Here is a 144,179-nt window from a genome sequence, read left to right as displayed (position 1 = left end):
GCTATTCTCTTTGTGCTGTGTAACTAAGACAACTCTTTCTATGTGTTACTGTATCGGAAAACTTCTAGGCTAGAGGCTTTGTTCAGTTCTAGCATGTATTTGGTCCATGTGCTCCAAGCAATTCGAGAATTTAAAGCGAGACCTCTCGTATAGCAATGCGTGATAGAAGTCACTTTCTCACCTCCTTGTACAAAATAGAACAATCAGAGGCTGTGAATTTATGGTTTGGGGGGTCAAGAAGTGATCTGGCTTCACATTAAGCCTCCTTCGATCATGCGCCTTTTTAGTTCAGGAAAAAAACCAAACACTCTTTAGATGACCATTAAGGTAGGAAGCATCCCTACCTGCTTTTATTCCCCCAAGGGGGCAAAGACTCCGTTAACCTGCCACCCAACTTCATGGCATAAATATTGTGCCTTCGGGGTGCCTGGGTGGCTCAGTGGGTTAAAACCTCTGCCTTCAGCTCAGGTCATGATCCCAGGGTCCTGGGATAGAGCCCCACATCAGGCTCTCTGCTCAGCAGGGAGCCTACTTCCCCCTCTCTCTCTGACTGCCTCTCTGCCTACTTGTGATCTCTGTCTGTCAAATAAATAAATAAAATATAAAAAAAAAAAATACTGTGCCTTCAAGTTGGAGCTCCCAGCCAACAGGGGACTTTGTGGCCGGAGTGTATGGCAGGAGCAAATCCCTTGAAGACTCAGTGCCCTTCGGGTACAGCTTCTACTATCACACACTGCATTTGCTTGGACTCTCTCAAGACATCCATTATCAAAAAGCAAGATGAATACCAAGCAAAACCATAAGTGTTTTCAGATGGGAAAACTGGATATCCCATGACCCTAGATTGTGAAGGTTCCTACCTGGAAAGGAAGTAAAGGGTGTTGAAAGCTGGCGTGTAATGATGACGACTGTACCTACTCTGAGGACTATGTAAGGACAGAAGGTGTGGCAGGGAGGTAAGGAAGTGCACTCTCTGTACCCTCTCCTTGGGTGCCCAACTCCCCCTGGCACCGTCCTGCAAAAATTCAGCCACAGGGTCTCACAAGAGTCTTCCTGGTTGGGTGGGGGGTTACATAGAGCAAATTTAGCCCATTGATGTCAACCACCTGGCCCTGTAGGGGGCCTCCTGTTGAAATACTTAACCAGAGTACCTTGTGGGGGTTTTTTTGTTTTGGTTTTTTTTCCCCCCTAAAGATTTTATTTATTTATTTATTTATTTGACAGAGAGGAAGAGAGAGATCACAAGTAGGCAGAGAGGCAGGCAGAGAGAGAGGAGGAAGCAGGCTCCCCGCCAGGCAGACAGCCTGATGGGGTGTTCCATCCCAGGACCCTGATATCATGACCTGAGCCAAAGGCAGAGGCTTTAGCCCACTGAGCCACCCAGGCACCCCTTAACCAGAGCATCTTAATAGAACATAAATCTATCACCAAACTGCATGGAAAATTCTGCAGATAGCACTTATTTTGAAAATGACTGGCAAGTGCAAAGGAGTTGTGCAGCATTTCTCCATATGTTAACTGCTTTTCGTTTCAGGTTTGGAAATAAAACCAAACTTAATCATTGTGGCAGGCCTGAATAACAAGATGTCTATGTGTTGAGGCCTGATGTCGATTTGTTTCCAGGTTAACATTTGCCAAGAAAAATAGAAAGCAACCCTTAAGACAGGAGTTCCACAGTCCAGTGCAACTCTACAAATATGTAGTAAATACCTAACCCTGAAGAGAGACGGGAAGAAGGAGTAGCACCCTTCTTTCTATTGTCATCTGTGGCATTACAGATTGTCAAGGTGAACACCGCCCCGTAAACATATGGGCTGAAGATTTGGAAAACAGAAATCAAAGTCAAAGCTGAAATCCCTTCCTTATTCCCAAATGCAGGATCAACCTCAACCTGAAAGTAAGACCAAGATCCAAGTATGAAATGTTCTTAATCCTTAGTAAATCCTCCCAAGTTTCTAGTCCTGGCTACTCATTGACTAACTTACACCTGTTTAAGAAAAGCCATTGGTTCAACAAGGAATTTCCAGCACCTGTTACCTTCTCGGTACTATTCAAGGCACCAAAGCTACAGCAATGAACGAAAAAAGCCCAAGTTGCTGCTCTCATAGAGCTTGTATTTTGGTAAAATCATCTTCTCCAGCATAGAAATTATAATAATAGGGTGCCTGGGTGGCTCAGTCAGTTAAGCAACTGCCTTTGGCTCAGGTCATGTTCCTGGAGCTCCAGGATCAAGTCCCACATCAGGCTCCCTGCTCAGTGGGGGAGTCTGTTTCTCCCTCTGACCCTACCCTGTCTCATGTTCTCTATCTCTCTCCTTCTTACTCTCTTTCTTAAATAAATAAATAAATCTTTTTTAAAAAGAGGAAAGAATTTGTAATCATAGATGTGTTTTCTATCAAAGTTGACAGAGACAGTATATTTTCTACAAATTTTTTTCCTAAGACCGACTTCTGAATTGAAAATAAACTCTTCTAAGCACTGTGCATGCTGATTATTACTTAACCATATACATATTTTAAAAATTGGTAATGTCTTTACTCTATAGTTAAGTATAACTATGCTACTGATCAAATACATATATTTGATTTTATTTTTTATTATTTCATTTTATTTTAACATTTTTCTTTTTTTAAATTTCTTTTCAGTGGTCCAGAATTCATTGAAATACATATATTTTAATTGTTTGAAAATATTAAATACACTTAACATGCTGACAATATCAAAACACTTTCACAGATCTTCTGTTATTTCTAAAATCTTTGGTCTTGCTGGATTGTAGTTTCTACTGTCAGCCTAATCTTTCCCTTCCTGACAAATGTAATCTCTTAAATAACTTGTTTTTGTCCTGAGAAGTAGTAATCCCACATGTGTACCCTTGTAAAGACTTCAGGCATTTTTCACTTCATAATTTTGCTGCATTTCTGCAAGGAAGCTGGAAGGGATCAGACATTTCTTAGCAACCTCTTTTGGATACACAGAGCTCTGAATTTAACGTTACATGATACAGTGCACCATCCAGAAAAAAAAAAAAAAAAGGAAGAAATTAGTTAAAAACTTGCAGAGGTTGGCATTTCTCAGAAGAACCAAAAAGAGGGTAATGTTACCCATGAACTCAACGGTAGGGTTCCCAAGGCGGTGGGGTGTTGGCAAACAGCAAAACATCTGGATTTAGTCCGAGCTCCAATACTGTAAAGACCCCAGCTGAGGGACAAGCTCTCTGGTTCCCCACCAGCTCCATTTTAAACCCACATCTGGATTCCAGATAATAAACCTTCCCTCCCAAAGAAATTGATGTTTAAGTCAAGTAGATTGGATCTCTGTGAGTAATCCCATTTGGTTTTAAATGGAACCAGGTGGAACAATTCATCTTAGTGATAGCATTTTGGTTGATATATCCACACTATAATTTCAGGAATGTAGAGCTGGCTGTCTACTTTTTGGTACCAAAGGGCACTGAAATTATTTCCTTCCATGTACAAAATGATTTTAACAGAAGTTCACAAAGTCACATTACTTCCCCGAGATCTGTTTTGAGTGATCAGAAATAGAATCTTGCCCAATCCAAAATTATAACATTAGGAAAGTCACAGAACTACAGTCTAATCCTATAGATAACAAAAGGATGAGACCGGGCTGGGGGATTGTTTTCAGATTATTTCAAGATCCCGTCTCCCTAGTTTTGCAACTCATTCCTTCAGCCATGGAAATAAATAATTGCACAATATTTTCAGAACTTAAATCTGGTTGAAAGCAGGCAATAAGACTAAAACCAACTGAATTTACTCTGCCTCTCTTCACCATTTCCTTATTTTTTCGTTAAGAGTTGAATTTATTGGAAATCTTTTAAGTTCAGTGGAAATTTCAGATTCATTTTACTGAGGAATGGATTATATTATGTAACTTTTTTTTTCCAGTACAAATTGTCATGGAGACTAATAACCGTGACAATCCTCCCCCATTAGACTGCGAAAACACCCCCTAACAAGACTATGAATCCCTTGTGTGTTCTTAAAATTTTTTAAGCTAAGAAGATACTGGGTGGGATTCTTGGGTTTTGGTTCAGTTTTAGGTTTTGGTTTTTTTCCCAGAAAGTTCACACAGTGAGGGAGAAAATGCCCCAGCTACAGTTTCCCTGATCCCAGGGAGTGTAGCAGGTCAAAGGGTCAAGGCCGTGCAGGTACAGGTAAGGATTAAAGATTCTGACATTCATAGAATAAGTAAGCCATGTCTTCATTTGGGGTTGGGATTGGGGTTGACTATGGTATGGAGACATTTCTTAACCTGCAGGCCTACGGAACATCTCCTGGGAACATAGCATAAATATTTACTTATTCTAACATATGTTCTGTGAATCATTTGTTAAATTCATTTCCAAGAAGATCAAACCCTTATTCCCACTCATTTGCAATTTGTGAAAATACACGAGATCTATACATGATGTGTGTATGGTGTGTGTGTGTGAGTCTGTGTGTGTTTAAATCATATATTATTTTCTCCTTCTGCAAATTTCGGTTTTCTTCAGGACCGAACAGAAATTCAATCTCTGATAAATTACCTTTTCAATCTGTCTGCGTAAAACAGTAAGAAAGCCTCTGATTTCTTAATCTAACCCAGACTCATGGTAAAGGAACACTAACTTTATAGGAACACGAATTTGAAATGCAAGCCTATCTCTCTGGATCATACATTTTTCATAATTCATTTTATTTTTAGCATTTGTTTATATCATAGGTTATAAATATGAAATGTGAGAAATAATAAGCCTGACTCATTTTAGGCTGGACTCCTGTTTAGTCACGAGGAAAATCCTAAAAGTTTGCAGAGAAAATAATTTCAATCTTTCTTAATTCATTAAAGTCACATAGAGTTGAAGCAAATTGTTCATAAATTAGAAAACCAGTCTAGATATGACAAAATTGAATGCATATTTTTCATGGTTACATTAACCTTCCTAATTATCTCTGTACTAGTACATTTGATAGAGAAGGTCAGTAGTTCTCAATCCTGGCTGCATATTAGAATTCTCTGGTGAGCTTTTCAAAAAATACCAATGCATGTGCCCCCTCCCAGACCGCATTGAATCAGAATCCCTCATGGGGAGGAAGGGCTTGGCAATCAGCGTTTTTGGAAACATCCCGTCTGATTCTAATATGCAACCAGAGTTGAGAATCACTGATTTAGGTCTTCATGGAGAATTTGACCCTAGAAACGTGATGGATCACGTGGTCTATGTTCTGGAAGATGCCATTGCAGACCTACCACCAGTAGGTAGCAGTAGAGGGAAATAAAAAAACAGGCCAGATGCCAGGCTGGTTGAAGCCAGGTCAATGCACATTGGGCACAAAAAGGAATATTTATCTGTATGTATGCATGTATGTATGTATTAAGATTTTATTTATTTATTTGACAGACAGAGATCACAAGTAGGCAGAGAGGCAGGCAGAGAGGGGGAAGCAGGCTCCCTGCTGAGCAGAGAGCCTGGCTCGATCCCGTGAGCTGAAGCCAGAGGCTTTAACCCACTGAGCAACCCAGGCGGCCCCAAAAGGAATATTTAAAGATTGAAGGACTTCTTAAAAATTATTCTCAGGGGGTCTGGTTGGTTCAGTCGGTTAAGAGTTGGACTTTTGATTTTGGCTCAAGTTGTGATCTCAGGTTCCTGAGATGGATCCCCTTTGTCTAGCGCCCTGCTCAGTAGGGAGTCTGCTTGAGGATTCATTCCTCTCCCTCTGCCCCTCCCATCCACTCAATCTCTCTCTTTGTCTCAAATAAATAAATACATAAATCTTTAAAAATATATATTCTCAAGATAGTGTTTTTTGGCTTTTCTGAAAGTTTTATCTGGGTACAATATTTCAGAAATTCAACATATGCAGGGCACCTGGGTGGCTCAGTTGCTAAGTGTCTGCCTTTGGCTCAGGTCATGATCCCAGTGTCCTGGGATCGAGCCCCACCTTGGGCTCCCTGCTCAGCAGGGAGCCTGCTTCTCCCTCTTCTACTCCCCTTGCTCGTGTTTCCTCTCTCGCTGTGTCTCCCTCTATCCAGTAAATTAATAAATTTTTTAAAAAATTCAACACATGCAATCAAAACAAGGTATATAGGAAAGCCTGGAAGATAGGGGAGGGGCTGCAGAGGGGAAAAAAAAAATCACGGAACAAAAATGCTGTTCTTTCTCAAGGACTTCCTTACCTCCAAAAACATACAGTTATTGGGAGAAATATCTCTATCCATATTTATGTCTGTGCTTATCTATGGTTTACACCATCAGGACTTTGGAAAGAACTATGGAGTTTAAAATGAAAGGTGGAGGATTCTTGATGCCCTGACAAGGTGATCTTGGGCAAATGAATCTCCGCGAGCCTCGGTTTCTTTATTTGTAAAATGGAGATTAGGTAGAAAAGCAAGGGAAATCCAAACCATTTATACAATTTTGAAGTGTATAAGTGCTAATCATTTCCTTTAATTAAAATTGACTTTCGGGTATATTGGAATTTCAAGGTCATTCCATCAGCAATCATTTTTCGAGAGCTTCCCATGTGTACAGCTTTACCCTAAGGGCCACGGTCGAATGACGACCCTGACTCATTGTCAAGTGTGGCCGAGAATACACACCCCAAAATGTAGCCATTTTTCTAGATACCTGTACATGCCTTGACTTTTTCTCAGTGTCTCAAGAACTAGCTAACAAGGAGTTAACGGTTCAATTAAAGTTACTTAAATGTGACTAAAATAGGACATTCTCTTCTCAGCAACTGGAAAGAACATTGCTGCATTTTAGACTGCGGGCTTCTGGAGAGCAGCCGAGTTTTAAAATGTTTATATCCCCATGTCCTCCTGCCCCAAAAGGCTTAATAAAGATTCTGGTTGGAATTAAATTTATAATATGGTGACTGGACATTTCATTTTTACTGAAATGCCATCTAATCCCCTTCGAGTATTGTATTTCATCTATGTAAATATCTACAATTTGCAGATGTCTGTCCCTGTGCCAACAAATTGCAAAAGACTGTTGATATTTGGCCTCCCCAGAGCTCACAGATTTGTTTACAAACTATAATCAGTATTATTTTCAAGCTTTGCAGTCAAAATTGTGAGCCTCAAAAGTTAGCTGCTCGGGCATTTCATAACACGTAGCCTGAGACTGATAAACTTGACTCTCGTTGGTATGCCTGCGGGTGCGGACCATACCATAGTTACTGATGGGCGGGCTCTAGGACTTCTGTTCCCTGTCTCATTCGGAGCAGACACTCCAAGATTCTTCCTCCGTGGAGTCCCAGAGCTAAAGGGAGTGTGGGATGCCGCCAGATCTAACATTCTCATCTCCCGACTGAGGTTGAAGATGGGGGAGGGGAAAGTCAAAGGACTTGCCCGAGGTAGCTCAGTTAGTAGCAAAATGAGAACTTGAACTTAGGACTCCTCACTCCCAGATTCATTGGATGAAATAACAAGAAACCTTGAAAAGCTCACAGAAGACTCGAGGGTTTCAAAGGCTGACATGGAGAAGGAGTGAGAGGTGTGGAGTTGTCTAATCCCCTAGCACCTTGCTGGTCCCCTGTGATGGAAGGACATTAGGTTGCTGAGTAGAACACACAAAGGAAGAATTGGTGGCATTCAGGAGGATAGAAGGATACAGAGAAACAGTAGGTGGGTTCTTCTACCCGAGCCTGCCCTCAGGAACTTTCCCAGCTGGTCCAGACCTGGTTCTTCTGAGTCAAGGCTCTTGGGATATCTGCCCATACTGGTCTGGATTTGGGAAGCAGAGGGAGTGGGACAGGGATTTGTAAATAAAGGTGCACCAGACAAGCGAGAGGGAGATTGCTGTCCATCATGCATTTTAATGCAAGAGAGGCTTGGCTTTCATGTATATTGTTGGAATTTGGAGTCAGAACAAAAAAGTATCAAGGATGCAGGATTCACTCTCGGCTTTTAAACTGAAGAATGGCAGGGTGCCTGGGTGGCTCTGTGGGTTAAGCTCTGACTCTTAATAAGCTGAGGCCATGATCTCATGATCTCTGGGTCATGAGATTGAGCCCGGGGTTGAGTTTCTTTCCTTCTCCCTCTGCCCCACCCCCCTTATGCTCTCTCTCTCTCTCTCAAATAAATAAGTAAATAAAATCTTTAAAACCCAGAGCGGGGGTGCCTGGGTGGCTCAGTGGGCTAAAGCCTCTGCCTTCCACTCAGGTCATGATCCCAGCATCCTGGGATTGAGCCCTGAATCGGGCTTTCTGCTTAGCAGGGAGCCTGCTTCCTCCTCCTCTCTCTCTCTCTCTGCCTGCCTCTCTGCCTACTTGTGATCTCTGTCTGTCAAATAAATAAAAACAAAACAAAACAAAAAACCCAGAGTGGCCGCACTTGTTCCTGTCATCAGGGGAAAGGCCCACCTGCTAGCAGGGAAGGTAGCTCATGACTTACTTACTCTGCTGTATGCAGGAAGCACATAGCTTTCATTGGATTGAAACCCACACCTGGCTAAGATTTCAGGACTGACAAAACACAACAACAGAAGGAAAGCTTTGCGAATGATTCCCATGGAATTTGGTGATTTCAGGCTTTCCAGCACTTGAAGTTGATCAAGTTAGATATCAATTTCAGCTATGTTACTTAATTCACGACAAGAACTCTCGGGGGCATAAAGACATTAAGACAAATAGAACTGCAATTTGTGTCCCCTAGTGAAGTCCAAGCATGCATGTTGGCATAATGCCCAGCAAAGGAGAGTTAGCAGAAGAGCCAATATGGCTGCGTATTTGGGGGTCAGACTTGGTGTCTCCAACCTGAGGTCTGTACTGAGTCTCAGGAATGGTTCTCAGGAGCTAAAAGCTAATCGTGCAAAAAGTCAAATCTCAAATACAGATGGACCTAGCCATGTAAAGCTAACGTGAAAATTAGCCTGGACCCATGGCTTTAGTCCTAAAATAAAATAAATCCAGACCAGAAGAGCTGGGAACTCAAAGATTAGGGATAGATGGATGATTCTTCTCTAAATAGAAACTGCCAATATTAGTGACTTCTTAGGAATGTGTGCTCGAATTAGTCCTAAATTTTTACAAATGACCCAGAATTGGAATCTCCAAGTTCGTACATCATGCTAAGTTTTTCCAGAAGTGGAATGCCAAGTGGATAAGGATAAATGGTAGAAGGGCTTGCTGAGTTCCAAGAGTGGACAGAATGGAAATAGAAAGTTTCAGTGTAAGCAACCATGCTTCAGTAACCCTGGGATCCAGTGATCACCTCGACTCCTGCGAAGTCGTAATGGAGTATTCTGAAAGCATGGGCTCAAAATCCCACAGGTGAAAACAAATACTAATGAAACATCACATCCTGGGGAAGGGGTGTGCAACCGAAACTCTGTACAAGCCGTAGCACACTCAAGACACCATCAGGGGATTTCAATGCCATGTTCCAAGCTGCATTGGAGAGGGGTCAGAGCTGCACGGGAAGGGCCTGGGGGGCTGCCGTGTCCAGAGTCCTAGAGATGAAAGCTTGCCGTGGTGATGACCCTCTGTGAAGTCAGAGCCAGCTGGAGCCGATCAAGATGAACGTTCTAGACCTCTGACATGGCAGCCCTGTGCTGAGCACCTAGTATACACCCATCTTCTCATTTTTTTATACTCAGGCACCCCAGGAAATGAGGACTAATTTTTAACCTATTTTGCAGAAGGGATGAGGCTTAGAGACGTTAAACAACATGCTAGCAAGGACAAGAACTGCACCCCAGGCTGCCTGACTCCCCAGCCTGTGACTATGGTCACCTCCTGTCTTTAGGCTTTCCATCAAGCTTTAATTCCCTTTCTCTTAAGGAACCCAGGCTACAGTTTGTACAGGCTCCTTTTTGATTGTGTCTGGATGGTGTCCCTCTCCCCAGAGTACTCCTCTTCAACCCCTCTCCTAGGAGTACAAAGGAGTGCTGTTGTCCCTCCCCCTGCAAAGTTGCCCCAGAAGGAGGGGGTCACTGAGCTAAGGTGGAGACAGCATAGACCACGAGGGACATTTTGAAAGTATAATTTAAGGAGGTGAATTTAAGATAAACATATTTCCAAACACCTATAAAATCAAGGAATTCCTCACCCCATTAAGAGGTACAGGTTGAAAGCATAATTGTGCTCAAAAAAGGTTTAAGTAAGTTTCTGAGTGAAATACCCAATGGATTAATAAAAGACACTGGGAATGTCCAAGGGACGTATCTAATGCTTTGGAAGTGGTATAACCTCGAAATCCCATTCCCTCTCAACAGTGATTTTTTTCCTCTTATTTTTACTCTCAAAGGTCATTTTTACACTGGATGAATTAGGGTCACATGTACGTGGAAAATTTTTACCTAAGTTTCTTTATGTTTCTGAGTGTCAACAATTTTATTTGGGAGAGTATGGGGGGTGCAATTTCGAAGCTGGGCTTCTGAAAAGTTGATGAATGGACTGATTACCAAAGCAACGATAAATACAGAAATGGCAAAAATCAGGGAGGAAAGGGATGATATTTGGAAATACAATGGATTTTTCTTTCAAAATACGTAAGTGATGAATGGTCAGTAAACTTTCAAAATTTATTTTTATTTTTTTAAAGATATTGTTTCTTTATTTGAGATCGAGAGCAAGAATGAGAGAGAAAGCATGAGTGCGGGGCGGGGGGGCGGGTAGGACAGAGAGGGAGGGAGAAGCAGGCTCCCCACTGAGAGGGGAGCCCAGGATCCCAGAATCGAAGGCAGACGCTTTGCTGACTGAACCACCCAGGAACCCTAGTCAGTAATCTTAATGGAATCTGATAACACAGCAAAATTTAACAAGTAAAGAGATAAAAAGCTTATGTCGTAAGGAGTATTACAAATCATTAACAGTGGCTTCATGTGTGTAGTCAACAACTCAGAAGTTCAACACCTATTCCATGACAAGTTTTTCTATGGTTTCTATTCACTGAGTTCCTAGCCTCCTTTTGTATTCCTTTTGATAATGTTTTACAGACATCATGGATTCATATTCCTTATCTGGGTCTTTTCCTTTCCAGACAGAAGTAGAGTAAGCAGCATTAGCAAGAAGAAATCATCGAGTGTCTATCATGACTTGGGGGTCCCGGGCTGGTGGCTGGCAATGGATGCTTAGTCACCCCAAAGTGTGGTCCTTGTTTTAAGCACAGGTTGCTCACCCCTTCACTCCCCCACCCCCACCCCTACCAACCAAGAGTAGACTGCTCCTATGAAACCCTACGTCAGCCAATGTTGTAAAGCTTGGAGGTAATTACCGTTCATTGACACGCAAAATTTTTTAGCGTTTCCAGAATCAAAAGATAACCTCTCTTGGGCTTTTCTTTTTCTTTTTCTTTTTTTAAAAAGAAGGTGAGCTGGGGAGAGGCAGACAGGGAGGGAGAGAGTGAATCTTAAGCAGGCTCCACGCCCAGTGTGGAGCCCAATGCGGGGCTCGATCTCAGGATCCTGAGATCGTGACCTGAGCCAAAATCGAGAGTGGGACGCTCAAGTGACTGAGCCAGCCAGAAGCTCCTTAGGCTTTTCTGATGCCCAGGACAGACACATCCTGCACAAAATAAACGGAGATAAAGCACAGTTGCTCACAGACACAGTTCAGAGCTCTGGAGGCTTCATGCCATGATTGTCGCCCCCACGGGGGCAAGTTGGCATCGACACCCTCACTGCTCGGGCGTGCTGCCTCTGTAAGGGGTTGCCACCAAACACCAAAGAAACGCTGACCCCTCTTTTCTCTTTCCATCTTTTTTTCCCCAAAAGCAAAAAGCCCCTCTGGATTTCTTATGGTTAGTGAGAGCAGGTACTCAGGTAGGACCTTCAGAAAAGCAAAGTGGTGGAATGTGAAGTTTTGAAAAGTGGGGGGTACCTGTATTTATTACTTTTTAAAATAATACAAAGTCTAGGGGCACCTGGGTATCTCAGTCGGTTAAGCGTCTGCCTTCAGTTCAGGTCACGACTCCAGGAATCGAGATCCTTGTCTGGCTCCCTGCTCAGTGGGGAGCCTGCTTCTTCCTCTTCCTCTGCTGCTTCCCTCCACTTGTGCTCTTTCTCTCTCAGTCAAATAAAATAAAAAAATTTTTAAACATAAATAAATAAAGTAAAATAATATAAAGTCTAATTAATTAATTGTCAGCAACAATAGTTGACCAACCAAAAAAATCAGGATAACAACAAAACATGGACTATTTTATTTTCCTCTTCTTCTACCTTTATTTATTGCAAATTTTGAGAAACAAATTCACATCTTTGAACATGTGGATCAGGTCACTCCCAGCACTTCTGAGAGCATTCCATCACCCACATGGAAACTAGCTGCCTTGTCACCATCACCCAGGCCCCACGCGATGGCAGCCCCACCATCATGGTCACCGTCTCTGAGCTTCCCACACTCCAGTTACTGGTTTCCACTTAGCTCCTGAAAGGCTCTAAGTTCTTCTTTACCTCTAGATGTATGCACATTGCTGTTCCCTCTTCCTAACCAGCTTTTTCTTCCTCTGTCCCTGCTGGGCACATCTCCCTAGTCACCTACCTAGGTTTTTTGTTAGAAAAAAAACAACAAAAGGATGTCGGGTCAATAGGTAAGCAGTATTTATCAAACCCTACTAGGATGAAGGAAAAGCAGGGGACTAATTTATCAACATAAACCTTCATAAACAAAAACCCAGAATTGTTTCCTTTCTTTTTTTAAAAAATATTTTATTTTAAAGTAATCTTTATCCCCAATGCGGGGCTCAAACTCATAACCCCAAGATCAAGAGTTGCATGTTCTACCAGCTGAGCCAGGCAGCCGCCCCCAGAATTGTTTTCTATTCATCACTTCACAAAATGTTCACTTAATCCTCTCAAAAGGAATTATTGACTGCCAAAAAATCTTTAATTTTGGAGACCAAAAGCAAGCTACCATTGACTGTTTTCTTCTCAGAATGTTTGTTTCTTTGATCCTGTTTATTTAATAATCCTATTTTATTTATTTATTTATTTAATTTCTTTTCAGTGTAACAGAATTCATTGTTTATGCACCATACCCAGTTCTCCATGCAATATGTGCCCTCTGTAATACCCACCATCAGACTCTCCCCAACCTCCTAAGCCCCCGCCCCTTCAAAACCCTCAGATTGTTTTTCAGATCCTATTTTTAATAGATTTAGTTTGGTTTAAACTAAAGCACATACAGGAATTTCTTTGTTCAACTCCTACCAGAGAAAAATGATGTTTAATGGATGTGTCATTATGGGACAAAAAATGGAAAGCATAGGGACTTCTATATGGCTGTTTTGTCTGTTGCCTTCAGTATTCTAGGACACCAGGCTTTCCATGCACTCCGTGTTTTCTTTTTCACCACACCGTCGGCAGTCTGGGCCCCCTCCATGATCCTGATTTCCCTCTGCTTTGTGGGTCATTCATGAGTAGCTTCCGGAAGCTCACGCCCATTGAGCCCACCAGAGAAAACATGGCAGTATGGGTTTGTAGGATGGGGGTAAGCCAGCCAACTGGCTAGGCACTAGATCGTGATGTGTTTCTGCCTTAGATTACAGTAGCTGGCCTGGCAGCCCACACATTGTGCGTGCTGAGCCATGTGCTGGAAATTCACTGCAGGGCAGCCTGTGAAGGGATCCTCAGCAAAGCCACTTCCTTCTTGGAGCTCCGTTTTCAGGTGCACCATCTTTCTCAGGACATGTGCTTACTTAGGTGTTTAAGCCATTGGCTCATGTGGTTCCTGGTTCCCACTGTTTTAAGTGACCTATTAAACTAATATCTTTTATGCTCTCTGACTCTGTCATAACGATGTAGCCACAGTTTTCTCTTTCAGTATTTGTACCCACATATTTCTCTAATGCTTCAGGATGCTTAGAGCTAAGCAACACCCACGTGTCTTGGCTGATGATTCAAACGCTAAAAGCTGTTAAGTGCTATCTTTTACAGAGAGAAAAACAGAGCTCTGAGTCCTATGGATTAAAGCAGTGGTTCGTGAATTTTTATGGGCACTAATAAGCATCTGGGGCTCTTCCTCCTTAAATACAGAAGTAAAAACACCAGAAGATTACAAATCCCCAGAATCCACCCCAGAAGATATGATTTAGGTCCAGGAATCTGTCCTTTTTTTTTTTTTTTAAATAACTAGAGCCCTAGGTGACTCTAAGAAAGGCCCATGGACCATGCTCTGAGAAAGCCTAGAGCAAGGGAGAGCTGGTTTAGCTCTTCCCACCCACTTACTAAGCTGCCATCTGGATTAATTTCTGCCTAAGCTCAGAAAGAAACCCATGAGGAGTTAAAAGACCCTTTTGTGAGTGACCTAAGCATTACACAGTAGGAAGTTTCTGGAAGCTTTGGGAAGATATAACGGCAAATGCTCCCCACCCCCACCCCCCACCCCGCAAACTGGCCTCATTTCATCATCTGGTTACCTTCCTCCCCCTCCTGCCTCTCCTTCTTCCCCTTCTTGTTCTCTCCACTACCCCCCCCCCTTCCTCTCTTCCTCTTCCCTTTCCTCTTCTCTTTCCCTCCTCCTCTGACTCCTCCTTTTTTGGTTCATTTAGGCACTATACTCTTTTCTCCTCTCACCCTACCTCTTTTTCCAGAAACTGTTGCAAACTTTGTCACATGACCATTTTTAGAAGACAAAGTAGGTCAGTGTCAACTCCTAGCAGAACTTGGACGTGAGATTCAGAACTTCCAAAAAGCCAAGAGGCCGCCTCTCCAGCACCTCAGCATTGGCTGGGAATAAATCCCCTTTCACATGTTTAAGTTAACCATCACACATGCCATGCGAAGTGGTGGCAAAATTCAGTAGCACACCATTGTTCAGATCGTAGCAAGGGAGCATTTCCCCCTCAACTCCCCACCCTACCCCATTACCACCATTACCAGGCACAGGCACACCTGCCACGGGCCACAGTCACCTGTCCCACCGCATTCAAAGCCATCATACACAGGTGCTAAGACACTGTCTCCAAGGAAAACTCCAAGAGCTGATTATCAAGATTAGTCACCAGGGTAACATAGCCTAGGAATGGAGCAGAGCTTTTGAAGCTGCAGTTGGGGAATGTGAGGGTAGCAAGACGATTTAAGAGGTTGCTAACACAGACAAAGCTATTTACAAGAAAGGGCTTTCATTCTTTTATCGGTGAAGCAAACCAGCTGCCCTTCGGTCTTGACACTGTAATCTCACCAGTAAAATGGCAGTTGGTTGACAACATCCTCTCTCACCAAGCCAGGAAATGATGAAAAAATGTCTCCATGGACCCCTTTAGGGATAAACAGAGGGAAATGCTTATTATCTCTTGAACATTTAGCTATGTGCTCAGGAAGAAAGGAGTTGCAAGAATGGGTGATCTTTAGCAGTGGGGTTTGACCCCTGGCACTGTTTGTAGCCCTGCTTTTTGTGGTTGAGGAGCTGCCTCTGGAGAATAATCCAGAGAAGGAAAAGAGAGGGGAGAGAGCGAGAAATGCAACTTTTAAAAGCCACTCTTTTTTTTAAAAAAGCAAAATAGCTCTGTTTCCTTGTGCCCCCACTAGGGGCCATTGCCTGGTCTTGCTTTTCCTGATTGCGAATAGACCCATCCCCCCTCTGGAAACTTGACTATCTTAAGCCTATAGAGGGAATCCTGGATGCGTGGAAGGCAATGGGATGCAAAAGTTTTCTCCTACGAGTCAAAATGAGCAGTTCTTACTCCGGGCCATTCAACTTAAGGAAGTTATGTTTCAATTTTCGATTCTCCCCATAACCACCTCAAACCTTTAAATGCATCCTTTTCTTTGATGCCTCTTGGACCCTCACTTTATTTTATGTACCACACAGATACTGTGGTGTGTTATCCACACAGGGAATCATCAAAGAGGTCCCTTAGTCCTGCCAAAGCCCGTTAATGCAACGCATCACTAGGTGATTCTGGAATTGGCAGTTCTGAACCATAAAATGATCATTTGGCAGTTGATATAATACATAGGTCTTACCAATGATCTGTACCAACACCTTATTGATCAAAATCAATAATCTACCTCTGTGGGTTTGTTTTGTTCCTATGTGTTGACTATACCCTGAGAATACTAAAGAATGAATGTGTTCTGCTCTCTCTTTCCACCACTTACTGACAGCCTGTTCTGTTGCTGTGGGCATCTGGCCCGATTTTAGAGTTAATATGACCATATTGTAGTTAATACCCTTACAAGGGACTGATTCCCCATTAGTCGACCTCTGTGATCCCATATCTAAGCTGGGGGAATTCTGCTGTTTATACACAAAAAAGGTAAATATTAAGTGAGGAGTACACAAAACATTTTCTCATCTGACATATTTTAATACTGTAGAACAGATTCATTAGGTTGATAAATACCATTATGTCTAAGCCCTGGAAAAATGAAACATGAAACACCAACAAGAAACACTCTGAAAAAAAAAGAAAGAAAGAAAGAAAGAAACTGAGCTAAAAGACACACAGAATTGTAGAAGCATGATCTAGAGAGCAATCTGCTCTCTCAACTGTAGTGGAGGAAACTGAGACTGGGTTTCATTAATTTGGAGAAGTGGATTAATTTGCTAAAAGTCACAAAATTAGTGGCAGAACCAGGCCTAAATTATAACCTCAGGACATTAAGCCAAAGGTTTTCATTACTATATCTGGTGCCTAAGCAAGATTTCTTCTGAAAGAGCCCTACATTAATTATAAGTTGTCTGATGACGATTTTTGGAGAGCTAACCCCTGGCCCCTCAGACCATCAAAAAATGGTGTTATATTCCCAGCTTCTCTGGCTAATTTCACCAGGTTTAAATGGAACTGGAAACCCACCCCCCCTTTCCCTTTGGTTGGTCGCTATTCCAGTCAAGAGGTGTTCATCACCAGAGAGGCAAGGTGGAGTGTGGGGTGCTTTATCCACTCCTGTTCATCACTAAAAGGTACTCAAGACCTGCCATTCATCACTTCAGCTGCCCTTGTCTGGGCTGTTGTAACAGAGACCACCACTCCCCCTGTGGAATGCGACCGTGGCTTTATCTCCCGGATTTTCCAAGCGTGAAGACTAATCTCATCTCATCTTGTCCCCCAAACCTCCTGTCAGTGGCTGCTTGAGGTCTCAGTCATTCACAAATGCTGGGGCTTGTATTTGCTATGGGAATTTACGGCCCATTTGTGGGACCCACGAGTAGGAAGGTGCTCAGTGAAGTGTTTTTTGAATGAATGTTTTGATGATAAAAAAGGTAGTATATAATTAGAAGCACTTCGTTTGAATACAGTATACTCTACCACAAAATCAACATGCCCTTAATATTCCAATATAATTTTCCAAATCACCGCTTCCAAGACTTATTACAAAGAGGAAATCATGAAAGATGAGAAAAATGATAGAGAGAGATTTTGTGTTGTTCAAGGAGAATCAAGAAACAGGGCTGGTTGATTATAAAGGAAAAGTAATAATATTATGGAGCTAAGATAGAAAGAGAAATAATGGCTTGAGGGATGAACGAAGAAGAGGAAAAGGCTATATTCAGAAAATAGCCAGGCGTGAGAACATCCTTGGGCAAGAAAGTTCAGAAAATACACAATGGAAATGTCAATCAATAATCTAGACTATGGGCGCCTGGGTGGCTCAGTGGGTTAAGCCGCTGCCTTCGGCTCAGGTCATGATTTCAGGGTCCTGGGATCGAGTCCCGCGTCGGGCTCTCTGCTCAGCAGGGAGCCTGCTTCCCTATCTCTCTCTCTCTGCCTACTTCTCCATCTACTTGTAATTTCTCTCTGTCAAATTAATAAATAAAATCTTAAAAAAAAATAATAATCTAGACTATGGGGGCACCTGGGTGGCTCAGTTGGTTAAGCAACTGCCTCTGGCTCAGGTCATGATCCCAGAGTCCTGGGATCGGGTCCCACGTTGGGCTCTAGCTCCACGGGGAGTCTGCTAGTCCCTCTGACCTTCTCCCCTCTCATGCTCTCTCTCTGTCTCTCTCTCAAATAAATAAATAAAATATTTAAAAAAATAATAATCTAGACTATGGTGGCAGTGTAATTTTCATTTTTAAAATATTTATTTATTTATTTATTTACTAACTTATTTGACATAGAGAGAGCGAGCACAAGTAGGCAGAGTGGCAGGCAGAGGAAGAAGGAGAGGGAGAGGGAGAGGGAGAAGCAAGCTCTCCGCTGAGCAGAGAGCCCGATGTGGGACTCGATCCCAGGACCCTGGGATCATGACCTGAGTTGAAGGCAGCTGCTTAACCGACTGAGCCGCCCAGGCGCCCCTGGCAGTGTAATTTTTGATATCACAAAGTCGATTATCCTTTTTCTGGATTTGTGCGTGTGTATGTGTCTTTATTCCAGGAAAGATGGAAAGGACATGCAGGAACTATGGGTATAATCATGCAGCGGGGAAAGCCAAGTACTTGGAGGACTGGTTTTGTAACAGCCCCATTCAGAACCACCACAAACAAGTCCCTGTCAGCCTCCTGATAGTGCACAGATTACCAGTGTGACCAAGTGGAAAAACCTCCCTGCTGCCAAACTCGCCATTGGAACGTTGATAAGGTGACAGTGCAGCGGTGGGTACAAGTTCAGAGACACATTCAAAATAAAGGGGAGAAAACTAAAAAGGAGGAAAGGTCGTAGATCATCCCACCAGTCTCCTTAACACAGTAAAATGGTTCCCAATCTCCAGTTGCCCTGGGCATCCTGAAACCCCCACTCGATGTCACCAACAACCCCTTTGTTTTAAACGTAATGGGTGTTTTTCAGGACTGATCCCAATGCTCTGTTGGCAACTGTTCTCACTGCGGACTCTCCCTTCTTTTGTGATGCCAGAGATCCCCGCCTCTGCCTCTCAGGTCACTTCCTTTGATTCTCCCCCTTAGCCAACTGTCCTTTAATTTGGGAGCTGCTCAGAGGGTCTGTCCTATCTTCTCCTCTCACCCAATACTCTTCTCTGACTCAAGGCACCATCTTTATGCTGGTGACCGCAAACCTATCTCAAGCTGAGATCATGGTAGGTGTTCATGATGAAGGAGCATCAGGAATTTCAACAATGCAAGTCCAAGCTCGTCTCCTTCTACCCACGCCGGTCCTTGTGTCACCGTTCAGCGAACACCCCATCCCTCACCCAGGTAACGTCATCAGACTTCTGAGCCTCATCTTTGATTCTCTCCTCTTCTTTAGATCACAACATTTACTCATGGCAGTATGGACCAGAGACTGTGCTAGGTGGGCCAGGGATGGAGCAATCTATGAGGTCAAGAAGGTCTTTGCGTTCCAGGAGCTCACAGCCTCGGACACTTCTCACTCTCACCACCCATCCTGCTAACAGCACCCTCTTGTTTCTGAGACAGCTGCCTTCTCTCTACCAGACTGCTACTCTCCTATGATAGGTTCCTATCCCTCCTTTCTTGCCTTGATGGCCTCACCTGCTTCCTAATTCATTTCTGTGATTCAAAGCTTGCCTTTCCAAACCATTTCCACAATACAGGGGAGAAAAATCTACCTACAACCGATTTTTTTTTTTTCGCATCAGCTCTGCTTAATATACTTCAGTGGCTCCTTACTGCTCTTAGAATGGGTAAAACTTCTCATTAGATGGCTAAAGCAAGGGCTTGGCCAAGGCCTGTGGCAACACGGTATCCCTTCAAACCTGAAGTCTTATATTCATTCAACATTGTTAATGAGGAAAAACCAATTCTATTAATAAAAAATTGAACATCACTTCCATCTAAAGTTAGGAATTTGCCATATGCATTGACTATAATATGGTCTTTTTTATGCATATGTGTTTTGTACATATACCAAACTGGATCCTGCTCTACATACCGATCTGTTATGTAACCCACTCGCTTTATTTTCACGTCGTGGCTGTCTTTCCACGTTATTAGCCATTCTTCCACACATCACTTGATGACTCCACAGTGTTTTATTGATTTATTTCTAACTTTGACCTCTTCCAACATTTAAAAAAAAATCAAATAATGTTAAAGCATTTATAATAAAAAGCAGCAGCACCCTGTGTCACCTGTCCCCATTTCAGCCCTGGTTTTTAGAAGCAGCCATTTAAGAATATTTTATCTGCTATTTCTCCAAACTTATCTCTATATTTATGGGTATAGCACTTTTTTTTTTTTAGGATTTATTTATTTATTTGAGGGAGAGCCTACCTGAGTAGGGGGAGGGGCAGAGGGAGAGGAAGAAAGAGATTCTGGAGCAGACTCTGCACTGAGCACGGAGCCTGACTCAGGGCTTGATCTCATGACCCCAAGATCACAACCTGAGCCAAAACCAAGACTCAGATGCTTAACCGACTCTGCCATCCCCAGGCACCCTGACACTTTTAAAAAAAATTGATTCATCTATTTTACCTATCAACTTGCAGAGGGATACAGCCAATCATTCAACAAATATATATTATTCAGATGGCCAGGCACTATTCCAGGCAATGAACAAAACAAATATGATCATTGCATTCATGAAACTTACATTCTAGGAAAAATTCTAGGACAATTACAAAATGAATAACTAAATAAAACAATTTAGTATGCTGCTGTGTGCTATAAAGAAAATAAAACATGGTAATAGAGATTAAAAAGACCAACTTCCTCTGAGACAGCATCTGAGTTGAGTTGCACTGTGAAGATCTATGGTAAGAGCTGTGTTAATTAGGATACAGGTTGGGTGCAGGTAACAGACACTGCAGTAGTTTAAGGGAGTGAAGTCTATTTTTTTGCCTTATATAATAGCCTGAGGGTAGGTCTTCCAGAGGTCCAGGCCCCTTCTAGTTTCTTGCTCCACCATCTGTATGGTCCAAGATGGCGGCACCACATTTGTGTTCCAATAGCAACATGGGAGAAGGAGAAGGGCAAGTCACCTCTCTGTAAGGGCACAGTTCAGCAATTGCCCACCTCTTCTGCCTACCTCCTTTTGGCTAGAATGTAGTCTCATAGACATACCTACCTGCAAGAGAAGCTTGAAATGTGGTTTCTCTTCTGGGCAGCCATGAGCTGAGCTAAAGTTCTATTACTGTGGAAGAAGAGGAGAATGGGTATCGGGGACGGACTTACTCTCAGCCAAAAGAACAATTCACACAGAGAAACGACCAGGAACAAAGGCCTTGAGGAGAGAAAGACCCTGACTTGTTTGAAGAAGAGAAAGACGTCGGTGCCATGCCTTGGTGGTTGCAAAAGGGAGAGCTGGAGGATATGAGATCAGGGAGGCAGACAGGGACCAGATGATGTGGGGGTTTCAAAAACACAGCCAGGAATTTCACTTTTTTTTCTGTCGGAAGCAGTGGCAGAGTTTTCAGCAGGGAGCTGATGTAGCCATTCTCTCTCACACTTTCCCCTTTCCCCATTCCTTATAGCACCTTGTCGTTGATTTTGATTGAATCATTCATCACTATTTACATCAGCCTGAGTATGTACATATTGTTCATTGCAGAACCATGCAGCATACTGGTTCCATTTACTTTCTTGTAGGTTCCTTTCTTCTACAGCTGTTATTTCGCCTCAAGTTAACAGTATCATTAGTTTTTCGCTTACATCATTATACACACACAATGCACACAAATACATGGCTTCATTTCACTGCAGATCCTCCATCAGACTATCTATCATCTATGCAGTCCAGCTTATTTTTTTCTGTCCTCCAGACATTTCCTGTTGAAATCTCTCATCCTTCTTAACTGATTCCTTTTTAATACCTTTCAGGTATTAAAGGAGTCTTGGGATAGAAAGAGGAGAAAAAAAATAAGCATGATCTGGCCATCAATTTAATTGAAATTCCATTAACATTGTAGCTTAAGAACTCTCTCCTTTGTAGTAAATTGTAACTTGGTAAAATACACTGAAAATGAGACTCTCCTTCTGACCTTTTTGTGACACTGCAGGAAAGATTCAAAAGCCTTCCGATTTGTCTTTGTCGGGTTGTTGCTTTGAATGTGACTGAATGCCAGGAGGGGATGATGAGCTGGCTTGGCTTTCATCCGGCAACTCTCCTCTGTCCTTCCACCCCCATCTTGGACTCTGCTTCTGCTCACACCATTCCATTTGCACTATCATGGACTGTGTCTCATTTGCTCTGTGTATTCCTCTAGCCCTGTAGAGGCAGGCATCTCTGTCTTGTTGGTGGTTTTTTAACTGCTCTGCTTCTTGCCTGAACGACTTCGATGGACATTTACCTATTTCTTGGATGTGAGAATGTTATTTCATCTCTTTCTCGAGAGGATGCTTTTACTCATAACTATGTACGATTTTTTTTTTAAGATGTAAATGCCGCTCTTAGCTTTGTCCTCCCTCTGAGAATCCCAATTGTACTCATGTTTAAAAGCCCACTTGGAATGCTAACTGATTCCTGAGGACTTCCCTAAGGAATCCAGACCCCTTCTTCTACTCAACGTGTTCAGGGTCTCACCCTTAATCAGCGTCTATTTTATGATGACTTCATAAATAAATAAAGTCATCCAATGGGGATTCAAACACGCTTTTTAATGTTGCATATTTTTAAAATTCCAGCTTCTATTGTTAAATATTTAGCAGCTGACAAGCTAGCGTGGTTAGCATCAAGTACCATTCCTAGCCTAGCTACAGACACACAGCAAAAGGATAGTTAACGTTTTCTTTGACTGTTTATTTGGCACAGCAAGGCTAATGTAACCAAACCCATCTGTTTCCTCTTGTCCGGGGATTTTGAACGGTGACAAAAAGAACTTTATGCTGAACTTCTAATGACTCCCAACTTATGTCACCTGTTCTTTGTCAGAAACTTGTTAAAATCTGTAATACCAATGAATAAATTACCAGAGCACAACCTGGAAGGAGTATAGCATTCTTACATAAAAGTCAACAGCTTTGAAACAAAAAGATAAGTTTCTTGGCTGATTATTCTCATGGCATATGAATCGCTGGGTTGTTTAAAACAGTATGCTCTTATTATGTTCTTAAAGGAAAACTTAATGTTAGCCAGGGATTATATAATTATAGGATTCAGGGCTAAACGGGACCCAGATAAGTTATTTATTTCCTTATCTAGCTTTCAGAGACGATCTTAAATAGCATGCTGTAATTTAAAAATTTTTAAATCTGGGTTAAGATTTATGGTTATATATCGCAGCAACATTGCGGGCCATTTTTATAAAGAGCTTTGCTTATTCAAGGTCAGCTAGTGCTATCCATCCTGATATGTAAAACCCTCCTATCTTAAATCCTCCTTTCTAACTTATAATTATGATTGGCTTTGCTTCCTTTCTGTAAGCTGAGGCACTAAGTCTGTCTTACCTGCCTGGTATAGAATCACTTCATGATCCCTGGAATGCTGCTACACATCTTAAATTTGTTCTGTTACTAACTCAAAAAAATCTCACCAAACCGAAATTGTAGGCGTGTGATTTTGAAACACCAATCATTTTCTAGCAAATCAAAGCCAGTCTATAAAACTGTTTTGCTTAGGATTAATAATACCTTTTAGAACTTGCATTGAGCTGAGGTCTCTGTATGTGGCTTCTTTGGAAATAGTGAAAAGATGCTGAATTTAAGATGTCATTAGGGAAATGCAAATAAAAAACCACAATGAGATACCACGTCGCACTCTCCAAAATGGCTGTAATCAAAAAGATAGACAATAACAAGCGTTGGAGAGGATGTGGAGAGGTTGGAATCCTCCTGCATTGCCAACTGGAATGTCAAGTGAGACAGCACTCCAGAAAACAATTTGGTAGTTCCTCAAAAAGTTTAAACACAGCGACCATAGGACCCAGCAATTCCATTTCTAGGTATCTACTTAAGAGAATTGGAACTGTATGTCCACACACAAACCTGTACAAAATGTTAATATCAGCATTACTCATAATAGCCAAAGAGTGGAAACAACTCACATGTCCACCAGCAGATGAATGGATGAATAAAATGTGGCATTTTCTAACAATGGACTATTTTTGACCATAAAAAGGAACATAGTATTGATACATGCTACAACATGGATGAAACTTGAAAACATATGTCAAGTGAAAAAAAGCACATCACAAAAGAACACATACCCCATTCCTTGTATGTGAAATGTCCAGAATCGGCAAATCTATAGACCCCAAAAGATTAGTTGCTGTCTAGGATGGGAATGGGCGAGGGTATGGGGTGGGTAAGGGAGGGGAGGCCTGGAGAGTGACGGCTAATGGATTTGGGGTTTCTTTTTGGGGTGATAAAAATACTCTTTTGTGGTGATGGTTGCACAACTCTGTAAATATACTAAAACTCTTTGAATTACACACTTTTAAAAAAAGATTTTTATTTATTTATCTATCAGAGAGAAAGAGAGCGTACAAGCAGGGGGACGGGCAGGCAGAGAGAGGAGCAGGTGGAGGGAGAAGCTGGCTCCCCGCTGAGCAGAGAGCCCAATGTGGAACTCTATCCCAGGACTCTGAGATCATGACCTGAGCTGAAGGCAGAGGCTTAACCCACTAAGCCATCCAGGCATCCAGAATTGCATTCTTTAAATGAGTGGATTAATCAGTATGTGACTATATCTCAATAAACCTATTTCAAAACCTCAAAACATAACAGAGTTCAGCACTCTTTCTGTGGATAAAAGACCCTCATACATACACAATGGCTGATTTAGCAAAACCAGGGTATTTGGTTTTTATTCCCCTTCCAGACACTGTTGCTTTTAGTTCACTTACAATTTTATCTACTTATCCCATGTGATATGTAATCAGAGCTCAGAGCCCCAACAGGAAGTCTGTAACTGTTCTTTCAAACAAACTTAAAAAAACAGTTTAATAACATTATCTAATAGTGTATAAAGCACTGTTTTGCACTGCTTTGATGCCATTTTATGATCTCAAGCTCTTGCTTTCCATTTCGAAATAACAGAGGGGCTTATACAGAGAATGTAATTTGACTTTATGAAACTTTTTCTTCTTGAAAAAACGTCTGTCATAAGCAAACAGTGTTCTTAGGTGTTTTTAAATCCATAATCTACAAGAGCTCTACAGGGAGTTAAGCCAGTGAATGCCATCCCAAACATAAGAGCAACACTTACATAACCAAATTTCATTTGAATTAAATGAGCTTTTTAAAGAGCAGTTCAATTGGTCACTCATGAATTATTTACATACTGTGTTTTGTGTTGCTAAATTAGTTTCTCATATATCCTCTTTCACCAAGTAGCTCAAACAACCCCAGCTTACCCCTATCTCTCCTTTTCAAGATATAAAACCCCGCAAATCTATCTCTTAACTATTTTATGTCTGTTAGCTTTTACCCAGCCCCCCAAGAAAATTCTAAGCAAGGCAAGGGCCTCGTCTTAAACATCAACACCTCACAGAGACCCCATGATTACAATGTGTTTGTCGAGGTTCGAGAGTTGGCCCAGTTCTCCTGTTAATCTCTAATTCGTATGCTTTTATACTATTCATGTGTGTGTATCGATTTCTAATTCACGTTCTCTTCATTTCTAACACATACATTTGTGTTGACTGCCCCGAAATCTTCAAAACCTCTTGATTTTCTTCAGAATAACCTCCCAACTGTAAGGGCCTATTTAGCCAGAGCAATTCCATCCCATCCGGTTAAACAGTGATTTTGTTGTTTATGCAACAAAACTTCAACTGTCCCTGTCCCCTCTTCCCCCAGGGGACTTACTTAAAAACAAGTCCTGGAAATCAGTCCCAGGTACCAAAGCCCAAATACAAGGGTGGGTCAGGCCAGGTGGAGACATCCAATCAGTGGGGGCACATACTCCCTAGGAGTATGGGCCCCGCCCTTACTAATTGGGCACCTTTTGGGCGCCAATTCTGACCAAGGTGATAGGCTAGTTCAAATATCTACTATAGGATAAATAGTGATTCAATTGGTCACTTATGTGTGACCTAGCATGACTGTGCAGCTTTCTCTGTGTGTTACAATCTCATTGGCCACCTGTGCATGGCCAGGCCCAACCACATGGCCTTTGCCCTTAACAGCTAGTCTGTGAAGCAGAGAGAGGTCGCCCTCTCTGTAAGAGGCGTGGCCTCGAACGTTCGGGTTGATTTTCGATGCTTGGTGCGAAATAAAGCTTTGCTTGACCTTCGCTTTGTATCAGTCTCCTTCCTTTGACCATGGACCCTGCACCAACAACTTAGTATAGCTCTCAAAAGTCATCTTCCCCCACTTACCTCTGTAGCTCGAGCATGACACACCAACACCAACACCAACACACAAGTGCTCCAGGTTCCCCCCCTCCCTCGGCTGCTCACGCCTCCAGGACCTGGTGGTCTGTTGTGTGGCTCTCCAGTCTATGAGAAGTCCGTCAGTTTTTTATTTATTTATGTATTTATTTATTTTTATTTTATTATTTTCTGTCAATCTTTTAAAGACCATGTAAAAAGTTGTCTTCTCGATGGACTCTTCCTTATGAGAATGAATCTTTCCTCCCCCCCCCCTTTTTTTTTTGAAATTTTCCTTTTAAGTGCTCCCACGCCCTTCGGTGTTAGACCACATCTCACAGCTTGCCTTTTACAGTGCTTCTGTGCAGGTCTTTCTTTCCTAATATTCTCTGATGTTTGAGACCATTTTATTCATGCTGAGGTCCCCCAACGAAGGTTTGTAACCCCTTTGCCTAGACAGAATAATCATTCAATATGTGCTTGCTAGATTGAATTTTTTTTTTTAAGATTTTATTTATTTGAGAGAGAGAATGAGCAAGTGAGCGCACAAGCAGCGGGGAGGAGCAGAGGGAAAGGGAGAAGCAGACTCTCTGCCGAGGCAGCCCAACGTGGGGCTCAATCCCAGGACCCCAAGATCATGACCTGAGTTGAAGGCAGGCGCTTCACTGACTGAGCCACCCGGTGGCCCCTAGATTGGACAGTTCTTATCTTAATTTCCCTACAACACCAAGGATAGTGTGGAGCACATAGCAGTTAATTAACAAATAATGTTGACTGATAAAAGCTCTGGGTCGGGGGGAGCTCAATGACATCTCGACTAAGAAAAGCATAGTTTCTAATCCTCTAAATTGCTCCGGCACTGAATTGGTCCTAAGTAACAGATGTCTTGACTTACTGAAAACAATCAATGGAGTAGTTTCAATATATTTTTATTTTCAGTGGTTCTTCTGGAGAGAAACGATTTTTACCTGAGGAAAACATGTGAAAGAATTTTGGAAGTCAAATTCTTAGGATGTGAATGGATTTTTCACTGTCTATTCAAGATTCATTCAAGCACTTGGTAATGGTCTCTAGACCAGACACAGAAAAAGGAACTAGATCATAAAATGAATATGATAACCCCTGCCCTGAAGGTGTTTACATATCCTGGAAGGCAAGTCTCAAAGGAATCTGGGTTTTGGTGCTTTAGAAAAACAGGGACTACTTAGCCCTATGCTGATGAATCTGGAAGTTCTTTAAAATGTACACTCTTCAGGGGCACCTGTGTAGCTCTGTTGTTAAGCATCTGCCTTTGGCTCAGGTCAGGATCCCAGGGTCCTGGGATCAAGCCCCACATTAGGCTCCCTGCCCAGCAGGAAGCCTGCTTCTCCCTCTCCCACTCCCCCTGCTGTGTTCCCTCTTGTGCTGTCTCTCTCTGTCAAATAATTAAAGAAAAAAAAATCCAAAAAAATGAAAATGTACCCTCTTCAGTTCAGATTATAAAAATTACATGTCAATGTATATTAAAAACATTAATAGTATTTTATTTAGAAAACCACTTTGGATTCACCAAAACAGCAAAACAGATGCTATGAACCTGGGCTTGGAAATATAATCAGATGCTATGAAGCTGGGCTTGGAAATAGGGTTAGGCAAGAGTTTCCTAGTGTAAAATGTAGGGAGACTCTCCCTCCCCAGTTCCTCAGTCCATGCAAGTGCAGGGTCAGCCTTGAGAGCCAGTGTTCCCTTAAAATCTCATACCCTAACCTCTCCTGCCTCACCCTAGTTCTGGCCAGGCTACAAATATTTAAGAAAATAATCATTTTGCATTTATAGTCAATTTTGTAGACTTGGTACACTTTATAACAAATGCTTTACAGATTATTTCTGGCTTACCAAAAATGGAACTGTGAAATCATGGGGGAAATGAGACCTATGCAAAGAGCAGGTCTACTTTTTGGAGGTAGGGGGTAGATATTAAGGGAAAGAGGAAACATAATTAGCATAGTATAATGACTGCCAAGTTCAAAGCTGCCAACTATTCAGATTAGAAGTAGTTCTTATATCTAAACTGTTCTATTATTTATAACCATTAATTTATGGGTTTGCTGGCTTCAAGTAACTTTTTTTTTTTTTTTTTTTTTTTTTTTTTAAGGATTTACCCATTTGTTCAAGAGAGACAGCGCGAGCATAAGTGCGGGGTGGAGATGGGGAAAGGGCTGAGGGAGCCGTAGAGAGACTCTCAAGCACACTCCCCACCCAGTGCAGAGCCTGACACGAGGCTTGATGTCAGGACCCTGAGATCGTGACCTGAGCCCAAATGAAGAGCCAGACACTCAACTAACTGCGCCACCCAGGCGCCCCTCCAGTAACTTTTGATTGGAGTTTTTCCAAGATCAATATCAAGTGAACTGAACAAACGGTAGTAAAACCACCAGAAAGGTTACAAGACAATATTAATATTCTCTCAAGACAGATTATTTCGAGGACTAGTACCTGAAGATGACTCCCTTCTTAGTTCCTTCGTCTACTTATTGATGGTTATTCAGGACCAAATATGGAAATTCTGGATGCCTTGGGTCGATAGGCCTATACCTCAGTAGTTGATTTAGGTACGCTAATAAATACAGAATTGGGGATAAGTGATTTAGATTTCAGACACTGACATCAAGTGGAAAAGATTTTCCCGTGACACCGAAGTCATGACAACTTGGAATCAGCCTGTCAAGTATCACTGCGTCTGGGAATTCAATGCTCAGTGTCAGGTAAGGTTGTGAAGCAGCTTTCTGAAAAGTCCCAAATACGGAGTAAAACATTTTCCTCTGTACTGGCTTAATCCTATTTCTCCCCTACACGTGTTTAAGATGTTCAAGAGCTGTCATCCGTTTATTTTGGGTTGATGGTAGATTTCTTCTTCTTTCATTTCACTTTAAAATTGAAATTTTTTATCTACCGAAGTGTGAGGTGTTGGAACTAAGAATTTCATATATAGCTCTCGACTGAGCCTCGGGGAGTTTGGCTGTGATTATGACTTATATTTAAAACTCTTTGGGGTGGTCCCTAAATGAGGTTCTGCATGTTCTGCTGCAACGGCAGTGAACAAAATCATTCCGAGCTGCTGTAAATAGTGCTGTTTGTGTCGAAAGAGGTTTTATGCATTGGATAATAAAAAGGCTGAGGCTGCCCTTAAATAACATGCTTGGGTTTTCGAAGTCAAACCTCCAAAATCATGAAAAATCTTTTTACCAATGAAAAAGGACAGTTTTAAGAAAAAAAACATTACTCAAATAATAAACTAAAATGACTATAAATGACTTGACCATCTCTCCAAAATGCCTGTTTTTGAGGACTACACAAAGTTTTTTCTAATTGTAAGTTGGAACAACTTATAAGTTACAAAAAGTTTAAAACATCAACAGCCCGAACAAGTTAAAATATTTTAAATGTGTAATTGAAGTCAGCGGAGAGCACAGGTAAACTGGACTTATTGCCACTGTGCCCCTAAAAGCTTTTCCTCCCTTAAATGTGATCCCTCTAGGGGCGCCTGGGTGGCTCAGGTCCTGCTCCTGGGGTCCTGGGATTGAGCCCCCACATAGGGCTCTCTGCTCAGCAGGGAGCCTGCTTCCCCCTCTCTCTCTACCTCCCTCTCTGCCTGCTTGTGTTCTCTATCATATTAATAAATAATCTTTTAAAAAAATGTGATCCCTCTAACTCTGACCTCCACAGCAATGTAAAATCCAAGCTTGTGAAAATAAAGTTCATGGAGAATACTATCCTTACTGAAATCATTACTAGAAATAATTTTCCATGAAAACATCAATTAAGAAATTCCCCCAGAGGGACGCCTGGGTGGCTCAGTTGGTTGAGCAGCTGCCTTCGGCTCAGGTCATGATCCCAGCGTCCTGGGATCGAGTCCCACATCGGGCTCCTTGCTCCGCGGGGAGCCTGCTTCTCCCTCTGACTCTGCCTTCCACTCTGTCTGCCTGTGCTCGCTCTCGCTCGCTCTCTCTCTGACAAATAAATAAATAAATAAAATCTTTAAAAAAAAAAAAGAAATTCCCCCAGATAATTTCATTGCTAGAAGTAGTATAAAAATATGCATATACACACATGCATATGTGCATTATACGTGTTTTCTCATTTAAATCCCATAAACACATTTTTAACATGCATTGGCCTGTATCAATTTTTTTTTAAAGATTTTATTTATTTATTTGACAGAGAGAGAGATTACAAGTAGGCAGAGAGGCAGGCAGAGAGAGAGGGAAGCAGGCTCCCCACTGAGCAGAGAGCTCAATGCAGGCCTCGATCCCAGGACCCTGGGATCATGCCCTGAGCCGAAGGCAGAGGCTCAACCCACTGACCCCACTGACCCATCCAGGCGCCCCTCCCTCGAATTTTTATTTGGGATCAGCTACTTTGTCTGTGGTGGGCGACATCAAGATTCATGAATTATATAATCTCACTTAAAAAACAAAGCTGAAATCTGAATTTCTAGTTATCTGACATCTTGAGTAAACAGTTCAGATAACATCTATTCATGCAAACTTTTCGCCATCCTTTATTAGGTGATTACCTAGGCTCTCTGAATCCTCTTCTTTAGTATCAAATGTTGAATTATTTCCCTTGAAATTTTTAAAAAATTTCAAGAACAGGGGCACCTGGGTAGCTCAGTGGGTTAAAGCCTCTGCCTTCAGCTCAGGTCATGATCCCAGGGACTTGGGATTGAGCAACGCATCAGGCTCTCTGATCAGCGGGGAGCCTGCTTCCCTTCCTCTCTCTCTGCCTGCCTCTCTGTCTGCTTGTGATCTCTGTTTGTCAAATAAATAAATAAAATCTTAAAAAAATAAAAATAAAAATAAAATAAAATTGCATGAACATCACAGCTATAAATCCTAAAAACCAAAAGACACTATGGCAAATTTAAGATTTTTTTATTTAAGTACATTATAAAAGTTATTTCATAAAAATATGCTCCATATTAAATAATTTTAAAGATACATAATTACTTATATATAAAGCTTTCAGTGTCCTTTATCTATGATCATGAGTCCTTTGGTCCCTAAGGCTGCCTTTGCTGCCTCTCCTGAGGCTAGATGCAGAGGATACCTGGTCCCGATGAAGGAGCAAGAATCCAGGGCCTGGGAGACCAGTCTCCATCATCACTGATGATTCTGAGAGATGCCTGGCACCAGCAACACGCTATTTAAACATAAATGAGAGTGCTCGCTTCGGCGGCACACATACTACACATAAATGAGAAAACAAGCTATCCGAGCAGCCTTCACAAGGTTTTCCACACACAGCATATTTCAGATCACTAAATGTTTAACGAGTAACAAGCTCTACCTAAGTGACTTAACTAGATCTGAGTCCTTTCGGGTCACATCAATATCCAGCTTCCAATTTCCACTCTTTAAAATATTTCTCCATTGTCCTCCTAGACTTCAAGGTGCCAACATTCACGGTCGGTATGATTTTCTGGGGCTTCAGCCACTGAACAAAGCGTTTCATTTCTAGGTAGCTGCTGTGTTCACTGTAAGGGATTCCTGTAACACAAAAGATATTGCAGACAAAAAAATCCAATTATTTAAAAAAAAAAATACACAAGCCCAAAGCAAAATAAAAAAGGAAAGCAATCCAGAGTATTGTCAAAAACTCCTTGGTACTTTATTTCTGATTTAAAAAAAGTGTGTTAATGACTTTTATGGAGAATAAAGATTAAAACATTAAAATGATACAGAAACTTTGAACATTAAATAATCCTATTACTTTTCTATGTAGACACTTTGTATGTATTTCTATAGACTCAGGCTTTCTTTTTAAATTAGACTTCTCTGCAGCACTTCACTCAGCTATGGATTTCAGGAATATCCTGGAAAAATTAGGAGAAAGATGTGAAGAGTGACAAGCAAGAGACTCTTGGTTTCCAGAGCAAGTAAGCAGAATCTAGTTCCTGAGCTTTGTACACGGGAAAAAAATAAGCAAAATAAATAAATAAATAAAATCTTAAAAATCCCTTTATCTTTCCTAAAGATCAAGTGGCACAGAGAAAGGGAGGAGGGGTCCTGCTTTAACTGGGATCTTTAGGGGATGAAATTAAGTCACTGGTCTAGGGACATATCAAAAACGTTTCCATCAGCCACGATTACAATAAGCGATTTCTGAGGACAAAGGTAAACCTCCACCAGGAAATGAGAAAAAGGAGTCAAGCCTGTCTCTTGCCGTCATGGCATCTAATCCAGTCTTCCTGCTGACAGTTGGACAGTGGGTGGCTCCTGAGCTTCCAGGCCCAGTGGCACCATCCGCCCCTCTTCTATGCGTCTTTGATGCGACACAGCATCAAGCACGCAAACGAACTATGTCTTATTAGCCCTTGACTTTCTCCTCCTGCCATGTTCCTGTCTATCAGTGTATGACGTACTACAGGGACAGCTTTAGAGAGTGCAGAGCAATTTGAAACTCAATTTTTAAAGATCCACCAGTGTCCATTTTTCTGAGATCTAATTTTTACAGTTCCTTTTTAAAAATGTTGTAACAAACATTAAAAGTGAAAAAAATTAATAATTATACCATATATTGAAATGTTTCCTTTGGTCTGGGGAATAATGTCTGCTATCCTCGTTAACTTGTTAGAATGCGTCCATCCCGTAGGTCGAAAAGCCAAAATCTGATATTTTCCACCACACTTCTTCAAATGACTCTGTAAAGCCTGTTAAATAGAAACAGAATATTTATTTAACAGTCAGTGAAGGTGGGTTATGGGGAATAAAACAGAATGATCACATGTGTATAGTCTTAGGTAGTGTACACTTGGTACACATTAATTTGCAATAACCTAGAGCCGTACTTCCAGAAAAAACCAGAATCATTAAAAAAAATTTTCCCTTTATCTAAAGTTAAATAAGCTTGAGCGCAGCCTGAAAAAAAGTAAAGTGAGGCCACATAAGAATTATGAATTGAAAGATTACAATTCAGATAGCTACCAAAAAAGGAAGAAAGAAAGATGCACGTACATTTCAAAGAGTGCACTAGCACTCTTCTCAGGGTCTTACTCCATTTCACTCTTTAAACATGAACTAGAATACTTGCAAAACTTTTCCTGCTGCTACAATTCGGAGTACTATGCTTTCCTAATACAACCTAATACAACCAAACTAAAGTTATCAAAAGTGATGACATTTGATAAAATCTGAAAATCAACAACCAAGGTTCAATCTTTGAAAGATAAGGAAAATCCAAATAAAAACAGTGATGGCATCAGAGATAGAAAAGTCCGATACTTTTGGTCTTCAGGCAAAACCCAGTGTTGAGGGCTTAGTGTAAATTAATAATAAAGTTTTAGCATTATTTAAAATAATAAAAAAATCTAAACTGCCCATGGTATCATTTTGGATTTCCCCAGGTTTGCTTTTCCTGCCTTCATCATCCATACTCTGCTTTTTCTTCCTTCATCACCCATATTCTGAATTATTAAAGTCTTGTAGGAGATGCTGGTAGAAAGTTCTGAAGAAAACAAAGACAAACCCATGTATCTGTCTACTCACTCCTCATCTAATATATGTCTCTTTCAGGATCAGGCCATGTTGTGGGTGTCAGAGTGGTGGATACCAGACATAGCCCTTCAACCTTCTGGAAGCTTAGAGCCTAGAAGGGAGATGGTTATAAAAAAACCTACTTCTTGGGTCTTTTTTTTTTTTTTGTAATGGAAACTATGTTTCCTTTCTTAACTTTTTCTAATTCTCATCATCTATTATACCATTAGCAACTAGAAGTCTTGCAGATTGACCTTTTCACAAAGGACTCATTTTGAGTAGAAATTCCTAGAAATGGGATTGTTGAGTTAAAGGATTTACCCCTAACTTCTAATTCTACCCAAGTGGACGAGAGTGCTAATTTCTCTAAGCCACAGCATAGGAATATTACTTTTTTTTTTTTTTTTTTAAGATTTTATCTATTTGACAGAGATCACAAGTAGGCAGAGAGACAGGTAGAGAGAGAGAGAGGAGGAAGCAGACTCCCCTCCGAGCAGAGAGCACAATGTGGGGCTCAATCCCAGGACCCTGAGATCATGACCTGAGCTGAAGGCAGAGGCTTAACCCACTGAGCCACCCAGGTGCCCCAGAATATTACTTTTTTTAAAAGTATGCCAATTTGGTAGGAGACAAACATATCCTTGTTTTGCTAGTTTTATGTTTGATTACTAGTTAGAAGCTAAACATTTGATTGTGTTTATCAGATATTTATATTTCATTGGTGAATTAAATAATCTTCTGATTTCTCCTCTGTATCAATCAATGATCTCTTATTAATTTAAATACCTACCATTTATTTTTAAAGATTTTATTTATTTATTTGACACAGAGAGCCAGAGAGTGAGAGAGAGAGCACAAACAGGGGGAGTGGCAGGCAGAGGAGAGTGAGAGGTCGAAGCAGGTTCCCCACTGAGCAGGCATCCTGACATGGGGCTCGATCCCAGGACTCTGAGATCATGAACTGAGCCAAAGACAGCTGCTTAACCAAGTGAGCCCCCCAGGAGCCCAATACCTACCATTTAAACAGTCGTATTTCTTACTAACTACTGCCTCCCCACAAAATAGTTTAAGTTATGGATCAATAACTAAGCTTTCCTTATAATCTGGCTCTACAAATTTTCAGAGTTTTGTCTCGCTTAGTCTAGGATGTAACTAAAGGGAAAAGGAAATAATACAAAACTGAGGTTTAGAGCAATTACACATTTAATATCATAAAGTGAGAGTCCACTTTTCAATACAGGTCATCAAACACATCCATTCCTATTTGCTCCACAAAATTATTCAGTAGAATTAAGTGAGAGTTTATGCTTTTCATAAAACAAATTAGAGTTACCACAAAAACATCATTAACCTATGCCACAAACAGAAAGAGATTCTCATCCAACCCAAACACACAGAAAAGGCTGCCAGCAGCCACTGACTAAATCATAAACCACAATCTGGGAACTTCTGCCATTTTATTAATTTTATTAAGAATGAACTAGTCAAGGGGTGCCTGGGTGGCTCAGCTGATTAAGTGTCTGCCTTCAGCTCAGGTCATGATCCCAGGGTCCTGGGATCAGCGGTGCAGCCACCCTGCTCAGCGGGCAGTCTGATTGTCCCTATACTTCTGTGCCCCCCACTCCCGCCATGCTCCCTTTCTTTCAAATAAATAAAATCTTTAAAAAAAAAAAAAAAAAGAATGATCTAGTCAACATAAAGTCTCTGATCCATGACTTGTCTGTCTATTGGTAACCTATCTGTGACAAAAATGATTTTGGTATATGCCCCTAGAATTGTTTCTCACAGGTAAGTGATCATCTATTACATTATTGTTTATTTCTATAATGTCTTACCACATTCGGTTGGCTGGGTTTAAATCAGAGGTGGTAGTCCATCCGTATCACATAAGTGGATTTGGGATGTCAAACTCGGCAGCATGAATGGTTTTATGGGGTTTCTAGGGCTTTCAAGCCTGCCTTACAAACACTGAAAATCGTATCCATTGACATTTTCACAAAATGGCATTGGCTCTGATGCAACAAAACTATTTTTGGTGGCAAAACATTGCCTTTAAGTACTAACAAAAATACAGTCTCATGTGACCATCAGCTTTTTTTCCTTTCCTTTTTTTTTTTTTTAAAGGTTTTTTATTTCTTTATTTGAGAAAGAGCACAAGAGGGTAAGAAGGGCAGAGGGAGAGGGAGAAGCAGACTCCCAGCTGAGCAGGGAGCCTGATGTGGGGCTCGACCCCAGGACCCTGGGATCATGACCTGAGCTGAGGGCAGACGCTTAACTGACTGAGCCACCAGGCGCCCCAGTAATGTTGGTTTTCTTTTTTCATGTTTTTAGGCTATTTACACCTTCTCATTGACTTCTTAGCCTTATGCCATCTGGTTCCTCCCAATACCACTTCACTAAAACATTTTTTGTGCAGGTCACCTAAGATGTTCTAATCGCCAAATTGCCATTCTCTCCTTATATGACCTCCCTGCAGCACTGGGAACCTTAAAAACTCTTTCATGAAAAGTTCTAGTCCCTTCGTTTCTATAAAACTCTGACTCTTCCACCCCTGCTATCTTCCTAAATGGATCATTTGTTCAAATGGAACAAACTAAGTTAGTAGGAAATAAAACTGTAAGATAAAATCATTAAAAATAATGCTATCTCCTCAAGATATCAATGTTCATTTTATAATTAACACTTCATTAACCGCCATACAAATTAGCAGCCTCCCAAATTTAAAATATGTTTCCAAACATGGCTTTAAAGGGACAGAACACTGCCTTGTTTATCCCTGAAATTTTTATGAAGTATATACTCATGATAGGCCATAAAAATTTCACCTTAATCTCATGAAGAAAGGATTTCTGTCAGTTACAATTTCCTTGTAATTCCAGGGATAGAGCTAAAATATTCATTTTATCAATAAATTTTAAATGTTATTATTTATAAGGCAGATACAGTAATGGACATCCTAAGCTATTTCAAAAAGTTCTATAAAAGTTAGTTCATGAAATTATAGCAAAAGTGAAAATACATTCTTTGGTGTACATTATGTTCTGATTTGTTTCTAATACACAAGTCTGATGTATTCCATTGCTAGATTATCAAAATGTTAGTAAATGGAAAGAATCTTAGTATATGAATAAATCTGACAGAGAAGTCCCCCAAATCACAGTGAGGTCCTAACAGATATCTTTTTCTTATTTATTTGTTTTTAAGTAGGCTCTGTGCCCAGCGTGGAGCTTGAACTTACGACCCTGAGATCAAGAGTCACATGCTCTACTGACTGAGCCAGCCAGTGTGTGTCCCAACCTCTCTGTATCTTAATCCACACCTCAAAGCCAATACCAGAACTTGCTCTTAGGATACACTTCCGCTGGTTCATTTAATCCTTACAACAAGTCATATTCCAACATAAATCAGTGTTATCAGGGATTAATATTAACACAGAAAAGATCTGAAGAAAAGTTCTCTGTTCATTTCCACACTCAATGGAAAGAAATGGAACATAATCCTAAACACAGAAGATTTGGATGAGCAGATAGTTGCATACTTTTCTATTTTTGTTTCTTTTATAATAATTCTCCAGTTCCTATAGGTCCATGAATTACTCCACACAGCTGCACACACACAACAAATAAAAACATTTCTATTTCCACTTAAAAGATCTTCTAGCACAAGGTTTACTATGACTCCACTATAATTGAATTCCTCTGCATTAAATGCAGCTATGATGGCATTCCAGATTATAATCATTGTATTACCTTTTCTAGTCCATCCTAAAAATGCATGTCTCGTGGATGCTTACCTTAAAGTTAATCTGCATCATTGGGAGGAGGTGAACCCGTGAACTACACATGTCTGTAGTGATGAAGGAATTAAGTTCTGGTATGTTGAGGCACTGCAAGGTTTTATATTTTTCTTGGGACATGCCCACTTTTGAACCTAAAACATCAGCAATGGCTACAGGCAAAGGAAAAGGTTTAAAATGGTAAAACTGCAGCTTATGAAAAAGATAATTAAGTTACAACTTAATCAAAATTTAAAATAAGAATTTACCACCACCAACACCAACAAAAATTCAAAACATTCATGCTTTTGCTATATTTCAAAAAGGCTGAATACTTTTGTTGGTTAACTGTAGGAAGTAAATTATGAGAAATGCAAAGAATTTCTTTTTAAAGACCTAGTATTTAAAAACTGCAAAAGAAATACAGAAAGGGGTAGAGGAAAAGCAGCAAAGTTGGAGGAGTTAAAACCCAGGCTTTATCATTTCATATTTTAATGTCTGACATGACGTGACCATAATTAGGGAGACACAGAAAGTATTTTGTGAAATAGTATAACGCCATCTAGACAAGCTACAATTACATATCTAAAATCATTTATGTACAAAAACTAAAAATGTTCTCTAAAATAATTGATGGTTATCCCCAAAGGAGGCGGCAATGTGACTTTGCACTTGTCATTTTTCAAAGTTCCCTGAAATACTAGTGTAGTGAGGATATTTGCTCTGTAAACATTCTGCAGATGTAAAGGCTACCACAAACACACTTAACAAGGGTTTCCGTTAAGGAAAGCCTTTCAAAGTTTAAATGAATCCAACTCTATCAAATTTTTCTTCAATGGTAGTACTGCACCATTTCAGGAAATAAGGATCGAGTGCACGCACCCAGACTGAAAGGGCTTTTATGCAAAAGAGAATCTGATCTTTATAATATATTAATGTAAATTAGAGACAACCACCACCCACCTAGGAAGACTTTCTCTTTTCCAATAGAGTAAGTGCCACAGACGATGAGAACACGTGGGTTTAGAGTTACTGCCTCAAAGGCAGTGTTGATGGCAAATTGGATAACCTCTTGCTGAGATGGAAAGGAGTATTCTGGGCTGCAGTATCTGTAAGATGGAAATATGGTACTTATAAATGAGCAACAGAAAAGCCACAGCTTTAAGGCAGATGCTATTTTAGAAACCAAGCTCTAGCAAACTTACTTGTAACGGTACTGTAATACATTAACCCCGCCGCGGTCATTCCACTGCCTGTGGTTAAAATATTTGTTACGAGCTATAGATAATTTATGATGGAATTCTACATTTCCAATACGGCTTTTACAGTGTGTTTCTTTTATTGCCCTCATATAAGGAAATTGCCTCTTTTGCTTCAAGGGCATTTCTAGCTGGCTAGTTTAGCTGTGAATTGTATACCTCGGCATCTTTTTGTTTTAACTCTAATCACTACTGAAGAAAATACAAATGACAGGGTTTGTCTTTTAACTAAAGAATTCTGATTTAGTTTAAAAAATTCTTAAAATAATAAAATGAAATGTGAATTTAATGAAGCAGTTTTAAATCAAAGAGTTAATATTCACATGGTTATCTGCTCTTCTGAGGAGATAGAGAAATATATGGAGTATTACAACAATACAACAAATCCAGTCTACCTCAATACAGTAACACCCAATGAAAAATTAACCCTAAGACTACTAGATAGCTATCTCTATTTGGGATGAAAATTAAGCATTTTTTCACTAAAAAAAGAAGTAATAAAGTACAAACATAAAAAAATATTGTTTTTGCTAGTCAGCCATAAGAAGAGAAAACATTTGTCTTCTCTTGTGAAAAACTCACAAAGAAATTCAGAATTCTATGTAGAGAACACGAGGCAAAAAAGGGGGGGGTTACTTATTATTTTCTTAATTTATTGAGAGTACATAGAAAAGAATGGAAAAATTAGCTACAGTGTTACAAAACTGGATGTGGGAAGATCATCTTTTTTGCTAAAGTATGCCATCCAAATTCACTTCTCAAAACAGGTTGAAATAGTCAACATAATTCATTTCTAACAAATTGATGAGGTATTTTAAAATGTAATAAAAAATGGCTAGTACCATTATGTTTATAACATTTAGAAATTCAAAGCTGTCACTTATAAATTACCTTTTGGAGAAGGAACAAAGTGATTTTGAATATTCAGAAACAGAATCACATTTTGGCCTCTGTTTCTTCTTCACAATTATACTTAATAGTTACATAGGAACTTTGAAAAGATAAACTAAAAGGGTGTTTCCTAAAGTTTGCCCCCCAATTTTTCTTCCTTGTTTCAGTAACAGGATTCTCACATAAACCAAAGGAAACCACAGAAAAGAAAAAACTGAGTTGTAGTTAGTTAAGACATGTCATCCCAAATTTGTTCTTAAGCCACTACGTATTTTTTCAAAAGCAGTTCTTGATAAATGGTCTTAAAATGGTAATTGACAATAAGTTGTCTTCTTCTTCTTCTTTTTTTTTTTTTACAATAAGCCATTGTTTTGATTACCTAAGCAACCATATACATTGTTCATAAAAATTAGGGCAAATATTGTCAGTGGGAAAACACAAAGAAAGCTTCTCTTACGTTGTATCTAAGTAAAGCGTGTGGATTTTCTGGCCTGCAAGACGAGAACGTTCCATGGTGGGATCTGCTCGGAAGTCGCCCGTGTGTAAGAGGACGTTACCATTAGGAAGATGAAACAGGATCATGACAGCACCTGGACAGCTGAACACAAACATTTCAAAGGAATAGTCTTAACACACACGAGGCAGCTGAAGGAAGAGGGCTTCCCACGCTCAGCAAGGTAATACACATGACACAGCACGTGTGTGGGAAAGGGCTAATTCGGCTTGTTTGTTCCAACTCCACACTTCCCCACCTAAGCCTGCCTTGAGGACTAGTCCTTGGCTGGCCCTTGAGAGAGGAGTTGAACTCTTGGAATATTCTGCCTGATAAGAGCGCTTTGTATGCCTGAATGAGGCAGGGGCCTGTGTGTCCCTAGTTTAACTGGACAGTCACCATAGATAACATCCTTGGCATCAACTGTCTGTTTTGCGCTAGGGGACTGGAGTCTGAGGAGCTAAGGCAAGTCACACAGGCATTGCATGTGTCCAGGACTGACCTTCAGTGAAAGCCCTGGCTGGACTCAAGGCTCAGATGAGCCTCCCTGCTTGGCCACGCGTGGCCCATGTGGTGAACGCCGCTGCCGGGGGAACCAGCGCATCGGTGCTCCTCCGTCGGACACAGGATTTCCGGAAACCTGTGCCTGCTTTCTCCTGCACGTGGCCCTCATTTGCCTTTCACCTTTGCTGATTTTAATCTGTCCTGTCGCTAAAACTGTAAGGACAACAGCCCTTCTGAGTCCGGTGGGTCCTTCTAGAGAACCACTGAGCCTCAGCATGGTCTTGGGGACACACTGGGGCTTGGAAATTACTGCCAAAACACACAGAACTTTCAATCTGAAACTTCACTGTGAAAGGAAATAATTACTTTTGTAACTAAAAACTTCCTCTTACCTCCCTCCCCAAAACTTCAGACCGCAATCACTACTGGGGAATTCTATCAAACATCTAGGGAAGAAATAGCCCCAATACTATACAACAACTTTCAGAATGGAGTAGGAGGGAATAGTTTGTGAGGCCAATATTATCCTAATATCAAAACCAGACAAAATTATTATTAAAAGAACTACAGACCAATATCCATTATGAATACAGACAAAGAAGTCTTTAACAAAATATTTAGCATATCAAATCCAGCAATATATTTATTTCTAAAGCAATATATATTTTTCAATATTTATTTATTTATTTATTTATTTTAATTTTTAAACGATTTTATTTATTTATTTGAGAAAGAGAGAGAGCGCATGAGAGGAGAGAGGTCAGCGGGAGAAGCAGACTCACTGCCGAGCAGGGAGTCCGATGTGGGACTCGATCCCAGGACTCCAGGATGATGACCTGAGCGGAAGGCAGTCGCTTAACCAACTGAGCCACCCAGGTGCCCCAAAAATATATATATATTTTAAAGGCTAAGTGGAGTTTAACCCAATGAAACAAGACTGGTTTAAAATTCAAAAAAGTTCCTCATTATTGTTTACCCTGTTAACATTATAGAGGAGAAAAATTATGTGATCACCTCAGTAGAAGCTAAAGAAGCACTTGACAAAAGTCAACACCCATTCATGATTAGAAACTCTCCATAGACTAGGAATGGAAGGAATCTTCCTCAACCTGATAAAAAGGCATCTACGAAAACTGTATTGCTGACATCAAGTTAAAGGGAGAAAGACTGTAAGCTTTCCTTGTAGGGTCAGGAACAAGGTAGTATCTGCTCTCAGCACTCCCATTCAACACTTTACTGGAGGTCTGATCCAGGATCATAGACAAGCTGGACTTGTCACTCTGAACAGAAAGTAAAAAGTAAAACAAAACTGTCTATATTTACAGATGACATGATAGTACGTGCAGAAAATTTTCAGAAATCTGTAAAAAACCTACTATGACTAATGTGCAAGTTTAGCAAGGTCTCAGGATACAAGTTCAATACACAAAAATCAGCTGTCCATCAAGAGGTGAATAAAGACATCTTAGTGTGCCCTTACAGTAGATACTACTCAGCAAAAAAAAAGAAACAAACTACTGATACACACATCAGCATGGATGAATCTCAAAAACATGATGAGTGACAGATGCTGGAGGCTAAAGAGTAGATACTATGGGATTTCATTTCACTGAATCCCTAGGAAAGACAAATTTAAGACATAGTGATAGAATATAGATCAATGGTCCCCTGAGCTAGAGTTGGGTTTGGGGACTGACTGGGGACTGACTGAGCTAGAGTTGGGTTTGGGGACTGACGGGAACACAAGTAAAACCTTCTGGGGTGGGGGAAATTTCCTATATTTTTCTATAGTGGGTATTACATGGGTGTGCATTTTTGTCAAAATTCAGCAAACACTTTAAATAGGTCTATTTCATTTATGTAAATTGTACCTAATAAAGTTAACTAAAAATATCAGAACTTGGGCTGTTAAAATCATTGATTAAAAAAGAAGCACCAGCAGGGGTGCCTGGGTGGCTCAGTTGGTTGAGCATCTGAGTCTTGGTTTAGGTTCAGGTCATGATCTGCAGGTGGTGAGATTGAGCCCTGTGTGGATCCCTGCATCAGGTTCTGCGCTCAACAGGGAGTTTGCTTAGGATTCTCTCTCTGCCTCTCCCGCTGCCCCCTCCACTCCCTCTTTAAAAAAAAAAAAAAGAAAGAAAAGAAAAGAAAAAAGAAACAACAGCAAAGTTAGCAGACAAAAAGTTAAAAGCAACCTGAAGACAGAGCATGGGTCTGGATTTTTGGAGACCTAGTCTTAATTTTAATTCTTAAAGTACCTGTGATGGCTAAAATCCTATAAAAACAAGGCAGAAGTGCAGTTGACAGTTGCATTTTGGTAACAGGATACCAACAGTGCTTTACACTAAAAAGAAAAAATGAGGGGGAAAAGGGAAACTACTTCCAGGAAAAAAAATCTTCCAAGTCTTTAGTATTAAAAGCCTGAAGGATTTCTTAAAAGGGAGGAAAAATCCTTTGGTATCTAAATGGAGTGCAAGCTGTTGACCTATAAAAGCGATATTAAAGAAGATGGCAAAAAAATTTAAAAAATAAAGAAAATGGCAAAAGGTTAGCTCTTCAAAACAGCAGCATCACATTAAAATATTTTTTTAAAAAATAAGATGGTCTCATATGTCAAGGACAGTAATTTAAAATGCATTAAAAATGAATTAGGTAACATTTAAAGGATTTCTCAGTACAATTAATCTCTGATTCTGTAATTGCATACATTGTTTTGTTCAGAAGGAGAAACTTGTTTTACTCAAAGTTTTTAAAATATCAACCATATTAGTTCCAATACAAGAATGTTCTTTAATACCCAAACTAATATGTTTTTATTTTATTTTAAATAGTTTTTTAAAACTAGGCTAGTCAGAAAGTAACTTTAATACTTACTGATTGGCATCAAGCAAAACAACTTTTATACCATTTACTATACATTCCGTGTCCATCGGCAACGGATGGATGTATTGTTTTTGTATGTGAAGTTTGCTCTTCAACAAATTTCCAGTTATCTGCAAAACAGAATGTGCTTATTGCTGATACAGTAGGACACTAAATAAGTCTTTTACTTCAGATCTAGTTTAGAACCAAGCATCTTAGTCTCTGTTCTCCCACTTACTTACATTCATGGAAACCCTCCAGAATGCCAGAAGAATTTCCTACCATGACTCTGTCACAACTCTGCTTACACACAGTTCACGGACTCTCCCTCACCTGTGAAAAGTCCCTCATCCCCAGATGACATACAAACCCTTTATGACCGGCCCCTGCTCATTTCTGTGGCTTTATCTTCTGTTGTTCCCTATCTCACGGTTAGCCGTTGGGAATTATCTGAAGAGCCTGCAATGCGTAGATTTCTCAGATGTCTATGCCTGAATGCAAACTCTGCTCTCTACTTGGGATGTCCTCTCCTATTTCCTCTGCCTAGTTCTGGAATCAGACAGACCTGCGAATTCTGACTCTGCCATTATTGGCTCTGGACTTAGGGCACATAACTTAATCTCTCCCAGCCTTGGTTGCTTCATTAATAAAAAGAAATTCATTTTATTTCAATAAAATAATTCAAGAATGCTTGAGGATTAAACTAAATTCTAGTAGAAGCCCTTAGTAGTGACATTAAAATAGTCACCTTTTAATAATTAACTCAAGGTATCTCTTCTACTGTGAAACTTTCTCTAACCTTGGCCTGGGCCAGAATAAAGCACTTTCTTCTACTTGGCTGGTGACCGTTTTTGGTCACAATACCAATTCCATTGCAGTGTATCTGTGAATGTGTCCCCCAAAAGGCTGTGAGCTCCTTGAACTTGGGTATTTCCCCCTGAATGTCTTTTTGGGCATCAATAAATGTTACTGAATGGAACTTAGGTGTTCTAGTTACACTGTAAGGTTGTTTACTGTTGCCATATACTAAAGCATTTTTAAAAAAGTCTTTTTTAACTACTGACAGTAACTCATCTGAGAATCTTAATGTGGAAATCTGTGTTCTCACATCTTTTCTAGTAGAATGATAGATCTTCAAATGTTATTCTTTTTTAACCAAATCGCTTAGAAATTCACTACGTCATAAATTTAGAATTAGGAAGGCCAACACTTACCTCACTACAATAAATTGGAAATGTGAAGTTTTTAGACAATCCAGCATAGTGATCAGAATGAAAATGCGTGAGAAAATAGGCTGTGCACCCCTCAACTAGTCCATACTGGAAGGCGTCCACGGTAAAGCCAGTCCCTGCAACAAAAGAGCACACAGCTGCTTGAGCAAGAGGCAACATCGTGAAAAAGGGCCAGTCTGAGTGTAAACAGTGAACCCCTAATGTCTTTACATCTTGATTCCAAATTAACGTCATAACTTAAAAATTTATGCAACATAAATTCAGCAAAAAGGCATACTAGAGATGAAAATTAGTCTTTTAAGTTTCTACTAAACATCCCAGGATTGGCTTTTAAAATATTTTTTTTTTTTTTTTTTTTAGTTTTGTTTGTTTGTTTTGTTAAGTAGGCTCCATGCCCAGCGTAGAGCCCAACAGAGGGCTTGAACTCATGACCCTGACATTAAGACCTGAGCTGAGACCAAGAGTCTGATGCTTAACCAATGGAGGCACCCAGGCTTGTATTTTTTTAAGTGAATAACTGTACCAAAAAAATTAATTAAGCTACAAATGAGTTATTATTATTTTTTTTACTGACCCAAAATCCTTTGCTTCTGCGAAACAGCGAAAGGAAAATGCTAATGTTCTTCTTGTATTATTCTATCGTGGCAATTGATACTGGCGCAGAAATGATCACAGGCCCAAATAATCATACATATTACAGTGGTCGTGGCCTTCCATTGGGTCACAGTTCAGTAACAGATGGACAGCTTGTCCGTAGCATTTGAATTTCATTGTGGAGAACAGGAGGTAGGGGAGGAAGAAGGGAAAGAAGAAAATAAATGCCAAAGACAGGCTACCTAGAGGAGCAATAAAGAAAAAAAAATGGCTGAGCTCTTCTGAAAGTGTTCATGGAAGAAATAACCAAACATGTGAATTGTGATAGGTAAGTCAACAAACCCACCTTCACAACTCACTGAGGCTTATCACTACATATGGCCTACTAGTCTCAGGCTCACTTAAAATACAGAAAATTCATTGCCATAAGAACTAAAAAACAAAACTGGTGCTGTGATGTACAAATATGATAATCCCTACACAAACCTTTTGAGCAAATTATGGATTGCGACTACCAAAGTACTTTAAACAATCTTTCTGAAACCAGGTATATTTTGGCAGATTTTATATCCTTTTTGGGATAAGAATTACTGGTTTCATAAAATTCATTTAGGACGTATTTGTCTAACTCATCTATGAAGGCATGCGAACTTACAAAATAAAAAAAGGATGAGAAACTAAGTTATTATGATAGGGATTAAAAATATCTGGCATCCAAACTGGAAGGAGCCGAGGTGCCCTTTGGCAGCTGAATGGTTAAAGATGTGGTCCATATACACAATGGAATATTCCTCAGCCATCAGGAAGGATGAAGAGCCACCATTTGCATAGATATGGATGGGGCTGGAGGGGATTATGTTAAGTGAAGTAAGTCAAGCAAAGAAAGACAATTATCATATGGTTTCACTCATAGGCAGAACACGAGCCATAGCATGGAGGACCATAAGGGGAGGGAGGGAAATTTGAAGGGGGAGAAACCAGAGAGGGAGACAAACCATGAGAGACTATGGACCCTGAGAAACAATTGGGGGGTTTCAGAGGGGAGGAGGTAACAGGGTGATGGGTATTGAGGGCACGTGCTGTGATGAGTGATAAGTGTAACACTGGGTGTTACACTTCATCAATGAATCACTGAACACTACATCAAAAACTAATTATGGGGACACCTGGGTGGCTCAGTTGGTTAAGCAGCTGCCTTCAGCTCAGGTCATGATCCCAGCGTCCTGGGATCGAGTCCCGCATCGGGCTCCTTGCTCGGCGGGGAGCCTGCTTCTCCCTCTGCCTCTGCCTGCCATTCTGTCTGCCTGTGCTCGCTCTCTCTCCCTCTCTCTCTGATAAATAAATAAAATCTTTGGAAAAAAAAAAACTAATTATGGACTATACAGTGGCTAATGGAACATAATAAAAAAAATGTTCAGCATTTATTATGATCTATACAATCTGTTAATTTTCCTTCTTTGAGGCTATTTAGCACTTTGTATTTCTCTTAAGCGCTTAGAGACTGTTACTTCACTTTAATTAAATTTAATTATAATTTATATATGTTTTTATTATAATTACTTACAGAGAGCCTCTCCTTCCATATTAAGCTGACCTTTACTCCTCTGGGTCAAATCTGTGAAATCTACCTACTAGTATAGTATGTTGTTCACAAAATATGTTTAATAAAAGTTTGCTGAATTGAATGGGACAAAAACATTTAAATAGGCAAAAAAAATCCATGTTACAAGTCAATGATGTATAAAAAACAAAGGAAATACATACAAAAATTGTTCTGTACAAACACACACAACATAGGCAATAAACACACAATTTTTGAAAGCCGATTCTTTGTAGATACATAAAGTATTGGTATTTCAACTTACCAGGTATTTTCTTATAGAATGGACATGTCCTTGTTCTTAATTGTCCTGCATTAGGTGACTCTGGGATTTTCGAGTTCTCTCTCTGCAGCCTGCCGTAAGGTGATTTTACCAAGACTTTGTCTTTCCTTAAATTGACTCTTCTGGCTTCTGCCCTGTTAAGTTGATGTGACCTCTTCTGATGTTCTCCTTCCTGTAGTGAATCTGACTTTTTAGGTCTCTTTCTTTGATGCCGTGACCTCTCACTAGGAAGTTCTACAGAGGCCTGACTCTCACTTAAATTCTTTGCATCAAATTCTAAATCACTTAAAGATTTTTCTGCTTTCCTCTTGCGCTGCCGGGGGGACCTCTTTTCATTAGGACTTACAACTGGATTTAAGTTCATCCCTTCTACTGCACCTCCCTCCTGCAATTTCTCTTCTTTTCTTTTGGGTGGTAGTCCAAAATAAACACCTATATCCATTTGTTTCATTACTTTGGAAGAAGGCGGTGTTGCAGGACAGTTGGGACCAGATGGCAACATTTTCTGAGACTCGGGAGTATTAAGTGAACTGGAAGAATTCTCTGTATTGGGAACTGTAACTTTACTGTCTGGTCGACCACCCAATGCCTTTCTGCAGACACATGCTGAATTAGCATTGTTCTTTGCTTTGACGTTCTTACTTGATGATTTTCTAATTTTACTTTGGGTTGGATGCAAAGAAAGACCCCCTTCTCCCTGCCCCTCGAGAGCTTTGGGCATCTCACTATTAAGCAACGGAAGAGAAACCTGACTGCAAACAGCTGATTCTTCAACTAGCAGTTTCTGTTTATTTGACTGAGATGGGTGACATTCTGGCTTACCAAGTTTTGCATTAGCGGCCTGATAAATAGAAGTAAGCCTTTGTGCTAAAGCAGATGGAAACAGCGCAAAATCATTATCGGTGTGCCCAGGGTCATCGCACGGGAAAACATCCCTATTTTGGAAAAGAAGCTGAGATGAATCAGGTAGAGTGCTGGATTTATACAATACTTCGTGGTATTTATCCTGAGTTAAGAAGCTGTCCAAGTAGGGGCCGCTCTTCTGCTGGTCCTTCAGGAAGGACCCATGGAGTTTTCGGAACAAAGTGGAGGGGCTGTCATCTTCTTCCACGCTGCCATCTTTAGAGCTCCCCGTCAAGAGTATCTCCTGCTGCGAATCGCCCAGCTTTTCATCCATACTGTAAGTTTCCTCATCACTTTGAAGTGGAGAATAAGAGATTTCACAGCTACTAAAGTCATTTTCTGGCAGTGGGGAGTATATGTATTCTGAGTTGCTTTGGCTGTCTCGTTCTTCAGCAAGAGCCAAACCGACTCCTACCAGGTTGTCCTTATTAACACTTTCTGGAAATAGTGGGATTTGTTGGGACGTTTGGATAGCTGTCGAAGAAGAAGAAATCTTTTTACTGGTTTCAGATGGAGACTGAGATTTCCTTAGACACGGTGTCACTAACGAGGGGTGAGCTGCAACATTTCTTAAGCTTTCCGTTGGCTTCTGATGCAGAGACCATCTTTCCTCAAGGTCACAGAGAAGGCCTGAATTAGTCTCACTGAAGCAATCCTCTGACCCAGGTAGTGGGCTGCTGAAGGAACTACTGTTTGCCCTGCTCTGAGCCAGCAGGAGGTGACTGTATCTCTTAAAATGAGAAGGAATTGTTGAGGTGCACAGAAGACCATCAGGACACTCTGAAAATTTTAAAAAAAGGTAATGCAGTATCAAAGCAGCGACAGCTTTAAAACCTAAGTGGAAAGTCTTCAGTCCTACTTTGAGGCCTTAGCACCATGCCTATCTTTATACAGTCAAAAGATCCAGCATAAAATAATAATAATCCAGCATGGCCTTGCAACATGCTAGTTATTATCTCTAAATCAAATACTTTTCTAAATTTCTTTTCAGATGATTGTTTTCCCAAAAAAATTTTGTTAAGACTAACACCTTTTCCTCCCTTAGTAACTCTCACAAACGTGAGCCCCTTCAATTACCCTCCATATTTACACAAGGTGTTTATAGGTGCTCACTAGTTCATTATTGTTCCGGTAATAAAGAGTGAAAAAGGCTAGTTCACTAGTTGAACTAAAGTTCAACCCCAGTTTTTATCTTATCAAGTAATACGGATTTGTGACAATTTAGAGTACCCAATTAGGGTCCGTTATTTAATATTTATACTGCATATAATAAGAGTAATAGATATCTTAATTAGTTATAGCTGTTCATACACTGAATAGTTTAGATTCTAAGATTTGAAATTGAATTTGATGAGCTTTAATAATCGGGGACGTATTCCCCGTCGTAACATTATAATAGAGAAACAGTCTGTAAACCATCATGGCGTAACCCCTTGTATGTTAATTTCCAGGTTGTTTTAAGTTTTATTAATTTAAGCAATCTCTACACCCAGTGTGGGGCTTGAACTCATGACACCGAGATCAAGGGTTGCATGCTCTTCAGACTGAGCCAGCCAAGTGCCCCAATTTCCAGGTTTATCCAAAAAATGACCCACTCTCCCTCCTAAAAAAGACGTTACATTAAATTAGAAGACCTCGCTGCTTAACTTAAAACCACTTCATAAAAGTTATTTGTTGTGGCACAGAATTCAGTTCAACAGTCCATCTGAGATTCTATTCAAAGGAGTTTAGTCAGTGAAAAATCTCTTTGAGGTGGCTTCATCAAAGACATTTCACCCTGAGAAGCTCACCGTGAGACTCCAACTTCCATTTCTGATTTTCAAGCCACTTAAAAAGCAAATTAGCAGCATTTGACGAGATTTCCACTTTATTTAAAAAAAAAAAAAAAAAAAAGCTAATAACAGGGGCGCCTGTGTGGCTCAGTGGATTAAGCAGCTGCCTTGGGCTCAAGTCCTGATCTCAGGGTCCTGGGATCAAGCCCCGCATCTGCCTCAGCATCCCTGCTGAGCGGAGAGCCTGATTCCCCCTCTCTCTCTGCCTGACACTCTCTGCCTACTTGTGATCTGTCAAATAAATAAATAAAATGTTAAAAAAAAAAAGCTAATACCAAATTTTTTTTAAGTTCTTTTGTGTCTTTACACAGTACTTTAAAATAACTAGAGGTTAATAATAAGATGTCCTCTGAATCATAAATAACATGAAAGCCGTACTGAGTAATGTATTTATTTTGCTGAATTCTAACTCTTTGAGATTTGAAAATCCATATATGGTATATATAACTTTGAAATATACAAATCATCCTAACAACGCATTCTCCATATACTCCCAAGTAGGACTACCTACATGTTAAACATGACATTATATATCTCAAAAGATAATAAAAGCATAACGTTACTTCAGTTATCATTTGGCACATTTTTAATTCAAATCTTAAAAATCTAAGACTCCTTCCCAGATCTCCTTCCTGTAAAACAGCATGATAAATTCAACATTTACAAGACTCGACTATAAGCATAATTCTCTAAAGTTCTGTTTCACAAAAGGTAACAAGTGGGGAGCTTAACTTTCAAGAATGCTCATCTGTAAAACGTCAATACCACCTACCTTCTGCAGTCATTGTGAGAGTCAAGTAAGTAAGCGGAACGAAGGCAGCATAGTCTGTGCTCAATTAACATTTATGAAAAATCACTGAGATGTTTAGGGACTTCTACGAAATAATACAATGCATTTCAATTGCTTTCAAGTTTGCAACATTCTTTACAATTAAACCACTGACGATGATCTCTTTAACCTCCTCAAGAAGGGTTTCCTTGTTTCCTTCTAAGTCATTTACACTTCAGTGCCTCATCTCCCTTTCACTTAACTGCTTGCCTTGCTCGTTCTATTGGACTGATTCATCGGCTGAATGCAGGCTTTTTAGACTATTTAAAGACTACTCCCTTTTTTTGTCGTCTTACCTGTTTCAGAGACTGGTGGAGAATCCAAACACTCAAAAACATGCCATCGAGGTGTTTGACCTAGCAATGAGGAAAAAGGCATCTGGCAATTTGGGCAGTATCCGTCATAAACTGGACGCATCTTTGGAGATACTTGTTTGTTTTTGCGAGTCCTACTGTGCTTTCCTGGAGTTGTCTCCTTGTCTTGGGACTGGTGAATACCATCTCCACAGCTAGAATTCTGACTAGAAGCTATGGAATTCTGACTATCTGTTTCTCCGAGGCACACTTCGGGGTCCTTTGTCTTCTCTTTAAGTTCTGCAGTTCTTTTTTTATTTCTGTTGCGTTTTGACTGGTATTTTCCATCTGTTGCTTTTTCAACAGATTTTGGAATATTCTCAGAGCAATTATTTGTATGTACTGGTCTTGGTTTTCTTTTAGATTTGTATTCCCAGATGTCCTCTTCCAAAAAATCATCTTCTAACATGGCAAAATGATTTTTAAGTAAATAAGAATCTATTTCTTGTTATAAAAATTTTTAATGGGACTATTTTGCTGAGGGGGAAAAAAATAGCAAAACCCCCACTAACTTGATGGGAATCTAAAGCTTTGGTAATGAATATATTGGCAAACTACAAACCTTATACCTGAGAACACCAGCTATTCCATTTATACCACTTTAAAATTAAGAGAATAAACCCCAGGGGTAGCATCTGAGAATTTTCTCATTGCGACCACTATTTCATTCCAGTGTGTTAGCCTTTCCAAGGACTTGATTCATAAATATAAAAATCAGTAATACTTTGAAAATTAAGCACTCATAGGAAATATAGGTCCAAGAGTTTAACTTTAGAATGAGCTTTGTAAAATTGTTATAAAGCTCCTGTCCGTTCCCTTTCAACTGGACGATTGTCCAAATTATTCACAAATAAAACCACAGTCTCTGGGCAATCTGCATAGCAGGGTTTCCAAACATGAAACGGCTATCTCAGCTTGCTAGTACAACCATAATCACACCATAATCAAAGAGGTGTGTGAATAGGGGGAGGAGGGTTAGTAATTGCCCTTCTTGTCTCTTGGATATCTGACCACTTCGCTTCCCGGGTCAGTCGCGTGTCTTCTTCAGCAGCAATGAGCACACACTGCACAATGAACAAACAAAATTCAAATATGTGAAGTTGTGCCTGCATTGAGGGCACCCACACTCCTAACTCCAGCTGCAGAAGTGGTCTACCCTAGATGTAGTCAGCCCTCTCTCCACGAGCCTCAAAACCAAGGGTCACCTGCCTGATGCCTCCCACCTGCTCTGCCTTCTCCTTCAGCTCAGGAGGCTGCAAGGCCAACTTGCAGTGAGAAAGGCCTCACCCCTTCTAAGGCAGGGAATGAGTAAGCTGCAAGCACAGCCGGTTCCATAAAAGCTTTAAAGAGCCCTCCGCTTCTGAAGTCGGAGGCCCAGGCCACCCGGATCCTCGCCCCAGCCCACCTGCCACCCGTACACCCTCGGGAGTAGCTCCAGCTGCATCCGCTCCTCTCGGCACCCCCCTCCCCCAGCTCCGCTGACAATCTGTTCGTGCTCGCACTTTCAGCACTGCGGGGCGACAAGATACTGTATTTGTGTATAAGTCAAAGCCATTGCCAGTCACTCTCAACTTAAAAAAAAAAAACAAAAAACTAAAACTAAAACCCCATCCCATGAGGATATCCCTACCCGCTTTACCTCTGGTGTCTTGGCGGGAACAACTTCCTCTTGCCAGTGCCGTGTCGAATCGGCTGACCCTGGCCTAAGGGCGGGATTTTGAAAAAATTTGTGTCCTTTTAGGTCCTACTGATTTATATTATTTTATCTTATTTTTGTTCTAAAACCTGCTAATTTCCAAAGTGAAGTGTGGGGGGAATGGTTCTCAGAGCTCCAGGAACGCGGACCCAGAGACTTTCCCCATGCTGAATCTGGCGCTCCGAATGTCCAGGCTCGGTTGTGGCGGGACGCTCTGGAAGGGGCGGGGTGGTTTGGGCCGGTGGCTAAATTACGGGCCCGGGAATTCCGACAGTTTGAGCCTTAGCATTGGAATGCATGATTACAAAAGAAAAAGGTGTTGTTTACGTGGAGCGGGGGCCGGTGGCGAGTGAGGTGAATGTGCTGTTTTGAAACCAAAGGACAGTAATCGCTTCCTCTCTCCCTACTGGAGACCCTCCCGCGGGCCCGGCGGCCGCCTCTGAACTGTCCGGAGAGAACATGGCGGCCCCCGGAGCCCGGGGCTGCAGCCTCGCGGGCCTGCTCCCGGCGCAGACCCCGCTGGAGTACGCCCTGCTCGACGCCGTCACCCAGGAGGAGAAGGACAGTCTGGTCTACCAGTATCTGCAGAAGGTGGACGGCCGGGAGCAGGACTTGTCAGTGCCCGAGTTTCCGGAAGGTGAGGGACAGGCTTCGGGGTGGGGACCCTTCCCGGAACCTCCCCTTCCTCGGGGACCGAGCCCTCCCCTGAAGCGGGGGGCGAGGCGGGGTTGTGCAACCGCGCCCGGGCGGATCGCCAGCTCTGCGGCTTCCCCGGGTCCCCAGGCGGCGGGAAAAGGTGGTTTTCTGGAGCGCGGGGAACGTGCACATTCGCCTCTGGATCCGAGTCCCTGCTGGGGCCTTGTGTTAACTCAGTAGACATTCCATGAATGTTTAGTGGCCCCGGTTGGCAAGGATTGAAACGTCCATGCCACCCTCTTCTTTCAGTCTGGCTGCCCAGCATCGTCACTGTCATCCTCTGCGCGTAATGCTGGCGATTACTGATCACTTCTGTACCACACGCAATTGCAAACACATCGGGGGACTGTTTTAGTTACTCCTCTCTAGAACTCGTTGAGACCTCTTCAAGACCTCTTTTATAGTTGAGGGAACTGAGCCACAAGTCGGCTAAGTAATTTCCTCAAGGCTTCGCAACTAATAACCGCCGCCGCCGGATGATGCAGACCCCAGACTGGCAGGTGTCTTAGCTGTACCACACTGCGCTGGTCAAAGTCTTGAAATTTGTAATTTTTTAAAAAATCTGCATCAATTACGGCCTGTCTCCAGGGTTTGAACCCCAGCTCTGTGAGGGTTTAGAACCCCAGTGAACGGATACTCCCTGTAGTGCTATATGGGAAGAACATCTTGCATTGATAAATGAAACCGTACTTTCCCTTCTTTGGTTGAGACTGGCATTGTTTTGTTGGTGTTGGCATGTCTCCTGGCGTGACACTGAAACCACATGTATAGTTAATTGGTTGGCTGTGGCAGGTTTCGGTATCTCATGGGAGATACACCAGAACCTTGCCTTTGAAAATAGAGTCTTATGTGTCTTTCCAAGCCTTTTGCTCCCACCTTCAAAAATGCTTATTTTTTTCCATTACTAATCCTATCCTGAATTTGAAATATTGTGGAGTTATTATGAAAGAATTAGGTTCATGACTGCTTCTCCCATCAAAAGAACTTTAACAGAGTATATACATATGTGCATGTTTTTAAAAAACTTTGTAAGAAGTTAGTTACATAGTATAGTGTTATAAACAGAGAGGCTTCCGGTTAGGTTTTGGGCCAGTGTTTTTATTTTCTAGTCCTGTTTATATTTACAGTGGGTATATTTTATTACACCCACTGTATTATGTATTACTATGTATATATGTATTATGAGATTTGATCTTAATGACTCATAAATAATACAACAAAATATTCAGGCTTCATATGTGACCTAGTCAAATTTTCTTAAGGGTCTGATTATTGAGCTCAGAATACTAGGTAACTTTTTCTTGGTTTCTTTAAGCTGTAACCAAGAAGTCATAAACAAATATCTCAGAAACAGTATGCTTTGTTCATTTCTTAAAAGAGATGTGTTTATGGGAAACTGGTGTAGTGGATGGATTCAGACAGATTTGGGATTAGATCCTAGTTATTTCATTTGTTAGTTGCATGATTCTGAGCAAGCTACTCGATTCTCCAAGCCTTACTTTATTTACTCCCTCGTAAAAAAGAGCAAGGCGAATAATGTGGATTAGAGGTAGTATATCTAAAGTTCTTGGTTTTTAGGATAGCTCAATGGATGTTAAGTTTTTAAAAAATTACATTCATTGTAGTTATTGTAAAATTTATTATTATTAAGCCTGGTAAGCACAATAACTGACATGTAATAATACTTTCTTTACTCTGCAATCCAAGTCACTCCTTGAGTATTTACAGAAAATAAATTTAAAAGACCGATTCATAAATGTTTTGCAGTTAAGATGTGAAACATACATAAGTTTGAAGTTTTATATGATTACGTGATCTGGTATACAATTAACACTTTATTAAAATGCATAATTAAGAGCTTACTCTGCCGTAAAACTTCACTAGGTTGGACTAGTTAAGGCAAAAGACTAGTTTGATTTGCAGGTTATTTATTTATTTATTAGAATTTTGTTTTAATTGAGTAATTCCAGTTACTGTTATTAGTCATTAGCTGCTGTTATTCACTTAATTCCACCCAGTTTTGTTTTTCAGTTTCTATAAAATATTTCTGAATACCTTTCGAGATGTAATTAATAGTGTTAGTGGCTGTATTTACTTAGAAACAATGAGCTCATTATCTTTGTTTTTCTAACTTGGTTAAGTAGAGATGCTGTACTTTTAATCTTTAACAAAATCTTTACAGTCCATAGTTAAAGTTGTAAGTCATGCTCAAGTAATTATAAATTCTGACTTATCAAAATACAGATTAATGAGATTCTACCTTTCTTTGGAGGGAAGGAAACATGTTCTTCATCAGTATTAATGTTGCTTCCATGAAATCTGTAATAGTGTATTTTGCTTAACTTTGCATTTAAAATATTTTGTATTTAAGGTTTCATTCAAATCCAGAGCACTTTAGTTCTTATGAAATTGGCGTAGGCATTTCGTATGTTTATATTTTACCACTTTACTCCTTTTTGAGTTTAGTCCTGTTTTGCTTTTAAAATAGCCTCATTCTCAAAAGCTCATTTGAACCTGATTGTGTACTTAGGTCCTCTTAATATTTGCTGTTTACTCTCGCTTTTTACCTAGGTGTGTTGATTTTGCTTTCTTTCACACACAGACTAGTGTACTATTTCTGAAAGAATTTAGTAGTTTTTTCTGACTATATTTGCATACTGCCCCATTATAGAATCTTTACCATCTACCCCACCCACTCAGCCCTTCCTTAGAAATAGTAATGGTTTATGTTTTAATGGAAAGTTTTAGATAAGTTATCTCTGCCTTTTCCTTTAATCATGATAGTCTGTTTTGTGTAAATTTCAGGATTAGAATGGCTGAACACCGCAGAACCCATTTCTGTCTACAAGGATCTGTGTGGAAAAGTAGTCATCCTGGACTTCTTCACCTACTGCTGCATAAACTGCATTCACCTATTGCCTGATCTTCATGCATTAGAACACACATACTCCGATAAAGGTATCTGCCCTTTAATTGGTTTCTAGCAGACTGTCCAGGCATAGGCACTGGAGGAGTAGCTGACTCATTTGCTCATAGGAGAATGAACATTTGGCAAGACTTCAGTGATTCTAAAAGTAATTTCTAATCTATGATTTAAGGACTCCCTGTACCTTCTCATGAAGAGTTAAGCTTAGTGATAATGGTTTGCCTTCCTAAGGAACCAGGATTTAGTATATTTTTTTTTCCTCTGAGGTTAAGGACATGATTTATTTTTTATGATCAAGTATTTTTTAAAAGTTCATTATGTATATTTAGACTTACCTAAATTTGTCCTATGAGAAAATAAAACTTGTGACTCTAATCTTACACTCTTCTCACTAAGATATAAAGGTTTAAAGTTCTTATTAGGAAATGTGATTAGACTTCCTTTAATTTCAGATGACATGAACTACAGTGGAATGCCAAATATTATAGCAGATACTTTTTCTTTGACCTTGCTTTATTAAAAAATGATTTATAAAGGTTAATGTTTTCCAAAGCACACTAGGAAATCCTCTTTTATGGTATTACAAATTCTGAAGATGTGAGAGATTATACTTAGTATTTGCTTTAGAACTTTGAAATTTTTTCAGATCTCTTTCCTCTTGTTTACTTTCTTCTAAAAAAGAGCATATGAGGTTAATGCAACTAATTAAAGGTTTGATTAGGCTTAAATTAACACAATTGGAGTGATAAAAGGGGTAGAGGATCACTGATCTTAGAGTAAAAATGAGAATATATTACAGAATTGAAAGATAACTTGGTTTTAAAAAAGAGTGAATATTAAAAAGGAATGCTGGGTTAAACTCTTCGGTGCAAGTGAAACCTCAGATGCTTATAAATTATAATATATTTTATCTTAAAATTGCCATTCAGTGAGCTTTATAAAGGTCTTTGGTATTACTGGTAGCTAACTCATGTTTTCAAAAGTTTAATCTGTATTTATTTAAGAAGTAAAAGTATCTTATTAGCTGCTAGTTTTGGATCCCTCTGTGTTTTGGTCAAGCTCATGCAAGTGAGTGTATTTTTTGAATATGTGATATATGCAGAGTACTCTGCTAGCTGCTGAGGAGATATGTAACAGAGTTGAATAAAAAGCATCATGGAACCTGTGGAAAAGAGTAATTCACTTTGCTTAGAAGCATTGGAAAAGATTTCACAGAGGAGCAGACAGTTAAGCTTGAACTTGAGAAGTAAGCAGGACTACAGCTGAAAATGAAAAGGGAGCTGGACAAAGCTGGCTGAGGAAGTGACAGATAAGTAGGCAGGCATGGAAGAGTGGGCTGTTTGGGGAGAGGTCAGTAGTTCAGTGTGGCCGATTGTAGAGACTTCTGGGGAAGATGAGAGGAAGGTGCCTTAGGTTCAGACCAGCTGTGAAAAGTTTCATTATTAAGAATTAACATTCTTAATAGCTTAGCCTTTCTCTTCCACTGAAGGTACAGAGATATTTAAAGTTGTTTTTGATTTATTATTTTTAAAAAAGATTTATTATCTTACTTGCCAGAGAGAGAGATTGAGAATGAGAGCAAGCGCGAGCGAGCGTGCACGCGCAGGAGTGGGTCGGGGGGTGGCAGGCAGAGGGAAAACAGGCTCCCCGCTGAGCAGGGAGCCATGTGATGCGGGGCTCAATCCCAGGACCCTAGGATTCTGACTTGAGTCAAAGGCAGACACTTAACTGACTGAGCCACGCAGGCATCCCTGTTTGTTTGTTTAATAGGAGGATGAAAGACTGGGTTAAGAATTCCAGAATTAACTGTTTCCATACTTGGATAACCCGTAAAAGACTGTATGTGGTTAACTTAATTACCGCACACCTGAAGCAAATTCAAGAATTTATTGGAATGGGTCTTTGTAATCTCTTTATCCATTTACTGGAGCATCATTTTTATAGCACATTGTGACACAAAAACTATTTCTACATGCAAATGCACTTCTGAGAAGTAAGATACTTGAAGTGATCCCAACACTGTAATTTCAAAGAAACATTACTTCAGTAATATGCTACTTTATGAAAATGCTGGTAACTTCAAAATATTTTTTATTGTTCAAAATCTACATTCAATTCATATTCACAAAAACAGGTATACCCAGAGATTTTCATATGAAAGCTCAATAAGCTGTCACTAAATTAATTTGCTTTCTTACAGCGAATGTGTCTTGTCTCATCACTATCTGCTATGTTTCTGAACATATTTGCAGCAATGCTAATAGTATTTGAAGTGACATTCAGCAGCCCATTTTAAATTCCATGGAATATTCAGCTCATTTCATCAGTAAGCCAGAAATGCTCAGCCAACTGAGGAAGTGCTTATTAATCAAAAACAGCCTGAAAAGGGTCCAAATTAATACCCAGTCTCCTTCCTCTGTAAAATAGCTTTTAAAATTAAGTTTGTAACGGTGACCGGTATCATTTTCATGATAGCATGAGACATTATAAATGCCTTTTGATCTTTAAGAAATTCTTAAATGTAGCCGTGCCCTAAGCTTGTTATTGATTCATAATGATTTAGCACATGTTTACATTAACTGATAGGTAACTCACATTTTGAGGTTTTATTTTCCTCTTTGTACTTGAGAATATATAAAACTGCCTTTTTATGCTGGATGCATTAATGATAATGTTATTATATAATACACAAATGTAGCACAATGGCTATTAAGGAAAAGTATTCTTATTTCATAAAAAAATCTATTAGGAACACTTGACATATTTTAAAATGTGACTGCTAGGTATATGTTAATGCATAATTAAATCAGACTTAACCTAAATGCTAGGATTACTACTGGGTAAATGCTGGTATTCTCACTATGTAGTAGATGCTAATTTTCTGTTTTAACTTTATTAAAGATTAGAAGAATGAGTTCTAATTTTATAATGAAACTAAACCTTCCAGTGACTCCATATATAATTTGATGGTGTGTCAGGTTTCCCAGTACCATCCCCAAGTTCCATAATTCTTTAGGAGGACTCTTAGCTGTAATTTGTTACAGCTAAAGGATACAACGTGAAAGCAGCGAAGGGAAGAGGTGCCTGAATGAGGCTAAATCCAGAGGAGACAAAACACAGGCTTCCTATTCCCTTAGTAGAGTCGTACCAGACAACTTAATAGCCAGAGAAGAGTTGTTACAGCGCATTTGAGATGTTACCAGCGACTCTCATTAGAGACTCAGCAACCAAGGTTTTTCCTGGGGGCTGGCCAAAATAGGCAGCTTCTGGAGGAATTTTCTGCAGGAAAATTCTAGAGTCCCAGAAAGAAAGCAGGTGTTCAGCATAAACCATATTATTCGTACACCAGTTTAGGCCTAGCAAGCCATCCTTACCGTTCTGGGAATCCTGGCAAGGGCCTCCCTTGTAAGCAGGCCTTCAAAAGAATACCATTTTCTCTCTGTAGCAGTCCTTATATTCTGTTTTATATAGATGAAGTATGATGAAAATACTGGTCAGTTTGTGGCACTTTGAGGGTATGTCAGGAGAGACACAGGGCAACGTCCGTTTTTGAAATTATTAAAAAAACTTTTTAAAAAATTCAAATTTGTTTCAGCTCTGTGTTTTAGTGTTCAGTGATTTTGGTCTTTTCATGTTTCTATTGCTTTTAGTACGAAACCTAAAATCCTACCTGTCCACACCCTACTCCTCTTCCTCATGGCATTCTAGCCTCCCTGGCTTGCCTTTAGTTCCTCAGTGTCACTGCTCTTGCTTCAAGGCCCTGACAGTGTTCTCTCCGCTTGGAATACCCTTATCTTTTCTAGTCTAGGGAAGTGTCATCCTTGTTGTTTAGATCTCAGAATGTCTCCATTTACAATTTCCTAGCATGTAAAACTCCTCAACTGTTTTTCAGTCCTTGCATTTACCTAGGTTATTACAGTGTTTGTGATTTAACTGTGCTTTCTACTATATATTATATAAATATAATGTGATATATACTGCTATATACAATTATAATCTAGTACAATTCTGTATATTTGTATCTCTGAAAAATAAGACCTTTGAAGTTTTTAAAATGATTTTTTGAAGTTATTATTTTATTACTAATATTTTAGAAGTGGTTATTCTTTTTATCTGGCTTTTCCTTCCCACTTCCCTCCCAGTTTCCCTCCTCCATTTCCCTCTCCCTCCTTCCCTTCCATATGGAGTAGTTTTGATCCCTGTGCTGGCAGAAGATTCATAAAGGGAAGGATCTTTCACATTCTATTTTTTTATTGTGTATGATTAACAGAAAAAGCAAAGTATTTTTTTAATCTGTTTACTTTAAGATTATTGACACTGAAAAAATGTGAGGCATCGTTACTTAGTTGTCCTTATAGATTAATATAGTGTATTTAGACAATATAGTATAGTTTATATATTGTATAAATACATAAATTTCTTCACTGTTCATGTCCCATCTAGTCATTGTTTTGTTTCCTACTGTGTACTAAGCACTGTGCTAGTGAATAATGAAACATGCACGATACCTAAATAATTAATAGGAATTATAGTCTTGTTAACAGGGGCAAGACTTATAATCAAATACTCACCAATAGCTTTATAATTTCTGATTAGTGCTAAGGAAAATTATAGGGTGCTATGAAACAAATAATGGAGTTTAATCTGGAGGAATTTAAAGCCTAAGAGTAAAAATTGAGCTTGAGATCTAGATGAGAAATGTGGCTTTACCGGGTGAAAGAGGGTGAAGAACATAGCAGGCCGAAGGAGCATTGTGTGTTAAGGCATCAAGCAAGAGGAATAATGATATTCTGGATGAACCGGAGAAGGCCGGGCTGCCGTAGCACCCTGAGGGGAGGGAAGAAGGAGTGGTAAATGTACTGGGGAGATGAGATTTGGTTTTTATACAAAGGACAATGAAAGAGGGTGGAATGGAAGAGGGTGATATGATGAGATTTGTGTTTGTTTAAAGATTAGTCGCACTCCTGGATGGGTAACTAATTAGTGTTCAAGAGCGGATGTAAGAGATCTATATGACAAGGTTGTTGTGCTCCCTCTGGGACCTGATAATAGCTTGAAACTAGTTCTAGAGGAATAAAACTAATAGCATTTGGTTATGGGTTAAATATGGATGATGAGAGAGGGCTCTTGGGTTATTACAGAGATGTCCTAGGTAGGTTTTTGGCTTGTGTAATTGGACAGATGCTGGTGCCATTCAGAGAAAGGACACACTATAGAAAGGACAGTTTTGGAAGGGAAGGTCATGGATTTAGTGTAAATTATCTTTGAGATTTGCACTTCATTCTCCATATGACTTCCATGCTCTTAAGGATAACATCTACAACATCCTTTAAATGACTTACAATTTTGATCCTACCTATAGGGTTTTTTTTTTTTTTCTTATTTTGTCCCCTGCTTCCCTTTGTTCTCTGCGTTTAGTCACTTACCGTCTTTAATCTCTTCTGTCTTTCATGCACTGTGTTTTATGTGTGTTGTTTTCGCTCCATGAATCTTCTTCCTTATTCTCTTCCCCTGGTTAGCACCTTCTCAGGATTCCCATCTCCCCCTAATCTTCACTTCTTGAAGAACTGTTAGGTAATGTTTATCGGAAGGAGTGTATGTATGTGTATGTTGATGTAACGTGTGTTTTGCTGTATATATATATTGTGCGTATGCATGTTAAACATATATATAAAGATTTGACTCTTGAATTCTTATTTAATTCATTGGGTTATAATCATCACCATCAGTATTCAGATGTTCATATTTTCCCTGTTTGACGAAAGGAATCCTCGTCAGGCTATCACCTGTGTCATTTTGACATGCCCTTACCATTCTTTGAGTATTTAAAGGTTCCTCTTGTACTTTCCCAGCCCCTTCTCTGAATCAGCCATTTCTCCAGGGAGCTCTGATTCCTTTTAGTATTGAATATTGGGAATGGTTTTGAGAAATCAAGGTCTGTGCTGCTTGTGCTCATTGCTGTTGGGGGTCTTTGCTTCTAGTCTTTCTCAACTAATTCAAAACTAACTTAGTCTTTCCCACTCCCCATGAGGTTATGTTATTCATTTGAAGTACAGTTAGATTCATTTGTTTGTATTTTTAGTGGATTTTGTTTTTGAGGATATAAAATTTAAACAGGGTCCTGAAAGTCAGAACTGTGTAGACAGTATAGTTCCATCTACCCATGTCTTCTGCCTGTTTCTTATTCTTTCCATCCCATTCTTCCATTCTTTCTATTTTCTTTCTTAGAAAAATACTAATGGTGACCTACTCTGTTTCTGTGAATTTTGCTTTTTTTAATGTATCAGTGTATCCTGGTAGCCACTCCATATAGAGAACTTCCTGATTATTTTTAATAGTACATAGCACCCCATTGTGTGTGTGTGTGTTGTAATTTATAATAATAAATAATTCAGTCATTGTCCTTTCCTTTGTATCAGCCCTTAGTTTGTTTTCAATATTTAACAGTTACAAACAGTGAATAACTTCGTGAATATGTTTTTATATTGCTGGTGTCATATCTTAAGGGTAAGTTCTTAGAAGGGGGATTTCTGGGTCAAAGTTAAATACATACAGCATAGTTTTGTTGGGTATTGCTATATTCAGCACCAGGAGACTTGTACTAGTTTGCATTTCTGCTAAGAGAAGGTAAGATGCTTCTTTCCCCACTGCTGCCCCAGTAAAATGTATTGACATGCTTTTTAATTTGGACTGATTTAATAGGTGAGTGGTATCTTGGTGTAGTTTTATTTATTTTTTAAGTAAACGCTGCATCCAGCATGGGACTCAAACTTGTCCTGACACCACGCGTTGCATGCTCTTCTGACAGAGCCAGACAGGTACTCCTTGCTGTAGTTTTAAATTGCATTTTAGAATGTGGTTAGAAGTGTTTTCATTTATTTGTGGCTATTTATTGTAAGTGGGGTTTCACCTAGCCTTAAATACTCTAACTGGTTGTTGTATAGGTATATAAAGGCTATTGCTTTTTATCTATTAATTTTATGTTCTGCTTCCCGAATCTTTTATTACTTGGTTTGGTTTTATAATTGTTTCTCTGTGGTTTCCCTAACATGCTATATTATCTTCAAAGAAATTTTCCAAATCTTATTTCTATAATTGATTTCTCTTATCTAATTTTGTTAGCTAAAAACCCCCTCCCAATTCATTTTTCAGTAGTAGTAGAGACAGTGGGCACCTTTGCCTTGTCTTTATCTTATTGGAAATATTGCTCATTTTTCTCCGTTAAGTAAGAGGCTGGTTTTAGGGTTTAGTTATATTTATTTAATCAGTTAACAAAGTATTGAGGGACAAAATTTACTTTAAGGAAATTATATCTCAGTATAACGGATGTTAAAAACAGGAATCTCTCTCTCCTACTTCTGGGTTTGGAGGAGAAGGAAGGCCACCGGGTTTTGAATCTCCTCATTTATCTTTTCATCTTCCTCAAATACAAAATCAAAAAGAGTAACTAAAACCACACTTGATCATTCATTCAGCAGTAGTAAAAGACAGAATATCATGGCCTTCAATTACCTGTATTGAGAAATAAACTAAATTCCATTAAAGGTCCTCTTCCTGCAAGCCTGAGGTACCGGAACAGGAATGGGAGAGGCTAAACGACTCCATGAAAAAAAGGAGAGTGGATCACAGCTCTTGGGCAAGGCACAGAGTGACCCCTTAACCAGTAGAAAGAGAAACTCCAAAATTAGATGTAAAATATTGAACATAGTTTTAGATCATAACACTAGCTCTTGAAGGAGGAGTGTGGGACTAATAACAGAAGCTTGAGAGAAGCATTGCTTCTTAGAGTGAATTGGATACAGAGGTGTAGTTTCCCTTGAAGATAGTTTACTTAAAAAAAATTTTTTTTAAATAAGAGGGAAAAGTTAAGGATCTTGCAGGAAAAAAAAAAAAGAAAAAAGAAAGAAAGTACACATCAATCCCTCCTTCTAACGATGCTACCCAAAAATGAAGCTACATAGGGAAAGGGAACTGTTGGAAAAGCACACCCTCAACCTAGGAGCCCTGTCCACAAAATGGAGAATATTAAAAAGCAGATCACATCCATATAAAACTATAAAAAGCTGAAAATGTGGTTCAGAGTTGAAATGCTGATGAACATTCTTGCTTAAAAATGATCGGGGGTGGCTGGTGGCTCAGTTGGCTGGCGGCTGCCTTCGGCTCAGGTCATGATCCCAGCGTCCTGGGATCAAGCCCCACATCAGGCTCCCCGCTCAGCGGGAGGCCTGCCTCTCCCACTCCCTCTGCTTGTGTTCCCTCTCTCGCTGTGTCTCTCTCTGTAAAATAAATGAAATCTTTTAAAAAAGTGATCCAAAAAATGATAAAAACTGTAACACAACCCATAAACTGAATTATAGATAGATCAATCAGTCTATCCTCAAACAGCATTTAGAATACTGGAAAAGGATCTTGATTCAGAAATTCAAAAACTAAGAATGGAAATGCCCCCCCACACCCAAAGGTGTAAGAAATAAGTGGTGCTTGAATTCAGAAAAGGAGTAAGAAAAGATCAGAATTATGTTAGAAATGAAGACTAAATTATAAGGTGCCTAAGGGGCAATAAAGTCATATAAAATGAATAAGGGGCATTGAAGTAAAGCAGGAGGTAAACCAACTTAGAGAAGGAAAATTGGCTAGAAAAAAAAGTAGAAACAGGAAATGATTGAACAGAAAGGCAGAAGAGATCAAACATAAGACTGCTGAAAGACTGAAGACAAAAATCAAAACAACTGACTGAAACTAATAATGTAAAATTAGAATCCAAAAAATGCTATGAAAATAAAAGAAACCTTGAATCTGCATATTGAAAGGTACTACCAGATACCAGGGAAAACTGACACAGAATAACAGCCCAAGAAGTATCCTATTTTAAACTATTATACTTTAGAGATGTTCAAGAAATTACAGGACCTAGGGCACCTGGGTGGTTCAGTGGGTTAAGCCTCTGCCTTCAGCTCAGGTCATGATCTCGGGGTCCTGGGATCAAACCCCACATCGGGGTCTTTGCTCAGCAGGGAACCTGCTTCCTCCCCTCTCTCTGCCTGCTTCTCTGCCCACTTGTGACCTCTCTCCCTGTCAAATAAATAAAAATCTTAAAAAAAAAAAAAAAAAAAGGAAATTTCAGGACCTCCAAGAAAAATGATGACTTTCAGAAGCATGTAAATTGGACAGGACAGACTTTACATACATAACATACAAAGCAAAGCAATAGTACATTTTAAAGAATCTTATATAGAGAAACTATAAACCAAGGATGTTATAGCTAACCAGCTATCTTTCAAGATTCAATCAGACTTATAGAAAACTAGTTTTGAATGTTCAAGAACTCAGAATCACCTGTGAATAGATGCACCTGTGAATCTACTTTCTGGTGAATCCACTTGAGAGATGGATGGCTGAAGATTTCATATGTATATCCATGATGAGAAATAATAAAGGATTATGGGCGCTTGACATTATATAGTTGCAGGAGCTGCTTATCTAGTCTGCATATGACTGTTACTTGTGTTTCTGGTGCCTCAACTTGAAGTCAGCTGGTCAGGCAGTTGAAAAGGAAAGAGGAAGTTGAAATAAAGGAGAGCAGAAGCAGCTGCCACCTGCAGGCATGAACTGGGACCCATGCAGACTTCCAAGCTAAGTAGTGAGGTGACCAACAGAGTAAGTTGTCCCTTGTTGTGGAGTTACACACTCATATGACCTAGGAGTTGGAGAAGCTGAGGGAGGAGGTCTGGCAGGAGCTGTGGTTCAGCTGTGGGGGGCTTAGCTGCTATTCCACAACCAGCCGGCCAGCAAGGTGAGGCGGCAGATAAGCTGCAGAGTATGAAATGCAGCAGCGCATGGTCGCTGCACCGGTCTTCCAGGCAAAAGAGAATGTGGCTGCTGCTGCCTCTGCGCCTTCCAGTTGGCTCGTGGAGTATCTCTTTCACTAAAGGATAAGAACTAGGCAGAGAATAGAATACTGGAAAACAGTATCACTTTAGCTAAATTGACAAAATATAACTCTGTCACCTGTGAGTAGAAGAATAATGTAAAATCATATAGAGATAGAATACAAGTAAAAAGAAAGGGAAAAAAGGAGAGAATGGAAAGCAGAAAACTATTGATTATTGTATAGGTAATAGGTGGGAATTAAAGGATGCCATTTAAAAATGATTGACCGGGGCGCCTGGATGTCTCTGTCAGTTGAGTGTCTGACTCTTGGTTTCTGCTCAGGTCTGGATCTTAGAGTGCTGGGACCAGGCCTTGCGTCAGCCTCCACACTCAGTGCGGAGTCCGCTTGAGATTCTCTCTCTCTCCTTCTGTTCCTCCCCCTGCATGCTTGCGCTCTCTCTCTCTTTCTCTTCTAATTAATTAACTAGTTAATTAATTAGAAAAAATTATTGACCAGATAATGAAAGGTTATGAAAAATGGGGATTAATACTTTTATAAAATGATAAAAGGTATTATTACAAAGGTAACCACTGGAATAAAAATAGAAACCCTCCTGAAACCCAAACAACATGTTTTTAAATATTGATTGCAGTATAGTTAAGATACAGTGTTACATTAGTTTCAGGCGTACAATATAGTGTCTCAGCAATTCTATTCTCTGAGCACATAGTGCTCATCATGACAAGTATAGTCTTAATCCCCATCGCCTATTTCATCCATCACCCCACTTCCTCCCTTCTGGTAACCATCAGTTTGTTCTCTACAGCTAAGAGTTTGTTTCTTGGCTTGTCTCTTTCTCTTTTTTATTTTGCTCATTTGTTTCTTAAATTCCACAAATGAGTGAAATTATATGGTATTTGTCTTTCTCTGACTGACTTATTTCACTCAACATTATACTAACTATCCATGTTGTTACAAATGTTAAGATTTCATTCTTTTTTATGGCTGAATAATATTCCTGTGTGTGTGTGTGTGTGTGTGTGTGTACACATGTTTATCTGTTCATTTCTAGGTGGACACTTGGGCTGCTTCCATAGTTTGGCTGTTATAAATAATGTTGCAATAAATACAGGAGTGCGTGTATCTTTTTGAGTTAGTGTTTTTGTATTTTGGGGGTAAATACCCATTTCTGTGATTACTGGATTGTAGGATAGTTCTATTTTTAATTTTTTGAGGAAACTCCATACTGTTTTTCACAGTGGCTGCATCAGTTTGTGTTCCGACCAACAGTGCAAGAGGGTTCCTTTTTCTCCACATCCTCACCAACGTTTGTTTCCCGTGTTTCTGATTTTAGCCATTCTGGTACGTGTGAGGTGATACCTCATTGTGGTTCTGATTTGCATTTTTGCTGCTGATGAGTAATGTTGAGTATCTTTTCATGTGTCTTTTAGCCGTCTGGATGTCGTCTTTGGAAAAATATTCATGTCTTTTGCCCATTTTTAAATTGGGTTATTTGTTTCTTGGGTGTTGAGTTGTATCTGCTCTTTATATATTTGGGATACTAACCCTTTATTGGATGTGTCATTTGCAAATACCTCTCCCATTCAGTAGATTGCCTTTTAGTTTTGTTGATTTTCTTTGCTGTGCAGAAACATTTTATTTTGATTTCGACCCAATAATATATTTTTTGCTTTTACTTCTCTTGCTTCAGGAGACATATCTAGAAAAATATTGCTTTGGCTGTTGTTAGAGAAATCACTGCATTCTTGTCAACAATTTTTATGGTTTCAGAGCTTTAGTCCATTTTGAGTTTATTTTTGTGTATGGTAAAAAATTGGTCCACTTTCATTCTTTTGCATGTAGCTGTCCAGTTTTCCCAACACCATTTGAAAAAGACACTGTCCCTTTCTCATTATTTATTCATTCCTCCTTTGTCAAAGATTAATTGACCATGTAATTACGGGTTTATTTCTGGGTTTTCTATTCCATTGATCATTGTGTCTATTTTTATGCCAGTACCATACAGTTTTAATTGCTACCACTTTGTAGTATAACTTGAAGTCTGGAATTAGGAGACCTCCAGTTTTGCTTTAAGATTTTCTTTAGTTATTTGATAGAGAGAGAGGGGGAGAGCACAAGTAGGCAGAGCAACAGGCAGAGAGAGATGGAGAAGCAGGCTTCCCACTGAGCAGGGAGCCTGATGTGGGGCTCGATCCCAGAACCCCAGGATCCTGACCTGAGCTGAAGGCAAATGCTTAGCCAACTGACCCACCCAGGCACCCCTGTTTTTCTTTTTCAAGATTTCTTTGGCTATTTGAGGTCTTTCATGTGTTTTCCTAGATTTTTATAGCAGGATATTTAATCATCTATTTTAATTTTTTATATAAATGTTTAAGGCTCTGAATTGAAGACTATGAATTTTCTTCTGTCATAAATTATATAGTATGTTCATTATCATTTTTTAGAAATTCTGTAATTTCAACTTTTGTTTCACCTTTCTGTCGAGCTGATAAGAGAGTTTTAAAATTTTTAAGTGGAGAGGTATTAAGATAATAGAAAATATATATATTGGTCTCTGTCCTGGGTTCTTGGCACATACGTCCTGAAACTCCTGTGACTTCCCAAGTGATAAGAGCACTAGGGCATCATTTGTTTTAATATTTGGTTTTTGACACCTCCCCACGCCCCCCAGTTCTTGACAGAGTTCCTGAATCCCTTGGAATTTCCTGGAAGATTAACAGTGTGTTTTATTCTGAGGTGATCTTTGGTGGGTAAGCCATGATTAGAAGTGAGGGATTTTGAACCCTATACCCCCTTTTCCAGAGGAGAAAGGGGCTGGAAATGGAGCTAATGTTCTATAATGCTTATGTGATAAAGCCTCCGTAAAAATTCCAGAGGTACGGAGTTCAGAGAGCCTCCAAGTTGGTAAATACATGAAGGTGGTAGGAAAGTGAAGGCCTTGGTGAGAGAATGGAAGCTCCACCCCCACTCCCACAACTTGTCCTGTGTATCTGTGTCCTTTATCGTATCTTTTTATAATAAACTGATAAACATAACTGTTGCCTTGAGTTTTGTGAGCTGTTCTAGCAAATAATTGAATCCAAGGGGAAAGTCAAATCTCTCATTTGTAGACAAGTCCAGCAGAAGTTGAGGATAATTTGGGAACCTATTACTTGTGATTGACATCTAAAGTGGCAGGGCCATCTGTCTTATAGGATTGAGCCCTTAACCTGTGGTGTCTGCACTGACCGTGGTTAGTATCAGAATGGAATCATGGGACACCCATTCAGTGTTACAGGCAATTGCCTAATGGGGGAAAAACTCATATTTCTGGTGTCAAAAGTGTTGTGAGTGTGGTCGTAATGTGAGAATAAAGGAGAAATACACAGAAATAATGTGTTTCTCCTAAACAAAAGGCATTTTGTGTGCCCGTGTATCTCAGTAGGTTGAGTGTCTGACTGGTGATTTCAGCTAGCTCAGGTGTTGATCTCAGGGTTGGTTGTGAGTTTAAGCCCCCCATTGGGCTCCAAACTGGGCATGGAGGCTACTTTTGTTTTTTGTTATTAATATGCAGTTTTATTATAATGTGGTTAGAGTGTATTCTTCATAATGCTTTCTTTATGTGATCAGTATTTACCAATACTCTGGGTATATTTCAGAAGGAAGTATATTATCACAGTATAATTTGATATGTATCAATAAGATCTACCTCACTGATATCTGCTTGAACTGGTTCACACTGAGAGTGGCATGTTTCTGTTTTATTAGATTGCTGCTTTTATTATTTGGTACATGGATATTCATTACTTTTTTATCCTGTTACTGTTTTATCTTTGTTGTGAATGCTTTTTGCATTAAAATGTTTGTCACGTTTAATGCTTTGGTGCTTGAAATCTGCCTTATCTAATTTTAGGATCATGACCTTGTATTGCTTTCTTTTCCTGGTGCACCTTTGTCTACCCCTTTATTTTTAGCTTTTTTGGTTAACTTTGTTTTAGTTGTATTTCTGGTATACAGAATGTATCCAGATTTTTTTCTTTCAATAGATGAGTGAAGCCCATTCCTATTTACTTACGATTATTATGCATAAGCATTGTATGTATTAGCTTTTATTTGTTGTTTGTTCAAACTATGTATTTTCCTTGCTATTTTATTTTAGTAATTGCTTTAGTTAGAAAATGTATTTTTCTTTAATTGTTTATCTTTGTACCTATAACTTTAAAAAATTGATAGTAAACATTCATTGAGCTTTTACAGTATACAAGGTACTATGCTAAATGTCTTATACAGATTATCGTTTTTTTTTTAAAGATTTTATTTATGTATTTGACAGAGAGAGACACAGTGAGAGCAGGAACACAAGCAGGGGGAGTGGGAGGGAGAAGCAGACTCCCCACCGAGCAGGGAGCCTGATGCAGGACTCGATCCCAGGACCCCAGGATCATGACCTGAGCTGAAGGTAGACGCTTAACCTACTGAGCCACCCAGGCACCCCAGACGATCTCTTTTGATCCTCAAAACTGACCTATGAGGCAGTTACTATTATTTTCCGAATTTTATGAATAAGAAAACTAATGCCCAGAGAGGTTAAGTAACTTGCCCAAAGTAACTCAGCAAGTCGTAAAGCCAGAATTTGTTTACAGGGAGTATGACTCCAGAGCTAATGAATTTTTTTAAAACTGTATCTTTGTATACTTGACACCCAGTAAACTACACATATTTTGTGTATAATTCTTCCCACTCCTCACCACCACCATTCTTCCCAGTGCCTAAACAACTACTAATCACAATGTCATTTCTGTGTGTATTTTCTTTCAAAATGTTTATAGGATTTGGTTTTTAATCTTTGGTTTTCAGAGCCTTAATGTGATTTTCTTTTGATTTATCCTATTTAGAGTGAATTTCTTGAATTCTTGAATTTCTTGAATTCTGTAAATTTATATCGTCCGTTGAATTTTGGAAGTTTTGGTATTATTCAGACTTTTTTTTCTGCCCAGTCTTTTTTCTTCAGTGATTCCAAATCTGCTTACATTAAATCATTTAAACTGTTCCACAGGTCCATGAACTTCTGTTCATTTTTGCTTTCCAGTCTTCTTTCCTTGTGTTCTTTATTTGGGATAATTTCCATTGAGCTATTTTTAGGCTTATTGACTCTTTTCTCTGTCATCTCTTTTTTACCATTGAGGCCATCCAGTGAATTTATTTTATTTTTTAAAAAATTTTTAAAGATTTTATTTTAGCGAGCACAGGCAGACAGAGTGGCAGGCAGAGGGAGAAGCAGGCTCTCTGCTGAGCAAGGAGCCCCATGTGGGACTCGATCCCAAGATGCTGGGATCATGACCCAGGCCGAAGGCAGCTGCTTTATCAACTGAGCCACCCAGGCATCCTGTGAATTTATTTTAAATATAGTATTTTTAAGTTCTAAAATTTTCATTTAACTCTTTCTTACAGTTTCTATTTCTGTATTTCCTATCTTTTCATTTATTTCGAGTGTGTTTTTCTTTACCTCATGGAGCATAGTTAAAGTTCCTTTAAAGTCTTTGTCTACTAATTCATACTTCGGCTTTATTTTGGTGCTGGGGTCTGTACCTTGTTTTCACAGGCATTCAGCTTTGTTGGTTCAGACTCTAAGTTCTGTCTCATCTTCTATCAGATCTGCTCTGCTTTCATCAGCTCAGCAACCCAATCCTTGGTTCTTCAGCTCAAGCCTCTGCTACACTTTTGTAGGCCTGCCTCAAACAGGTATAGTTTAGGAGTTAAGCCAAGACTTGTGAGTGTTCATACTTAGATGTGGGGGGGGGGGGTCCCTGTCTCCTGCTCTCCTCCCCTTGAGGTTTTCTCCACACCCTCCAGTCTCCTGGCTCCTTGGGCCAGGAAGGGATTTCCATTGTTTTCACCACCTGCATTACTTCTAAACTGAGGCCCATCTTGAGGGCAAAGCCATGAAAGAGAAAAGGAAACTGGAAACTCCCCTTCAGGGTCAACTTCTCCAAGTTTTGCCCCCCTGCTAACAATGTACCTGCTTTTGTGTACTTTGCTGGGTCCTTAGACAGGGGAGCTCTGTGTGTATGTGTGTGATGTATGTGTTTTGTTGGGAGTTAATAGTTGCAAATAGAAGGATGAGCTATCAGGAAATTACACCCCCAATTATTGTGGTTTTATTTTTTCTTCATGCTGATGTGCATAATTTTTGATGAGTGGGTTGGGAAATTGTAATTTACCTATTACTTCTGTTATCTTGGTAATCAGTATTGAGTTCTTTCTCTGAATCCAGCCAAATGCTTTTTACTTTTTTTTTTCCCTATATCATTTTCTTGACACACTGTTTTGATTAGGTAAAAGAAATATGTTGTTCTTAGTTTTTAGCAGTTCTGCTATCTACAATTAAGGCCTGTTTAAGAACCATTTAATAGTATATTTTTTAAAGATTTTATTGATTTATTTGAGAGAGAGCATGAGAGGGGAGAGGTCAGAGGAAGATGCAGACTCCCCACCAAGCAGGGACCCGGATGTGAGTCCTGATCTTGAGACTCCAGAATCATGACCTAAGCCGAAGGCAGTTGCTTAACACAACTGAGCCACACAGGCACCCCCATTTAATAGTAATTTTAAATAAAGACCTTATATTCATTCTGTTAATCTGTAATGTAGGTAGGCCGGAAAAACCCAAGAGGATAATATGACAATAAATAGCAGCAAAAAGCAGTCATAGCCACTATGAATTTAAAAGGGGAAAAAATGACAGTATTTTAGTATCTTTGTAAGAAATTAATGTTTTGGGGACACCTGGGTGGCTCAGTGGGTTAAGCCTCCGCCTTCAGCTCAGGTCATGATCTCAGGATCCTGGGATCAAGCCCCTCATCAGGCTCCCTGCTTAGCACCTCTCTGACTAAATGTGATTTCTCTCTGTCAAATAAATAAATATAATCTTAAAAAGAAATTAATGTTTTTAAAAAATTTGTCTAGATAGAGGACACAAAGAGGTTCAGTCCTGAAGTACCCACATTATTTTGATCATATGTATTTTTATGTAATCAAGATTGTCATGAGATTTATATGTTAATTTTTTTATTCATGTTTAAATGCAGTTGAAAACACTATTTTAGTTCTACCCTTAAAAAACAAAAACAAAAACTCTGGACTGTTTATTAATGACCCATAACCTAATGTGTGGATGGTGACATTCAAACTTCAATGCTTCGTGATGTTTAACTTACAATTTTTCCCATTTAGATGGTCTTCTGATTGTTGGCGTTCACTCGGCTAAGTTTCCAAATGAAAAAGTCGTGGATAACATTAAGAGCGCTGTTCTTCGATACAACATCACCCACCCCGTGGTTAATGATGCAGATGCCAGTCTTTGGCAAGAACTAGAAGTTTCCTGCTGGCCAACTCTGGTCATACTTGGACCCCGTGGAAATATGTTATTTTCTTTGATTGGAGAGGGACACAAAGATAAACTATTTTTATATACTTCCATGGCGTTAAAGTATTACAAAGACAGGGGACAGATCCGAGATAATAAAATTGAAGTAAAACTCTATAAAGATTCTTTGCCACCTTCACCATTGCTGTTTCCTGGCAAAGTAACAGTAGACCATGTTTCACATAGATTGGTAATAGCAGACACTGGACATCATAGAATTTTGGTCGTCCGGAAGAATGGAGAAATTCAGTACAGCATTGGAGGTAAAGTTTGCTTCTAGTTATGATACGTAATATATTTTACAGTAAAAAAGCTCAAGGAAATATATTGAAATTTATCACGCTGGTTTTAGATCTAAAACAGGCTCATACTGACATCTACATAGTTAATAAAACCTGTTAAATACATTCTTATTAATCCTGCTTCCTCAAGTTGAACTGACATCTAGTAACATAATAGTCAAAAGTAATTCATCTCTTTGCAATCCTGCTTTGGTAACATATGCAGCATTAATACATAAAGTAGGGGTTATCTGCATTACCAATGCAAATAAACTAGTCTTATTCCTAAACCTGGTGCTATTCTTAGGATGCCTAGATACTGTTCCCTTAGCTCTTGAATTTTTCACATTTCTTCTTTTTTGTTTTTGTTTTGTGTAGTGTTTATGTTTCTTTTGTTTCAGCAATTTGATGTTTGAGTTGATGACAGGCAGTTATGAGAATTGTTGCTTAAAAATTATGTTTTGGTAGGTTCATTTAAATGGCTAAAAGGTTTTTAATTGTATAATTTTCAGAATGATATAAATAAATATTTTCCTTTGTTAAACAGAAAAACCAGCAGTAAGCTATCTTTCCCAAACCTGTTTTTAGGAATAATGGTATCTTGCAATAAATTGAAAGTTATCTACAATAATTTTTAAAAATTCTGTGGTCAGATACAATTAGGAAATATTGGTTAGGTGTTTAAGAGACATTTATTGGTGTTAGTGTCCTTCTACTCCTCAGTCTTCTACTTTGCTTATGTACCTCATGAATATTCAAGAGAGGTTATACCATACAGTATTTTCCAATCTAAAGGGACCGTGATACTCTCCCTTTTTCCCACAGGAAACTCCCATTAACAACAATAATAGTATTATTAATAATAGTAATAATAGCAAACATATATATGCCTGGCATTATTCTAAGAACTTTACCTATATTAATTTAGTCTGCACAGTGCTATAAGTTAGGTATATTATTACTCCATTTTACAGAAGAGAAACCGAGATATAAAGAAATTGCTTAGATCATTAGCTAGGAAGAGGTAGAGCTTAAACTAAGTCATGTGGGCTCTTGAGTTTATGTTCCTGGCCACTACGTTATACTACTTCTCTTACTAACATCTAGGACAGCAGAGTTCTGCAAAGCATAGTTTGGAAGTGCTGACTTACAGGCTTTGTATGGCTTATTGTCTGGTCACAGAGATAACACTTACATGTTTTTGTGTTGTGTACTCTCCACCCTTGAAACTCTGCATGTATTAGAGAAGTTGAGAAGTGGCCGTTAGACCAGAGCCACTCTTTGTCTTGCCAAGTGTTTATAGGATATTACAGAACTTTGTGGCAAAGTGAAATAGTAAATATGCAGGTTTCTTAACCTGGGGTACATAGACTATTAAGAAATGCTTGAATGGCCCCCAGGATCTAGGAACTCCTTGAAATTGTTTGTGACATCTTACAGGCATATATATTTTTCTAAGGAAAAGGTTCATAATTTTCTGTGTATTGCCAAAGGAGTATATCTTCCAAAATTGTTAAAAAATCATTCATCTACATGTGAAAAGATTAAAATTATTTTTAATTCTTTCTAGTCCAGGTAGTAGATAATTAAAATAGTTTAAAATATACATTCTCTTCTGATGTATGCTACTAAAGTAACCATTATCCAGTAAGCCCTGTCATTAGCAAAACTTTATCTTGAGATATAGTTTTTAGGTGAAAATATCATGCTATTTATATTAAAATCCCAGCTTTAAATACAAATTTTACTTATTTATTTTGGTTTGATTTATATATGTTGTAAGATGATTACCACAACAGGTTCAGCTAACATCCATCTTCCCCTATAGATACAATAAAAAGAAAATAAAGGAAAGAAAAATATTTGGGGGGGGGTGGCGGTGTTGAGATAACTTTTTAAGTGGAAAAAATTGTCTTGTGGCAATCTTGTCTTTTAGGACCCAACCCTGGAAGAAAAGATGGAATATTTTCAGAGTCAACTTTTAATTCACCACAGGGTGTAGCCATAAGGAATAATATTATATACGTGGCAGATACTGAAAACCACCTTATAAGAAAGGTAATTTTCAATTTTAAGGAAAGTTTTAATCTTCTACTCAGAAAAAAAATGGCATTTATGTGCTACATTAAATATTTCGAATGAGAGGGTGATACTTGAAACACTTCAAATCCTCCTTATTCCAGAGGTAACTGCTTTTGTTTTATTCTTAGGTAGCTTGTTTTTCTGTGTGTCAGCCTGTAGTTGTCACAGAAGACAAACCTGCCAATCAAGTTTTTTTTTTTATCCTTTTTTTCAAAGTGCCTAATCACCCCGAAACTTCTCATTTTGCGGTATTTTCCTAACCACTGTTTACAGAGTGATGCTATGTCCTTTTTTCAGTCAAATTTTCTCAAACCGAGAAAAAAAAATCATACCATTCCCACCTCCCTTCAGGTCTAATGCTTTGCTTGGAAATAATTATCAGTCAGTCTTAAAATTTGTTTTACTTCATTTTTAAAAATTATTTTTAAAAGATTTTATTTATTTATTTGAGAGCAAGAGACAGACAGACAAACAGTGACAGAGCACGAGCAGGGAAAGGAGGCAGAAGGAAAGGGAGAAACAGAGCTCCCTGCTGAGCAGGGGGCCCGATGCGGGACTCTACCAGATTCCTGGTACAGAGGTCATGACTTGAGCCAAAGGCAGATGCTTAGCTGACTGAGCCACCCAGGCACCCCTCGTTTTACCTCATTATAAAAGTTATATATGATTCTTATGTACTAAACATGAATTAATACATAAAGGTAAAAAAGGCTTGTACCATCTATTCTGGGTCCCTAGAGATAACTAATCATTGTTAAAATATTTGTCTTTTCAGTAATTTTCTACTCCTGTACAAATGAATTTATATTTAAAAGGTTGTCTCTAGAGAATCCTTTTTTAAACAAATGACATCATACTGTACATAATAATCTTCTGCAGTTCTTTCAAATTTGTTTTCCATACTAGTCATGTGAATGATGAGACTGCATAGTATCCCACCGTAGAAGTATTTTGTTATTTTAAACATCTCATATTAATAAATATTTTGGCTCTAATGCATTGGCCTTTATGTTGCTGTCTATTTAGAAAATAATTAAGTTCATCTAACCCATCCTGCCGAAGCACATGGTTTCAGGTACTTCCTTGTTTTTCTCATTTTTTTCTCTGTATTGATATTTGTGCCATTTGGCAATATTATCATGTAATATAATAGGAAAAAACATGTATAGAGCTTGTATACCACTTTAAGGTAAATTTCCATGAGGTCACAAAATTTATTTTTACTGGTGAAATCTCAAGCACCTAGGACAGAGGCTGGCCCATTATAGGTGTTCAATAGATATTTGTTGAATGAATTTTTGAGTAAATAACCTATTCAGTTTCTGAAGTGTGTATTCCTCTTAATTTGAAAACATCTGAGGCAAGGATTTTGTGGATTTGTTAATTAAGGCAGATTTATTCTTTATAAGTCTTAGAGACTTTGTTCTTAGAGACTTTAATATGTTAATATATTGTGAATACATTAGTTGGGGGATATATGTGCAGTATTTCTAAATTTATTTGACGGAGGAGTCTTTTTTAGGCAGACCTTTTTGTAGGATTAATGATTTTATGACATGTCACCATTTCCTGCTTTGGGAAAAAGTGCCTTTCTGTTGTTACCAATCCTTAAAGGTCACTGTTTCTTTATCATTGTCTTTTCAGGGTTGTATGTATGCTTCTATAATTCAGAATGGTGTCTGAGATATCTAACAAGGTGTTAAAATAGATAGTTAGCCCACAATATTCAGAGTGTACTTTTTATAATTCTGTAGTTTTTTCTTGCTTTAGAATGTAATGGGTTTTAGAGTATTCACTGCATTTCAACTACATTTTAAGTAGCATAATCACAAAAATTTAGACTACATGACCTTATTTTTAAATTATATGACTTAGTTTAATGTCTGCAAAATAAAGTGAGATGGAATTATTATTTCTTCTTTTTTTAAATATATAAAAATACGGACTGTAGTTTACTTTTGTTTAAGGCGGCATTTGCAGAAGATTGATCATATATATTCATATTTCACAGATATCACTGTTCCATGCAGACCTGACTTTTGTTTAGAATAATTTCCTTAGAAATTTAGAAATTCCTTTTTAGCCCCACTCTTGCTGTTCCTCCTACATAAACAGACCTGTAGCCAGTCGTTCTGGCATGTTTAATTCACATCTTTCTATTTGTATATGACCTTGTAAGATATAACGTTTGCGTGTGTTTTTCCAACAACTTTATTGTGATGTATTTTATATAGCACTCATTTCAGGTATACAATCCGAGAATTTTTAGGAAATGTACATAAGTTGTACAGCCATGACTGTAAGTTGTTTTTAGAACATTTTCAGTCCCCCATAAGAACCCTCATGCCCAATTACAGTTAATCCCTGTTTTTAGGCCCAGCCCTAATCTACTTTCTGCCTATAAATTTGCCTCTTTTGAACATATCATAGAAATAGAATCATATAATATATGGCCTTTTGTGTCATCTTTTATTCTGAGCAATGTTTTTGAAGTTCATCTGTGATGTAGCTTATCAGCAGTTTATTCTTTGTATTGCTGACTAGCATTCCATTGTATAGCGTACCATATTTTTTCCATCAGTTGATAGACATTTAGTGTGTTTCCGATTTTTTGGTTGTTATGAATTCATGTATAAGTTTTATGTAAACACATATTTTCTTTTTTTTTTTTTAAGATTTATTTATTTATTTGACAGAGATCACAAGTAGGCAGAGAGACAGGCAGAGAGAAGGGGGAAGCAGGCTCCCTGCTGAGCAGAGAGCCTGATGTTGGGCTCAATCCCAGGACCCTGGGATCATGACCTGAGCCGAAGGCAGAGGCTTTAACCCACTGAGCCACCCAGGCGCCCCGTAAACTCATATTTTCATTTCTCCTGGGTAGATACCTAATTAAAGGAATTATTGAATTATATGTTTTATATTTTATGTTTAACTTCTTAAGAAACTGCTGAACTTTTCCACAGTGCTGGTACCATTTTACATTTCTACCTGCAATATTTGTGGGTTCCATTTTTTCCAAATCTTCACCATTATTTATTATTTTCCATTTTTTAAGTTCTAGCCCTCTTACTAGGCATGATTTGGCCTCTGGGGTTTTGTTAATTATTTCCCTAATGAGTAAAGATGTCAAGCATCTGTTCCCATCCTTATGGATCTCTTGTATATCTTCTTTAGAGGAAGTGTCTGTTCAGATTCTTTACCTGTTTTTTTTTTTTTTAAGATTTTATTTATTTATTTGACAGACAGAGACCACAAGTAAGCAGAGAGGCAGGCAGAGAGAGAGGAGGAAGCAGGCTCCCCGCTGAGCAGAGAGCCCGATGTGGGGCTCGATCCCAGGACGCTGGGATCATGACCCGAGCCGAAGGCAGAGGCTTTAACCCACTGAGCCACCCAGGCGCCCCCTTTACCTGTTTTTTAACTTGGTTGCATTTCTTCTAATTGAGTTGTAAGAGTTCTCTGTATATTCTAGATACAAATCCCTATAGGATATGTGATTTTTCAGACACTTTCTCACATTTGGTGGGTTGTCTTTTTCACTTTCTTAATCATACCTTTTGATGTTAAGAGTTTTAAATTTTGATGATTCCCAATTGTTTCCTTTCATTGCTTATGCTTTTGGTGTCTTATATAAGATTACATTGCCAAATGCAAGATCATGAAGATTTACTCCTGTGTTTTCCTCTGAGAATTTGATAGTTATGGCCCCTTAAGTTCAGTATTTGCTCCATTTTTAATTTATTTTTTTTATATGACGTTAGATAGGGGTCCAACCTAATTCTTTTGAATGTGGATATCCAGTTATCCCAGAATCGTGTATTGAAGAGACTTTTATCTCCATTTTCCCCACAAAACATATAATTTTGTGAAATGTTTTTTTCTCCATTGAGTAGTCTTGGCAACCTTTAGAAAATAATTACTCATACCTGCATGGGTTTATTTCTGGAGTCTATTCCAGTGACATATGTATCAGTTCTTATGCCTGTATCACAGTAACTTTTTTTTTTAAGATTTTATTTATTTATTTATTTGACAGAGAGAGATCACAAGCAGGCAGAGAGGCAGGCAGGCAGAGAGGAGGAAGCAGGCTCCCTGCTGAGCAGAGAGCCGGATGCGGGGTTTGATCCCAGGACTCTGAGATCATGACCTGAGCCGAAGGCAGCGGCTTAACCCACTGAGCCACCCACACAGTAACTTTTAATAAGTTTTTAAATCAGGAAGTAGGAGTCCTCCCATTTTCTTCTTTTTCAGCACCGTTGTAACTGTTCTGAGTCCCTTTCAATTCCATGTGAATTTTAGGATTAGCCTGTCCATTCCTGTAAAGTCCTGTTTGTTTCTCATGTAAATAATTATATTGTCTGGAAAAACAAATGGGAGTTTTATCTTTTCTCTTCTTATTTTTGTACATCTTATTGTTGGCAAAAATCTCAAATGCCTTTAAACATTGGCAGTAATAGTATATGTCTTGTCATGCTCATAATCTTAAAGGGGGTAAATTTTCTCCAGAATTTTAATATTTTTTATAACTTTGGGAAATAAAATTATTCATGAGGCTAAACTTTCTATTCCTGGTTTTAAGAATTATTTTATAATTTTGTGAAATGCATTTTCTACATTTATTGAAATAATTTTTTGCCCTCGGTGTCTTGATGTAATGAGTTAATAGATTTTTGATGTTCAGTCCACCTTTTTATTCTTGTGATAAATCTTACCTAATCATGATGTTTTTTTTAAAAAAGTCAAGTTGGATTTGATTATCCCAAATTAAATATTTTAAAAATTCATGTTCATAAATTAAATGGCTGTATATTTTCTTATACTTTTCTCACCTGATTTTGGAATCAAGGTCACACCAGCTTCATCAAATAATTAATTTTGCTTTTTTTGCTTTTTTTTTCTTTTAGTAATTTGTCTAACATTAGAATTAATAGTTTTTGAATATTCATTAAAACTCCTCTTAACATCACCTGGACCTGTGGCTTTTGCAAGAGGAATTATTATAACAAGTCTTTGATACATCTCTCTCTTTTTTAAAAATTGTATTTATTTATTTGAGATAGAATGAGAGAGAGAGAGAGAGCACAAGCACAAGGAGCAGCATGCAGAGGGAGAGGCAAACTCCCTGCTGAGCAGGGAGCTCAATGTGGGCTTGATCCCAGGACTCTCAGGATTATGACCTGAGCTGAAGGCAGACGCTTAACCTACTGAGCCACTCAGGTGCCCCAAGTCTTAAATACATTTCTTAAGTCAAGATGTATTTCAAGGACCCAGCTCTAGATGCCTATTGTATTTTTGCAGATTAGGTTCAGTAAAAATATAAATAAGGTTACATTGATGAATATTCTTTACATTTTCAGGAGATTAAAGAATGGCCACTAAAAATAATGCAGGAGGATACTGCTTAACTAATTCAATGTAATTCACCATAGTAACAGAATAAAAGATAATAACCATATGATTGCTTTGCTAGATTAGCTATTAAATGTTTTTAAATGTTTTTCTGTTTATGATAAAATTAGTAAACATGAAATGAACATCTTCAGTATGATAAAGGGCATCTATAAGAATCTTAGAGCTATGCTTAATGCAAATTATTGAATGCCTTTCCTCCAAGATTGGTAACAAGGCAAGGATCCCCATTCTCACCACATCTGTTAAAAATTATACTGGAAGTACTAGCCATTGTAATAAGGCAAGAAAAAGAAAAGGCATACAGGCTGAAAAGAACTGTCTTTATTTGGTAATTGCATATCAGCTATGTAGAAAATTCTAGGAAATCTATGAGAAAAACTGCTTGAATAAGTCAATTTAGGAAGGTTGCTGATCAGTATAAAAAGAACAACAGTATTTTTATATACTAGTAATGTTTAGAATTTTATAATTTTATTTACAGTAATAGAAAATACAGGGAATAAGTTAACAAAATACATGAATTTTAAAATTTTATAGTAATAAAACACAAAATAAATTTAACATTGCTGAGAAAAATTAATCCAGTGATTGGATTGGAAGGCTCAAGATTAAGATATCTAGTCTCTCCAAATTGACCTGTAGATTTAATGCAATCTCAAATAAAAATTCCATCAAGCTGTTTGTTTTGTTTTGTTTTAAAGAGAATGACAAGTGGATTCCAATATTTTTACATGGAGGTTTGAAAACAAAGGATTTATTGTATCTATAACAGTCTTGGAAAAATAAAGTTAAAAGATACACCATGTGATTTAAAGACAGTGTAATATACTAAGTCAAGACAGTGTGATACTTTTATAAGGATAGCATCAAAGTAATAAGGGAGAAAGGAAAGTCATTTCTACCTATTGTGCTTGAACAACTAGATACTCATTTGGGGGGGAAAAAGACATATGACCCCTATCTCACACATCATATTACAAACATCAATTCAGTATGCATCACAGACCTAAATGTAAATGTTAAAGCTATGAAGTTTTTAGAAGAAAACATGAGAATCTTTGTGACTTGCAGATAGGCAAGGTTTCTCAAAGACAGAACACAAACAGTCATAAAAAAGATAAATTTGAATTTATCAGAATTTAAAACTTACTAAAATTTACTATTAAGACCATGAAGACAAGCTACAGTCTATCAGAAATTAGTCACAAAAATTTACAAAACATATCCAAAGGGACTAAGATCCATGAAATACAGAGTTTCCTACAGATAAAAAATGGGCAAGGATTTGAACAGACCTTCTTTCAAAAGATGTAAGAATGACCACAAACCCATAAAGTAATGAACATCATGGGTTAAAAAGGAAATGCAAAGTGAAACCATAATGAAATACATACACTATAATGGTTAAAATTAAAAAGACTGACAAAGAAAGAAAAAAAGAACAACTGACTACACCATAGGTTTGCAAGGATGTGGAGTAATTGGAACTTGTATACATTGGAGGCAATACAGAAATGATAGACCAACTTCAGGCAGTTTTGTTTTGTTTTAATCAAACTAATCCTGTAACATGGCAGTGACAGTCCTGGGTATGTACAAAAGAGAAGTTAAAAGATACCTTCACCAAAAGACTTAACACAAGAATATCGAGAGCAACTCTATTTGAAGGCCCCAAACTGGAACTAGTCCAGGTATCCATCAGTAGGAAAATAAGTAAATGAACTGTGGTATATTCCTATCATGAAATACTGCTCAGCAGTAAAAAGGAACAAACTACATGGATATGAATAAATCTCAAAAACCTGGTAAGTGAAAGAAGCCTCATACACAAGAGTCCATACTGTTTGATTCAGTTTATCTCAAGTCCTGGAAGAGCTACAGCTGACTGACCTGTGATGGAAAAACAGTACTAGTTGCCTTTGGGGGTAGGAGAGATTGGAAGGAGGCTTGCAGGGACTTACTGGAGTGAAGATAACATTTAGTATCTTTATGTAAATTGAGGCTGCAATGCATTTGTGATAATTCATTGAATGGTACACTTAAGATATGTGCATTTCATTGTAAGTCTCGGCTCCCAAAAAAAAGGGAACTGAAAAAATATACAATTCTTGTTAATTATAAGCCTGTTGAGATATTTAGGGCCAGTGTACTGATGTTTATGGTGTACTTTGAAATGCATCTAAAAGTGTAAATGGGTAGCTCAGTAAGATATGTGAAAAGCAAGTAAATGAAATGTTGATAGGAGGTTGCAGGTATATAGATCTTTGATGCAAAATTCTTTCAACTTTTGTGTTTGATAATTTTCATGGTAAATGTAGGTGGAAGGATTTTAGGAGATTAAACCAAAGTGCCTTTTTTCAGTAGACTTCATTTTTCCAGTTTATAAAGTGGAGGCAATGTAATCTAATAGAGCTAGAACTAACTGGGTTTAAATCCCAGATCTTTGTCTTACCTTTATGATCTGTGCATCAGTTTCCTCAATATTAATCAAAATCACAGTCACAGGTTATTGTGAGGATGGATGGATGGATGATTCTTGGATCAGTGCCTAGCACATATTAAGATCTATAATTGTCAGTTACTAGTCAAGCTTAATTGAAATACATATGTTTACTTTTAAGAAACATGCACCTTTCTAGATTTTGCTTTGAAATTTCAAATTTCACTTTCTTCAACACCTTTTATAGTTAAGATGACATCAGCACCAATCCTTGTAGAGTCCAATGATGAGGAAAGCAGGGAGTGGGTGGCTGGGGAAATGAAAAGGACTGTGTTTTGTGCATTTGAATAACAAGCTCCCCCTATTCTTGATTAGTCCTTTTTTAGCTTTTTATTTTTTAGGAGTATTTGTGTTGCAAAAACATTCTATATGTTCTATTGGAAATCTTCATGTACCAAAGGGGGGAAAAAAAGGTAACATACATTGCATAAAACATGTTAATTTTTATAGATTGATCTAGAAGCTGAGATGGTGAGCACTGTAGCTGGCATTGGAATTCAAGGTACAGATAAAGAAGGCGGAGCTCAAGGAGAAGAACAACCCATTAGTTCCCCTTGGGATGTAGTTTTTGGAACTTCAGGTATGTAAACTTTTAATACTAAATATAAGTAAACTTTGCAACAAATGTTAAGATTTTTAAAATATTCTGGGGACATTCATTTGGATTAATTCTAATTGCTGCTTGTTTTATACTTTCATTGCCTGTGGTGGGATTTATTGTGTAAAAATAAAGCTAGCAGTAATAAATATAACTTACAGTATACATTGTTACATATAACATTGTATATTATATTTTATACACAAGATAGACTATATATTACTCTAATGTTAAATTTTGTCTTAGCTGCAGTTTCCAATTAATACAGTTCTGAATAGTTTTACATTGGAAAGATTGTAGTTTCATAACCTAAAGTGATTATTCATGAACTGTGCTATTTAAGAATGTCCTTTTTATTTACTCTAGTATGAAATCAAGAAATGATAGCTGGGTTTTTTTTTTAGATTATTAAAATTTGCATTGAAATATTAATAGCTCCATTTAGGTAATTAAAGAAAACTTTACTAAATTATGTAGATATCGATAATGGATGAAATTTACATTATCTTTATAACTTTATTACTTGTATTAATTGACTAAAAATAATCTTGGAACATTAGTACTCTTATTTTTCATTGGCCCTCAGTGATTCTGAGATAGTAACCTATTATGTAAAACCAGAGTAATGAATAAAGAAAGTTAGTAGAATACATTGAAAATAGAATTTGGGACTAAATGGTTTGTATGATCTGAATTATATTTATAGAGTGAATAAGCACTAGTTTAGTTTAGTGGCTTTACATTTGAGATAATTTCCTATTGTGATGTTAATCCGGTTATAATTCAAAGACCTTAATTTTTTCCATTGTGATTAACTTTATAAAGCTTTTAATATTCATAAAATAATTGAATGAACTTCTGGTACTACTGCACTTATGATATCAACTTGGGTATTTGCATAAGTTACTTTGCGACTTTTTTTTTTGGAATTTTGTTTTAGTGGCTCACAGGGAGAAGGGGTTGGAAAGGGAGGGGAGCAGTGTCCCAAGGCACAATCAATAAGGGGATGTATGCAGAGAATTTTAAAACAGCAGTAAAAGCAGATATAGTTCAGTCTTCTTTTTGTCACCGTGCTCCCTCAATTCTAAATATTTGAGGGTTAAAAATTCTTATCCCCACCAGGACTTGTCTATCAGCCCTGCCTCCTTGCCTTTGATTCACTGAGCTATTTGAACATAAACCTTATAGACAGAAAAATAGTTTGAAACCTGTCTCTCAGTAAAATAGTCAAAGTGGATGAGAATGGTTACTTCGGTATATGCTGTCACCCTCCCTCATGGGAAAAAGAAAATTTTTCTCTGGTTAGCATGTAAGCCCCGAGGGATTTGAAGCGAATAGTGCGTATAACATTTCAGTTAAAGATATTTATGTTTTGCAACTTAAAACTTGTTTTTACTGTATTTGTTAGTAATTGCTACAATAACACTTCATAAGAAATCATCCCAAAACTCATACAAACCTCAAGCTTTATCTTTTACTCATACACACACACACACACACACACACACACACACACACACAGGATTGGGGTTCAGCTGATGAAGTCTAAGCCTGGACTAAGTTCCAGACTGTTTCTTGGGTCTAGATCTGCCCCGTTTGTTTCTCAACCTCCTGAACCAGCCGCTGTCTGAAGCACATTCTTTTGCCAAAAGACAGGAGCACAGGAGAGTAAACCTCAGTGAAACACATTTTAAGCCTTTGCTCATGTCGTATCTGCTTATTTACTGTTACTAAGCATATCACACAAGTAAGCTCAAAGTCATGGAGCAGGGATATGCACTTTGCCTGCAGTGAGGACATGGTAAGGGTATGGATGTACAGTACTACAACCGAGGAGTGAAGAATTAAAACTAGTTAATTCCGTCTGCCACATAAATCAATTTGCATTGCTTAAAAACAGGATATACTTTACTGGATACTTTATTTAGTTGGATTTCTTTAAGGATTTTTTCTAGGCTAAAAGATTTTCATACTTCATAGCATGGAATCTCTGGTTGTTTATTTCCTATTGAGAATGCACCCAAATTGTTTTCTAAGGGAAATCTTGGCTGTAGAGACAAGTACCCTCCCAGCTTCCAACTGGAGTAACGTGCTGAGACTGCCGTCTTTATTAAGCTCAACTTCTCGATAAGGGAAGTGAGTCCTGCCTTAGCTTAACATTTCACTTATGACTTAGAATAGCTTCACTCCAGGTACATAATCTTGAATGCACTCAAGCTTAACACCTTTCAAAATATTAAGAGAAAATGGTTTTCAAGCACTACTTGAAGGACCTGTAATCACAATGACTGCTCTAGTAGAAGAGTTTTTAACCTTCAGTCGTATACCCCAAGCATTTCTGGTTAGGCTTTTTTGAGGTACTTAAACTTCTCAGAAATTCTGTATAAGATTTGCAGGGGGCAGAGTGCACCTGGGTGGCTCAGTCAGTGAAGCGTCTGCCTTCGACTCAGGTCATGATCCCAGGGTCCTGGGATCGAGCCCCTCATCAGGTTCCCTGCTCCGTGGCAAGCCTGCTTCTCCCTCTCCCACTCCGCCTGATTGTGTTCCTTCTCTCAGTGTCAAATAAATAAATAAAGTCTTAAAAAGAAAGATTTGGGGGAATTGGTCAGTTTTTCATCGGAATTTCAAAGTTGTACATTACCCGAAAGCATTTTCAGAGCCACTGCTCTCAAATACTCTAAAATCGAGTCCTGGATTAATGTATATTGTCAGAGTATGGGGAAAGTGGTATTGGTTCTTACAGTTTTTACTAAATAGTATTTTGGCATTGTGTCATTCATTAAAAAATGTATCGACACATATATATCTGTATGTGTGTATATGTATCTGATAGTACGTATTTCATCAAAATAGAGTCCTTTGGGACACGTTATGATTTTTACTATAGGGATTTGTTGGTAGTTAAATCATTACCTTATAAATAAATTTCTCTACTAGAGAAATTTTTTTCTGATCTCTATATTATAGATAATACTTTTTTCCTAAGTATTAAGTTTGATTTAAGCTCTTGATAATTTGAATATCATAACTGATTTTATTTGCTTTGTTGTACTGATTGCTAGAAAACAGAGAAGTTATCTTTAGTAAAGTATAATGGAAACATGGCATTCTTTTTTTATTTTTAAGATTTTATTTGTTTATTTGACGGAGATTACAAGTAGGCAGAGAGGCAGGTAGCGGGATGGCGGGGAGAAGCAGGCTCTCCACTGAGCAGAGAGCCTGATGCAGGGCTCGATCCCAGGAAGCTGAGATCATGACCTGAGCGAAGGCAGAGGCTTAACCCACTGAGCCACCCAGGAACCCTGGCATTCATTTTTTGCTATCAGTACAGCTACATCTCTTTTCTACCCTATTTACTTACTGCTTCAATTTTTTATTTTAAATTTATTGGTATTTCTTTGTACACTACCTGAATCCTTTGTGGAAATAAAAGAAGTAAATGAAGTAGAATCCATTACTGATGTGATTGACTATAATTGGTCCATATTGGGAAAAAAATTTTTAAATCTGAGAATCATAAAAGTAAAAATACTTTCTTCTAAGAATTACAAATGAACATTTTTTAAAAATATTTTATTTATTTATTTGACAGAGATCACAAGTAGGCAGAGAGGCAGGCAGAGAGAGAGGAGGAAGCAGGCTCCCTGCCAAGCAGAGAGTCTGATGTGGGGCTCGATCCCAGGACCCTGAGATCATGACCTGAGCCAAAGGCAGAGGCTTTAACCCACTGAGCCACCCAGGCGCCCCACATATGTACATTTTTAAGGCAGTCTTTCGAGGTAGGACCAAAGCCGTCATGTAGGCTCTGACAAGTCTTGTACCACTCCGTATCAACTGTTAGGGTTTCCTTAAAGTGTGATGAGAATTTTGAAACACTTGGAAGGAAGTCCGAGGGCTGCGGTGTTTTTAACTTAACTCTTTCAATTGTCTTTCCACACTTAGTTTAACAATTTGACTTGGCTACTTGCTTTTATTAAGTCTTTCCGAAGTATTCAATTTTGTTTTCATAAAAAGAGCTTTCCATTTGCATTCTTAGTGAATTGGTTGCTGTATAAATAAATTATGTAATCGTACAACTAGTTTAAACAGATGTGGAATTAAACGCAACTTGAAGGGGACTAGCTTAGAAAAATTGTTCTTCTAAACACTTGGGGTTTTTAACACTTTAAGAGAATATGTGTGAAATTCTGGTATAGTTGTGAGTTTGAGAGAGGATGGAATTAATCAGGAGGAAAACATGGAAACTAGATTCAGGGTTGTGGTATCTTCCTCCGTGAGGCTGTCTTGCAGTGCAGACAATGGCCCCCAGCTCCAGCTAGCATTTGCAGACAAGTCTCAGGCATCTGAGTAAGACATCAAGGTACAGAAGAGACCTAAATATGATTTCTCTTACAGAAAGTTGACTACGAAGCAAGACTATACAGTTGACCTTTGAATATGCAGGGGTTAGGGACACTGACCTCCCCGCGGGGAAAAATCTGCATGTAACTTTGACTCTCCCCAAACTTAACTATTTATACTTAACTATTACTTAACTATTAATAGCCTTACTGACAGCATTAACAGTTGATTGACGCGTAGTTTGTATATTGTATGTATTTAATGCTGTGTGTTTTTTTTTTAAGATTTTGTTCATTTGTTTGTTAGAGCATGCAAGCAGGGAAAGCAGCAGAGGGAGCGGGAGAGGGAGAGGGAGAAGCAGGCTCCCTACTGAGCAGGGAGCCTAATACAGGACTAGATCCCAGCATCCTGGGATCATGACCTGAGCCAAAGGCAGACACTTCACCAACTGAGTCACTCAGGCGTCCCTATATACTGTATTCTTACAAAAAAGTAACCTAGACAAAAGAAAATGTTAAGAAAATCATAAGAGAGGGGCACCTGGGTGGCTCGGTGGGTTAAAGCCTCTGCCTTCGGCTCAGGTCATGATCTCAGGGTTCTGGGATCGAGCCCCGCTTTGGGCTCTCTGCTCGGCAGGGAGCCTGCTTCCTCCTCTCTCTGCCTGCCTCTCTGCCTACTTGTGATCTCTATCTGTCAAATAAATAAATAAAATCTTTAAAAAAAAATCATAAGAGAAAATACAATTACAGTACTATACTGTATTGATTGAAAAAAATCTGTGCATAAGTGGACCCATGTAGTTCAGATCTGTTTTCAGTGGTCAACTGTTCGTTGAGAGATCCATCCAGACATAGTAAAATTAAAAAAGAAAAAATATGAAAAACAGAAATTTTTAGACTAGTGGTTCCTTGTGGGAAAAAGAGGGGATATGATCATGGAAGGATGCATGAGGTTTTCAAATAATATTCTTCTTCAGCTTGGTTGTGTGCATAGATTTTTAGTTAATAAACTTTATATATAAGGCATCCATTTGTATGGTTTTTTTTTAATTTTTTAAGGTTTTATTTATTTATTTGACAGTGAGAGATCACAAGTAGGCAGAGAGGCAGGCAAAGAGAGAGGAGGAAGCAGGTTCCCCACCGAGCAGAGAGCCCGATGCAGAGTCTGATGTGGGGCTCGATCCCAGGACCCTGTGATCATGACCTGAGCCGAAAGCAGAGGCCTTAACCCAGAACCACCCAGGCGCCCCTGTATGTATGTTTAATTAAAAATTGAACTTTAAAAACAATAGATTAGGTAAAGAATGAAAAATAATGTGGATGAATACACAACTGAATGTGTATCTTATCAAGAGGCCCATTTAAGAAACAACATACTTCAGGAGCTTAGAGAAAGGTACTTAAGTACCTCTGATTATTTAAATATACATGTATTGTGAAGGTGCATGTATGTATTTTAAATGGTGACTAATGGGCTAAATATTTAGCCCAGTCATGCCATCACAGTAATAAAAGCATAAAAATAACACAAAATAATTTTTACAAAAGAGATTGTTTCATCTTTGTTCATTTTTTTATCACTGTGAATAATGGTCAGAGCTTCATAATGCACTAAAAATAATTACTAGCTACAATAAATTTATAGGTTTTCAGAATCTTCACGGTTTTTCTAAGAGCTTTTTTATCATAAAGGTCAAAACCCCTGCTAGTCTCAAAGTACTTTAGACGTTACCTGATTTAGAATAATTTATGGAAAGGACAATGTGCCCGAATCCCATTAACCTTCCCTGGCCCTTTAATCAGCATTTTATAATTTAGCTGTTCTTCTACAACTTTAAATGATTGAAATCCAGCTGTTTAGTATGCTAGTCTAAAAATCTAGTGTTGGTACTTATGTGCTTAGATAATATGCTTCTTTGATTTCCATTAATAAGCTATAAAATATAAAAAACACCCTCTAAAGTAGATGAGATTTTTTTGAGGAATAAACTTTATACAGCGTGACTAATGTGTTTTTATTTTGTTAAAATGGTTTCATATTTAAAACTTGAGAGAAGATTCTTTTATTATCTTATCACATTGACTTTGTATTTATAAGATTTTTTAAATAAAATTTTTTTAAATAAAATTTTTTGATGAGGTATAATTTATAGAAAGTGAAATTCACCCTTATTATGTATAAGTTCTGTGTATTTTGATAAACCTCTACAGTCTTCTAGCCGTTACTACAATTAAGATACGGAATATTTCCATCACCCCCAAAAGTTCTCATGACCCTTTGTTCAGTCTCCCTCCCACCCCTTCTACCACTCACTGCAGCTACTGGCAACAATCATCTATTTCTTGTTGCTCATTATAGTCTTTATGTCTGTCTGCTTCCATTTAGCATTTTTTTTAAGATTTTATTTATTTATTTGACAGACAGAGATCACAAGTAGGCAGAGAGGCAGGCAGAGAGAGAGGAAGGAAGCAGGTTCCCCACTGAGCAGAGAGCCCAACGTGGGGCTCAATCCCAGGACCCTGGGATCATGACCTGAGCCGAAGGCAGAGGCTTTAACCCAGTGAGTCACCCAGACGCCCCCCCATTTAGCTTTTGACATTCATCCCTGTTGCTGCTTATATCAGCAGTTTTTTTTTTTTTTTTTTTTTTTTTTTTTGAGTAGTATTCCATTATATGGCTATAATACACTTTGTTTATTAATTCACTGGTTGATAGACATTTTTAATATCTCTAGTTTATGGCAGTGACTAAAACCTCTATAAACATTTGTGTACAGGTTTTTATGTGGACATAAACATATTTATTTTCTTGAGTAGATGCTTAGGAATTGAACTGCTGGGTCATATGGTAAGTGTATGTGTAGTTTTATAAGAAATTGCCAGACTGTTTTTTTAGAGTCTCGAGTGTCCTGGAATAATACCACTTTAGCCTGGAGAACTTCTGTAACATTTCTTGAGGCACATGTCTACTGACATTAATTTCTCTTGGCCTTCCTTTTTTAAGTAGGGTGGTTGGATGTGGGATGTCTGAAAAAGTATTTACCTTCGTTTTTGAAAGGTATTTTTTACTCCATATGCAAGTCTGTATTGACTTTTAAATATATATGATATATAATTAATGTATTATATAAAACATATATTTAATATATATTAATAATTAGTATAAAATAATATATTTAATATGTGTGTGTATATATTATTCACACATACACTTTGGAGATGTTGTTCTATTGCCTTAAAACTTACATAGTTTTAAACAAGAGGTCTAATTATTTTCCTAGTTCCATGACTGCCATCAAGATTTTCTCTTTGGTTTGACTGATATGTCCGGGAGTTATCCTGCTTAGAATTCTTGAGTCTGTAGTTTTGTGTCCTTCATTATTTATGTCCTTCAGCTCTTCTGCTCCTTTCTTTCTCTTCTTTCTGGGATTTCAGTTACTTGTATGTAAGCAGCTCTTACATACCATGTTTTCTTTTTATTTCATCCCTTTTTCTCCCTTTTGTGTTTCAGTTCATATCATTTGTATTGATTTATCTTTAGGGTCATTGTTTCCTCAGCTATGTTTAATCAACTGATGAGTTTGTTGAAGGAAATTTTATCACTGATTCTTTTTGGTATTGCATTTCCATTTTACTATTTCTTATAGATTTCATCTACCTGTTTAAATTCTTCATCTGTATAGGTGTGTTGATCACTTTTTTTCTCTAGATTCTTTAACATACAAAGTCCATGTTGTGTAGTTGTAAATTTCAGGTCATCTCTGAGTCTGTTTCTGTTGATTGCTTTTTCTCTTGAAAATGGGGTTTTGGTTTTGGTTTTGGGGTTGTTTTATTTTGTTCTTCTTTTCTTTCATGTTTGTCTTCTCATTTTGTTATATTCCAGTAATTTTGAATAGAACTGTAGAGGCTGATGAGATCAGTGTATTTATGCCATTATAAGGGAGGTTGAGTCAATTAAGCAGAACCTAGGCTGAATTGGGGTTTTATTGCTGTGCTTACTGTCAGTTTATCACAGCTTTCACATCGCACTGGCACTGGACTGCTGTTACCTTAGCACAGGGGCCTACGTGCCGGAGGATTTTTCTCAGTGTGAGAACCTGGCAGTGTTCAGTCATCCTGCACAGCCAAGCCCCAGGGTGGTCATCTCTCTGCGCTCTCGCAGCTCCTCACGAGGCAGATAGCTGCTATTTGGTATTCTGTACGAGGCTGCAGTGGGGCTAACGAGGTGTTCTGTTCTTCTGGTCAGCCTCAGTCTCCGGGAGACTCTGTGTGCCTGTGCCTCCTTATTGTTCCTGTGCTTTCTATCTGGCAGCAGGAATTTTCTGCTGCTCCCTTAGCAGTGGAAAACCTGTATTGGTATCAGTATGGGGTCTTTGGCCAAAGGTAGTTCTCTGCCCCTCCCCCAGAGAGAGGTAGAAAGGTTGGTTTTTTTGGTTTTTTTTTTTTTGGTTTTTGTTTTCCTACCCTTCTACAGCTACGATTTGTGTTTTCCTGTGCGATGGGGGTGTTAGGCTTTACTTCTTTCTCCTAATGGCCTGAGGTTTTGCTTCCTAGGAGGTTTAGAGACTGTGTAGAAAAAAAAACTACACAAATGGACAATTTCCCAGTTGCTATTTAGAGGGTTCTAATGATTGGGATCTATTTTTGATCATAGCTGCTTAATATAACACTGAATTTTTAAAAGCTCATTGGTAGGTAATTTGCTTTTATTTTCATATTTCATTTGCTGGTTTTATTCCTGCCTTCAAAAATTATTTCACTAATCCTTACTAATGAAAGATTTTGTCTTTTGAAATACTTGCTAAACCTTTCTCAGCTTTTGGCATTGTCTCTCTTATTTTTAAGTAACTGTTGAAAATCAATAATACTAAGTGTACTCTTAATTTAAAATTGAGATGTTTATGATTGTCACATTCTTGTTAGAAGGAACAAAACTAATACCCATATGTGGTAGTACAACTGTGTGCTTCACATTTCAGACTCCAGGGTGAACAATATACATTATTAATATGATTCTGGTTGGTTTGATAAGCCTTATAAATGCCAGACCTCTTTCTTCCTTCCTTCCTTCCTTTCTTTCTTTCAACTCATCATTTTATCTGCAAGAACAAATCCTTCAGCCTTCGGGGGAATGATGGGGCTGGGTAAAAGCTTCCTCAGAGGCAGTATTGCATGGACTGGAGCCAGACCACTTGGGTTTTAATTAGTTTTACATCTTAGTAGTTATGTGATTTTGGACAAGTTACCTATTCTCTTTAAGCCCCCAATTTCCTCATCAAAATTAAAGATATTAATAGTATCTAGCTCAGAAGCTTATTATAAGAATTATGAGGGCTGATATACACGAAGCACTTAGAATAGAGCCTGGCCCCATAGAAAGTACTGCAGAAGTATTTGCTATAATATAGAGTTTCATCTTGTGAGTCACAGAGAGCTGCCGATAAGCTGAAACAAACCAAAAATGGAAAGGCAAGGGATTGGGAAAAAATCCTGGTAAGAGATGATTCGGCCATAGGCTTATGCCACAGGCTATTGGGAGGGAAGGACAGGAGTGAACCTAGGCACACATCCTAGAATAGACAGGCATGATTACATTTAGTCAGATCTCTGCTTCCGATCACACAGAAAATGCTTTTGTGTACTTCAAGCCTGAGCTAAGTCCATGAGGCAGAGGCAGGAGGGAGGGAGAAGTCAATGGGCCAAGCAAGGACTGGGCCCGAAGAGCCCAGGCTCACTTCTGTATTTCCTGCATTCTGATCAGAACACGAATAATCTGGAGTCAGACTCACTAATAGATTATTATAACAGGTTTAGCTATGCGAATTTCAATAATTTATTTAGCCCTTTTCAGTTTCAGCTGCTTTGTAAAATGGAGATGATAAGAATAAGACCTACTAAAGTCATTAAAGGAAGTAATCCCCATAAGGTCCTTATTCCTTAGCTCAGCGCCTTAAATATAGGAGATGTTCTGGATGGTCACCATCCTCCCTCCTGCCCACTGTGCTCCTCGTCGTCACCGTCAGTTGTCATGGGAAATCCCAAGACACTGAAATCATGATCTGACATAGTCTTTGCTTCTCTACTTTTTCTCATTCGTCAGGCTTCTAAAGGAAGTAAGTACACAGAGAGCAAAACCAAGCAAACTGTTTACACTTTACTACTATGAAGTTTGGCCTTCATATAATAGACCCTGGTTGAACTAGGCTGGTCTGTTTGGAGAACTGGTTTGGTCTTTCCCTCAGCTATATACCAACACAGCTCTCCTTTGGCAAGGTAGAGGCTTTCAAAGCAAGTCATCTTCTGATAATTGCAGCTTTATTTCTAATCTTTATACTTTTTGCTTCTTGTTGCACAAATTGGGGCCTCAAATGATGCTAAATAAAAATGTTGATTAGCAGATATCCTTGACTCATTTCTGTTCTCGGGGGAATGTCTTAGTCACCTCAGGCTGCCATAACAGAATATCACAGTTGGGGTGGCTTAAACAACAGAAATTTATTTTCTCACAGTTTTGAAGGCTAGAAGTCCAAGGTCAGGATGCCAGCATGATTGGTTTCTGGTGAGAGCTCTCTTCTGGCTTATGGATGGTCACCTTTGTACCTTGTCCTCACATGGCAGGAGCAAAATAAAATACTTAGGAAAAGCTTTTGATCTACTCTGAAGGTGATTAAGCAGAGACTGAGTCCCCAGAATAAATGGATGCCCTTGTCACTTTTAATATAATTTTTGTTCATAAAAATATTTGACTATGAAAAATTAAATTGAAATACTTTCCTTAAGATTTCATAGGATAGCAATTAAGAACACAGAAAAAGAGGCAGCATGTGATTCACATTTTTCTGTTGGTCTGCCTGGTGTCAGATTCCTGTTCATTTACTGGCGCTGGGTTGCTGGCAAGTTCCCTCACCTCTCTAAGGTCTCAGTTCCTTCATCTGTAAAAAGGGCCTAATAACACTACCTTTCCCTTGGGGCATTTGAGAAAATGTAAGTGATAATATCTATGAAGTTCTTGGCACATAGCCACCACAATTTACCGAGAATCATCAATACTATTTTTGTTGTCGTTAAATTGAAAGACACTTGAAGGTAATACAAGTGAAGGAAAACAGGTTCCTTCTGGACACACACTACTTGAAGTTAAAATAACAAATAAAATTGCCTTACCAATATCTTTCTTTTAGCAAAAGGAATATCTGACCAAATTATTTTTACAAATCTCTACTACATGTAAAAGTCACCTCAGGATACAGTTTAAAATAGATACATTTTTTAGGCCCCACACCCCCCAACTCACGACTAAGATCAAGAGTCACATGCTCCACTGACTGAGCCAGCCAGGCACTCCTAAATTAAATATTTTAACAGTAGCATTAATTTGAAAAATAGAGCCTTGTCACATTGTAGTAAGTTGTAACAGTCTAAGAAAGTAGAAAATTACTTACAAGTTTGCATAAACAATTATAATATATTGTATAGTCTATATTGTAATATAGTTTTAGCTTTTTTGCAAGTCAACTATAGTTTTTGGAAAAAGCCTCAAAGCCAATTAAATAATGGATTTTCAAATAGGAACTGTGATGTGTTTCAAAGTCTAGCCAATCCTGTGGTGGAAATATATTTTAAATATATATATATATTTTTAAAGATTTTATTTATTTGTCAGAGACAGACTAAACACACAAGCAAGGGGAGCAGCAGGCAGAGGAGAAGTTCCACTGAGCAGGGAACCCAGTGTGGGACTGGATCCCAGGACCTGAGGATCAGGACCTGAACCGAAGGCAGATGCTTAACCAACTGAGCTACCCAGGCACCCCTTTATTTTACTTTTAAGTAGGCTCCATGCCCAATGTGGGGCTCGAACTCATGACCTTGAGACCAAGAGTCGCATGTTCTACTGACTGAGCCAGCTGGGCACCCCCAGTGGAAATACCCATTTCTTACACTATTAAAAGATAGGGTTTTTTTCATGAGAAATTATTCAAAGAACCTGTTATTAAAGCATATGATTTCAGTGGTTAGTGCTAGGTGTTTGACTGGCAGAGTTTCTTTGGAGAATGTATGTCAACCTATTTTACCAAATGAGAAATCAGATATTTAAAAACATTGTGCCCAGAGATGCAGAGGGACTTCCTGCTATTTAAGAATACTTTGGATTTCTGTGAATTTACAGGTAAGTTCATAAATCTAAAGAAATCTTTCACAAGGAAAATGGAAAAATTTCAAAAGCAACTTAAAACTGTAAATACTTTTTTCTTCTTCAGATGATTTATAAACTTACTGCTGTCTTTAAATTTCTGAAAGACGTAGAGTATTTGTATTAATGAGATATTAATTCCTTTTTATTTTTATAAAGGTTCGGAAGTCCAAAGAAATGATATTCTGTGGATAGCCATGGCAGGGACTCATCAGATATGGGCACTGCTGCTGGACTGTGGCAGACTACCGAAGAAAAAGTAAGTGACCGTCTCTCTCTTTGGGCGAACTACACGAGTCCATAGAATCCCCTCTCCTCGGGTCTCTCTTCTCGCAGCACCTCTGTGCTAGTTGGGATGCGCTGGGCTCTGGCACCGTAACAAACAACCCGGATTCTCAGGAGCGTGACATAAGGTTGGTTTCTTCTTGCTCACGTAGGTTCGGTGGGGAGCACTCCTCTGCCGAGCTATTGACCAGGCTGATGAAGCAGCCACCATCTGGACCTTTGCCGGTAATCCTGGCAGAGAGAGGGGTGGTGAGTTGCTCAGAAGTGACACACATCAGCTTTACTTAAATTTCATCAGCCCAAGTATGTCTTGTGGCCACCATCGCTGACTTCCAGGAACGGGGAAGATCAGTGCTGTCGAGCCTCCGGAGAAGTGTTTGGTGGCCCCTCATCTCCCAACACGCGGCTCCTGTACCCCTGCTCAGGAACGCGGACATTTGAACACTACTTGGCAGAGTGCTTAGTGGCTCAGGTTTTGTGGTCCTGCCTAAGATTGAATCGTGGCTCTGCCACTCGCTGTCTGTGGGAGCTTAGGAGAGCCGGTTTAACCTCCGTGCTTCGGTCTCTTGGATCTACTTCATAGGCATGTTTTGAAAACGAGTAATATGTATGAAGAGCTCAGCCTAGTGCCTGGTTTATACAGTAAATGTAGGAGTTTCACCACCACTGTTGGGGACATAAAGATGAAAAAGTAGCACACCTGCACAGTTTCTTACACCCCTTCTGTAGAGCCTTGTCTCTTCTCCCGCACGTTCCAGGTAGAACTGACCGCATTCTTCTCTGTGACCTCATTACCCTCCCTGCGTACTTACTTTACTGCCCTGGTGAGTCCCTTCTCTCCCCGCCTCCGTTCCTCCATCCCTCGCTTTCCTGCTCTCCCCGGTGCTGTTTCTGGTTGCAATTTACTGGCTTCCAGAACCATTTCCTCCTACTCGGCTGTGCCTTAAAGTAAAATTGGCCCTCACGTAAATAAGAGGACCCCAATATCAGTAAAATATGAGGTATCAAGGAAGGCTTCCTGAAAGAAGCTGCTAAATTAAAACTGGGTAGAGGAGTAGGACTTAGGAGAGTGGAGGTTTCCCAGGCAAGAAGTGACACTAGTTTTGTGAGTAAAAGCCAGATCATGAAGCGCCTTATGCGTCCTTTGAAGAAATGTGAACATTATTCTGCATGCCTTTATGGAAAGTTTTGAGCTAGCTAGTGAAATGATTAGATCTGTGCTTTTGAAAGAACACTGGCAGCACTTGGCCTGGGACAAAACTAGAGACCGAGATAACAGTGAGGGGACTATGGTTATCTCCAGGCCAGAGATGATAGCCTGACAGTACAGTGACCAGAAACGCTGACATGAGGCGTAATTATAAACAGTAACAGAGATGGCCAGAATGCACTCTTCTAATTGATGGCTGTTTTCGACCCATATGGTCAAGAGTGGGCTAAATTTCCAAATAAGTAGAGTTCTCACTCTTGTCGGATCCCATGGACATGTATCATAGTTTTAAGGATGCCTGATCTGTATTACTGATCTTACAGTGGTAAAGACTGCTAACATTTTAGAAGTTACTTTTTCTCCCCACTCTTTATTTAATTAAAGAAACTCCTATTTGAAATTAAGATTCATATTAATTACCCCTTACTTGTTTGGCATATTAGCTATCACATATATTTCCCTGACTACATTTTTATATAAGTTTGTTGAGTAAGTGGCTGACTTTTGTACAGTCTGTGCCTGTTTGCTCTATCTCCTGTTCTCTACCTAATTTAGCATGGGGAACACATCAGTGAATAAGTGATTGGTGGTCAGGCTAGACTTCGGCTTGCTGGGCCATACCTGGAGATGATGAACATGCTGTCTCATTATTATGCATCCTGAGTCAGCTGCTTCCCCTCCCTCAACACAGCATACCACCATGTCTTCCTTCTGTTTCCTCTAGCATAAACCCAGAAGACAACGTGTAAAACTTTCTTAGAAAAAGAATCATTGTAAAGTCCTTCAAGTAGAAGTTTCCCTATTGTATATAAAAAATTGATTTTACAGTTGATTAAAGCAGCATAATCGTCCTTTAAGAAGTTAAGGTGGGATCCAGATGTACCTGTCTCTGGCCATTTGTAGAAAACACACACACACTATCCAGTCAACGATATGATCATTCTTGTCAGGGATTTCCTCTCTGGCAATTGAGAATAGTTTCAATTTTGTGTATGTCCAAAAAAAAAAGTATGTTAATGATTTAGAAAAACTTTAGAAAAAGCTGACTTGCACACTTAAGGCTAAGATCACATGTCTGTTTTTTTGTTTGTTTTTAATTTTATTTATTTGACAGAAATCACAAGTAGGCAGAGAGGCAGGCAGAGAGAGAGAGGGGGGAGGAAGCAGGCTCCCTGCGGAGCAGAGAGCCCAACGAGGGGCTCGATCCCAGGACCCTGGGATCATGACCTGAGCTGAAGGCAGAGGCTTTAACCCACTGAGCCACCCAGGCACCCCACATGTCTGTTTTTTAACAATGCTTATCTCCACCAGTTTCATCACTTAAATTCATTTGATTACTAAATTGGACACAAAATAATGATGTTGATTCCACCTGTGAACTTGGCTTTTTTTTAGTGAGCTGAAAAAAGGAACCTGCCTTCGGTTCGCTGGAAGCGGAAATGAAGAGAACCGAAATAACGCATATCCTCACAAGGCAGGCTTCGCCCAGCCTTCAGGTCTTTCTCTGGCCCCGGAAGATCCCTGGAGCTGCCTGTTTGTCGCAGACAGTGAGAGCAGCACGGTGAGAACCGTCTCGCTGAAGGACGGAGCAGTGAAGCACCTCGTGGGAGGAGAAAGAGATCCCATGGTAATGTGTGAAGGTCACTTTCGCATGCTACGCTCAGACCCTTAGCATACTTGCGTGTTTCAAATAGCGAAGAGTTAATAAATTTCAGGAGAACTAGTTCTTGTCCTGTCCATAAATTAAAGTGGAAGCCAGGCCAAAGGAATTGTGAATATAAAGAAACACAAGTAACAAAACCATCTAAGAAAAATCAATTGACTCTAATTTGATTACACAAATGTCAAGGCTTCAGGAAGTATGGAAGGATAAATACTGATCACCGAGGAAAGAGGAAAATGTAAATTAGATACTTGGCAGGAAGGTGGAAAGAGCAGATTAGTAGACTTGACTGGTTCCTGACCAGATGTGTAATTACTGTGAATAAAACTACCAAGTGCTGCAGGTAACATAGGTTCAAAACTCTGTCATTTTTTTTTTTGGTCTAAATTGAATACCCAGGCCGATATATATGAAATTAGACCCATTTCCCCTTTAAGTAGAATATGTAGTCTTTTTATACCATGTGTGGTAGCACTATAAAAATTTTAATGCGTGATGTTTTTTCTTTAAAAAAAAAAAGAATTTATTTGCTTTTGGTGATGTTGATGGAGTAGGAGTCAATGCCAAGCTTCAGCACCCACTTGGAGTAACTTGGGACAAGAAAAGGAATTTACTTTACGTGGCAGACTCTTATAATCACAAGGTGAGTCTCAACAGAATTCTAGAATATCCTGCTTTTCATCTGTGGCATTTAAAAGCTGAAAGCTTTGTGAGCCTCCTCCAACTGCCACTTTAAAATAGAGAGGAGTAACAGTCTTTGACAACTATGTACAAGCCTTTGCTGTTCTTTTCTTAGTCCTTTCTTTGCAAAGAGGATATGATGGCACTCGGAGCTGGGGACGGGACTAAATAAATCCCCCATGACAACAGCAGAAAATCGTGAATTGCGATCCATCAAAGCTGCCTAGTGACAGGGTAAATAAGAAGGCAGCAGGTGGCAGGGAAATTCATATGTCAACTAACAAAGGAACGTTTTTGAGCTGTTGCATAGTTGCAGTGCCTGCTAGCAAATAATTCCATTTTCAGCAGCATTTCCATTTTTGTCTCTGTTGCACGAATTCTTCAACTGTTGCCATTTTTATTGCATTTTTCTTTGCTATAAAAATGAGTGGAAAATGTTAATACCTTGTGATGACACCATAAATTAACATAATTGAGGCACAATTGGAAATCATTAGGTTTAACATAGGCTGTCAATTCTCAACCCGTGTTAGATGTTCATGAGAAAGAAGAAAGTCTGTTCAACTGCGTCTCATTGTGAAGAAAGCATAGCATTTAAAAATATTTGATTCCAGAGATAATTTCATCAAAGATTGCTGCTGAAAGATAAGATGTAACTGGGTGTTTTACGGAGTTTTTAGCTCTCAAAATGGAGTGTTTCCCCTGAGTCTATAATTTGAATATTTGACTTTTTAAGAAAATAGGGAAATGCCTATTTTTTTCTTTTAAGATTGATTGATTGATTTGAGAGAGAGTAGTGTGGAGAAGAACAAGGGAGAGGCAGAGGCAGAAAATCTCAAGTCGACTCCCTGCTGGGCACAGAGCCTGAGGCCGGGCTCAGTCTCACAGCCCTGAGCAGCACCTGAGCCCGAATCAAGAGCCAGGCGAGTGGAGTATCGAATCAAGAGCCAGGCGAGTGGAGTATCGGGCTCTCTGCTCAGCGGGGAGTCTGCTTCCACCTCTCTCTCTGCCTGCCTCTCTGCCTACTTGTGATCTCTGCCTGTCAAATAAATAAATAAAATCTTTAAAAAAAAAAAAAAAAAGACACTTAACTGACTGAGCCATTCAGGTGCCCTGGAAATGCCTATTCTTTTTCTCAGATTTAGTAACAATGCTAATAGCAGTCAAATTCTCTGGTTTGCTTTTCAGGACACTTCTATACTATGAACGTGAAATTGACTTCAGATATATACTGCATTGTTCTTTCTTTTTAGATTAAAGTTGTGGATCCAAAAACAAAAAACTGCTCAACATTAGCAGGAACTGGAGACGCTAGTAATGTTACCACTTCGAGCTTTACGGAGTCAACTTTTAATGAACCAGGAGGCTTGTGTATTGGAGAGAATGACCAGTTATTATATGTAGCAGACACCAATAATCATCAAATTAAAGTGATGGATTTAGAAACAAAAACAATTTCTGTGGTAAGCAATCAAAGTATAAGTTAAAGAGTATCATTTTAAGAATGATACTAAAGTCCTCACAGCACAGGAGACACTTCTGGTCAGACCATCTCCAGGTTAGACGTGAAACATGTAGGTAGAGTAGTGAGTGAATGCCTCCTTCTGGGATGCTCAGTTCTTGGTAAGTTAAAAATTCCATTTGTGACAAGAGTGTTTAAGATACTGGAAGTTGGAGAGAATTGGAACTTTCATCTATGTTTAAATGTCTTTTAAAAAATGTATAGACATATACACGCTGAACCACAGAACATACACATTACATGGGTTGGGTTGTCCAGTTCTGTGTGTGTGTGTGTGTGTTTAAGGATTCTTGGATTCACCATAGGAAACAAAGATCACACATTAATCTCTTATCAGATAACTTCCCAAAGAAAACTCTAGGAGCCACACTTCTCAACACATTGAAAATAAGATTAGAAAAAACCTTACTAAACAGAGTTCTAGTCAATTTTTAAAGATTAGGATATAGTCTCCAAAAATTTTCAAGCTACCTCTTGATATATCACAGTTGGCTGGGGGAGGGGGAGCTTTTTTCCCTAAAGTTCCAGGAATTCCCAAAATATATTTTAAAATAAAAATACAGAATACAGTACATAATACAAAATATTATGCCATCATAATATAAGTGTTGTTTTCTCCTGACATAGATCATCTTATAATCAGCAGTGAAAAGTTGTAAAGTGGAATTATATCCACTGCGTTTAAATGATAAACTTTTACTTTAATTTCTACCATCTATAAACATACTGGACAATGAACTTAGCTCTGTCTCATCAGTATTGGTAATCTTATAGTCAGGATGAAATGTGTTTCTGAACCTATAAAATAACCATGAGGACGTCTAAATAAGCACTCTTCTCATTCAGACTAGAATGGGGGTTAAGTTTCATTGACACAGAATCTCATTTTTCAACTGTGGTTCAAAAATAAGCTCTTTACACTTACTCTAATGTACTTGTGCTTGAAGTAACAGATCTTCTTACTTCCTAGCTCCCAGTCTTCAGACCTGACAACGCTGTGGTAGATGGCCCGTTCCTAGTAGAGAAACAGAAAACATTACCCAAACTACCTAAATCTGCTCCAAACATTAGACTGTCTCCGGTAGCTGCGTCTCCAGGCCAGACCCTGCAGTTCAAGCTAAGATTAGAGCTCCCATCAGGAACGAAGCTGACGGAGGGTGTGCCCAGTTGCTGGTTTCTAGCCGCTGAAGGTACAAGATGTATCCTGCAGACATTCCAGTATCAAATTGTACTTTCCCGTCTGCCTCCCAGTGGTGTAGTGATCTAAATCTCGGAGTCCATTCTAAAGAAGGAAATTGATTTTCTTTTTGAGTAGGATATTTTTAAAAATACTCTCTTTTAACTGAACTAACTTGATTTGGGCTTTTCCCGATTCAGCTTTTTGGTGGTTTTACTGTTACCTTTTACTCTCCCACGTCTGCGTCTGTCCAGTGCTTCAGTGCTTTCAGCTGGTGCTTACTTCATTTCAAAAGGACTTGATTTACGTTAAGCCTGAAGCTACATTTTCTTCTTTAGAGATGCCAGAGGTAGAACTCGAGCCCCATTACTTGCTTGCTATAAGAAAACGGATGCCCAGACCGTGTCTTAAAAGTATGCCATCCAAGTAGACTAAAACATTGTTGAAGGGTATGTAATTGAATACGGATGAATCACTCTGATCGGAATGCAGGCAGAGCCTTTGTCCTTACTACTTTGTAGTCATTTAAGCTAAGAGCACTTCCTGTTTGAGTCTCTTCTCAAAGTATTCAGTGACTATAAATTGTGTAAAGATTTGAATGTGTATTTGAATCACTGTGTGATCTCAATTGTTTAAGGACTCAGCCTGCCGCTGGCCTGCTGGCAGTGCTTCCCAGCCCCTCTAATAGAGTGGACAACTACTATAAACTCCTAGCAGTCAGAACTAAGGGCTGACTCCTTGTCTCTAATGACCTTCCTCTGGCCCGGTCTCCCACGCTCTTTCACATGTTCTCAGTCTTGCATTTCCTCCCGCCTCCCCCCTCCTACCCTCTCACACACTTCTCTCGTGCCTTCCCAGTCCCAGGCTCTGTGCCTTCCTACCTTGCTACTTTCTCAGGGCCGCAGCTGCGCTCATGCAGCTACCCACTGGGCATCCACACCAAGAACAGAGAGATCTCAGTGGTGTAGCCAGGAGCAACTGCTGGGTCAGAGTGGGGAGGCCGGCTCTGGGGTGCCTGACTGAGCCCTGGGAACCACCCCGCCCACCACAAGGGAGAGAGGGCTGAGCTCTGCAGGTAAGAAGGAGGGAGAGGTTCAGAGCCAGCTCCATGGACAGGGACTGGGACAGGGGAGTCCTCAAACCGGGGCCATTCCTCAGTCCTCGACTGTTGGCTTAACTGTTGTGCCGTGTCTGTTAGTCGGCAAGCACTTGCGTCGATTGGGATCACTGTTAATTTCCCGTCTCCGAGTGTAACTAAAGAGCAGTGGGTTGATTTTTAAAATATGATATTGGCAGATGAACCTGTTCAAGTCTATTTGGTCCAACACACAGATTAATAATGAGCCACTGGAATACAAAATACGGGTAGTATTAAGGTGAAGTAGTCTGTAAAGAAAATTCCTATTTTATCCTAGTCCAAAATAGTGGTTCCATTTTCATTGTACGTGGGCAAATAAGTTTTCAGACAAGAGTCCTAAAATCACATTTGTGATTAAAGGAAGGTTTTTCTTCTAGGCCAATTATTTAGAGAACGTAAAACATCTCTTTAACTAAATTTTGGTCTATATAATCTTAAAGGTGTCAGCACATGTGAAGATTTTAAGTTCCCCCTTTCAAAAAAGGCATTTATAAAAGCACCACTGGCATATTATAAATTCACAAATCCCACATGTGATATATCTGAAAAATATCTAAAAAGACTTTGTGTTTATTTCTAGAATTGGACATTAAAATAGCATAGTTGTTTTCCTGTTTTGATTTAAAATATAAAAAGTTCCCCACTATTCTGCTATCTAGCAAAGCCAACCATGAAATAAAACATATTCTCCCAAGAAAGCAAAGGAGGCCAAAGAATTTTAAAGAGAATTTTTAAATAATGGTTTAAAAGCTCTTTACTTATTAACTCTTTAGATTTTCACCTTTTACTTTCTCCTTCTCCAACCTGACATATTTTTCTTAAATTTGATTTTTCAACCAAGAGAGAACTAGAAGCAGTACTGGAAGGGAGATGGAGAGGCCTAATAGAAGCAGGTGCTCTGAGTCTGTTGGCCCATGCTGAGGTGAAAAGAAAGAAAAAAGCTAAAAAGTAGACGTAGAATTTCATTACCACTTAGTAGGTGATCCAGTGTTTGTACTAATGACCCAAGTCGTTGAGAAGTCATGAGACTGTGCTCTGCCTCTTCTCTTTAAGATGGCAGGAAAGCATGTCCTTGTGTTTTCCAGATGCGGGCTCTTGATTTCTAACCCCTCTTTAAGCCGAAAGTCCATGTAAACATGGCCTTCCTCAGTACGACACCGACGTCCTTTCTGAGAGGCACTGCCTGAATAAAGACATGTTTAAAATTCTGATACTAGAAGCTTGAAGATTTTTAGTGGTTTACTAGACCTGTGTTATAATCTATGTATTTAAATCTAAGAAGAGTTAGGTATTAAAATGAGGTAGACAGAATCTTGTGTTTACATTATTGAGCCCATCTGAATAATATATACAGTGTTACTTGTTTCTAAAAATGTATTTCTTGGTTTTTACCTTTGGATATTTAATAATTCATCATGATCTTGATTTTGAAAGTCACCACAGAGTTGTACATACATTGGTATACCTTAGGTTATTTTGTAGTTGTCATATGCTCTTCCTAAACACTTTATCTGATAAAAATGGCCTTCTAGAACTTATAGTTTTCATTTTTTAACTTCAAGGATTAAGGATCTATAGGCATATTTGCATTATTCAGATTGGTTCCAGTAGAAATTTGCAATTTACAGTGTTGAAAGGAAGAATTTTAGTAATTTGATATCCAGATTATTGGCCTGGGAACTTCTGGGTGGTCATTATATCCCATCTCTGTCCTTCACACAGAGCATAATGCCTGGCTCTTAGAGGCTTTCGTTAAATATCTGTTGGTTGAATGAATTTAGTCTTCATAAAGTTTGTCGAATTACCTTGTCTTCTTATACAGTTAGTAATTTACCTTTTTATTTTCTAGGCAATGAGTGGCTTCTTCAAGGACAGATACCCTCTGGAGAAATAGAGAGCATTTCCAGTCAACCAGCGATCTCGCTGCAGATTCCTGGAGATTGCTTATCACTGGAAGCGGTGATATCTATCCGAGTGTTCCTTTATTACTGTAGTGCAGACAGCAATGCCTGTATGATGAAGGGAATTTTGTTCAGTCAGCCTTTACAAATAAGCAGTGCACACCAAGGGGGCATCGCTCCAGTAGAGCTCAAGTATGGATTTTAACAAGCCAGTTAGCTACACGGTCACCGTGGCCGTTATCCTCTGTCCTCGTCATCACTCTGACTTAGGAAAAGCAGCTTTATTTCTGCCTCTGGATACCAAGAAACCCACTGCTCAGTTCTAGCGACTGATATTAAAATAAAGCTATGCTCCATACTTACTTATCTATTATAAACAAATTCCTTCATTCTGGCTGTGTACCAGCTAAATCACTGACCATCATTTGAACCATGATTTAGTAATCTCTGCTGCTATTTGGCACAAAACTTTAATCCACACTGTAGTCTAGAATATTATCATGAAACTGATTTGCAGTGAATACTGTTAATAATAATGAAACCAAATATTTTAACTAACTTTTTCTACCTTTACTAGCAAAGAGCACATTTGAATATATAAATTTCACAGTAACTTTAAACAGAACCTAGGATCCAGTCCACATGTTGGTATCAAGACACTTGCTATTCAAAGTCTAAGGTCTGTTTTAAGCCAAAAAAAGTCTTTACATCACAGTAGAAACTTAAAGAGTAACTGGGTGGTAAATATGTTCCTTGTCCTCTTCTGGGATTCTCTTGGTTGAAAGTGATTTAAAAAAGAGTTTCTATTTTTATTATAAATTATTTGTTATTTTAACATACCATTATTAATGCCTTATAACTCTATTCGGAAAAAGTATGTCAAAGGATGTACAGACTCCTTTAACTTTTTCTGAAGGAATACAGTTTTACCCGGTGATGAATGGGTCCCCAGAGATACCACGCCTTCCACAGAGAGAGGGACTTGGGGACATATTACTGTCTGTGATACTGTTTATGATAAAGAATAAATTGGGATAGTTGCATCTGAGTAAAGGAGTATATATGTTATAAGCATTAAAATATGCAGATTGGTTGGGGTTTGTGTTTTTTGGTTCCTATATTCAGAACGTAAATTATCATTTATTGTGATGTTTTTAAAAATCAGTTTTAAGCCTTCGAAGAAAATTCTAGTGTGAAGCACTTTCATGCTATTAATATGTATATATATTTATTACTCTTTTTAAAATATTAGGGCTGAAACATAGGGGGCATTTACTGACACTGGGGTTATTTTTAATCCAAAAAGAAATTGTCACTAGAAGATACTGAACGTATTTTTATTATCATCATTTCCGTTTATAGCTCTTTAAAAGCCTATTCTTTGTTTTACTGTAATTGATTCAGTATGTTTGTGATTTAATTAGCTTATAGGATTTTTTAAACGTCAGGTAGACTGTATTTATTTATCCAATAAATATCTGTAGACAAGATGGCATCATATGCCTTTCGCGCTTCAAAAGCAGATTGGAAGTGCATCACCTGCCCATTTTTCTTCTTGAAATAGAGTTTTGAGCATATCAGCTTTATTCCCACAGGTTACCTAAACCTCTGAAGTAAGGAAGTGTGTAGTCCTGACTTGGGTTCAGTTTGTAACTTGCTAATGCTACTTTTAAAGAGATGTAGAAATATACACTTAAGAAGAATCTTGTTTAAAGTTATATATAATTACCTCACAAACCTTTTCTTTCCGTGAAAAAACATTCTGTAATAAAGCAGTGTCTAACATTAATACTCTTTTATAGAGAATAGGACGAAGTCATGTTTTAATCTCATTTGAAACATAATACTTCTTCCAGTTGGATATGATGAGAATACTTCACTCCCTGAGAAAGAAGTATATGCAGTTTTAACCTAACTCAGAAATACCTGATGATTAATTTTTCAGTATAATACACAACCACACATATAGTTCTGTATTACATGTTTCTCAGAATCTTTTAATACTCCTTTTGTCTAGACAGTTTTCAGTTAGTATTAGGCTTATACTCTTCTTTCAAAGTATAGTTTATTGAACATTCTTATTCTTACCGAGTTACCAGTCTGCACATTTCTTACATTAAAAATATTATTTATATGGATTTAGTATGATTTTCTGTAAATCCTACTAGAGCAGTATAAATAGGTTCCTAGAACTTATGACTAATATAAACCTCTTACATAAGAGGAAGCACTAGAAAGTTTATTTTTAAAAAACTTGATCCCTGTCTGTCTTCTGTTTTCTATAAGGACTTCCATATTTTTTTTTTTAACTTCTGCTTTTCTTTCTTGTATAAATTAATGGCCAGTGATAGTTTAGAAAGAGTAAGGTTTTCGTTTAAGTCACCTTAATCAAAAAGTATCAGTAATGGGGCATCACACACACTTCAACATCATACCTAGAATCTTTGCCCTAAATTATTGTGCTGCTTTGTCACAATTTTTTTCACTACTCCTTATGATACCATTTCACAAGTGGTAGAACTTTTTTTCTCTGAATTTATACTCAGGATTAGTATGGTCCCTGAAAAGAATTTTGTTTATCTTAAATATGCTGCCTCAAGCAAATATTTGACCAATTCACAAGGAAAAACTTAACAGTTTAATCATCCATAAGTCTAACTTCAGTCAAGTTCAGTGACTATAGAACAGTTTTCTCCTTGACCGTTCTAATACTATAGTCCTAGTATTATTGGGGCCGCAGAAAGCTATAATATTAACCCAGCAGAAACATTTCGCATGTGTGGACGGATATATGTCGTGTATGTGTATCTGTGTACACATACATAGAAAACAAAGATCAAGTCAAGAATTTCCATCTAAGTTTCTCTCCTGGGCAGTGTAGTTTTGAGTTAATATCACCAAATAACTTACTCTCTGCTTGTTTTTCCATGTAGGAAAATGTTGAAAATACATATCAGAAATAATTTTCTGCCTGCACAAAATTTACTGTTAGTTTAGCATATCTGCCAATTAAAAAGACTTCAGTCTGACCGTTGTATTTGGCATCATGTTTAAGAACAATTACCAAAAAATAAATTCCATAGTTCACAGTTGCATAAAAATACATGAAGAGGAACTGTGTCAACAGTGGTTCTCCTGAATAATGAAATTATGAATATTTTAATTCTACTTGTCTGTATTCTTTTTTCAGTGAACAATGTGTTATTTCCAGAAAGAAAAAAAAATTGGAAGCATTTTTTTAAAGATTTAAAATGAACTGAATTGTAAGTGCTATTGTAACTTTTCTAAAGTCATCTTTATTACCAAGGATCAAAAAAACGTAGTCTGGAGCCCTTCGTTCTGTTGGCTCTCTTAATTACATGATTTGACAAAGAGAGAAATGATCATGACTTTTTCTTCTGGTGCTTGTATAGTGTAATGTAGTAGAGTGGATGAGAGCACGTGCTTTGCAGGTTCTAGGATTCTAACCCTATACAATGGGGCTGTTCTACCTGTTTTATGGGGTCACTGTAAGGATTCAGTGAAATAGTGTGCATAAAGCATTTAGTAATTAATGGAACTGCCAGTTATTTGCTTAGTTAATATGATATTAATTTATGAGCATAAACACATAGTTTGACATTTTCTTTGCAACTGAAATTTCTAAAGGAAAATATTTCTCAACCAACTATTTGATATGTTAATAATCTCAGTAGAGCTGGGGTTCAAGAAGAGAAACTGTAATAAAATATATTACGATTTTATAAATGATGTTATAGTTAGAAACAAACCTACAGTTTTATGAAAAGTTTCTTAACTAGACCCAGAACTAGGAGTCATGAACTTCCTTTGAGAGGGTCTGGACATACTCACCCTGCAGCCATTCCTGTAACACGCTCTGATGGTGCTTTACAAAGTCTTCAAAGTGCCTTCCTGCATTTTTGCCTCACTTGAGCTTCAAAGTAACCTATGAATCAGGCAAGGAGATGTTACGTCCACTTTACAGATGTGAAAACGCCGGTGACGGAACTCAAGTTCTCAGAGTAGTGCTGATGCTGGACCGGGCCTGGCTCGGGCTGCTGCTCGGCCAGTTGCTTGGAGTGACTAAACGGTGAATAGTGAGTGATGTACATCTTCTCTGAAAACAGGCCTCCTAATTCCTACCTCTGTTCCTAGATGGAGAGTGAAAAACTGCAGAATTAAGAGTACTTCCATGCATGCTTTCTTCAGCCTCTGCATTATGTAAATAAAGTAGTACAAACAGCTGAATTTATTGAGTGCTTACTATGTGCCTGGCACTTTTCTAAGTGTTTTTAATGCATCAACTCATTTAACCCTTACAACAGCCTTCTGAGAGACAGAGACTGTTTTTGCTTATCTCCCTGATGACGAAACTGAAACAAAGTTCTGAGCAGTTCGGTAGGTTGGAGATCCTGCATGTAGGAAGTGGCGGGGCCGGGATGAGTCTGCTCCCCCTGCTCCCCCTCCGGGCTACACTGCCTCTGAAAAGTGGGGTGTTTTTTTGTTTTTTTGTTTTTTTTTAAGATTTTATTTATTTATTTGTCAGAGATAGAGCGCGAGCGAAAGCGAGCACAGGCAGACAGAGTGGAAGACAGAGTCAGAGGGAGAAGCAGGCTCCCCGTGGAGCAAGGAGCCCGATGCGGGACTCGATCCCAGGACGCTGGGATCATGACCTGAGCCAAAGGCAGCTGCTTAACCAACTGAGCCACCCAGGCGTCCCAAAGTGGGGGTTTTTTTAGACCTAAATCTTTCAAAGCTATATATAGTAAAGAGTAATTAATCCAAAGAATCCAGAAAGTCCTAGTGATGTTTTTGAAATTTAAATCAAATCCATTAAACTCTGTTAGCTCGTTGGACTTTTCATTATACACTCTTATCCTTCCTGGCTTGGAACAGTCTGTATACTTGTGTTTCCCAAAAGATTTTATGTACCGTTCTTTCTTAAATTCGGATATTATCCAGAATTTTTCTTGGCAGACGGAAGTATTAAAGAATTAAGTAGATTTTTCAGTTTTAAAGTTCCAACAGTGCTATTTTAATTGGTCTTCAAAAAGTAATTATAAGACCTTGTCATAAAGGATAACTGAATTCTTAGCACAGGGTTGTCTCAGACCCTAACCATCTTCATATTAAAGAAAATTCTGTTTTTAATAACCGAAATGAGTTAGAAGCATAACATTCGGCCAGCCTGTTAACACACGGAGAGCACCTAAAGTTGTTCGCTTCCTTCCTACGTGAAGGATGTTTGGTATGAGACCCGCCACCACTCTCACCCACCACCCCAGTGACTCGAATATATGTGATTCTATTACAGCAACGTCTGCACCAGGCCAGCCTATTCTGCTGTAGGCACTGCAGGGAAGGAAGTAGAATTTCCCATACCACTGGGATTCACGATCATCCAGGAACATGATTATAAACATCTTTTCAATAGATAGTCTGTTAATTATGAAAATTTGTTAATTTTTATAAAATCCCATTCTTGAAACCCATAAGGATTTGTACAACTTAAAAAGTAATTACTGTGTCATACGTTAGAGTAGAACTCACTATTAATCACCAAGATTTCCTCCTCTTTCTCCTGGCGCACATACATGATTTATTTAAATGAATTCACACTAACCAAAATCACTATTTGATCCTGAGTAATTAAAAGCCCATTTTCCCTACTTCCTTGCCATAGGATTAACTAAAGAACAGCATTACAGCTGGGGTTTACTGATCTACCTGCGTGTGTTCCATGACCAGCAAACTTTGGCCCTTCTCCATCAGACCTGCAGGTTCCCCTGGCCGCTTCTGGCCTCCCAGCAGCCCGTCTGACGACAGAGGTCCTGGGTACAGTGGACCAGGCAGCTTTGCTGATGGCAACCCTTCCATTTCTTCATGTGCTGATTTGGTTTAATTATTTTCAAAGGTTAGAGCTGGAAAATGAGAAACCTACATCCTGGCTGTGGAGTGTTTGCCTAGAGTTCTCCACTGTACTGTGTGTCCCTCTTCGAGGCATGTCACTCTCAAATACCGAGGAGTATTTAGTTGTGTTGAGAGCCCCCAACCTAAAGGAAAGAGTTACAGGTATTTCCAAATGGGCCTCCCTGCCTGTACCAGCAACCACATCCTAAAAACACTAACCAAGCATATACCCAGGCCTTTTCGTGACTGTCTGTCTGGGCATGGTAGGAATTGCTTCCCCTTTTAGTAGCAACAGACAGAGCTGGTGTTTCTCAGTAACAGAGCGAAGCAAAGTCAATGTTGAAAACTTGAGACTATCAATGACAATTTATTGCCTCTGGTTTTAATATACTTGGTTACATACTAAGATTTGACATACAGTGAAATGAGACTTCATACTGCTGAGAACTAGGAATAAAAAAAAAATCAGCCTTCAGATTTGAATATGCCCAATCTAAGTGGTTGGTCTTTTTCTGATTCTTCATCTACCGTGCTGTGCTCAGGAAAAATATATACTAAAGTTAGCAGGGTGAAACATCAGTTGATAAATTATGGTAATGAAGGGTAAAAATAGGCTCCTTTCTGAAAATGTAGCAGGACTCTGCCATCTAACAATCTTCTATTGTTAGAATTGGTGGCCATTCTTCTTCATCCCGCCAGAATTCCAGTCAAGCTGTGAGCACCAATGGGATGGGCTGCTTAAGCTACTTTATATCATTCGAAACTGACAAGTGTTGGCTTGTGTGGAGTTGAGATGTGATTGTTAATGCATGCACACCTGTGATACTACTCATCATCCACATTTACCTGTGAAACAGACACTACCACTTCCTCTCCACACCTTAGGCTTCCCTTTCTTTAAAAACAATAGTAGTTTCTGTAGAAGTTTCAGTGAGGAGCTATGGTTTCACAAATAACAGAAGGATTTTGTTATGCTACTTTTTTTTTTTGAAGATTTATTATTTATTTAACAGATCACAAGTAGGCAGAGAGGGAGGCAGAGAGAGAGGAGGAAGCAGGCTCCCTACCAAGCAGAGAGCCTAATGCGGGGCTCCATCCCAGGACCCTGGGATCACGACCCGAGCCAAAGGCAGAGGCTTTAACCCACTGAGCCACCCAGGCGTCCCTGTATTTTTTTTTTTTTTCTAGAATTCCTAATGATATCTCAGTTTCCAGAAGAGAACAGTACCCTGTGTGATTTAAAGATTAATTTCTCCCTAATTTGCAATATACCTTGCAAATATTTTAGGAATATTTAGGTTAATATTTTTTAAAGGTTTGAAATCCTATTAGGATGCATTGAGAACCAACTTAGAAATGTTTTCCTTGCTGTCATTACTTTACATGTGGTTTATGGACAAAGTTTGCTGTGTGCTTGAGATCTATATGTAGAATACACTCCTGAATTGTAACATTTCATAAATTTGTCAAATTTTAGAGACTCAGACTCTCCCATCTTTTGTGTGGATAAAAATGTGGATAGAGTTTGTCTGCTGTGCTGACTTCATATCTGTCATTCCAAAGGTTTGATTACATTTATTTTTCCTCCAAAGAGAAAATGCAAGGAAATCCAATGTATAATTCCATATACCGGTATTCCTATTCATGCTCTAATTCTAAAAATTAATGTGGTTTGCATTTTTAAGTGTTTCACGCAGACAGATTAGTATTTTTTTTACAACACTGTATTTCTACATTTATTTCAAGACTATTTCAGTGACTTTTTCAAGTGCATGTGTTAACAGAAGATCATTTAGAATGAATTTGTGCACCAGCCTTCGTTACCAACTAAAGTGTAATACATGTGATTATAAAAGAATGTATTTATATTGTACACTAACGCCTAATGCCTCTTTTCTAAAACTTTGCACATTTTTCCGTGAAATAGATTAAATATTTTCTCTCTAAAGCCATGTTTCTGTTTTTAATATGCTTTCTGTTTTAAATATACCATTTACTGCTTACAAATCTGTAAGTCACAATTTAGTATTTGAACTTTTGGGGAAGTGAGTGTAGTATGTAATTAAAAGAAAAAACTGCAAGCAAATAATCAAAATCATGCAATCATAATTACAGTAATTAAAATCTTAAGTATAAAAACTGCAATTAGGAAAGGTGTTCTATTCAGTAAATGATATTGGAAACATTTGAAAAGAAAAAAGATCTCTAAGGAGGCCTGAGGGGCTCAGTTAAGCATCCAGCTCTTGATTTCAGCTCAGGTCATGATCTCAGCCCTGCTTTGGGCTCTGCACTCAGCGGGAAGTCTGCCTGAGATTCTTTCCTTGTTCCTCTACCCCTCCCCTGACTCATGCTGTCTCTCTCTCAAAATAAATATATATTTTTTTAAAGGCAAGAAAAAGGATCCCTACTTAACACTATATACAGAACTTGAAAAGAATTAATGGCAACATAGAAATTATGAATACCAAGTGCCAGAAGAAATGAAGAATATATAGTGTCGGGGTGGGAACGGCATTTCTAAGTATGACCTAAAACCCAAAAGCAATAATGGGAAAGATTGATATGTATGACTATATAAAAATTTTAAGCATCTGTATAACAAATGAGAACAGAAATGAAAAGGTATTGCAAAATATAAAACTGGACATAAAATTAATCTTATTGCAAGCTCCTACGAACTATATATACATGTATATATGTATATCTCAACTGTGTGTGTCAACAGAAGATCATATATCCTATGAAACATACCCCCGTTGGAAAACAGGCAGAGAGAATGTGCGCATACAGCTCATAAAGGAAAGCCAAGAGAAGGTGCTCGCATCACTAAAGCAAACGCAGATCCATCATTCAGCTATTCACTGAGCATCTCTTACACTTCTAGGTCCCGTGATGAACGCATCAGACAAGGTCCTTGCTCTAGAACTTGCATTGTACTTGAGAGATAAGAGTAAATAAATAAACCAAAAGGGTAACGATGAAACAGGTAAATAAAGGCCTCCACCGAATTATGAAAGTATGGGAAAATGAAAAAATAAAGCGAAAGTATCGCACTGTAGTTTAAAACATTACAAATGTTGAGAATAAAACTTCCATTTCTTTATAAGAAAACATCAAAAGTATTTGAAAGGTGCCTGCTTCTTTCGCATCATAAAATTTCTAGCAGCAAATATTTTTCTCAAAGGCAAAACTCTTTTGCCTAGGTTTGGATCAGTTTCCAACATTTTCAACCATGTTTTCAATGCTGTGCTCCATCTCCCCTGGTTTCCTTAATGTGAAGATTTTTCCATCATCACTTCCTCTGGGACATTATCCTCATCCTCATCACAGCCACTCTCCTCATGGACATCAAGGTCACCACCCTCCATCAGTGTCCCTGTACATCGAGTCTACTGAACAGCAACAGCATTCCCAAGGCCAGCTCTTGCTCCATGTACATTCAGTCAAATGTCGCTTCCACTATGTTCACGTTTCTTTGCTGGACTTCTGTCTTTCTGGCCAAATCCCTCTCAGTTATCCAACAAGAAGTCACCACAACTACACACTTTGCCGTCTGCACAAACTGGCACACAGCGACCAGTCACCAACAGACTTTGGAAGAAGTGACAATACTGGTCACTGATCGTGGGACATGTCTGTTACTGCACAGTGATTTGTGAACTGAAGGGCTGACCGTGAAATTTGTACTTAGGTGATTACAGTCAGTAATCTGTGCGGCTGAAATTAGAACCGTGTTCTTGCGGGAGTGGTGTTACTTAAACTGTTGGAACTGACACCGGACACACCAGAATTTTTCAGAGCAAGAGCTGACTGCATATGTATAGCGATAAAAAAAAAAAAAAAAAAAAAAAAAAAAGAACAGATAGAAGGAAGAATACAACAAACCCTAATGACCATATAGAGCTGAATATAGGGGAGAGGGAGGGACTGGTATTTATGTACCCTATATATTTTTGTGTTGTTTGAAATTTTACAAATTAAAAGTACAAGTTTGTAGAGCAAACTCAAGTGGGAAAAAGATGACTTCTGTTTCTCACAATCACATTGCTTACTTTGTGTGTGTCCTGGAAAAGGTACCCACGAGGGTAATGAAGAGTGATACAAGAAATGGGGTTGAATACATAAATACTTGTGGGAAGGGAGAAAAAGCCTCTACCGGGTGTTTTAGCATATGTGAAGAGAAATCATGCAAATGAGAGTAAATCTGTCACGAGGTGTATTATGTCGACAGCACAACTTTGTACCAGCTGACCTGACACTATCACTTAATCAGAATGGGAGCAAGTTACTTCCTCTCCACGGATACTGTTTGCTCATCTATTAAACTAGATATCTTTACCTCATGGAATCATTTTATAACATTAGAAAAGAACCTAGCCCCGTGACTAACAGCTAGTGAATACGCCAAACATTGAGTCATACACGCCATGGAGAACACGGACTTCTCTGCGTGTGAATGTCATCAAATAGAGACTTAAAGACAGTTGATGTGTTTATCCCAAGTGGGGAATGCAACCCAAAGACCTCAGGCTCTGGGCCATTCCAAGATTCTGCAATTTGAAATATACAATGAAAAATCTGCTTGTTTAGCTTTAGTTCAAAATAACAATACCCAGGGACTTTTTTTTTTTAAGGATGAAACACACACCTATAAACCAACTCAAGTTTTAGTACATTTTAAGATACATAGATTTTTAATAGGACTGAGGAAATAATTTAAAACACTATGTCGCCAAAGGCAACCTTGTCAGTGTAAATAATGTTGTGCAATTCCATTCTGTAGCTAATTCAATTGCTTTTGTGAACTCCTAACTGGGTAAGAAACTTCAGACTTAAAAGAGTGTTGAAAGGGAAAAAAATTAGATATTCATCCCCCTCCTTTTTTAATGAATATGCCACAAAATATTTGAAATATTCTTTATGTATACAAAACCTTATTTAGGATATTTTAAAACATTGTTTAAATGAAGGTTTATTTAAAAAAAAATCACGGGTTATCCAACATACAATCATACTATTTTTATAGATTCATGACCTTGAACTTAGCAGCTTTCCAAAAAAAACAAATTACTCTTTATTACATGATTCATTCTTTCATGACACAGGAAGTACATCTAGACATTGAGAATATGTTGTGCTCAGTGCTTATCTTGTCAGCTGTTAAGGAATCAGGGAACTTGGATAAGTGATGTGATAGGCAAATACATCTCCAAACTCCCACCGTCTGAAATCTCCCCTGGGTTGGGGGAGCAAGCCCTCATCGGCATCCAGGGACGTGTCCAGGTGGTTTGCCATTCAAGAGGGCAGTGAGCCCCTCAAAATAAATTAACGGATCACGTCCAATCAGGTGTTCAATCATCCGGTTTTAGTGAAACTAAGATGAGACACCAGTTTGTCAGAAGAACGCGCACTGAACTTCATTTTGCTCTTCGGCAAAGCACTCCAAGTGGCCTCCTTTATGTTCAGAGGGTTTCACTTTTTAGCTTAAAGACATCTCCATAACCTCCAAACCATGCTTATGCCTTCGGACTTTATAACACTCATTCATCCTGGGGCACCTGGGTGGCTCAGGGGGTTAAGCCTCTGCCTTTGGCTCAGGTCATGATCTCAGGGTCCTGGGATCCAGCCCCGCATCGGGCTCTCTGCTCAGTGGGGAGCCTGCTTCCCCTTCTCTCTCTGCCTGCCTCTCTGCCCACTTATGATCTCTCTCTCTCTCTGTCAAATAAATAAATAAATCTTTATAGTATTCATTCATGTGAAAAAAAAAAATTCTCATCCTAGTTTCACCAAAATGTGATGACTTTAAAACTGATTTGAAATGATATTTATCTTCAGGGGCTTCAAGAAGGGGCTCCCCTTCTTGAGAACTAAACCTCAGCCCCCAGACATCACTGGATGGTGACGAGGGCTTACTTCTCCTACCAAAAGGCAGTGTTCAGCTTGCAAAACTTGGGAAATGTTTCTGCTTGTCATTTCAGTAATTCGAGTTCCTAGATAGAGTTCTATCTGTATCTAGATACAGTTTAGTTATAATCACTATGGATATATCACTATCTGTGTGTGTGTGTGTGTGTGTAACACACATACATAATTTTGCTCTGCAAATATAATTTAATGTGTATCATCCATGGGTGTGTATATTTGGCCAGTTGTAGTGTCCCCTTTTTGACCCCAAAACTCAAGTTCCATTCAAGCTTAGAGCACAACTTTAATAAGTAGTTAAGTTTCATTACACTCTAGAAATTACGATTTAAATCTAGGCCCCGCATATTTTAATTTCATTCCGTTGCTAAGAGAAACTGCTAGACATTATCACTGTGCCTGTTGTTTCTTCCTCCTCTTATTGAAGAAAACACGGACTTGCCCTTCGCGGAGCAGAAAGGTCGAGCTCTGCGATCCTGCCAACCCGAGAGAGCATTCACTGACCCGGATCTTTTTAAGATTTTAAGTTGAAAAGCATCATCTCGTTCAATAACAACTACCTCTTTAAACCGAACCAGTTCTATATTAGGCATTTCGTTGGAAATGGCCGCACAACCGAGTCCCTTAGAACAAGAAAGATACAGAGGATAAATATTTGAAGTGTAGTTTAACTCCCCATTCCTGGAGAGGGAAAAAAACAATAGCTTGCCCATGTTCAGGAAGCTGACATGACCTAAGAATCCAAGCATCGCAAGGGCTGTTACCCCGCGCCCTAGTCTTCGGGCAGCAACGCACCTCGGTCAGCCTTGCAGGGAAGCCCGACGGAGAGACAGCTGCTCGTATTTGTTTAACTTTCTGGAGGAAGAACAAAATAATCCTCCGTGTGGCCCAGAGCCTTATTTGGTTTGCTTGCACCTTGCGAGTACAAGCTCTAAGATATTCCTGGGTGTTTTGCGGTGGTTCGTTGCGGTAGGTGAAAGGTACAACACCGCAGTTATTTTGATAATTTGTGTTAATAAAGTGCCTCTGTCAGATTTTATCATAATGAATGAGGTGACAGAAAAGTTGCGTTTTAGTCACTCATGAGATCTAAAAATAAGGGTCTAGCCTGTTCTAAAATGTGATTCTGCAACCTTTGTGGGGAGTCCATTCTATTATGTAACAACCTTGAGAAGAGATGATTTCTGTGTGGAAGGACCTTGCTCTGCATTCTAAAGCATTCCACTTGTTTGTTGCTCAACGAGCACATGTATGAGCTCTTCATACCCTTATCCTTCTCTTTTCAAAGTTAATCATTTCGTATTTTAGCACTGTCTTCAAATCAACAGTAATTCCCTGCATAAATGCCCCCTAGGTTCTCTTCCTCGGCCTTCTGTGTTCTGTCAGCCCTCCCTGAGCGGTTCACGGCCACCTGAAGCCATAAACCAAGAATTAAGTAAGCAGGGCATTCTGGGAAAAGAATACCTAATAGCGGAGATTAGACATACTTCTAGAATGCCACAGGAGAAATTCTGAGGACACTCTCTCTCCATCAGACAACCCTAACTGGTGAAAACAGTTTCTAAATAACCATCTAAATTCCCTGCAACTTGTTCCAAGACATTGCAAATGAAGAATTCAAGAAAGTCTAAATCTAGGTAAAAAGCTTGAGAATCTGTGGCACTAGAGCCATGACCCAGTCCCACACCACCCCCTACCCCAGATCAGTATGACAGAAGCTCCACTCCAGTGGGTGAGGCCAAGAAGCTCGGACTCCTTCTCCCCTGGTTCCCGGGAGAGGGCTGCTTCGGTTCCCCCAGGAAGGTAGGCTGCCAACATTCTCATCTCCCCAACCTAGGGTGGAAAAAGCTAAACTCCAGGTGCATGCAGTCAAGAGATCAAGGTCTGTCTTCCTTCACCCATGGCCACTCATAACGCGGAGGCTCCACTCCAGTGTGGCAAGCCAAGAATTCTGGACACTCTCAGCCGCCCTCACTCAGGGCAGAAGTTCCACAGCAGATGCAAACCAGAAAGACCAGAGGCCACCATGCCCCCTGGTGTCTTCCTCACAAAACATCAGCATCACTCCCCAAAAGCAGGCCTCTATCCCCACTCCCATCTCCAGAACAGTGATACAGAGAAGCAGAAGGGAGGGCATTACTACCAACCTTACAGAAGTAAGAAAGATTATGAATGGAAAGTATTAATAACTGTAATAAAATGGGCAAATTCCTATAAAGACAAAATGACTGAAACTGACTCAAGAAGAAATAGAAAATACTCCAAGATCTATACAAGTTAATAGATGGAATTAGTAATTTAAAAACTTGCCCCCCAAATATTCCAAGAACAGATGCCTCACTGGTAAATTCTTCCAGGTGTTTCTAGAGGAGTTAATACTAATTCTTCACAAAACTCTTGCAAAAAGTAGCAAAACACTTCCTGACTCATTCTGTGAGGCTGGTACCAAAATAAGATAAACATGTCACAAGAAAATTACAAATCAATCTCTCTTAAAAATAGAGATGTACAAATCCTCAATTTAAAAAAAAAAAAAAAAAAGGAAAAAATCAAACACACAGAATCTAGCAACATGTAAAAAGAATGGAAGACCATGACTATTGTGTAATAAAGAATTGACCTGGTCTTTGCCTCAGGTTCCTGGCATGGGCCTTCTAAAACCCTTGGAATCTGAATGATGAAGTCTCTTTTGTTCATGAGCCCCTGGGATCATGTCTAAGTTTATGCTAATGAGATGAGTCTTGGGCAGCAGGATGGGGACTGATCATGATTGGAAGGACTAACCATGTGACTAGGGTTAACGTTTTGAGCCGTACGGTATCAGCCTGATTTCCTGACCTCCAAAGAGGAGAAGGCAGGGCTGGAGTTTGAGTTCAAGCACATGGTCAATGTTCAGTAAATCATGCCTCTATACTGTAATCCTAATAAAAACTCTGGACACAAATGGTGGAGACTCCTGGTTGGTGAGCACATCAGTGTGCCAGGAGGGGGACAGGAGAAGGTGCAAAAGCCCTGTGTTTGGGATCCTCCCACACCTCAAGAGACCAATGTCTCTTCATTTAGATATTTTCCCGAGTTCTGTGAATTGGTCTGGTGAATTACTGAACTCATGGAGGTCATGGGAACCTTCCAGGCTTGTAGTGTTGATCTGACAGGAGATCAGTCTTGTTGTAGAACTTTATTAACCCCTTAACTTGTGGGGTCTGTCATAACTCTATCTGGTTGACAGTTTTTGTCTTGGAGCACTTTGACTATGCTACCTGCCTCTGGCCTCCATTGTTGCTGCTAATCTTACTGGGATTCTCTTGCATGTAACACATTTTTCTCTTACTTTCAAGATTTTTGTCATCTTTGACTTTCATATTTTTTATCATGATGTATCTATTCATAGACCTCTGTTTTTATCCTATTTTGAGTTTAATTTCTTGGATGTACAGGACACTATTTTCCAACACATTTGGGACTTTTTTTCTTTGATAATGTTTCTGTTCATTTCTCTCTCTTCTCGTTCCAGTTATCCTGTTGATGTGTTTGATGCTGGCCCCATTTCCCTGAGGTGCTCTTCCTTTTTATTCATTCCTCTTGCTCCCTGTTCTTCAGCTGACATAATTTCTATTGGTTTACCTTCAAGTTCACTAACTTCTTTCTTCTGCTAGTTCACATATGCTGTCAAGTCTCTAGTAAATTTAATAGACTTTATTTTTAGAGCAGTTTGAGGTTCCCAGCAAAATTGAGCAGAAAGTACCGAGATTTCCCATGTATCTGCTACCCCACTCACGCACAGCCTCCCTAACAACAACCCTACACCAGAGTGGTACATCTGTTATAACTGGTGAACCTGCACTGACACATCCTAATTACCCAAAGCCTGTAAGCTTGTACTAGGGAACACTGTTGCTGTAATACATTCCATAGTTTGGCAAATGTCTAATTATATGTATCCACCATTACAGTATCAGACAGAAAGCTTCTCCGCCCCCCAAATCCTCTGCCTATTCATCCTTCCACCCTACCTAACCCTTGACAGCTACATGGTTTTCCCTTTTCCAGAATGTCGTATGCTTGAAATCATAATAATGTAGCTTTTTCAGATAGGTTTCCTTCTCCCAAGTAGTATGCATTTAGGATTTCTCCATATCTTTTCATGGCTTGACACCTCATTTATTTTAGAGCCAAATCATATTCCATTGTCTAGATGTATCACAATTTATTTATCCATTCATCTAACTGAAGGATGTCCTGGTTCCTTCCAAGTTGTGGTAACTATGAATAAAGCTACTATAAACATCTGTGTGCAGACTTTTGTGTGGACATAAGGTTTCAACTCATTTGGGTAAATACCAAGGAGTACAATTGCTGGGTGTGATAAAAAATATACATACATATGTATATATATACACATATATGTGTGTGTGTGTGTGTTAGACAATGCTTAGTTTTCTAAGAAACTGCCAAACTGTCTTCCAGAGTGGCTATACCACTTTGCACTGCTGCCAGCTACTAATGAGAGTTCCTGAGGCTCCTCGTCTTCATCACCATTTGGCGTTGTTGGCCATTCTAATAGGTGTGCGCTGGTATCTCTTGTTTCTTTAATTTGCCTTTCCCTGTTGATATGTGATGATGAGTGTCTTTTCATAGGTTTATTTGCCACCAATATAGCTCCTTTGGTGAGGCATCTGTTCATATCTTTGGCCGTTTTAAAAAAAAAATCAAGTTGCTCATTTTCTTATTGCTGACTTCTTGGGTAATAGTCCTTTATCAGAATGGGAGTCTGTGACTTGTCTTCTCACTCTCTTGATTTAGTGAATTTTTAATCTGCTATTATATTTTTAAACTCCAAGACTTCCATTTACTCCTTTTTTTTTTTACCATTTTTATCTCTTCACTGATGTCCTCTATGCAATGCAACACTGTCGTCATACCTTCCTTTACTTCGATAATCACGCTTTCCTTTAGTTCTGTGGACATATTTATAGTGGCTATTTTGAAGTCTCTTTCTGTTAAATCCAACATCTTGTCTCTCACAGGCAGCTTCGGCAGCCTGCTTTTTTTTCTGGTGTGTGGGTCATACTTTCCTGTTCCATTGCACGCCTCGTAATTTTTTGTTGTTGCTGCTGGAAACTGAACACTTTCGATAATGTCCTGCCACTGCTCGGGTCCCCCAGTTGTTATTGTTCCTTGCCTGTTTAGTTTTAGTGACCGGCTGGATTACAGTCACCCTGGGGTGACTGTGGTATTCACAGGGACCCCTTCCTCTCTTTCACTGACCACACCCAGCTATTAAACTCTCCTAATTTCCAGATGACTGCTCTATTGTTTTCAACAGTGCACTTGGGCATAAACTGCTCCACAAATAAACTCAGTCAATGTGTGGCTCCTTTGAAGGAATTGTTACTGAGGTCCGTGTTTGGTGTTTGTTCGGACCTCAGGAGGTCTCCTGTCTAGCTCATATTCCTCTGTTCTGTCCTGCAAACTAGCCAGTCTATAGTCTAGGCTGTTCGTGAAACTGACGAATCACCTGTCAGTTGCCTTTAACCATGATCTCCACTGCTCTCCCAAGCGCCTTTACACTTGAACTGTTTCAGTCTGTGTTGTAAATGAAAGTAGTCCCTCCATGAAGAGATGAGCTGTTTTATAAAATTGCTGCTCCCCTCCACCATCTCCCCCCACCCCGGGGCAAAATATCAGAGCCAGCGCCCTGGAACTGGGAATGCCACAATGACAAGATGCTCTCTGAGTGACATTTTTGCTCGAGGAGCCCAGCACTCCCTGCAAGGGCCGGGGCAGCAGCCGCCTGAGGTCCTCCTGGCTGGCCTCTCCTGGCATGGGACCACAGCCTCAACAGCAGGGGCAAGAACAGTGCGGGTTCCAATGTTCTCATCACCCCTTTCTCAAGGTCAAGTCCCTATTCTGCAAATGGGGGCTGGGCAAAACAGGGAAGCCCCCACCTTTTGACCATATACTTGCCAAGACTAAGCCTCAGCAACTGGAGGCTGGGGGGTTGGAAAAATGGAGTTCCTGCTCCTCCCAGGAAGGGAGCCCTCCACTGGGAGCTGGGTTGGTGGCCACTGCTGTCTGGAGTAGGGGCTTCACTTTGCCGAGGGAGAGGGCACTCTTGTTTCAGATACCCCAGACTCTCAGCTTTTTACCAAATCTGCAAAGATTTTCTCACGATGTTTCTTCATTTACTGTTTGAACTTGGGACCATTTCCAGGGGCTTTCAATGTTTGCTTTTTAATCATTTTCACCAGTTTCTCCGGGGAGCAGGTCCATAGAGTGACACACACTGTCATTCCAGAAATCGGTCTCCTCTCCCATATCCTCACCTGCTGTCCTCTGGGCAAGGGCCATCATTCCCTGCCCTGCACTCATGAAACTCTTCCTTTATGACTTCCATGTTAGCCATCTCCAAAGCCATCGTGTATCATCTCGTGTCGTCAAAGCTTAAGGCTTTCATCCAACCACTAATGAAAATGTTAAGCTGCACTAGTAGAAATTCCAAAACCCTCCTGAAGCCAAAAATCTCACCTGGCATTCAAGGGTTCGAAGTAGGGGTGTACATGTGTACGTGTGTGTGTGTGTGTGTGTGTGTGTGTGTGTGTGTGTGTAGGACTGGGACTTGAAGGTAAGAGTTTTAGTCCTTTTGGGCTGCTATTATAAAAATATCACAGCCTGGGTGGCTTATAATCAATTTTACTTCTCCCAGTTCTGGAGGCTGGAAGTCCAAGATCAAGGTGTCTGTGTACTTGGGTTCCAGTGAGATGTCTCTTCTGGACCACCAACTCCCAGTTTCTCAGTGTCCTCCCCCGGTAAAAGTTGGGGGGCTAACTTTGTGGTTTTGGGGGTTTTTATTTTATTTTATTTTATTTTTTTAACAAGAGCACTAACCCCATCCATGAGAGTACCACCACCCGCATGACCTAAGCACCTTCCCAGCACCCCCATCCCCATCCTAACCCTATCACCTTGGGGATTAGGATTTCAACATATGATTTCAAGGGGTGGGGGTGACAATTTCAGATCTTCTACTCACATCTCTAGTTTTATTATTTCTACTTGACACATAGGCCACATTATGAAATTGATATTTCCCAAGGTATGTTCTGGGAAATGCTAGATGACACAGAAAAAAAAAATTCCTCGCTTAGTAATTTTTAGGTTACATAAAAATAATTCCAGAGGAAGTTTGGCTCTGATCTCACTAGATCTCAGGAGTAAGATTCAAAGAACAAGTCTTGTATTCATTACACTAAAACTGATGAGGGAACAAAAGGCAAGCTGAGGACAAAGCAGGAGCTGACACCCCACAACCCCCCTCCCATGAGATATATGCGACATTCTCAGGCCTTCCTGGCTGCCCTAAAGGAAAAACAGTTAACTTGTAGAGATCACAATCCTGTCAAGACCTGAGTCTCCCTGCATTTACAAATGTCCTAGTGATTGACAAGGAAGCAGCTTTCTTATCAATAACTTAACTTCCAAAGACCCATAACTCGGTTCTTGAAGCCCTAACATCATCTTCCCCTCCCTATAACTGAGGGAGGCTGAGGCAGAGGGAAATGTAAATAAAGTCAAATTTCTTCTAAACCTAAAGCTCATTGATAAGGACGCGTGATAGCAGGAGTGGGACATTCCCCCCCGGAAGCTCCCAACTGTCTCTCTGTTAATGCCTTGCTAAAAAAGAAAACAACCATAACCTGACAAACAGCAAAGCCTCCCATATTCTGTGTGTCTTCTTCCAAACCCTCCCTTTTCCTTACCTCCCCCAACCGCATAGTATTTAACCCGCCACCCTTCACAGCCCCAGTGCAGTAGTAGCCCACGCGTCCTGTCCCCGTGTTTTAATAAACCACCACTCTGCACCAAAGATGTGTCAACAATTCTTTCTCGGTCATCGGTTCTGGACCTCACCCCACTGAACCTCACTTATATTCTAAAACTTCATCAAAACCAAATATGGGGGCACCTGGGTGGCTCAGTGGGTTAGCCCTCTGCCTTCAGCTTGAGTCCTGATCCCAGGGTACTGGGATCGAGCCCTGCATCAGGCTCTCTGCTCAGCAGGGAGCCTGCTTCCCCCGCCACCCCCACCCCCCGGCCTGCCTCTTTGTCTTTTTGTGATCTCTGTCAAATAAATAAATAAATAAAATCTTTTAAACAACAACAACAACATGAACAAGTAATAGTATCCCCATTTCATGGACAAAGAAGCTGATCCAGGGAGATGGGAACAGTACTGGGCTTGAACAGTGGACTTCCCAAATTCGTGTCCACCTGGAACCTCAGAATATAACCCAATTTGGAGATAGTGTCTTTGCGATATGGTTTACATGAGGTCATAATGCATTAAGGCGATCTTAATCCAAAGACCAGTAATCGTACAAAAAGAAGGAAATCTGGACACAACCACAGGAGAGAGGGAAGGCCGTGTGAAGACAGAGGGACCCCGAGACACACAAGGAGAAGGCTGTGCCACGACAGAGTAAGAGATGCAGTCACACACCCACCTACAAGCTAGGGAGTAGCAAGGATTTCCAAAAGTTAGGGAGAGAGGAAGGGAACAGCACCTTCTCTGGACCCTGAGGGAGCTTGGCCCTGGTAACACCTTGAGCTTGGATTTGCAGCCCCCAGAACAGGAGAGAAAGTATTTGTTATTTCAAGCGGCCAAGTTTCCTAAGCAGCCTTAGGAAACCGACACAGTAACTATCTAAATAAACTGCAAATATTCACTATTGTTTTAAAAACAATAACAGCAAAGCAATATTGAATTGTAACTGCCCTTACTGTTTTTTGGCCTAAAAAATACAGTGGATTTAGAGGCGTCCAAACCACAGGCACCCACTTCATTACTACCACTGGCTCTTTAAGGGTGATCTCCGAAAGAATTTGTGAGTATTGGCTTCTTGTGAGCTAAATGCTCGTGAATTTGGAGTAAAATCTTCTCTTCCTACTCCAGATTAATTTTTTTAAAATATTTATTTATTTGACACAGAGAGAGAGAGATCACAGGTAGGCAGAGCAGCAGGCTGAGAGAGAGCTCGATGTGGGGCTCAATCCCAGGACCCTGAGATCATGACCTGGGCCGAAGGCAGTGGCTTAACCCACTGAGCCACCCAGGCACCCTCCAGATTAATTTTTTTAAGGTTTTATTTATTTATTTGACAGAGAAAGAGATCACAAGTAGGCAGAGAGGCAGGCAGAGAGCCCTATGTGGGGCTTGATCCCAGTACCCTGAGACCATGACCTGAGCCGAAGGCAGTAGTAGCCCAACCCACTGAGCCACCCGGTGCCCCTCCAGATTAATTTTAAAATTTTTATCAAAAACTCATTGAGCATTTTTTGAGACGTTTCTGCAGTCAACAAATTTACTTAATTTTTTCTTTCTTATTTTCTGGCATATTGCTAGTTTAACAGGTTCTGAAAATAAGGCCTTTTAATGAACTAATCCTTCAGAAACAACATATGGTTACCAGATTAAAGATTAAAACACGGACAGATATTGCCTTTTCCTATCCTCACACTATCTCAAATGAACCTCATGACCACAGCAGGGCACTGACCCACAAAGAAACTTTCTGATCATTTACTGAGCCTACCTCCCTTTTAAAAAGATATTTTTCTGGAGATTGTGATTCTGCTGGGAGAGAGGGAACAGAAAGGGAAGGAATCTTTTAAAGACAACATTAGACGCCCCCCCCCCCAAAGGAAAAGATCTTCTTTAAAACTGTGTCTTGTCTCAAAGGCATAGGCATATCTCCATTGCTCTTATTTTTGGTAGCTGTGGTGGCTGGTTGGTTTTTGAAGGGAAACTCAGCAACAGTCTCTGCTTAAGGAAGCACTCAGATTTTATTTACTGTAGGGGAAGGAATAGGTACAGCCATGGTGAACCCAGGCAGGGCTTGAATAAATACAGTAGTTTGGTTAAAACTCCCTTTACTCATTTCGGAAGCACGCTGGGGTTTTTCCTATCTTCTACTATAAAAAGATGTATTTTTTTTCTAAAGATTTTGTTTATTTATTTGACAGACAGAGACCACAAGTAGGCAGAGAGGCAGGCAGAGAGTGAAAGGGAAGCAGGCTCCCCGCCGAGCAGAGAGTCGGATGCGATGCGGGGCTCCATCCCAGGACCCTGGGATCATGACCCGAGCTGAAGGCAGAGGCTTTAACCACTGAGCCACCCAGGCGCCCCCCTACCTTCTACTATAGACAAAATCTCCCTCCTAAACTCGTACCCAAAAGATTCAACAGCTTGCCTACCTCTGAAGAGCCACCCTCCACAACCAAAAAAATCCTTTTCCATTTGTCGCCTGGGCGCCTGAAGACTTGTAAAATACAATAGATAATCTCTTCTAGATCTATTTACACACGTTTCTGTGTCTAACTGACAAGTCGAGTTAACGTTTTGATAAAAGGCACAGGGAACTGTGTGGTTGTTTTTTTGCTTTTTGTTTTTTTAAGAAAGAACACTGAAGGATGGGCTCGGTTTAAACCCATGCCAGAGGCTTTGGACCCCTGGCCTACTCACAAAACTAGACAAGTCTGACGCGAGCCTCCCTGTTATCAGCGGTCACCGTGCCCCCCTCCGCCCCGGCCCTTTGCGTGCCAGGAGTCGGTTGTGTGGTGAGCAGACTGATGGCCCAAAGATACCCACATCTCAGTCCACGAAGTCACCCAGGAATGCAAGGGGCTTCCAGAAGCTGGAAAAGGCAAGGAAACCATCCTTCCTAGAGCCTCCAGAAGGGAAGCAGTCATGTTTTTGGCTCGCTGAGATATTTTGGTCTTCTGACCTCCAGAACTATTAGACAACAAACAGGTGCTATTTTAAGCCGCCAGATGTGTGGTCTTTTGTCACAACATCGCAACAAAAACTGATACAGTTGGGAAGTTGTGATTATAAAAAAGAAAAGGAGGGGGAATGGAAGAAGGAAAAAGACAAGCAGGCCCCGGAGCCTCTCCTGTCTCAGCCCCGCAAAGGTGTACTGGTTGCTTAGGTCAACCTACTTTATAAAACGGCTTTCCTTGGAAAGACCCAGAAGGGAGTCCGAAGGCCAGGCTGTGGGCTCTGCACACGGGCACCAGGCCTGGCAGAAGGCACTCATTGACTGATGGATGGTTTTTCACTGTTTCCCAAGCTCACCTACATCTTTTTTTTACCGCTATCTTAGATTCACCCTCTCCCCCATGTGCCCCTCATAGCCTCACACTCAACCCTGTCTCAAGAACAGCCTTTGTTTTTTTTTTTTTTTTAAAAAAAGCGGGGGGGGGGGAAGGGGTGGTTAAATAAGACTTCTTCCTATAAACCCAAATCCCAGATAGAGAGTAAAAAGAACAATTAAGAGAAAAGCAAGAGCGTCACTCATTATGCGGAAAGCAAGCCCGAGGCGGCAACAAATCCTGGGACTTCATGGCGTCCTGACAACATCATGGTTGCCGGCGGGCTGAGGAAAAGGAAATGGCTTCCTCAGGGAGCATCTTACTGGCAAATAAAGCATTCTTCGCGTTCATTCTCATGGTTTGCTACCAAGCTTTTATTCTGCCTTGGCAGCATTTTGAAAGAATATCTGTGCTTGGACCAAGCCAAGACACACAGTTGAACTGGTGGCCCATTTTCCAGCAAGACACAGCTTCGTCCTCTGAGAACAACAGAGCCCCCAGTCAGGTTTCTAAGTGCTTCTGGCTGGAGCGAGTGGACGCTGTTTTCAGACGGAGCAGGCCTGACAGTGTCAAGCAAGCCCACGTCAGGAAGCAACAGCAGCCTGCACTCCCACTGAGAGACAGCTGGCCTGCCGGCAAGATGGAGACAGGGACGGGCAGCTTGGAGCTAAACCAGGGAGGTTCTAAAACTCCCTGTGAAGACCTTCTGTCACCCGGGTGGGGCCTTGGGTACGTTTTCTTGGCCATCTGGATGATCACCCTAGGCTCTAGGTAAACATATTTCTTCTTCAAAGGAGCCCCCACATAAGCCCGGGGCCCGTCCACCTGATAGTGGACATTGTCCCCGAAAAGAACATTTCCCGTGTGGACCCCCAGGAGTGGGGCTGGCCGGCCCACCTAGAGTCCCCCAGAGACAGCCAGGTGGGGTCTTTCCCCAGGACATGGATACCTGCCAGGAAAACCACATCCCGGGGGGACTTTTTGTCAGGTGGGTATTACTAGATGGCATTTTACCACCAGGGAGAGCAAACACCCCGCATGGGGGACGGACTGCCTGCCTGAGCTGGCTGGAGGCCTCAGGAGGTCACAGAATTGTGGGGGACAAGCTAGGGGAGCCATCATAGCCTTGGGGGGATCAGGCCCACATTGCTGATGACCAGGGCCCCATGGCAGAACCTTAGAACCCCGGTACCCCGAAACGCTGGGGTGGGGCCCTGACTTCTCACTTGCCCCATATCACCACTCTGTGACAGTCCAGGTGGCCCTAAGGCCACTGAGCCACTCATGCTGCCGTTTTCTCGCCCTCCACGTCAGAAAAACTGGAAAGAGGATGTTCTTTCATCTGCTGTTTACTTTGTCTGAAGACTGATAAAATGTTTCCGTGCCCATAACAAAATGCACTTGTTTCCCCTGAGATTAAATCTGTTATTTACTGAGGGCTGCAGCCTGAGCATATCCTGGGAAGGCTGGAGCGGAGGCATCTGCAGACCCGGCCTTTGCCTGGTGAATCGGCAGCCCCCAGGCCGTTCTCAGAAAAACCCGGTTCTCGGCCAGAGTTCTTCACCTTCTGTGCCCAGCCCCGCTGGCGATGCCCATGGATGGGGTCATTGGTCTCCACCTGCCACCTGTAAGTGGGGACGGCCATCGTCCCCTGAGGTTAATGACATGCCAAGGGGCACCCAAACAGTGCTGCCCACCCAAGATTCAAACCCCAGTCCGTGCCTCTCGAGAGCCACCAACGCCACTTCCTTCCTATTAAAAGGGTGTCAGTTTGGAATCTGACACATTTCAGAGATAAAGTATAAAAAGATCTTAGGAGATAGTGTTAAAATGGCATGCAAAAATAAATTCAAAACACGTCAACGTCCATAAAAAAAGACAAGTGACATTAATTAAAAATATTTGTTGTTTTTCCTTCTGAGCACATCTCCCCAAGACCTCTCTCTCCCAAGCAATGTTCTGTTTCCTTAGGTTGAAAGCAGGCAAGCTGCATTTCCTTTGCCACAGCCTAAACCTGACTTTGCACCGTTGACATGGACGTCTTACCTAAAAGATTGCTTTATTAACATAGAAGTTTTAAAAAGCAACAAGGAAGACATTCGACACATCCTTTCTCCTGGGAAGTAAGCAGGCTTCAGAAACAGACTCACAGTCAAGTTTGAGGACAGAACAGAGCCACACCCAGCTCTGGCTGAAGCCACTAATTGTCTTTGCCTGAGAAACAAACATGAGGCTCCAGAAAAGCCAGATGTCTTCAATGTCCATGCCTGGCGTTTCTTTCTGTTCGCTGTCCACATGGAGTCTTCCTTTGAGGTCTCTTCCTTTGCCAGGTGCAGGTGCAGGTGCATCATAACTGAATTTGGGGCATCGACGTGGTTTTCAAAACCAACTCCAGAGACGACAACAAATCTACGATCAGGGTTAGGCACTTGAAAGGGTTCTCGCATTTCATTCGAAAACCGATCTCTGTAGGGCTTGTTCATAATCCTCACCATAATGACTGGGGATTTACAAGGAGGGGACAGCTTTCTCATTTGGAATAAAGGCAAAGCGGATTTGCACGATACCCTACTTCCAGGCAGGGCACGGTAGCGGTGTCTGGATGAAATGCTCCCGGCCAGCCCGGTGCACCAAGGAGAAGGGGCAAGGGGAGGCCACGGGAGAAATGGAAGACAGAGATGCGCCACTGGGCAGCTTAGGGGCCTGTGAATCTTTCTGCCGTGTACTTCTAATTCAGGGCAAGGCCGGGGGAGGGGAGTGGGCTGGTGAGAAAATGGAAAGCTCATTTTAAGACAGGGAGAGCTCTGAAATCTTATTATGCTGAGTAATTGCCGAAAGCTTAGAAATCCCTGCACCACTTGGGAGATTTGGCATCAGAGGAGGACAGAAGTGATGTGATCGTGGCTGGAGAGTCCCCCCACCCCCCCCGAGCCAGGGCACTAGATCTCCTTAGTGCTGGTCCTTATCATTACTCCTCCAATGCCACGCAAGGCAGGGACACATTTGTGCTGTCCCTTGAGGCAATCAGATGCTTAGGCCAGTGAGGAATTGATTCAGGAACCGGGGGCACATGCAGATGTCGACCAGACCTCAAAGCGACTGCCCCAAGAAACAGAGGAAACCAGAGCTACCTTCCACCGATTCCATCGGTAGAAGCCAGAGGATTTGAATTCTCCTTGGTGTTGAGCTATAAAGCCAAATGGCTTTAAAAAAGAAATTTTAAAAAATGGCAAAAGCTTTAGAGTCCCTAAACCCTCCAGAGTCAGGGTGTGGAGGCAACTTAATAATGGGAATTACCAAGCAGAACGTTCCTCAAAGAAAATGGAGCGCTTTGGGTGCCTTTTGGTCTACTCCCCACCAGAACCGGAAGTGGGAAGCTGGGTGACTGGGAAGACTTCATGGCTCTTACCTCACTTGTTTCCTCATGCAGTTAAGAGAAGAACTTGTAGAATAGAAATGTCAAGACCAATTATATGCTCAGAGTTACAATTACACCTCAGAACCTCATCTTTCTCTCTTTTCGAAATCTGCCACATTATCATTAATCAAGGCAAAGCTTGCAACGTTGTAGCTATGTAAAACCTTCACAAAATCATTTGGTCCTTGTTTTTTTCTACTTTGTTCCTTTTCAGTTAATGTAAGATAATTTTTCCCCCCCTTAACATCTCCGACTTCAGGAAAGACTTTGACAACCCCTCATAAGCCTGCAGATTTCGTGACAGATCTGTGATTATATTTAAGGAGGCTTGTCATAGGAAGTACACTCAAGTTTTTTTTTTTGCTGTTGTCCTGATTTTAATGAGTGCAGTGAACTCATGATGTTCTAATGAGAGCCTTCTGTGTCTCAGAAAAGGGGGAGATGGGGGGACCTACAGAAGGGGTAGTTACCGCTAATAAATAAAAGCAAAATAAACAAACATTCTGAACTAAGCCATGCTAAAGAGAGGCAGGCTGGACCAGGGAAACTGAGGCAGGGTGACCTGAAAGGGTCCAGTTGGGCGAATGGATCCACGGTGGGGACAACTTTCCTACGACACAGAGGCTGTAGTCTGTGTTGGGATAGGTCTGCAAGGCAGCTGTCAGCGGATACAGCCGGAAACCAGACTCCCTCTGATCACAGAGAAGAGCTCGACAACGATGAGACAGGATTGTAAGTGGAATGGAGAGAAAAGATGATGCACTCCCCATTTCCAGAGGTGTTCAAGGAGAGACTCGGTAATCAGCTGGCAAAAAGCACATGGAAAATATTGCTCCTTTGGGCTGGATGAAACTAGATAACCAAAGGACCCACGTGCCTTCCAGATCAGTCTGTGATTTCCTGGCAGTGGACCACCCGTAACCCACTCCGGGGCTCAGTTTCCTTATCAGAAAGAGGAGGGCCCTGACACAAGATAGACATCGAAGATGGTTCTCAGCCCAAGATGGTGTCAGCCCATCACCCGGTAAACTGGTGTTAAGTTGGGAGCAGTGTTCAGGCATCCTAACTCCCTGTCCAACCTGCAAGGGGTCCCTGAACTTCTCTGGGCCTTCCTCTGAGGTCTTTCCTATAATCCGTAGACAAGATTGGAGACTGGGACAACATAAGGCCACCAAGTGTTTGAGGCAGCACTATAAAAAGCAATAGGTCAAAATGCCTGAAGCCAAAACATTTGTGAAACAGGTTTTCTGAAGTGTTTTTCAGACAAAAAGCAATCAAGAAGAGTACTGGGACAATGCCTTTGAGTTCCCAGCCGTGGGATGTAGGGGAGCTCACAGGTTTGGGGAGAAAGTTTCGGGGCTAAAGGGAAACTCTCCCCAAGGGAGGAGGGAAGACTTTACAACTTTACACCTTGCCCTACCCCAGGACTCTTCCCTTTTCAGCCCCATTCATGTTTGGTATACAGTTGGTGCTTAAAATATATTTGGATGAATAAAATAAGTTTTCCTGAAGGAAAATACAGCAAATCTGTTCTAAACTTACATATCTATTTCAAACATGCATATTATATAACATACTCTTTCATTACCTTGGTAATGGTTGTTGAGACACCAGTAAGACAAAGTCGGTGGGGGAAAGATGGGCATAAGGACATCTGTAACAGCACAGAGACAAGTGTCAGGGCTACCTGGGTGGATGAAGCCCGGAATGCCTTGAGACGACTCCCTAGCACGCTCCCTAATTTCTGGTTAAAGTCATCCATGATTGAAAGATCTGCCTTGCTGGTAACCATTTGTCCTTATCCAGAAAGAAAAGACCTTTGCACCAATCCAGAAAGCAACATGGACTTCTTTTCTCTCTAAGCTGTTGAAAAAAGGAAGAGCAGGGATACTTTGCGTATAAAACTGAAATGCAGCGACTTTAGATCTCTTCCTGCTTGCTGTGGTTTGCATCTCCAGGCCCCCAGCCAGTGAGCTCCTAACAGGACCGGCCCTGGGTAAAGTGGCAGAATGACTGGAAGAAACAGATTCTTTCCCACTCCCCAGGACCTTCTCTCATGTTCTACCCACTCACCCTGCATGCTTATCCCCAAGGCCCATTGAGAATAGCCCCAAAGCATTCTGTTGATGCCTATTTCGTGGTCTTCATAAGATTCTATCTCCCATTCAGCTCAACAGACCCATGCTCCCAGGTACACTTGAGCATCTCTGGATCCCCTATCTGAAGAGGGGCTTCATGTGCTTGCTGAAGATACAGCTCACCTACGGCTTAGGGTGTTACTCTTCCTAGAATAGAGATGTTTTAAGATTGCGGTCCAAAGAATGAATCTGTCAGAGGCAAAGTAGGAAGGAGGTAGAGAAGTTGGATTGGGTACAAGAAACCCTGGCTGAGCGACATCCAGTTCTTGATGACCAATAGTTAAAACACATGAACTAAAAAGAGAATATTTTATATCGAAGCGATTTTGAAAAATTCAGGATGTAGGATTGCCAAATCTATGTTCCACTAACTTTTCAAATGATATAGGTCAATCGATGGTACCTCCTTGTGAGACCATGGCCACTAACGACTACTATTTTCCAGTTCTTCCAATGGTTTGCTAGATGGGAACTATACTCTCTGGAAGGAGAAGTCTAACTTGAGGTCTAGTTCCTTGCATGCAAGTGTTTGCTCTCTGATTAGACAGTGAGCTCATTGACAACAAAGATCTTGCCATAATATTCTCCGTACCCACAGCACAGAGTGGTGGACCCATAGTGATAGGTAGAAGGACAAATGGTTGAGCCCACCATGTAAACTACAGATGCTGTAGGGATCGAGGTGGTACAGACAAATACAGAGATCAGAAGAAGACATCAGAACAGAGTAGAGAGACAGAGGACAGAGCCCTTGATCCAGCTGGGTTCTTGGTGGGGACAGGGAAGCTTCTGGGCAGACTGGAGAGAGTCTCTGTGCCTTTGCTTCTCTTTCTGCCAAAGGAGTAGGTTTAGACCAACCAGTTCTAAGGTCCCTTCCAGTCTGAGATGCTTTTGGACCACAAACTGTGAATCACTAGTCACTGGGCCCTGCAGAATACAAGTGGGACAGTTGCTTTCATCAGAAGGCCAGCCAGAAGGTGGCAGGCACTTAGGCATGATTTTTAGTGTTATTTTAAGGATAATCCTTAAACCTTAATCACAATTCACATGATGAGCTATTTTTCCTTGTACAAGAGGAAATTCTTGCATTTCAATAGCTGCAAACATGAGCAAAAGTCCTTTGCCAACGCTCGGTGTCCGAAGAACATCCTTTGAGCCTCCCTCTCCTTTGATGCAATGCTGCGGATTCCTCTGTGTGAGCCCACCGTGGATGCACAGAAGGACATGTCCCACAGCCATCCTGCCACACCCACCCCTTTTCCAGGTGAACCCCAACCTCTGCTTCTTATTCTAAGTCAGCACATGCAAGGAACAGAGACTACCAAAGACTCCATACACACACACGGAGCTATTGTGAGCCGGTCGTTCCAAGTGCCTTCAAGTTCAAGGGAATGAGGGGGAGAAGGGCAGAGGGATTCTAATCTTTGGCCTGTCACGTGGAAGAAGAAAGAAAAATCTCACGGACCCACGTTTTCTGTCCTGTAATGTTTATCATCTTAGACCAGAGGCAGAGAATCTACTCACCGCGTCCCTTTTCTTCCACCCAGTCCTGGGTTATGGCTGCTGGCTTAGAAGACAGGCTGTTTGGGCCAGGAGGGGAACTGAGGGAACTGAATTCTGGATGGAGGCTAATCCAGAGTCCTTGTGCTTTGTGAACCACTATCAACAAACCCTTTCACCATGCTGTAGACATCAGGAAGTTTGTGGCTGAGATCTTTTTCGAGGGAGACAATACAAATATTGGTTTCCTGGAGCTCAATGACATAACAAAGGACAGCCAACTGGGTGGCTTCAAACACATTTATTCTCCCACAGTGCTGGTGGGTAGAAATCTGAAATCGAGGTGTTTGTGGGTTGACCGGGCCTTCGTAGGCTCTAAGAAGGACTCTTCCTTGCCTCCTCCCAGCTTCTGATGGCTGCTGGTGATCCTTGCCCTTCCTTGGCTTGTAGCTACATCACCCCAGTCGCTGCCTCCATCGTTGTATGGCATCTGCTCCCCAGCCGCCATGTCTCTGGGTCTTCACATGGCCTGCTTATAAAGACACTGTCATTGGACTTAGGGCCTACCCTAATTCAGTATGACCTCACCTTAATTAAATACATCTGCAAAGACTCTAGCTCCAGATAAGGTCACATTCATAGGTTCTGGGAGGATATGAATTTGGTAGGGGTGGGAGATGGGGAAGGGGACACTATTCACCCTAGTACCATACAGCAAAGGGCAAAGGCTGCAGCCTAGAACTCAGAAGACCGGAGTTCAAGGTCTGACTCTTGTACTTACTTATGTGGACACAGAGGAGTCATTAAATTCTCAATGTCTTTGCTATAAAATGGGACCACCGCCACTGACACCTCAAGGTTGCTGTGAGACAAGGGTAAGAACCTCTGGGGGACGGGGGTATGGAATTACTTTGATGAGAAACCAGCCCCCCAGTCCACCAGTGGGCTGTCTAAGCTGCAAGTCACAGAACTTTATGTGACAGGCAGCTGCTGAGATGGCCCCCATGCCCCTTGTGTCCTAATAGCTACATCCTTGTATAATCCTTTCCCCTGGAGTACTGACAGGACACCTAGTGACTTCCAGTCTAATGAACCTGGCAAAAGTGATGGGCTGTCCCTCCAACTTCTGTCTTATTCCCCTTCCCCTCACCGTGATGGACAACAGCTGCCATGTAACTTCCCTGTAGAGCGGCCCACAGGGCAAGGAACTGAGGGCTCTGACCAGCAGCACAAAGAATCGGAAGGATCCTGCCAATACCACCTAAGCAGCTTAAAAGCAGATCCATTGCCAGCTGACCTTGAGACGGCTGCTGCCCAGCCAAAGCCGTAATTATAGCCGGTAAGAGACCCTGACCAGAGGAGCCCCCCAGATTCCTGACCCATAGAAATTAGGAGAATGAAGGTTTGTTATTCCGAGCCACTAGTTGTGGGATAATTTTTCCATAGCCCTAGAGAACTAACTGCTGTAGACTGAATGTTCATGATCCTCCCCACCCCAGTCCTTATGTTGAAACCTAATCCTCAGTGTGATGATATTAGCAGGTGGGGCTTTGGGGAGGTGATTGTGTCCTAAGAGTGGAGCCTTCCTGAATGAGATTAATACCCTTATAGAAGAGACCCCCTAGAGCTTCCTCTCCCCTACCACCTTGGAGGAGGGCACAGTGAGATGACAGCCATCTCTGAACTGGGATGTGACCAGACACCCAGACTGGCATCCCCTTGATCTTGAACTTCCTAGCCTTACAGAACTGGGAGAAATAAATTTCTGTTGTTTATAATCCATCTGATATTCCACTATAGCAGCCCTCACTAAGAATTAATAAATTAATACAGTTTATTAAATCAATTTTTAAAATTGAGAAACAAGGGGAAAGAGATGGGTTAGGGTAGTAGTCAAAGACCATACTATCAGAGCTTTAGATTATGCAGTGTTTGGGTAACCCATCTCTCCGGGCGCCATTAACCTTCCCCACCGATGGTTTCACTAAGAAGACCAGAGTTGATGTTTGAGCAAAAGGGACTCACAGGCAGAAGATACCTGGGCCCGTAACATGCATTTGCTCTGTGAGGGAAATGCAGGGGCAAGTGCTCACGGCCATAATAGTAGCTTGTCGATTACCTTGTTGAGTTCCTCTGCATTTCATCCGGCAGGGAACACAGGGGACCAGAGTGGGAAACACCAATATGTGACCACTGTAAGACCTTATAAATATTCAGTACCTGGTATAACTATACTTAGTATACCACAAGTGTTTGGTGCCTTGTAAGCTATATGTGTATTATGAGTGTTCAATGCCTCCTGGATTTTTCCATCATTTTTGAGTTGCTAAAAAGGCAATTTCTTAACCTTAAAACATTACAGAACCAAGAGAAGCCCTATTATTGTCACTCCTGCCACCTGCTTTATGGGCCACAATTTTGCCATATCTTTTGCCTTCCTTACAATACCTTCTGCCAGGCCTATCAAACTCCTCTTTGCCCTCCAAAGCCCAGCTTAAGTCCCACCTTCTCCAAAAAGCCTGTCTTGAGCCAGTAGGGTCCTAGAGCTGGCTCATATCAGCTCATGAGAATTAACTGGTAATTTTTCAGGAATTTCACAAGCCAGTTCTTAAACATAGGTATTAATAAAAGTTGCATTGTGTAAACTTACAATGAAAGAAATTAAAGACGGAAGTAGTAAATGCTCAGAACTCATCACTTCTGAATTACTATCATATGCTTGATGCTAATCTCTGCTTGAGTGTCTTTGCATCTACTGCACCTTTGTGGCAGAACTCCTCCATAATGATGGACTCCTGTGTGTCTCCTGTGTCTCCTCCCACCTCCACATTTCATGAAGTCAACTTGGTGACTTGAAATTAACCAGGGTGGAATTACGGTATTTACACCACGGAAGTGGCAAACACTACAAAGTAAAGCTTTTATTTTCTTCCCCAGGGGCTGGTTGTTCAACATCTACCAGCGCTACCACAGATTCCAGCCAAAATAACCCCTCTGGATTCTAAACTCTCATAGTGCTTCTTACCTTTTCTGCTCAATGAATGCACATTTAGCATTTGCTGCCTTAGTTACCAGGTATGTTTCCTGTGTGTGTGTGTGTGTGTGTGTGTGTGTGTGCGTGTGCATCCTCCTTCTCCCCCTAACTGCACTGTTGCCAGATTTCAGGGCAGGAACAGTAGTCCTCCTCCTTGGTGTGAAACTCAGGACTATCTCTAGATTTCCCAGCACTCCAGGGGCTCACATTCTCACCATGTCTCCCACTACCATTCTGGCTCCTGACCTCCCTGGGCTGCTGCTCTTCTATTTCTGCCCCACACCAGCCCCTATCACTCCTCCTTCTCCACTCACCCCCCTCCCAACCCAGCACCATGGAAATGGCAATATATTTTTACCAAGGGTTTGGATCTAACGGAACTGGAGAACAGCACAGGGATTGGTAATAATTCAACACCAGACTTCCCTGATATAGACATTCCCATCACCAGGGAATGGTGGCCCCCTCTCCACCAGGACTTTTATCTCCATGTTTGAGGGTCCTCAAACTCTTATTTCCTTACCCAAAAAGGGGAAACCACAATTTGTATAACTTTATGATGCCAAGAGATTTGCTATGAATCCCTCCTCAACAAGGACCCACTTTGCACATTAAAAAATTATGATAAAAACTTTCAACAAAGTAGGTGCCTCAACATAATGAAGGCCATATATGATGAGCCCACAGCCAACATCATACTCATTGACCAAAAACGAGATGCTGTTCCTCAAGGATCAGGAATAAGACAAAGATGCCTACTTACATGACTTTTATTCAACATAGTATTGGAAACTCCAGCCAGAGCTATCAATCAAGGGAAAAAAGTAAAAAAGTCAGCCAAATCAAAAAGGAAGAAGTCAAATGGTCTCTAATTGCAGATAACATGGTACCATATATAGAAAACCTTAAAGACGCCACCAAAACTGTTAAAACTAATCAACAAATCCAGTGAAGTTTCAGGATACAAAATCAATATACATAAATCAGTTGTGTTTCTACACTCTGATAATGAACTGTCAAAAAGACAGTTCTTATTAAGAAAATAATTTCAATTATAATTGCATCAAAAAATATCTAGAAATAAATTTAACCAAAGGGATGAAAGACCTACGCAGTGAAAACTGTAAGATACTGATGAAAGAAATTAATGAAGACACAAATAAATGGAAAAATATGCTGTGCCCATGGATTGGAAGAATAAATTTTTTTAAAAAAGATTTGTATTTATTTATTTGACGGACAGAGATCACAAGTAGGCAGAGAGGCAGGCAGAAAGAGAGGGGGAAGCAGGCTCCCTGAGGAGCAGGTAGCCCGATTTGGGACTCGATCCCAGGGCTCTGGGATCATGACCTGAGCTTTAACCCACTGAGCCACCCAGGCACCCCTGGAAGAATAAATATTGTTAACATGTCCACACTACCCGCAGCAATCTACATATTCAGTACAATCCCTATCAAAATTCCAATGGCACTTTTCATAAAAAGAATAAATGATCCTAAAAATTTGTATGAAACTACAAAGACCCCAAATAACCAAAGCAATCTTGAGAAAGAAGAACAACACTGGAGGCATCATGCTTCCTGATTTCAAACTACAGAGTGTAGCTATGGTAATCAAAACAGTATGATATTGGCATAACAATAGATACATAAATCAATGGAACAGAATAGTGAGCCCAGAAATAAACCCACAATTATATGGTCAATTAATTTACAATAAAGGAGTCAAGGAAATGGGGAAAGAGTAGTCTCTTCAATAAATAGTGCTGGGAAAACCAGACACGCACATGCAAAAGAATGAAATTGGACCACTGTCTTACATCATACACAAAAGTAATGCAAAATAGGTTGTTGTTATTGTTTTTAAGATTTCATTTTCATTTATATGACAGAGAGACACAGTGAGAGAGAAAACACAAGCAGGGGGAGAGAGAGGAGGAGACTTCCCACTGAGCAGGAAGCCCGATATGGGGCTCAATACCAGAACCCTGGGATCATGACCTGAGCCAAAGGCAGAGGCTAAACAACTAAGCCACCCAGGCACCCCTCGAAGTTTTTAAAAAAGTTTTTAAAAAGTTTTTAAAAAAACTTGACCATAGACCTGAAACCCTAAAATTCCTAGAAGAAAACATAGGCAATAAGCTCCTTGACATCAGTCTTATGATTTTTTTCAGATTTGACAACAGAAGCAAAGGCAACAAAAGCAAAAATAAATAAGTGGGACCGTATCAGACTAAAAGATTTCTATGCAGCAAAGGAAACCCAACAAAGTGAAAAGGCAATGGGAGAAAATATTTGCAAATCATCTATTGGATAAAGGGTTAATATCCAAAATACATAAAGAACTCCTACAATTCAATAGCAAAAAAAAAAAAAAAATCTGATTTAAATATGGACAGAGAAACTAAATAGACATTTTCCCAAAGAGGACATACAGATGGCCAACTGGTACTTGAAAAGGTGTTCAACATTATTAATCAGGGAAATACAAATCAAAACCACAGTGAGATACCACCACACACCTACTAGCATGGCTATTATCAAAAAGAAATAACATGCGTCGGTGAGGATGTGGGGAAAAGGGAATCCTTGTGCATTGTTGGTGGGAATAGAAGTTCATGCAGCAACTATGGAAAACAGTATGGAAAAAAAAAAACAGTATGGAAAACAACTATGGAAAACAGTATGGAAAATTAAAAATAAAACAACGATATGATCCAGCAATCCCACTTCTGGGTATTTATCCAAAAGAATTTAAAACAGGATCTTGGGTGCCTGGGTGGCTCAGTGGGTTGGGCCGCTGCCTTCGGCTCAGGTCATGATCTCGGGATCCTGGGATCGAGTCCCGCATCGGGCTCTCTGCTCAGCAGGGAGCCTGCTTCCCTTCCTCTCTCTCTCTGCCTGCCTCTCTGTCTACTTGTGATTTCTATCTGTCAAATAAATGAATAAAATCTTTAAAAAAAAATAAAATAAAATAAAATAAAATAAAATAAAAATAAAACAGGATCTTGAAGAGATAGTGGCATACCCATGTTCACTGCAGCATTATTCCCAACCAGGAGGTGGAAGAAACTAAATGTCCATAAACAGATAAACAAAATGTGGCCTAGATGTACAATGGAATATTATTTAGCCTTAAAAAAGAAGGAAATCTGATCAGATGCCACAATAAGGTTGGACCTCAAAGATACTTTGCTAAGTGAAATAAGCCAGTCACAAAAAGACAAATATTGCGTGTTTCCATTTATACAAGGTATCTAAAGAAATTAAACCCATAAAAACAGAAAGTAGAATGGTGGTTGCCAGCCACTGGGGAGAGAGGAAAAAGGGGAGTTGTTCTGCTGTAAGAGTTTCGGTTTGCAAGGTGAGAAAGTTCTAGAGATCCGTTGTACAACAATGTACCTACAGTTCGCAATATTGTAATGGATGGTTTAAAATTAAGAGGGTACATTTATGTGTTTTACCACAATTTTTTTTTAAAGGGCACAGGCACTCTCATTCTACAAATACGGGATTTTAGAACAGAACTCTAGAAATAATAGAAGACAATCATGTGTGTGCCTGCTATAAATTATTCCCGGACTCCCTGTGGTTTTGGACTATCTGGGCTGCTCTTCACCGTCATTGTGAATAAGAAAGAAGTATGTGTCATGGGGTGTCCAAGTGTCTCATGGAGCCTACTTTTAGTCCAGGGATATTCCGTACACTGTATACTCTTTTGATGACTGGAAACAAGCTTCTCCCATGTTATAAATGCAAGTGCACATGGCAGGCACAGCAAAGGGATGGCCCCACATAGGGAGTGCTGGAGAGAGCTGGTCACCTGTCCTCACCCCCAAGCCGGTCTGGTGCCTGGCCCAGCACTTGCCTCTGCCCAGCCTCTCCCCGCGGATCCAGATTACGCTTCACTATTTTGTGAAGTAACCTTTTTGTGAATACCATTTTCTTGAAGCAGAGGACTCTCTCCACCATAGCGGATGGTTTTTCTAATGCTTATGCAAAAGGACAGCCTCCCATTGTCAGAGCATTTGACACTCTCCTCGAAGGAAAAAAAAATTTTCACTTTACCACCCCCCCCCTTTTTAAGGAGAACGGCAGACATCTGAGATAGGGGCCAGACGCTGCTGGAGACCAGCTCCGATGGAGGATGGTTTCCACACGGGAGTTGTCTTGCTTCTCCCTAGCGACTCCAGAGCATGGTCTCAGAGTCTGTTCCGACAGCCTGTGTCAACGTAGCCAGAGGTCTGGTGCGCCCCTTGGAAGAATTTTAATGTTTTTGACAGACTATCTATTAAAATGCTTGTGCCCTCATTTGGAGTTTCCAGTCTGTGTTTGCACTGAGCTCCATCCAGGTGAAAAAGAGAAAGAAAATACTCCACGTGGTCTTTACTGCAGGGTTCAGCCAGATGGGGACCAATGTTTATTGTCAGTGGCACCAAAGTCTGCACCGTCTACCCAGCCTGGAGGCTCCAAACGGCTCCCCCAGGCCATGAGTCTCATGCAGAGTTGGGGTTTGGAA

At 39.9% G+C, this 144,179-nt stretch overlaps 2 protein-coding genes across 3 annotated transcripts; one reads left to right on the top strand and one right to left on the bottom strand.

Moving 5' to 3' along the window:
- Positions 1-30,964: 30,964 nt before the first annotated feature.
- DCLRE1A (DNA cross-link repair 1A) lies at positions 30,965-52,755 on the bottom strand. Of its 2 annotated transcripts, none has more exons than XM_004763824.3 (10): positions 52,632-52,755; positions 50,936-52,056; positions 47,058-48,758; positions 44,581-44,714; positions 43,379-43,497; positions 39,965-40,105; positions 38,321-38,466; positions 37,376-37,530; positions 32,621-32,759; positions 30,965-31,596 (listed from the first exon to the last, which is right to left on the bottom strand). In XM_004763824.3, the coding sequence occupies exons 2-10, from the start codon at positions 51,399-51,401 to the stop codon at positions 31,436-31,438; spliced, it is 3,162 nt and encodes a 1,053-aa protein (XP_004763881.1). In that variant the 5' UTR covers positions 51,402-52,056; positions 52,632-52,755; the 3' UTR covers positions 30,965-31,435. The 2 variants fall into 2 exon arrangements, with proteins under 2 accessions (XP_004763881.1, XP_004763882.1); XM_004763825.3 differs by lacking the exon at positions 52,632-52,755 and adding an exon at positions 52,398-52,485.
- A 170-nt stretch (positions 52,756-52,925) lies between these two features.
- NHLRC2 (NHL repeat containing 2) lies at positions 52,926-110,836 on the top strand. The gene is made up of 11 exons (XM_004763823.3): positions 52,926-53,325; positions 56,190-56,342; positions 73,415-73,870; positions 75,825-75,946; positions 84,330-84,459; positions 97,171-97,270; positions 99,902-100,133; positions 100,690-100,812; positions 102,104-102,313; positions 103,343-103,562; positions 106,537-110,836. Exons 1-11 carry the CDS (start codon positions 53,148-53,150, stop codon positions 106,791-106,793), a joined length of 2,181 nt encoding a protein of 726 aa, XP_004763880.1. The 5' UTR covers positions 52,926-53,147; the 3' UTR covers positions 106,794-110,836.
- The last annotated feature ends 33,343 nt before the right edge of the window (positions 110,837-144,179 follow it).

This window comes from Mustela putorius, unplaced genomic scaffold (genome assembly GCF_011764305.1).
Source record: "Mustela putorius furo isolate JIRA1106 unplaced genomic scaffold, ASM1176430v1.1 tig00003909_pilon_pilon_pilon, whole genome shotgun sequence".
NCBI lineage: Eukaryota > Metazoa > Chordata > Mammalia > Carnivora > Mustelidae > Mustela > Mustela putorius.
The sequence above is the reverse complement of the archived record's forward strand: the minus strand, read 5'-3'. Positions and strand labels throughout refer to the sequence as shown.

Coding starts and splice junctions, on each gene's coding strand:
- DCLRE1A (XM_004763824.3), bottom strand. CDS start 51,401: ATGTTAGAAGATGATTTTTTGGAAGAGGACATCTGGGAATACAAATCT. Junction 48,759..50,935: donor TCCACCAGTCTCTGAAACAG/GTAAGACGACAA, acceptor TAAAATTTTCAG/AGTGTCCTGATGGTCTTCTG. Junction 37,531..38,320: donor AAAAGAGAAAGTCTTCCTAG/GTGGGTGGTGGT, acceptor CTTTGCCTGTAG/CCATTGCTGATGTTTTAGGT.
- NHLRC2 (XM_004763823.3), top strand. CDS start 53,148: ATGGCGGCCCCCGGAGCCCGGGGCTGCAGCCTCGCGGGCCTGCTCCCG. Junction 73,871..75,824: donor AATTCAGTACAGCATTGGAG/GTAAAGTTTGCT, acceptor CTTGTCTTTTAG/GACCCAACCCTGGAAGAAAA. Junction 103,563..106,536: donor CTGGTTTCTAGCCGCTGAAG/GTACAAGATGTA, acceptor TTTATTTTCTAG/GCAATGAGTGGCTTCTTCAA.